Source organism: Homo sapiens, chromosome 1 (assembly GCF_000001405.40).
Source record: "Homo sapiens chromosome 1, GRCh38.p14 Primary Assembly".
Classification (NCBI taxonomy): domain Eukaryota; kingdom Metazoa; phylum Chordata; class Mammalia; order Primates; family Hominidae; genus Homo; species Homo sapiens.
Genome location: NC_000001.11, coordinates 221014810 through 221158988, shown reverse-complemented (window position 1 = coordinate 221158988; position 144179 = coordinate 221014810). Strand labels below are relative to the sequence as shown.

Sequence of the window (144179 nt, the reverse complement as noted above, 5' to 3'; positions counted from 1 at the left end):
CTGGAAACATACTGCTGGGATAGAAATTCAGCGTCCATCAGTTACTAGCTGTGTGACCTTAAGCATGTTACTTTCATTTTGCCTCAGTTTCCTGATGTGTAAAATGGAGATATAAAAAGTACCTACCTCACAGGATTTTGTGAGGATTAAAAGAGTTACTATAGTGGCATTAATAAGCATTCAAGTAAATGTTTATTTTGCTCCCACCAATATCATCATCATCTTCATCATCACCATCATTCTCACTCCCACAGACAAATTGTTTTTTAACTAACTCTTCAACTGGCTTCAACGTTTCCTTTAGATGTCTCTATGTTTCCTCATTTTAATCATCTAATTGGTAAGGAATTGCTGATTATTCAACTGGTGGCTAGTTACAGAAGTTTGATCTGAAAGTCCTCACAGAAGTAGGTGATTATGTTGGGTCTACATGGTGCTAAAATAACCATGTGAAAAATGAAAAGTGCACTGAGAAATTCAGTAGAGATAACTGTTTGGAACACCTTCAATCTCCCAAAAGATGTTTTGGTTAAGATTTAGTCTTTAGTGAAATAGGTTTCTGAAGCCAGACACAGCTCACAAGTAACTCAAGCATCTGTACATTACTAAGAATGGCTAATATATGGCTGGCGTATTTGTTCATGCCTTTAAATTCACACCTTCTGTTCAAATAAGCAGAGTCCAGTAGTAATTCTCACCGGAAGGCTGCAAAAGTGTGGGAAGGGATATCACTTTAAGGGGCTCCATTTATGATATAAGAAGCCATTGTGGCATGTTGTTAATTTTATGCACATGGTGGACTGTTGAAAAGCAAGGAGCACTTGTGGGGAGCCGGAAAAAGATCTCCCGAGATCGCTCTACTAGGTGATTGAGTGTCCATGCCTGGTGCTTTTCAGCAGTCAGGACTAGTTTGATATGCGAGCTACATGCTACACACTACTTTAACCTTTTGAATCAACTTAGTAGCTCCAGCTTTCTCGTAATTCTTTAGTATACCTCATAAACCAGTTTTAAGATGCCAGAAGATTTTTATCCAATAAGGCTATATTGATACATAATGCAATATTTTTCAACTGCCTTGTGTAATGTTTTTAGGGTTTCAACATTTTAATTTTTTAAAAAAATAAAATGAACCCCAAAAATATTTTATCATATTCAGATTATACAACTCCAATATCTTGTGGCTAAGATGAATTATATTTTGATTAGTTTTTTTTAATGTCTTAAAATTGCTTTCTAATCATTCTTTTAGATGTGCCTCACAACAGTACGTGAACCTCATTAGTGCTTCTCTAGACTACCATTGTTTGATGCATTTAGTGAATACAAACTTTTATGCAAATGTCGTTAAGGGACTAGCAGGTGCAATAACAAGAATGATGTTTACACAGTCTTTGCAGATATGACTGACTGAGGAATCACTCATATGTTGCATCATTAACTGCTAGAAATTAGGAAGTGAGAAGTGGTTTACAATTTCTGCATTTTATTTTAATATGTACTGAAACTGCTTTTCATAATTCCAAATACATCTTCTAACATTTTCTTTTAATATAATATTCTTTAAAATCACACTCTAATACTGCCATGGACTTAACGTCTATGCCAAGAAAACAAAATATTTTTAAATATTAAAAACCAATGGAACAGGTCACAATACAGATCTGAGGCATTCCCCAATTACCTTGAACTACCTTTGCCGTTTGGAGAAATTTCCTGTGAGAAGCTGTCTATCTTGCTTTCTTCAGCTATGGTCTGGTTTTGTTTTTATTTTTGAGGAAGACCTAAGCAGGTCTTTATGAAGGCACTCTAAACGTGTGGTCTCATTCTCCCTCCTTGTTACTATTCATAAATCTATCTACCTGCCACACTGACGATGCAGATTGACTTCTGTTTAGCCTTCTATTGCAATCTCTGATTGTTAAAGAAAATTTTGACTAAAGCCAATAGTAAATTAACTTATGTCAATGTGTCAAGGTTTGTCTTTTTCACTAGGGTTCCAGTTCACCAAAGGCATTATGATCCTTGGAGGGCTGGCAAACTGGCACTCAAAAGAAAAAAAAAAATCCTAATTTGTATCCTTTGTTTATTTCCAAGGTGTGAATATTCCCAGCAAAGCCAATTTTAAGTTACAAATGATTTAACAACTGGCTGGCAAAACCCCTGAATATTCTCTTAAATCCATACAAACTAGCTGTAAAAATTCAGCAAAGACTTTTGTCAATAATGCTTCTACAGATAATCTGGGAAATTGTGAATTATTGACTTAACAGTGGATATCAGTTGACATTTGGTTCTTAAGCATAGCAGAGACAATTTATTTTATTTTTATTTGTATAAATTTATGAGATACAGGTATAATTTTGTTATACGCATAGATTGTGTGGTAGTAAATTCAGGGCCTTTAGGATATCTGTCATCCAAATAAGGTTTATTGTGCCCACTGAGTAGTTTCTCATCATACACCGCAGTAAGGAATTCCTGCTATATATGAGGTGCTTTCTAGTTCTGTGGGAAATGCACAGATCCAAAGATGGCTCCTGATTTCCAAAAACCCACAGCCCCTCAGGAAGCAGAGAATATATAAGAAGCTATAATAAAAATATGACCATGAGAAGTGCTATAATAAAAGCACAAACTTAAATAGGAAAGGAAGAAATACCACGTAAACATAGCAGAGAAAAATTATTCTAACAGTTTTTAGATTAAGTTCAAGCTGGTGAGTGATTAATTTTTAAATGAAAGCAGAGCATTTGTACATACTTTGAGTTAAAATAAGGAAAAATGAGGGTTTACAAACAGGCATGAAACTTGTAACCAAATTTTTCAAAAGACGAGGTGGCCATCTTGCCCCAAACTGATTGATAAGCATAGTGAGACAAGTGTTCCTTTTTCTATTTCCAACATCAAAGTCATATTTTTTTCTTTCTTCCTGGAGTTAAGCTTAAAATGTCCTGCAACTAGATCAACATGCGGTTATGTTTCACCATCTCCAAATGTGGCAAAGAATTCCTGTTCCAACCTCCCAAAATACCATCCCATAATAAACCAGTCCTGGATAGTACTAATTATTAAACATTAACATATGCAGGCACTGAAAAATGGTTTGTATATATCATCACATTTAAATGTGAGAGATCCTACTTTTTCCACCCACTTCTTTTCCCTAAGCACCACTCCCTAATAAATCTTCCTCACAATATTATCCTACAGTCACTAGAAAAAGGAAAAGTGTCTCTTGCAATGATTGTGAGCTGAAGATGGCTTATAAAGAACAGGAAGAACCTGGGGACTCTGCAGTGCAGACCCCAGGAGAAAAAAGACGTCCCAGGAAGAGAAGGCCAAAGTATGTTCTGGAGATAGCGTTAAGGGAACATGACAACATTTAGCCCAAGGGTAAAGGAAAAATTTGGTGCAGGGCCAGAGAAAAAAATGGAGAAAAGGAAAGAAAAATAAAATAAAAGGAAACCATATCCACATGAGGAGTTTTCATTGTGCAAAGCTGTGGGATCTAAGACGGAAACAACAGATAAGACACTTGGCAAAAATCTCTACCAAAGCAAAACACCTGATAAGGAGATAAATGATGTAGGCATAAAGAAAAAAAAAAGGAGAAATAAAGAGCAAAGTGGAAGTGGGAGGATACAGATAAAACCAAATGGGAGACTACTAAATTGATCCATGAAAATTACAAATAAACACAAGCAAGTTTGAAGACAGATGACAATGGAAAAAACCTCAGTAATAGCAGCAGATGTTTTCCCTCAAGAACCAAAGCAGATAGGAGACCCTAGAAGACATGGCACACGGGAGCATCCAGAGACTCTGTCTTCCTCCAGGCCATGCAGACACCAAGGACAGCAGCAATAACAGAACAGCCAACTCCCCACCCCCAATCATTCTCACCCCAGGATCAAAGCTAGCTTCTAGTCCAGTAGGAAAAGAGTGAAGTTCTTAACTGCCACTTTTTTCTTAAATGGAAGAAAGAACTCACCTAAACCTAACATCTTTTACCTCTGTTAACTCACACAGGCCCACCACCAACTCTGAAAGAGTTGCTATTAAACCCATTATAGAAATGAGAAAACTAAAACTCAAAAGAGTTAAGTAGCTTGCCCCAAATTATTTGCAGTTGCGATTTGAACCCATATCAACCTAAATCCAAAGCCCATAATTATTCCTCAACAACACACAGCTCCCCCATCTGGTTTGTAATGATTTTCAAAGCTATTTCTTGTTTGTTGCTTATTTTCACTACCCCAGGAGGCTTGTAGTGTCCTGCACAGGTACCATAATTCCTTTTCGAATAGTTGAGGAATGGAAGCTCAGTAAGTTACAGAACCTTGTCTGTGGTCAGTCCCAGCTGGAAGCAGGGGAAGGACGGCCACCACGATCTTCTCATTTCTAGGCCTAGCTCTTTCTAGGACAATATATCTCCCGTGTTATGATGAAGAAACTCAGTAGACAGCCATATACAGAGAACTCACCAAAACACAGCCAAACTGTACAATATTATTTACCCAAATTGAAAATGCAAAGATTTCTGAAACACACACCATGTTTCTGGTAATGTGCTAGATAGAGCCCAATCTCCTGCCCAGTTTCATAGAGACTCCACTAATATCCAACATAAGAAGACGAATGCACTCTTTTACTTCTAAAATAATCCTTTTCTATAATCAGTGATGATTTTAGAAATGATCATCTTTCTAAATACATATTAAACATTCTACTAGCATTCAAAAATCAGATTACTTTATGATTGTGTATTTCACTAAACGTGAAATCTCTTTCTTTTTCATCCCTACTGCCACTGCCCTTAGTTAGACCTTCCTTACTTCCCAGCCAGATCCCTCAGATGAAATCCTGAAGGTCTCCAAGCGTCATTGTGCCCTTATCTATTACCCATAAAGCTCATGTGACAATCTTTTATAATACAAATGTGATAAAATCACTTCCCTGTGCAACATTTTCTTATTGAATTCCATGGTTGAATTCCATAGTCAGGGAAAGGAGGTCCTTCAAGACCTCTGCGTCCTCATGTCGTCTCTTCATTTACACACTTTTTCTTCAGTCACACAGAACTGCAGTTTGCTAAATGAAAGTCATACTGTTTCTTGGTTCATTGAATTAATATTTATGGTCTTTGCATGGGATGCCCCTCCCATCTTCTTCACCTGGCCAGCTCCCACTGATCTTTGAGACTTAGGGAGGGCACTGTTTCCTAGAGAAAAACTTGGAGGCACTTTGGGAGGCTGAGGTGAGAGGATTGCCTGAGCCCGGGAGTTCAAGATCAGCTTGGGCAACATAACAAGAGAAAAAACTATCTATGAGAAAAAACTAGGCGTGATGGTGAGTTCCTGTGGTCCCAGCTACTCAGAGGCTGAGGCAGGAGGATCTTTTGAGCCCAAGAGTTCAAGGTTACAGTGAGCTATGATCATGCTTCTGCACCACAGCCTGGGCAACAGAGCAAGATCCTATCTCAAAAAAAAAAAAAAAAAAAAAAAAAGGCCGGGCGTGGTGGCTCATGCTTGTAATCCCAGCACTTTGGGAGGCTGAAGCGGGCAAATCACGAGGTCTGGAGACCGAGATCATCCTGGCTAACACGATGAAACCCCGTCTCTACTAAAAAAAAAAAAAAACACAAAAAATTATACGGGCGTGGTGGCAGGCGCCTGTAGTCCCAGCTACTCGGGAGGCTGAAGCAGGAGAATGGCGTGAACCCAGGAGGTGGAGCTTGCAGTGAGCCGAGATTGCGCCACTGCACTCCAGCCTGGGCGACAAAGCGAGACTCCGTTTCAAAAAAAAAAGAAAAGAAAAGAAAAGAAAATCTTGGAGGAACTCATATTTCAGTCTGAGCCTCTGTGCTCCTCGGCACCCTGGACAGATATCTATTTTATCATAGTTCTTATATTTCTCTGATCTTCCATTATAAGCTTACCAGGCTGTCCCTTAAAACTAGATCATGAGCTCCTTAAGGACTGAAATTGTTCTCTTTCTGTTGTTAAAGCAACTTCTCCAACAAGTTGACTACAAGCATATAACAGAGATTTTCCCAAATTTTTCACCAGGGAGGAAATTTTTCCAAAACTCCGATTCAAGTATGTCTCTCTTATAGAGAGGGGGAAAAAAGAACTATAAATATCTGATTATTTAATTAAAATAATATCTAGTTAGCTCCCAACTAATGGTCAACTAGGAGAAAAAGCAATCTTGTTGTTGTTGTTGTTGAATCAGAGTCTCACTCTGTCGCCCAGGCTGGAGTGCAGTGGTACGATCTCAGCTCACCACAACCTCCGCCTCCCAGGTTCAAGCAATTCTCCTGCCTCAGCCTCCCAAGTAGCTGGAATTACAGATGCCTGCCACCATGCCAAGCTAATTTTTGTATTTTTAGAAGAGACAAGGTTTCACCATGTTGGCCAGGCTGGTCTCGAACTCCTGACTTCAGTTGATCCACCCCCTTCAGCCTCCCAAAGTGCTGGGATTACAGGCGTGGACCACCACACCCAGCCTGAAGTATTTTTATCAGTTATACTGATAGTATCCCAAAAGAAGGTAACATATTACATCATGCAAAACTTTCTGCCCCACAGCTCTGTCTCAGTGCCCAGCAGGATGTTACATGAGTAGACACTCATAAGTATTTGAATGAATGGAAGATGCATCAAAGTACTTAGTTATAAAAATTCCAGTATATTTAAAAGATAATGTTTACTACCCCCTTTACAATGAAAATCTTGTGTTTTTAAAATATCTGATTTTAAGCTATGCAAATTACATGTTAATTGTTCACCTAGTGCATGATGCACAATTACCTGCTCTGCCCTCTAACAATATGAGTGACTCCTTGGTAATTGTTGATGCTAATTTAGGAAAGTAACCAGGATTCAAACTCTCCTTCCAATATATTTCCACATATTTTTTAATGAGATATAGCAACTGTGTGAAACTTATAAAGATTCTCCAGGATTTGAAAGAAGCAATGGAAGAATAGAAGAAAATGGTAATACCATTTTCTTGGTCCTACCATGACTAAATTTCACAGATCCATGATTATTGGACACTATTTTTAAAACTACATTATAATATTTGACCTATGAGGATATGAATAGGGTGACCAAATAATATCTCATCAAAATCAGGAAGATTAAACAATTGTTTAAACCAGAGGTTATGATTTTTAATATGATTACTTGCTAAAAGCAATTGTACCATTATATCTTCTTCTCAAAGTTGGGATTTTCACTCATCCAAACAACCTCCATTACTATAGTAAAGAGTAAAATACTTCTGTAAACATCTTAATGATCATTAAGATCAGGAAGTCTCATCGTGGTGACTCCTAGTTAATAACCCATCAATTACCTATCAACTCACATTAAAATATCGTATCAACAAAACAAATTTTTTTATGGTAGATGGAATAATGTTCCCCCCAAAGACATTGACATCTTAACCCCTAAATCTTGTGAATATATGATCTTATATGGCAAAAGGAACATTGCAAATGTGATTAAGTTAAGGACGTTGAGATGAGGAGATCATCCTGCTTTATCAAGGTGGGCCCAATGTAATCACAAGTGTCCTAACAGGAGGGAGGCAGGAGGATCAGGGTCAGAGAAGGGCATGTGGCAATGACAGCAGAAGTCAGAGAGAGAGGTTGAAGATGCTATACTGCTGGCTTTGAGAATGGAGGAAGGGGCCAAGAGCCAAGGAACATAGGCAGCCTTTAGAAGCTGAAAAAGGCAAGGAAGTTTCTTCTCCCATGCAGCTCCAGAATGAGTCATCCCTGCTGACACCTTGACTTTAGCCTTCTGTGACTGATGTTGAACTCTTGACCATCAAAACCACAAAGTAACAAATTATTTGTTGTCTTGAGCCACTAAATTTGTGGTAACTTATTACAGCAGTAACAGAAAATTAATATATTAATTTCAAAATTGTTGCAAATTAGACAACATGCTTAGCACTGGGGACACTAAAATAAGTAAAATGTAGCCTGTGCTATCAATGTTTTTGTTATTTTCATTTGATGATTAGTATGTGTCAATCATCAAACCTCAAGAAATATATATCATATGGCCTGAAATCAATAGAGGAAAACAAGGAAAATGCCCAGGGAGAAGAGCAGTTTTGACTTGATAGTAGAATTTAAATTCTTACATACAAATCTATATAGATGAAAGCTTAAAAAGGATTATTATCAAATTGTATAACTGCCATGTTAAAGAACAGGAATGAAACATAAATTTAAAACAACTAGCCATGGCTGGGCATAGTGGCTCATGCCTATAATCCCAGCACTTTAGGAGGCCGAGGCGGGTAGATTGCTTGAGGTCAGGAGTTTAAGACCAGCCTGGCCAACATGGTGAAACCCTGTCTCTACTAAAATTATAAAAATTAGCCAGGTGTGGGTGGGGGCATGCCCCTGTAATTCCAGCTATTCAGGAGGCTGAGGCAGGAGAATAGCTTTAACCCGGGAGGTCAAGGTTGCAGTGAGCAGAGATGGTGCCATTGCACTCCAACCTAGGAGACACAGTGAGACTCTGTCACCAGCCAAATGACATTACTTTCTAATAATCCCAGTGATACTAAAACCAGAGGGATCCCTCCATATTGTATAGATCCATCTATCAATGACTAGAATCTCATTTTGGTCCAAAAGCCTTAAAACCCTTTTATCATCCTAAATTCGCCATCCACACCTGGTCATCTATTCCAATCCACTCTTCATATGATAACCAGAGTGAAAACACAGATCTTACCATTTCACTCCTATGTTCAAAACTCCCAAAAACTCTAAAGCACAATCTCTCTCTCTCTCCTATTTTCCCATAGCCCTCTATCTATACTTCAGTTTTGTGACTTAAAGATATTACAGTGTCTAAGCTACCTTTGTCTCCCCACTACCTAACACAGTTCCTGGTACAAAGTGGATACAGTATATTAATAATGACATTTTTGCTTCAAAGTAACAGAAACCAAAATCAAACTCAATTAAGCAGAAAGCAAAAGGAATTTGACCTCCATACCTGGGAAGAGATCAGGCATGGCTTCTGAGACCCAAATGATATAATCAAGGCTTTGTCTCTCTACACAATTTGCCTCTTGTTTCTTCTGTATGTTGGTTTCTTTCTGCAGACAGGCACAATATTATAGAGAAGATGGCTATACATAACTCTAGATTTGTACCCTTCCAGCAGAAAGTGAACTTCTCTTTACCAGCCTGGCCTTGCTTGAGTCACAGTCTCATCCTTGGTCAGCCTCCACAATTGTCCCCATCTGGATTATTACCCATTTCTGTGACTGGGGTGGGGAGTAGCTGTCACAAACACTGCTATAGGCCACTAAGACCACGTACAATTGGGGAGGGGAGTTTTCCAATAAGTAATAGAAGTACTGAGCAGACAGAAAAAACAAAATAACCATGAAATTCAACACATTTTTACTGATGGACAAATAAATCAATGCCTTAAGAGAGTGTTCTGACATATGCCCAGAAACCACATATTGTGGCCACGATGGAGAATTAGTATCACTGTATGTTTGAATTTGACAATTAACCTCAAAAAGTTTTACTTGGGACGATACTAAAAGAAAAGCTTTCCTCATGGGGAAATATCTGCCGAGAGCACTCTAAATAACAGCCTTTGTTAGGCAACACTATGATGAGCTCATGCGTTCCTCAAGACAGCTAGCTGAACCTTATTCTAACTGGGAATATTGTGCTTAAAGGATCTCTCTTTAGTTGATTCTCTGAGCTCAAACTAATACCTTTTCCCAGGTTAGAAATTCTGTCTGTCTGTGAAGAGGTGACTGAGATTTGACCAAGCAATTCAAATCTAATCCAAATGCCTCTGAACATTTAATTCCAGCTGTCGGGGGATGGGGTGGGGGAAAGCATTTATAATACAGAAATGATAGGGTTCAGAGGCTGAATTTGGCAGGCTACTCAGCCACCTCTAAATAGACCTTCCAGATGAGGGTGTATGGTCACAGAGTTCACAGAGGTGTTAAGTACAAAAGCATTCCTGAAAAAAAAAGTTCTTTGGAATGCAACGCAGGTTTGAAAATTATACTTATTTGAAAACTGAGGGAAGCCTGAAAACAGAGACACTTGGAGCTGTCTTCCTTTGGCAAACACAGCAGCATCGTCTGTTCCCAGAGGACAAAATCCTGGCAGTGATGCCTTCGTTTAGACTGTCTACAGGCCAGTCTAGTCCCCAGTGGCTTCCTGCAACCAGCAAGAGAAGGAAGGACACTCAGCAAAGGGATAAATGACGGGTTTCTTGGCTTACCAGTCTTGTCCTGCCCCACAGCAATCAAAAGCTTATATGGTCAGAGGCAAAGTATATTTCCATAAAAGATTCCCCAAAACCAGACATTTTCTAAAAATGATTTGCTCAAGATGATAGATTCTTGAAAATTTCTTTCAAGAATCTTGAAAGAAATTTTCCAGGCAATAGCTTCACAAGCTATCCATAGCACTTTATTCTCTCCATGAAGACCAATAATAAAAGTGAGGAATAAAAACCATCACAGAAAAATCCACTTCAGTTTGTTTGTTTCCTGCTAAGTCAAATGTGAGTTTCTGCCTTCATCCAAGAACATCACAAACACTATGCTTAAGGAGTAGGCCTCGTTGATGGTAGACCAGATTTCAAGCCTCAGCTCTGCCATGCATTAGCTCCAAGACCTTGGACAAATTACATAAACTTTATAAGCCTCAGTTGTTTCACTTGTAAAATAGAGGCAATAAATCTATTTCACAACATTGTTGTGAATATTAAATTACATAATACAGGTAAAGTACTTAGCATAGTGTGTAGCATAGAAGAAAATAACCAATAAATATTGTCTGTTATTATTTATTTTACTAAATATTAATGAGAGCTCCCCCATAAAAAGTGTGCAGATAATTTCAATCAGTTCAATGGCTTGTTCAGTTGGTGGAAATTTGTGCTTATGATTGTGATTTTATGCTACATACATATAAGCCAGTCACGTTGTCTTCTGCTGAAGCTGTTCCTCAATCACAGAATGGAAACAAATATGTCAGTCATCTGACACTGGTCCACAAAAAGCACCAGTCTCACCAAGGCTTCCATGTTCTGACCCTCACCAAGGCAGAGCCCCTGGAACAAGTTGGAGAATCACTGTTAGGAAACAAAATCAATAGCCACTCTGCTTCTAGAGCAGGTAGTGACTCCAGTGGGAAAAGCCCCACAAAAAGATTTTAAAACATTTTTAAAAGGCACTACCTTTTTAAAGGTCATGCGCAGACTCCAGCAAGACAGGAGTTAGAACTTCAGTTGTGGTAATCGCTACTAGCAGGGAATGAGAAGTATGTGTTTCCTTCAGTAACTAATGCAGACCCTTTGGGGAATAACACAAGTAGACAGGCAGAAAGGAAGGAAAGCAGAGGAAGGAGGTGGAAGAGAGAAGGAGCCTGGAGACTTTTAGCAGCAGTAGGACATAGCCTTGCTTTTTTAATATTGGGGGTAGAGTTGCAAGACCTCTGAAGCTAAAGGTGGTCCCCCTGTATCCCCCTGTGATCAACAACATGACATAGTTGGTATCTACAAAAGATATTTTTTCTAGTTTTGTGGTCCGTGTTGGAGATAAGATCCAAGACTTGGGGCCGGGTGCGGTGGCTAGCACCTGTAATCCCAGCACTTTGGGAGGCCGAGGCGGGCGGATCACTTGATGTCAGGAGTTCAAGACCAGCCTGGCCAACATGGTGAAACCCCGTTTATACTAAAAATACAAAAAAACGGCCAGGCATAGTGGCACATGCCGGTAATCTCAGCTATTCAGAGGCTGAGGCAGGAGAAACCCTTGAGCCTGGGAGGTGGAGGTTGCAGTGAGCCGAGATCACGCCACTGCACCCACCCCAGCCTGGATGACAGAGTGAGGCTCTAGCCACTACGCCCAGGCTAACATTCTTTCAAGTGCATCCAATTTGCAAAACTTAGATCACCAAGAGTTCAAAAACTCTTTAAAAAGTTCCAAAAAAATTTTCTTATTCTCTTTTTCCTTAAGGGATTTAGATTATATGTAGATATTTTTCTGTGCTTTCTTGAAATATCTGTAAACCATATTAACAGTTAAATAAACTTTCTTTTTTTACTTTAAAAATAAAATAAAATCCAAGACTTGGGTCTCATTGGCTTACTTGCTTAAATGTGATGGTAAATATTACTTACATCTACCACAAATAGTGCTCTCCATCACTAACCTGAGACGTTTCCATGGAAATGTGGCTTCCTGGTTCTCTCTAATATGGGAGAACCACCCCTGCCATACCAGTTGCTCCTCCCTCATAACTCTTCATACTTATTGCTACAAAAGTTGCCCTTTTCCTTCCCCTGAGACCTATGTCAGCTTCTCAGAAGCCCAGGAGAGCTCATGAGCCAATCCGAGACCTACCTTTTGTGACTAGATCCAGGGATCCAAGGAGAGAGAGAAGGAGATCGGAAGAGCAACCCCAGCCATCCCTTTTGTTCTCCTACTTATAACTTTTTCACCCACCATCGAAGTCTCCCAGTATCTCAGAAGACAATAAAGCTACAAGAGTCAAGACAGTACTGCCATAAAGATAGATAATAAACACCAATGACACAGAAATAAACCCTTAAGTTATAGTCAATTAATTTTCTTTTCTTTTCTTCTCTTTTCCTTTCTTTCCTTCCTTCCTTCTTTCTTTCTTTCCTTCCTTCTCTTTCTTTTTGAGACAGTCTCACTCTGTCACCCAGGCAGAAGGTCAGTGGCATGATCTTGGCTCACTGCAATCTTCACCTCCAGGGTTCAAGTGATTCTTGTGCCTCAGCCTCCCGAGTAGCTGGGATTACAGGCATGTGCCATCACACCTGGCTAATTTTTGTATTTTTAGTAGAGATGGGGGTTTCGTTATTTTGACTAGGCTGGTCTCAAACTCCTGGCTGCAAGTGATCTGCCTGTCTCAGCCTCCAAAAATGTTGGTATTACAGGCATGAGCCACCTCAACCAGCCTGTAGTTCACGGATTTTCAATAAAAGTGCCAAGGCAATTCAATGGGGTAAGGATAAACTATTCAACAACAGGGGCTGGAACAATTGAACCTGGGACTTTTGTTTGTTGCTATTGATGTTGGATAATTATTTAAGAACCATATCAGCTTATTATTTATTTTATTTATTCATGTTTTCTTGTGACAATTTTTGGCATTTCATATTTTCTAGGAATGTATTTCATCTAAAATCTTAAAGTTATCTGTTTCAAATCTTTGTTGTATCTGTAGTGATGTCACTCTTTCATTATGTGCCTTGTTTATTTGCTTCTTCTTTTATCTTCATTAATCTTATCAGAGGTCTACTTTGTTAATCTTCTCAAAGAATCAGTTTTTGGTTTTGTTAATCTCCTGTATTGTTCTTCTGTTCTTGATTGTCTTTGTCTACCTTTGTCTTCATCATTTCCAGCTTTATCTTTATCATTTCCTTCCTTCTTGTTTCTTTGGTTTTGTCACTGCTATTTTTCCCACTTCACTAGCTGAAGTTAGTTCATTTCTTTTAAAACTTTATTATTTCATGTTATTTTTGAAGCTATAAATTTTTTCTGCTTAACTATATTCACAAATTTTAACATATGAATTATTTTGAAATATTTAGCTTTCAAATATATGAGATATGTTTTAGTGACTTTTTGTAATTTATGTTTAATTTTACTGCATTATGCTCAAAGAACTTGGTGAAATTGATTTATAGTTTATTGTTATAAATGTTCCATGTGTGCTTGAAAATGATGTGTATTCTCTGTTGGATACATAAGTGTATGCATATATATTTAGATATATTAGCATGAGCTAATTTATTATATTTTACTGTTCAGGTCTTGATCCTGCTGCTTATTTGTGTGTATGTATGTGTGTATGCTTGATTTATGGTTTCTTGAGGGGTGAGTATGAAATTTCCAGCCACACCTGTTGATTTATCTATTTCTTCCTAAAATTCTGCTGGTTGGTTTTTGATATTATTTACAGCTGTGTGATTAGGTGCGTAACAGATTAAAATGGTTGTATCTTTTTATTCTATTGCTCCTTTACTGTATATAGCATCCTGCTTTGTCCCTATTAAAATTTTTGGTTTTTCAATTTTATTTTGTCAGCTATTAAGATGTCTACCCCAAATTTCTTTCAATTTATATTTTCCAAATATCTTTTTTATTTTTTTTAACTTTCTATGTCCTTTATCTTAATTTATCTTTGGGACTCAACATATTGTTTCATTTCTTAAAAAATCTAATCTGTTTCTTTCAACAAAAGTGTTTAACTCATTATATTTAATGTAATTTTTAAAATTGCTATTTGGTCTTTCATTTTATATTTTTCATTTACTGCATGTTTTGCCTTCTTTTTCTCTTTCCTATTTTCTATTGAATAGACCAACTTATTTTCTCTTCTGGTTTAAAAGCTATGTGTTCTATTTTTGTTCTTATAGTGATAAGATATGTATCATTACTGGTCCTTATTTGTTTCTTAAACTTAGCAATATCTAGATGTGGTATTCAAAGTACTATATAACAATTGAAAACGTCACTGACACTGACCAACAGAAAATCAGAATGATCACTGGTTAGTATGCTTATGGGCATGGGTTTGGAAGACATCAGTGTTACAGGCTAAATGGTGTCCCCTCAAAATTCGTATGCTGAAGTCCTAACCCCTGTACCTCAGAATGTGACTATATTTGGGGATAGGGTCTATACAGAGATTTTTAAGTTACAATAAGGTTGTTAGGATGAGTCCTGATCCAACATAACTAGTGTCTTTATAAAAAGAAATTAGGATACAGATGCATGTCTGTGAAGACGTAGGAAAAAGACAGCCAACTACAAGTCAATGAGGGAGGCCTCAGGGAAAACCCACCTTGCCAAGACCTTGATCTGGACTTACGGCCTCCAGAATTGTGAGAAAATAAACTTCTGTCATTTAAACCAGTCAGCCTGTGGTACTTTGTTATGGCAGCCCTAGCAAACTAATACAATCAGTCTGTCAAGATCTGTGTCTTCTCCCTAAACATAGAAGTGGTCTGACAGGTTCCGTGGTCCCTTAGTGTCCTATGATCCACATCCTACATCATGTTGATATTGTCTAGAATCCCAAAATACTTTCTCCTTCTCTCTTTCAGCATATATCTTAAGTATATTTACTTCTAAATATACTTGAGTATATCTGAGTATATTTACTTCTAAACAGTACTTTCCCCAAAACATTTTCAATGTATCCTTTCATAAAACAAAAATTTGAGACCTTCCATACCTGGGAATATTTTCATTACCCTTCACAATCAAATGGCAATTTTATTAGATGTAAAGCTTTATGTTCAATGTTATTTTCTTTCAGTATTTTAAAAGGACTGCTTCACTGGCTTCTCACACCGTGTTGCTGTTAAGGAATCTGATACCAATCTCATTCTTGTTTATTTTAGTTAATCTTCACTTTCTGGCAACTTGTAGAACTTTTTCTTTGTACTTGATGTTCTTAGATATTATCATAATGTGTAGGGTGGGTTTTCCTTTTCTTTTATGTTTGACAATTCATTAGCCCTTTCAAACTGAAGTCTTCTGTCTTTTTTTTAAGTAGGAGTAATTACCTCTATTCTTTCTCCAGATTATTTCCTTCCATATATCTCCACTTTCCTTCTGAGTGTTCTAATACTAGATATTGGCACTTCTATCCACCATGCCTGTTAGCTTTTTAAATTTCTCTATTTATTTTCTTTTTTATATACATTCCTGCTGCCTTCTGGAAGAATTTCTCAATTAACTGTTCTACTGCATTAATTTATTTTTTCAGTTATATCTGTCCTCCTATATATTTTTCTTCCTTTTAAGCCATATTTTATTATTCCACTTGTTGTCATTGCTTTGTCTTACACTGCTAGTATTTTCCCTTATCAGCTTAAGTGTTTCTATCATATTTATTTTAAATTCTTAGTCCACTTCTAATATTTCCGTTTCAGAGAATGCATGTACCCCTTAGATGTCTGGTCATTTTAGCCCAGAAGTCTTCCCGTGAGGATACCAGCTACCCTGCCCAGTTTAAGTGAGTTAATAAAGAGAGAATGAGCCTCCATGTGGAAATCCCAGACATCACCAAACCACTGTGAATTACCCTGATTTGTAGGAACCCATCATGTAACTCTATTGCTCAGGTCTTGACCTTAAACCTTAAGGAGAAGATGCATTATGAGAAGGTAGCCTCCCTAGATTTTAATCCACGAGCCCTGTGGGTCTGAAGGGTAGGGGTAAGGCAAATGGGTCCAGAAGCCCTTGTTTTCATTAACTCCTCCCTCAGCAATATTTATGCAGCCTCTCTGTGATCCTGGGTCACCTCTGCAGTGAAGAGGCGAGTGATGGCTGTCTTGAAGTAAAGCCAGAGAAGGACAAGAGCAGAATCCAGAAAGCTCCACTGCCACCTTGGGCCACCTTCTTCCCCTGGCTGAAACTGACACACGCAAGTGCAAATAGTCTTCTGTACCCTCAGGGTGTTCCCACAGTCTGTTGGTTGGTTTTATTCATTGTTAGAATTCATGTTTCACTTCTGTTAATTTTTTTTCTTTTCTCCAGGATTAATTTGAGAGAAGAGGGCATCATCCTTGTTGGAACCAGAAATCTTCCTACACAGGTTAGAGAGAGACTTCCCACAGTTTATAAACGCATGTGAAATTGTTTGTTCACCTGTAATAACATAGATAAATTATTAAGTTAAATGATGATTATATTCCAATCCCCCCACTCAAATTCCAAATGTCCTCATATTGTGTCTTCTCTTCTATTCAAAAATCAGTCGCTAAAAGTGTGTGCCCTTTAAGAGGCCTGCCCTGTCAGCCTGTGTCGTTCATTCACTGCCTCCCTGTCGGGAGCACCACTCGCCACATTCCTGACAGGATTTTGACAGGGTCTAGGATGTCAGACATGCTTATTAGCATTCACTTTTCTCATTAGACTGTTAAGGACTTGCTAATTAAAATGACTTCTTAAAATCTTCTAGTTATAATTAGTCACCAGCATAAAGTTGTCCACATTGTTTCTGCCATGGCAATAATTTTCCTCTCAGATCCATTTCAAACTGTCATTTCCTCAGTACTCAGCCTCAGGCATCCTCAGTATTGGCCATGCTCACTTAACACAACTTGGTTCCCTCAGTTCATACCCCATTAGCTGAATTCCTTCACAGGCACACTCCCTCTCAATTAGCTTTGGAATGTTGTATAGAGGAAACGGCATTACACCAAAGGGTCAAGTTCTAATCTGTGTTCTTACAGAAACTCGATGTATGACAATAGCAAAATCATTTCATCTTCCTCAGTTTTTTATAATCTACAAAATGGGGTTAAAGTTGGAAAAGATGGAAATAAATTATTGCAAATGTTCCAAACTCTAAACCTCTATGATTTAGTTTAAGGTTATCTATGCTCTACTTAAGATTAGGAAATATGCACATATTTCTAGAGACCTAGTTCAACTTACTAGAGAAAGCTTATATTACTCCATTCTCATGCTGCTAATAAAGACATATCAGAGACTGGGTAATGTATAAAGGAGAGAGGTTTAATTGACTCAAGAGTTCAGTATGTCTGGGATGGCCTCACAATCATGGCGGAAGGTGAAGAAAGAGCAAGTCATGTCTTACATGGCAATAGGCAGGAGAGCGTGTGTAAGGGGACTGCCCTTTATAAAACCATCAGATCTCATGAGACTTACTCACTATCATAAGAACACCATGGGGAAAAACCCATCCCCATGATTCAATTTCCTCCCACCAGCTCCCTCCCACAACACTTAGGGATTATGAGAGCTACAATTAAAGGTGAGATTTGGGTGGGGACACAGCCAAATCATATCAAAGCTTCAGTAGCTTTCTAAAGACTACTTCTAGCTGTCCTTTTTCCCTTCATACAATTCAGTTCATCTCACCTCTAGAAGAGTAATATAGATAGATATCCTACTCATAATTTATTTCCACCAGCCCAAATCATAAACTTACAAAATTTATCAAAGACTTACTCAGCCCTCAAATAAATAGTAAGTTCAATATTAGAGTTTTTATTATCATAACTTAGCAGTCCACTCGCTCTAACTAATGAGTAGAGCCCACCATTAACAACATTACTATGGCTGAGCTTCCAGCATCATCCAGACCACCATCTCTGATCAGTCTGAAATCTTACAAAATACCATTTATTAATGTCTTCATTTAACCTTGACCACTGAAACAGAAATCCACATGCACTAGAGGCCCAGTCCCCACCAGTGCATAGTATACCCATGTAACAAATATGCACATGTGCCTCCAAATCTGAAACAAATAAAATTTAAAAAATAAAAAAATTAAAAAGAAATCAGAATAAGACTATTCTGATGACTTTCTTGCTTGAAAATGTTCTTGGAAAAGCATTGAATTATTTTGAAACTTCTTAAAGAAGCTGAGCGCAACAAGCCTGTAGTCCCAGCTACTTGGGAGGCTGAGGCAAGAGGATCACTTGAGCCCTGGAGTTTGAGGCTCCAGTGAGCTATGATTGCACCACTGCACTCCAGCCTGGGAAACAGGGCAAGTGCTTGTCTCTAAGAAAATTTGGATCTAGTGTAAATGTGGGGCAAAGGAGGGCATTGGTTCCTATTTTAGTAAAGGCAATTGCCTGTTTCAAAAGTGGCTGAGCCAAACTACTACACAAAGTTCATTCTGCCAGGTTCTTAGCACAAAGCAACTACTACTGGAAATAATGCGTTTTTCAGCAGCATAATGCTTATAGCTTCTGGAAACTTCAGAGAGAATTTCCTCAGCTCTCAGGAATGATTGGATTCATGATAGCATTGGTCCAGTACATACATCAAAGTAAAACAGGGAAGTTCCAGCCAGGCAGTCCCAAAGCAACACTCAGCTTCTCTTTGGAGTCTTTATTCCCAAGAAGTTCTTCAGGCCAGCTCCTGGAATTCCAATACCAAAGACTTTTTAAAATTGTGCTCCAAAGCCCTATTCTTTGTGTTATACTCTCTATGAGCTTACAAAAATTAATAACTCCCTTGTGACTTTATTAGACAAAATGCACACAGTCTTTATAGTATTTGGACTTTCATTCTGATTACTGTAATTGGTAAACTCCAGAATTGCCTTATCTTTGCTAAACATATCCTCCCCACATATGATTAGGTATGGCTACACACTATAGACATTTTTGTGTAGGTCAAGATGTCAGCAAACTTTTCCTATAAAGCACCAGATCTTTTGCATGTTGTGGGTTATACGGTCTCTGTCACAACCACTTAACTCTGCCGTCATAGCTTGGAAGCAATTATAGACAATACATCAGTGAATGGACATGACTGTGCTCCAATAAAACTGCAAAGTAGATGGTGAACTAGGTTTAGCCCATCGTCCAAGTTTGCTGTGCCCTTGTCGAAGCAGCCTTAATAATCAGCTCAAATAATTTTGTACCTGCTCTAAAAATAAATGAGTTTTTAATTTAGCAAAGTATTGAACTTTCTCTAATGATGGAGACTATTTTGTACTTTTATTCTGACATAAATAGATAAGCAGAAACATAGTCCAGATTTAGACTTTCTCATAATTGGAAATTTAAACACAGTTTGGCTGAAATACAATAATAACTAGAATTTATCTAAGGCATAATAATTTATAAAGCTCTTTGACATACTTTATTTAATCTAGTCATCACAACACTATTAAATAAGTATTATTTTTTCTTTGCTTTTTGTAGTGTAGGAAACTACATAAAACTAAGTATAATGGTTCACTTAGAAACAGCAGGGATTTGAACCCAGATCTGATATCAAAACCATACCAACTTCACTGTTCCAAAACTAAATATTAATAGCAAAATTAGCAGCCATTCTTTGAACGATTGGTCAATAAGTTCTGAATCCAAGTGAAAATTCTAGTTAGTCAACATTTCTTCATTTAGTACACAACGTTGCCATGAAAAACTACAAATCAGTATGTTATTGTGTATACACAATATTCAGTACACAAAGCACTCTCCTGGTATACATCTGATAATGCAATTCAAATTTTTAAATAAGGTTGATTCTAGTAGTCTATTTAGTAGGCCTTTCCTGCTCCCTAGTGATGATCAGTTTCATTTTCTAAATATTAAATAACTATATTCTAAGAATCCACTTTACAAGTTTCTGTTTAGAAGAAATTTCAGATGTATTTGTCTGTAGTTTCTGCATTACAGATTTATGTGTTTTGGCATATCTCCAAGTCTTCACAGTAAGTTGACAGTTATTGAAGTGATTCTTTTATTATATCTTCTAACTGTTCCAGTACATGATATTGAACAGGGTCTAGGCTTAGGAACTCATTGAAAGCAGCTAAATGCTCCCATAATAGTTCCTCTGTAAACTTTGAGTCACAATTCAATCTTAAGCAAGTAAGTACCAAATTATATCATTTAAAGATTGTCTCCATGAAGAAAAAAAAAGGTAAGAGAAAAAAATTCAAGTGTTTCTGCCTTTTCTGCTTAGGTTAACTTTATGCCACCATCTCCAAGTAAAAATGTCCTTCCTTTATTGTTCTTTATTACTATAAAGATAAATATTTAACAATTCTTATTATAAAGATAACTGTTTCTATGGTTTCGGAATTTTTTTTAAACCTCAGCACATTCATCATCCTTGTTACCCAGATCTCATTTTTATTGGCTGTACAACTTTTATCTATTCACCATAAGATTTATAATTCTGCCCATATCTTTTTAAAATATGCTATATATTAATAACTCCAAGGACAAAGGAGGAAAAGTTTATTTTTTTCCTCAATAACCATTGTATTTTTCATTTAAAAATCAAATACCATTGTTTTTCAGGTCCCTGCATGTGTAATCCTGTAACACAATGGTGGTGTGTTTCAACAGAAATGTGACCTTGTGTGAATCCCTAAACCTCTGAGTCTTGTCTTATTGGAGTCCTCCCCAAATCAGACCCCAAGGATTTTGGTGCATGTAGCTTATTTGTGGTGGTGATGGTGGTGGTGGTGCAATTTGAGAAAACACTATCAGCTAGTGAAGAGTGGGGCAGGGAAGGGAGTGTTGGTGAACATTGTATTCCTCAGGACAGCTGTTGCTTAATCCACCCCCAAACCACACCCACAACTCTCTGAGACACTATGCAGGACATAGCTCAAAGTTGTCCCACCACATCGGGGAAGAAGCTGGGAATTTACCCACCTACTCCTGTTCAGCATTAATGGGGGTAGCTCTTGAGGTGTTATCTCTCCAGCATTTTTGGCCTGCCCCAAGGTCAAAGGGCACCCTCACGCAGACAGACCCAGGAAGCTGGCCAAATGCAGGAGAAGCATCTGCTGGCAACTTCTCACATGAGATAAAGGTATATGGGCTGGGCACACATAGCACTTGCTACACTAAGGCTTCTTACTTTTAGATGAGGATAAAAATATTTGCCTCAATTACTTCATGGGATGGATGAAAAGATTAATCACTACTAATATTTATGTACTGCTTTAGAATTCACAAAATATCTTCACAGGCATTTTAAAATGCATTCCGGTTGGGCGCAGTGGCTCACCCCTGTAATCCCAACAGTTTGGGAGGCCGAGGCAGGCGGATCACCTGAGGTCAGGAGTTCAAGACCAGCCTGGCCAACATGGCAAAACCCTGTCTCTACTAAAAGTACAATAATTAGCCGGGCATGGTGGAAGGTGCCTGTAATTCCAGCTACTCAGGATGCAGAGGCAGGAGAATTGCCTGAATCCGGGAGGCAGAGGTTGCAGTGAGCCAAGATCACACCGCTGCACTCCAGCCTGGGCAACAAAAGCGAGACTCTATCTCAAACAACAACAATAACAACAACAACAAAAAAAAACTGCATTCCTCACACAAGAATGGTATACCTATCTATAATGACAGTCTCCATTTAACACATGAAAATCTGAGGCTCAGAAAGATTAAATCATTTGCTTCATATCACAGAACTGACAATTAGCAAAGGCGGGATTTGAACCAAGTATCCTAACTATCACTACCAGGCTTTTTCCACCACCGTATGTGTGCATGTGCTCTTTCAAGTACAAAGCATTCTATGTATGTAAGGCATAGTTACTCCTCGAGAGGGGTCACATTAACAAAACAAATGCATAAACAAAAATTCTTCCTATTTATCAACTGTGTGTGTGTGTATATAGTTTTAAAAATATATCAATTAGTGCTGGGTGTGGTGGCTCACGCCTGTAATCCCAGCACTTTGGGAGGCCAAGATGGCTGGACTGCCTGAGGCCAGGAGTTCGAGACCAGCCTGGCCAACATGGTGAAACCATATCTCTACTGAAAATACAAAAAATTAGCTGGGCGGGGTGGTGGGCGCCTGTAATCCCAGCTACTCGGGAGGCTGAGGCAGGAGAATTGCTTGAACCCAGGAGGTGGAGGTTGCAGTGAGCCGAGACCTTGCCACTGCACTCCAGCCTGGGCAATAACAGCAAAACTCCATCTCAAAAAAATTACATATATATTTATAAATATATATAATTATACATATATTTATTTATAATTTACTCTCTCTCTCTCTCTATATATATATATAGTAAAATGCATACAGAGAGGAGTGCTTTCTGACTTTTAACCCTGGTGTGGCCATCTGCACATTCGTGTGCATCCATGTGACCAGGTGCTTTGGCACCCACTTCATTTTGTTGAGGATGGAACAGAATAGAACTAAGTCCACCAAAGCACAAGCAGGGTCAAAGTGAACAACCAAATGAAAGAAGTGTTTATGGGGAGATTGAGAACTTTCCCATTGGGGTAGACTCAATGCATACAATCCTTTTCTCAATGGAGCTAACAAGAGAAAATTAAATTATTCCTCAGCCTGAATATATTCTTGTCCACCCACAAACTGAACTGAGTGAAAGGCTGACCTACCTTGACTTCTGGCCAAGGCACTTCATTCACTAGAAGAGGGTCAAAAGGCTGCTCTTACGAAGCAAAGACCCAGGAGTAAGGTAGAAAACATGAACCTACCGTATTTACTAAGTAAAATATTTTTTTTCACCTTGTTTACATTACTGACTTGTTCTAAAATTATTTTTGTTCCTGCAAGCAGACAGGCACTTTGAGGTTTTTCTCTGAATAGTATTGGCCCATTTACTTTTTACCCTGTACGTTTATTTCCCTTCATTTATTAGATTTCTTTAAACATGCCCACTGCCCACAGGCCTCCGGGCATGAGTTCAAAATTAAATGCTACAATTACATGAAATGCAATGGCCAAAGAATATAATTTCACATAAGAGAAGGGTGGATGGGTAGGTTGGAAGTGGAAGGAGTTCATCAGGGAAGCCAATGCCAAACCAGAAAGGTACATCTTGTACCACACCCTGTAGGCACTAGGCATGAGGAATTATATGCTGGACTCAGTACGCTAGCAAAACCGTTAAAAACCTGAGGTTGGATTTAAATTTAGATGCCAGCAATTTAAAGTGGAGTATAAAGCTGGCCAGAAAACTATCCCTCTCCCCTAATCAGTGGCTATATATCTATGTTCAAGAAAGCCAAAATGGAGTCCTGGAGAGAAAGCCACTAGACTCATTACATAAAGACAGGGGTGATGTGTGCAAAATGGGGAAGAAGGACTGGTTACAATAACAGCTAATATTTATCCAGTGCTTACTTTATGCCAAGCACTACTGTAACTAACAGATATATACACAGAGAGATACATTTATCTAATACATATAAGCACACTTCAAGGGGCAGTAGCACAATCTGAGGAGACAAGTATCAGGATAAAATTCAGATATAATATAGCCACTGGAATTATCAGAGAGGGAATTTTTTTATATAGATTTATGGAGTACAGGTATAGATTTGTTACATGGATATATTGCATAGTGGAGAAGTTTGAGTTTTTAGTGTAACCATCACCCAAATAGTGTACATTTTACCTATTAGGTATTTTCTCATCCCTCACCACCCTCCTGCCTTTCTAGGTCTCCGTGGAATACCACCGAAGCATAAAAAAGAATAAAATCATGTCTTTTATAGCACCATGGATGGAACTGAAGGTCATTATCAAAAGTGAAATAACCCCAAAACAGAAAGTCAAATACTGCATATTCTCCTTTATAAGTGGGAGCTAAATAATGTGTACACATAGATACACAGAGTGGAATAGAAAAGAATTTAAAATACCTATGATTAATATGTTAAAGGCTTTAATGCAAAATGTACACAATGTGCAAAAACAAACACAATCAAGTAATCAGGTAACATAAGCAGAGAGATAAAAATTCTAATGAATCAAAAGAAAATGGTAGAAATTCTGTCCCTCATTAATTGGGGGTGGCTCCTGAGAGGTTTGCTCATTTTTTTCTTTCTTTTTTTTTTTTGATGTAACAGAAATAAATAATGCCTTTGATAGGCTTATCAGAAGACTGGACATGGCCAAGAAAAGAAAAAACAAAAACAAAACACCACTGAGCTTGAAGACATGTCAGTAGAAGTTTCCCAAAGCAAAATGTAAAGAGAAAAAAGATGGGAGGTGGTTGTCAGATGCTAGTGGGAGGGACTCCATTACCTTAGGAGCTGGAGTGGTCTGGACTTCCAGGCGTGGTGGGCCAGAGGCACCTCTCCTGCAACCTCTCAGTGTCTCTCTGGTGGGGTTCGGCCCAAGGTGGATTGACACAGCCTTTGGTGGATTTTAAACAACCTGAACATTAAGCAATACACCTTCCTCAAATCTTTGGGAATTTCAGAATGACTGACACTTCCAAAGCTGTTCCAACTTTTGAAGAGATGTTTGCTAGTAGATTCACAGAAGGTGACAGGGAGTATCAGCAATACCTGAAATGCCCTCCTGGGTCCCCTCTAATTGTTGAGGAATGGAATAGCAGAGCTGCTGGGAACCAAAGAAATAGAGACAATCAGTCTCAAGATAACAGACAGTTCAGAGGCAGGGATAGCAGCCAGGGATGGCCAAGTGACAATTGATCCAATCAGTGGCATGGAAGATTCTGGGGGTAACATTACCCATAACACAGACAAGAACCTTACTATCCCCACCAATATTGGCACTATGGTTAAAACCAGCAGCCTCCTTACGGTTACTACTGATAGAAATGTCAGCAGCTTTTAGTAAAACCATTTACTTTGCTACCGTGACAAAAATTTGGGTGTCTTCTGTTGGTCATAGTCTTACATCTGATTTTAGAGACTAGATTATTGATATTTTGGAACTTGAGATTTTTTTTTTAATAGATCTTACTTGTGAGATGTGATGGTTGCTGGGAATACCTAAAATTATGAATTATATTGTTTGACTTGTACCTCAGAGTCTTCTTTTTTTCATGACTTAATAGTGCTTTGAGTTTGGTATAATTTTCTTATTTGACCTCTAGGAGTTCTTTGTTTTACACAGAAATAAAAAAATTAATAGAAAATGCTTGCTTTTACTTTGTAAGGTAGGGCAGTATCCATATGCTTACATGTGCTCATCTCTAAAATTCTACAAGTTAATAGAATCAGCTCACGAATCTCATGAATGCACAGCTATGCTTACTTGTGATATATTATACATAATATCAGCAGTTGAAAGGTAAAACAGTTTTTAATTTTGGGTTTGTTTTTTTTTGCTTTTGTTATGTGACTAAGGTACTGTGTGATTCCTTATTCTATAGATAGGAGGTAGCCCCACATTTATTTTGGTCTCTTTTTACAAGGAAACCCATAATAAATCTGTAAAATAAGAAGGGGACAGAAAAAGAATGGGGAAAAAAAGAAAATATCAGAAAACAAAATATCAAAAAAATACCAAAACTGCGATAATCTCAAAGGTATAATAGATACATAATTAGAATACAAGAAGAGGAAGAAAGAGAAAACAGAGAAAAATATTTGCTGTAATAATGACAGAGAATTTTTCAAAATTAATGAGAACACCAAACCACAGTTCCAGGAGACTGAGAGAACACCAAGCAGAATAAACACCAAAAAAAAAATGTAGACATATTATTTTTAAACTTCAGAAAAACAAAAGCAAAGAAAAAGTATTAAAAGAAGCCAGAAAAAAGAGCACATGACCTATAGAAGACCAAGAACAAGAATTACAGTGGACTTCTTATCAGAAACCATGCAAGCAAGAAGAGCGTGGAGTGAGGTACTTACATGTTGAAAAACAAAAACCACCCATTGAGATTTCCATACCCAGTGAACTTCTCCTTCAAAAAGGAAAAAGAAAGACTTTCTTAAACAAACAAATCCAACTCAAATCCAGCAGTGGGCCCTGCAAGAAATGTTAAAAGTTCTTCAGAGAGAAGAATAATGATATAGATCAAAAACTCAGGTTTACAAAAAGAAAAGAACCTTGAGGAAAAGTGAATAAACGTAAAATAGTCTTCAGTTTTTCTTATTCTTAATTGATCTAAAAGGTAACTCTTTGTTTAGAGTAATAATAGTAATAAAGTTTTGAGTGATTGTAGTATATGGGTAATTTTAATTAGTGAAAGCAACATTGTAAGAAATAGGAGGAAAAAATAAGAACTACATTGTTTTAAGGTATCTGCACTACAGGTGAAGTGGCATATGATCTTATATTAGTTGTAAATATATATTGCAAACTCTAGTGGATGAAAAGAAATTTAAAGAGAAGAATAACAGTTATACTAAGAGAGGGGAGAAAATAGAATCTTATGAAATACTCAATTAAGACAAGAGAAGGTAGAAAGAGAAGGTGTGAGAGGTTGAATTTTGCCTGCCCCCAACCTGCCAAAGTCATATGTAAAAGTTCTCAGAACCTCAGAATGTGACTGTATTTGGAGATACGGCCTTTAAAGAGATAATAACATAAAATGAGGTCCTTAGCATGGGTCCTAACCCAATATGATTGGTGTCCTTTTAAGAAGAAGAGATCAAGACAAAATCATACACAGAGAGAAGACCACATTAGGACACAGCAAGAAAGCAATGATTTGCAAGCCAAGGAGAGAGGTCTCACAAGAAATAAACCCTACCAACATCTTGATCTTGGACTTCCAGCATCCAGAGCTGTAAGAAAATTAATGTATGTTATTTAAGACATCCAGTCTATGGTATTTTCTTATGGCAGCCCTAGCAAACTAATAGAGGGGAAGAAAGAAAAGAAGCAACGAATAAGTGTAATGATTGCAAAACAGCTGCAAACATGGTAGATAATTAATCCAACTTTATCAATAATCATATTAAATGTGAATGATCTAAATAAACCAGTTTTAAAAATAGATATTGTTGGAGAGGATTTTTTTAAAGGGTCCAACTGTATGTTCTCTAGAAGAAACCCACTTTAAAAACATGAAAAGATTAAAAGTAAAGGAGTAGAGAAAAAACTATCATGTTAACATCAACCAAAAGAAAGCTGGAGTAGCTGTATTAATTTTAGACAAAATAGAGTTCTGAGCAAAAAAAAAATTATCAGAGATAAAGATGGGCATTACATAATGATAAAGGGGTCAATTCTCTAATAAGACATAACAACTATTAACATCCCTAACAACATCCCTAATATCCCTAACAAAATACGTGAAGCAAAAACTGCTAAAACTACAATGAGATATAGAGAAATAGACTATTTATAGTTGGAGATTTCAATATCCCTGTTTCAGCAACTGATAGAACAAGCAGGTAGAAAATCAGTAAAAACAAACAAACAAAAAGCAAAACAACAACAACAAAAAATTGGCCTGAATAGCACTAGTAATCAACTTGATCTAGTTGACACTTATAAAATACTACATCAACCAATGACAGAATACACATGCTTCTCAAGTTCACATGACACACTCACCAAGACAGGCAATATTCTAAGCCATAAGCCACACTACGAAATTTAAAAGAATAGATATCTTACAATGTCTGTTCTCAGACCACAGTGGAATTAAACTAGAAGTCAGCAACAGAAAGATGGCTGCAAAATCCCAAGATATTTGAGGATTAAACAATATACTTCTAAATAACATGTGTAGAAGAAGAAATCTCAAGATAATTTTAAAATATTTTAACTAAATGAGAATGAAAACTTACCAAATTTGTGGGATGCAGCAAAAGCAATGTATAGAGGGAAATGCATAGCATTAAATGGATGTATTAAAAAGAAGAGAAGAGAGATGGAAATTCAATAACTTAGGCTTCCATATAAGGAAATTAGAGAAAGAAGAGCAATATAAGCCTAAAGTAAAAAGAAGACAAGAAATAATATAATTAAAGCAGAAATAAGTAACAATGAAAACAGGAAAACCACAGAGATAATCAAATAAACCAAACGCTGGTTCTTTGGAAAGATTAATAAAATTGATGAACCTTCAGAGAGTCTAACAAAGAAAAAAAAGAGAAGACACAAATGGCCAATTTCAGAAAAGAGGAGTCACCACAGTGATTTCATGAATGTTACAAAGATTATAAAGAAATGCTACGTGCAATTACATGCTCACAACAAAGACCAATTCCTTGAAAGAAACAAATTTATCAACTCACACTAGGAAAAACAGACCTTCTGAATAGGTCTATAACTATTAAAGAAACTGAATCAATAATTAGTAAATTTCTAAAAATGTAATCACCAGACCCAGATAACTTCACTGGTGAATTATATCAAATATTTAAAAAGTAAATTATGTCAATATTTCACAATCTCTTCCAAAAATGGAAGCAAAAGGAACACTTCATAACTCATCCTATGAGATCTGCTTTGCCCTAATACTAAAACCATACAAAGCCATTACAAGAAATGAAAACTGCAGAACAGTATCTATAATGACTATAGATGCAAAAATTCTCATAGCATATTAGCAAACTAAATACAACAATGTGTAAGAAATATTATACATTACAACCAAGTGGGATTTATTCTAGGTATGCCAGAAGGATTCAACATTCAAAATCAATTAATATAATCCACATCAACATGATACAGAAGAAAATCTAATGATCATATCAATTGATGCAGAAAAAGTATTTGACAAAATTCCACATCGGTTTATGATAAAAACTCTCAATAAACTAGGAATACACAAGAACTTGTTAAACTCGATAAAGAACAGCTACAAAAAAAACTATATGTAACATTTTACTTAATATAGAGAAACTAGATGCTTTCTCTCTAAAGTTGGGAACTAGGCAAGGATATCCCCTCTTTCCACTCCTATTCAACTTTGTAATGAAGCCCCTAGAGAGCGAAAAAAGATTTAAAAAGGAAATAAATTGTATACAGATTGGGAAGGAAAGAATAAAACTGTCCTTGTTCACAGGAAACATAATTTTCTATGCAGAAATTGCCTCCCAAGAATCATTTTAAAACTACCAGAACTAATAAACAGTTATAGGTCATAGTATAAAAGGTTAATATATAAAACTTAATTGCTTTCCTACCTATCAGCAATGAATAATTGCAAATTGGAATTAGCAATACAACACAATTTACAATTACACCAAAAATAAGAAATACTCAGGCATAAACCTAAGAAAAAATATGTAAAAGGTATATATGAGGAAAACCACAAAACACTGACCAGAGAAATTGAAGAAGAGTTAAATAGAGAGATAACTTATATTAATGAATTAAATTTTAAAAAAATTTTAATTGCAAATTCTATTTTAGATTCAGGAGTACATGTGCAGGTTTGTTACATGGGTATATATTGCATAATGCTGAGGTTTGGGGTACTAATGATCCTGTCATGCAGGTAGAGAGCCTAGGACCCAATAGACAGTTTTTCAGCCCTTTCCCTCCTCCTCCTTCCTTCCCATGTCTACTAGTCTCCAGTGACTGTTGCTCTCATCTTTACGTCCATGTGTAACTAATGTTTAGCTCCCACTTAGAAGTGAAAACATGCAGTATTTGGTTTTCTGTTGCTGAGTTAATTTGCTTAGGATAATGACTTCCAGCTGCATCTATGTTGGACAAAGGACATAATTTTATTATTTTTATGGCTGCATAGTATTCCATGTTGTATATGTACCAAATTTTCTTTCTTTAATGCACTGTTAATGGGCACCTAGGTTGATTCCATGTTTTTGCTATTGTGAATAGTGCTGCAATGAACATACTAATAGATGTGTCTTTTTGGTACAGCGATTTATTTTCCTTTGGGGATATACCCAGAAATGGGATTCCTGGGGTCAAATGGTAGTTCTATTTTGAATTTTTTAAGGAATCTCCAAACTGCCTTTCACAGTGGCTGAAATAATTTATATTTCCACTATCAGTGTATAAATGTTCCCTTTTCTATGCAGCCTCGCCAATATCTGTGGGTTTTTTTATTTTTTAATAACCATTCTGATTGGTGTAAAATGATATCATGTTGTCATTTTGATTTGCATTTCTCTGATGATTAGTGATGTTGAGTGTTTTTTCATATGTTTTTTGGCCACTTGGATGTCTTCTTTTGAGAAGTGTCTGTAGAAGTTTTATATCCTGAGACTTGACTTTCCTATCCTTTGCCTGCTTCTTAATGAAATTGTTTGTTTTTTGCTTGTTCAACTGTTTAAGTTCCTTATAGATTCTTAATATTAGACCTTTGTTGGATGCATAGCTTATAAATATTTTTCCTGTTCTCTAGTTGTCTGTTTACTCTACTCATAGTTTCTTTTGCTGTGCAGAAGCTCCTTAGTTTAATTAGGCACTATTTATTAATTTTTAATTTTGTTGCAATTGCTTTTGAGGAGTTAGTCATAAATACTTTGCAGAGGTTGATGTCCAGAATGACATTTCCTAGGTTTTCTTCTAGAACATTTTATAATTTGAAGTCTTCCAGTTAAATCTTTAATCTATTTTGAATTTACTTTTGTATATGGTGAAAGGTAGAGGTCCAGCTTCATTCTTCTGCATATGGATAGTCAGCTATCACATTACCATTGATCAAATAGACAGTCCTCTCCCCACTGCTTATTTTTGTAGACTTTGTTGAAGATCAGATAATTGTAGATGCGCATTTGTATTTCTGGGCTCTCTATTCTTTTCCATTGATTTATGTGGTATATGTATCTATTTTTGTACCAGTACCATTATTGTTTTGGTTACTGTAGCCTTGTAGTATAGTTTGAAGTTAGGTAATGTAATGTCTCGGCTTTGTTTTTTTGTTTGTTTGTTTCAGTTTTGTTTTGTTTTCTTTTGTTTTGTTTTTGCCTAGGACTACTTTGGGTAGTCAGGCTCTTTTCTGGTTCCATGTGAATTTTAGAATAGTTTTTTTCTATTTCTATGAAAAATGACATTGGTAGTTTGATAGGAATAGCACTGAATCTATAGATTGCTTTGGGCATCATGGCCATTTTTAACAATATTGACTCTTCCAATCCATGGGTATTCTTCCATTTGTTCGTGTTATCTATGATTTCTTTCAGAAGTACATAGCAGTTCTCTTTGTAGAGATCTTTCCCCTCCTTGGCTACATGTATTCCTAGGTATTTTATTTTTTGTGGTTATTGTAGATAAGATTGCATTCTTGATTTGGCTCTCAGTTTCAACATTATTGGTGGACAGAAATGCTGCTGATTCTGTACATTGATTTTGTATCATGAGACTTTACTGAAGTCTTTTATCAGCACTAAGTTCCTTTCAGTGGAATCTTTAGGGTTTTTTAGGTATGGAATCATATCAGCAATGAGGGACAATTTGACTTCTTTTCATATTTGGATGCCTCTTATTTCCTTCTCTTGTCTGATTGCTATGGCTAGGACTTTCAGTACTATGTTGAATAGGAGTGGTGAGACAGGGCATCCTTGTCTTGTTCCTGTTCTTAAGGAAATTGCTTCAAACTTTTGCACATTTAAGATAATGTTGGCTGTGGGTTTGTCATAGATGGTTATTATTTTAAGTATGTTCCTTCAATGCCTAGTTTGTTGATGTTTTCTTCATGAAGAAACTGAATTCTATCAAAAGCTTTTTGTACATCTATTGAGATGATCATATGGTTTTTGTTTTTAATTCTGTTTATGTGGTGAATCATATTTATTGATTTGTATATGTTGAACCAATGTTGCATCCCAGGAAAAAGCCTATGTGGTCATAGCAAATTAACTTTTGATGTGCTTCTGTATTCAGTTTGCTAGTATTTTGTTGAGGATTTTTACTCTATGTTCATCAGGCATGTTGGCCTGCAGTTTTCTTTTTTCATTGTGTCTTTGCCAAATTTTGGTATCGGGGTGATGCAGGCTTTGTAGAATTAGTGAGTGAGTCCCTCCTCCTTGATTTTTTGGAATAGTTTCAGTAGGATTAGTACCAGCTCTTCTAGAAGATAACAGAGGAAGAATGCTAGATAACCATGGGTTTGGACACCTTGTATAACACTGAAAGCATACTCCATGAAAGAAAAACATGATACATTGGACTTTGTTAAAATCAAAACTTTTGCCCTACAAAATATACCGTAAAGAGAATGAAAGACATGCCAAAAACTTGAAGAAATTATTTGCAACACACATATCTGATAAAGGACTTGTGTTTAAAATATACAAAAAAAACTCTTAAAACTAACAAAAAAGAAAAAACTTTACTTAAAAATAAGCAAAAGACCTGATATATCACCACAGAAGATATACAGACTTTAAAAAAAAAAGTATACCGAAAGAAAAAAATGCGCAACATCGTTTGTCATTTGTCATTACAGAATTGCAAGTGAAAACAATAATGAGATACCATAATATATACATTAGAATAACTAAAATCTTAAAACACAATGTAAATTACTGGCAGAGCAATAGGAATGCTCGTTCATTGCTAAGAGGATGCAGCCACTTTGGAAAACAGTTTGGTGTTTTCTCGCAAAGCTAAACATAATCATGCCATATGTCGCTGTGCATTTGTGATACTGTAACAGAATGCCACAGACTAGGCAGTTTAAGAAGAATAGATATTTATTTCTCACAGTTCTAAAGTCTGGGTAGTCCAAAATCAAGGCACCAACATCAGTTATGGGCTTCTTGCAGCCTCACATGGCAGAGGGCTGAAGGGCAAAAGAGGAAACTCACTCCCACAAGCCGTTTTTATAATAGCATTAATTCATTCCTGAAGACAGAGTCTTCATGACTCAAATGCCTCTCATTAGGCCTCATATCCCAAAATTGTTGCATTGGAAATTGTTTCCAACACACAAATTTTGGGAGACACATCCAGACCATAGTGCCCTATGATTCCACAGTCAAGTTCCAAGCTATTAACCCAACTGATCTGCAAAATTATGTCCACACAAAAACCTACAGATGAATATCTTTAGAAGCTTTATTCATAATCACTCAAAATTACAAGCAACAAAGATGTTCTTCAATAAATATTAATAAACGGATAAACAAACTGTAGAGTATCCATTAGATGGAATGTTATTCTGTAACAAAGAATGCATTATTAAGCTATGAAAACATATGAATAAACTTTAAATTTATATTACTAAGTAAAAGAAGGCAACCTGAAAGGCTTTATACTGTAATTGCAAGTATATGACACTTTTGAAAGGCAAACTTAGAGACAATAAAAATACCAGTGGTTGCCTGGGGTTTAAGAGGAAAAGAAGAGGACTGAATAGATAGGGTTCAGGGGCTGTTTTTAGGACAGTGAAGCTATTCTGTATGATACTGTAATGATAGATACATGGCATTATGAATTTTTCAAAACCCATTGAGCTTAATAGCACAAAAGGTAACCTACATGTAGGCAAAATTTTAAAAATCATTTAGAATGTTGGAAGAGCTCAGAAAGGAATGCAGGCAGCAATAACATAACCTATTATGAATTTATGAAACCTCACTGAAAAGGATGGGGAAAATGGTACTGACTCAAGCAATGCTAGAAATGACTCGAGTAAGACTAGAGACAAAAGAAACTGCACATAATCACTGTACTCTGAAGGATGAAGCTATTTCCCAGGTGGGTATGGGTTAAAAATTCTGATGCTCGTATCTATGTATACTGGAATTTAGCAATTAATAAACTGAACTTTAGCACATAGCGTAAACTTAAATGGGGATGTTGAAGACCAGATTGCTCATTGTTGAAGTGGGATTGTATAGACAAGTAAGGGGAACAGCTAGAATAACCCATGTGGTAATGCTTAGCATTAAAGACATCAGTATGAACCCACACTTAGCTTAATATAGATACAAATAGTTGCAATAGAAAGATGTATAGATACGTGTACATGGGTTAGTATACACACATATATTTCCTAACTCTATTAGCTGAGACGGCCTAGAATCGAAGACACTCCAGTAGCAACAAGTACTCTACACACCAAGATCTTGCTTTCTAATACCATTCTGCAATAAAAGGAACCTGGGCTCCTTGAAGAAATGGCTGATTCTAGGACTGGTGCAGAAAAGATACAAGATGATCTTGAAGCATTTTGTAATATCAGAAAGTAAGAAGTGCTAAAATAAATAAATGCATACATATATACATACACACACATATTAATGGGGGTATGTCAAAGAAGCAAAGTAGCCATTTGAAAGGACTCCTAATGGCCAAACTTGGAACAATTTAAGGAACAGAATATAGTGTTGGATTATAACTAAAAGTGGAAAAATAACTATGAGTCCATACTGATATAAGTAAATGATTGAATGAATTTATTTATTCACTTCATTCATTTATTCATTATTTATTCATTATATTCATTTAACAAATGAATAAATAAATAGGGGAGAAGAGACAAATCTTCCATGTAGAATTGCAGATATTTTGTCCTCAAGGAGGGAGAACGCAACTCCCACTCCTCAGCTGTGGGCTGGACACAGTGACTTCCTTCCAAAGAGTACAGAATGGAACAAGAAAAGAATGACTAAACAATGAAGAAACCTGATAAACATTACCTGAGCCAAGTGATGGAGGTCAACATCAACAGTGATAATCAGTCCTATTGATAATGTACCCTGCATGTGGCACATTATCAACATATGTTGCAAATAGCACTTTTCCTCTGTGGTCTTCCTCTCAAGAACCCATAACCCAGTCTAATCACGAGAAAAACATCAGACAATTTCCAGTATAAGGACATTTTATGAAATTCCTGACCAGTACTTCTCACAACTGTCGAGGCCATCAAAACCAAAGAAAGTCTTAGAAACTGTGAAAGCCAAGAGGCGCCTAAAGAGACATGACAATTAAACATAATGTGGTATTCTGAATAGGATCCTGGAGCAGAAAAGTAACATTAGGTAAAAAACAGGATATCTCAATAAACTATGGATTTTACTTAATAATAATCAATATTGATTCATTAATTGTAACAACTGAACTGCACTAATGCAAGATGTCAATACAGGAAAAATTACATGTGTGGTATCTGGTAGCCTCTTTCTATAAATGTATAACTGTTCCAAAAAGTAAAGTATATTTTAAAAAAATAAAGTAGCATGAAAAACTAATGTAATAAAAGGGTTTTGTATTTAGAGATATTGAAACTACCTGCTTATAAGAATCAAATTCAAGTGTCAAATTAGTTATCTGGATCTTGACTTGAGACCTCCAGACTTAGACTAAAAACTGTACTTAGAGAAAAAAAAAGAGGTCAAAGAAGGTCATTATCTAAGTTATTCATGTGAATGATCAGCTAGTGAGGAAGAAAGTCTGAATCTGAAAGATCCTGATTATCCACAATCATTGAATTCATCAAGACATGGCTCTGCTTCCTTTGCTTCCAATCCTCTTGGGAATATTCAGTGTTGCAGCCCATCATCCCTGAGATAATCCCACTGAGACAGCCTGCCAGTGATGGCTCTGGCTGGTGCTAACCCATTCCTACTCTCACCCAGGGACTGGGACACAAGCTCACAAGACCAAGATGGCTGCCTTGGTCTCCTGAAGAGAATGTTTCCCTGTATGAAGGAAAATGAATTTAACAGGACCCTAGCCAATGCCACTGGGTCCATTAGCTTCAGGTTCTAATGAGCTTCCTAAGCCAGACTCCCTGTTACCACCACTACATCAGGCTGCCGATGATAACTCAGGATTTACACTGCCAAAAGTCAGTGAGCCTTTTTTTTCCTGCCACCTATCTTTGAAGCTGGTGCTCCACCCCAGGAAGGCCCCTCCTCAATAATAGACATAACACAGTTAGTTCCCAGGCCACACCAGAACGTGGAGAAAACAATGAGATAGACTTACTGCCATATACAGACTCTAAGACACCATGGTTTGGTATATGGGTGTGGAGTGCCCAAAGGTAAAGTGATCTGAGATTTCCTGGCCTGACCATGGTGGACTCATTTTTTCCAGCCACTTTCTACTAAAGCCAAAAATGTGACCAGGGTTCCCTCAGGGTCTCTAATTGCCCTGGTGGCTTTAGTAATTGCTCTGGACTCTTTCCCCAAAAGAGTAAACAATGATGTGTCCTTTTAGATTTCCCACATCCTCTCAGTTCACACTCTCCTCAAATAAGTATGTATGAAAGGAAACAAATACCCTTGTAACTTGCATAATAGATAGTTCTTTTCCACATAGTGTCAAGTGCCTTTGTGGTTCATTTGTTCCAATATATTAGTCTACACAATTAATTATAAGAGTAGGATGACTTTCGTTATCAAACAAACCTTTTAAATGCCTACACTGTAGATTGCAGTAACAGCTCAAATTTATTTACTCTTCCTTATATTCTTTGACAGTGTCCTCTCACACTGACTCTAGCTTTAGCCATGTGACTTATTTTGGCTCATAGGACATTAGCAGTTGTGATACAAGCAGAGGCATTAGAAGCACTTGTGTATTGAAGCTTGCCTGCTTGCCACTCATGGAACCAGCCACCGTGGGAGCAAGCACAGGCTATTCTGCCAGAGGAGAGCTGAGACACCCAGCTAACAATCAAGCAGCCCTCAGCTATTATGCCAATTGACTATAGAAGCGTAAGTGAATCCATGGCAAGATCAGCCAAGATTGGCCCAGATAAACAGTACTACCCAGCGAGCCCAGCCTAAATTGCTGACCCACAGAATCATGAGCTACATAGATTTTTGTTGTTTTAAGCTACTAAGTTTCGAATTGGTTTGTTACACAGCAATAGCAAACTGATACATCTATGAAGTACTCAGGACTTCCCTTTAGGATATACAGAAGAAATGGAATTGCAGGTGAAAAGACAAGACATACCATATGGGATATATCCTGCACTATAAGTAAGGAGAAAAATTTTACCTTTAGTTGCATGAAATATAATATTGATACCAAAGAGTGAGAAAATTGCACACAACCTGGAAATGATAATATTTATGTAATTCCAGCATTTTGTATCTCATTTAGGATGAAAATTAATAAGGCTCATAAGAATTAATAATGGGGGGAAGATATCAGGGACGTTTATTTTGCATCCAAGAAAATTTTCTCTCTATGATTCAATTTACACTTTGGGAAACAAATCCGATCACTTTTGTTTTATCCAAACTAGTTTGCCCATTCCTTGAAATTACATATGATGACATAATTCAAGTCTAACTTGGCAAAATAGAGAAAGTGCAGCTCGAGTCTGGTTTCTCTTTAATTTTTATTTCCCCTGGGTCCCATTCATATTCTTACAGACACTTTCCCTTGTGACCCAATCTAATTTGATTCCCTACCACATCTCCTCTACCGAGAGCATCCAAAGCTATTTTTCAGAGATCCTATAAATAATCTTTTGACAATACTTAAAAGGTAATATTCAGAAGAAAAAAAACTTTAGCTCCAAAAGGAAGGGGGCATGGAAAAAAGACTCTTTTCAGGACAGTGTCTAAGATTGTACCCGGATATTATCAACCAATCCAAATGGTCTGTTTTTCCAACTGACTTGACAGAATTGACCCATTTTCTTGGCTTTATATAGAAAAAGCCATCATGAGGTAAAATGAGAAGGAAAAACTGACCAGTCAGAACAAAGTTACGGAAATAGAGCAGGCATCCTGAAAGGGCTGATGTTTTATGACAAAGCAAAACGACAAAACTAAGGACAGTTATCTAGGTACAATATTCCACCATCCTTCCATGAAGTTAGAGAAGGAACTGATGTTCTTCTTTGCAGACAGATCTGACATCTGAGAAAAATCCATTCTTTGACATTCGAATAATTTTGAACTTATTTTTCTATTGTCCCTACTAAGGTTTGAATGTTCACTCTCCTCCCAAATTTCTGTATTGAAATGTAGTCACCAATATGATAGGATTAAGAGATGAGGGTCTTTAGGAGGTGATTAAACCATGAAGGTGAAGCCTAAGTTAATGGAATGGAGGCTTTTATAAAAAAGGCCTCATATGTACCTTTTTCAGCTTTTTTCCTTTCTGTCATGTGAAGAATCAAGGCATCATCTTGGAACCACAGAGTAGCCTTCAGAGACACTGAACCTGCCAGCACCTTGATCTTGAACTTCCCGGTCCCTAGAACCATGAGAAAATAAATTTCTCTTCTTTCTAAATTATCCAGTCCCAGATATTTTGTAATAGCAGCTTGAGCAGATTACGACAGTCTCCTGTGTCCCCTCTTAGCCCCATGGGTCTCTCCCGACTGGCCCCACTGCCTGTCAGGCTCATTCTGCTCCAGTATGCAACCAACACCTTCTATTAGTTTGCTAGGGCTGCCATAACAAAATACCACAAACTAGGTGGGTTAAACAACAGAAATTTATTTCCTCACGGTGTTGGAGGCAGAAGACCAAGATCAAGGTATGCCATGGACTGAATTGTGCTCCCTCTCCAAAATTCATATGTTGAAGCCCTAATCTCCAATGAGATGGCATTGGGGCCTATGGGAGATTATTAGTTTTGTATGAGGTAATAAGGGTGGAGCCTTCATGTCGGGATTAGTGCCCTTATAGGAAGAGGGAGAGACACTAGAACTTTGTCTCCATCACACGAGGACACAGGGAGAATGGTCATCTGCAAGCCAGGAAGAGAGACCTCACTGAAGAACTGAATTCACTAGTCCCTTGATCTTGGTCTTCTCAGTCTTCAGAATTGTGAGAAATAAATTCCTGTTGGATAAGCCACCCAGACTGTGGTATTTTGTTACAACAGCCCAAGCCGATTGACACAAGTTTGGTTTCTTCCTGGAGCCTCTCTCCTTGGCTTGTAGATGGCCATCTTCTCCCTGTGTCTTCAGTTTTTTGCTCTGTGCATATCTGTGTCCTTCCTAATTTTATTTTCTTATAATGACACTAGCCACATTGGATTAGGGCCCACCCTAATGACCACATTTTACCTCTTAAAGCCCCTATATTCAAGTACTGGGGTTTAGAACTTAAACATATGAATTTGGAGAGCAGGGGGACACAATTCAGACCATAACACACCTTAAGGTCCTTGCCTCAGAGGTCTATTTACCTTTCACCTTATTCCTTGATGTTAAACTAATTTCATCGGCTTCCTAACTGTACAAGAGGGAATGAAAACACTTCTTCCAGGTTAAATATACATATCAGTTGATTTCAAGGTGCATCCTAATTTTGGACAAGTGAAACGTAAGAGAAATAATTATCTTTTAAGAAATATGATAGTAAATGACTTTGAAAACTTAAAATTCTTGTAAAATTTATAGAACTGAAGCTCTAAGAGTTGGAATTATGGCCGATGAAAAAGACATAAGTAGATGGCTCTCCACTGAGTGAGCCGTTTAGATCATTTAACTTCACATTCTCAACACTTGTAACATCACTGAGGATATTTTCAGTGTGGACTGGAGCAGAGGGTGCAAAGGCAGAGGCAAGAGGACTTGCTCAGTTTCTTCCAGTTCTTTCATTAGGAAGTAGTACACTACACACTGACAACTCTATTAGCCACAGGCTTTTTCTTTCAAGGTCCTTGTTTTTGAATCCCTACCATGCTCCAGTTTCTTTTTATAGGAACTGTGTAAGTATCAAGCAGGCAGCCAGTCAATGCTGACTGACTGATTTAGTACTATCATCACTTCAGAGATATTCACATGAGAGCACTAGTAATTCCAAGTGGCCTTCATTTTTATTTTGAGGGTGAGAAGGTGTAGATGTGTTCATTTTTATCCTTTCATCCACCCACCGCTTACTTCTTTCTGAAAGGAAAATTTCCCTGCATGGACAGCCACTTCCCAGGGGTGGATATAAAATCAAAATCCCCAGTCTCTTTCAAATACTCCTCCTCTTTCTGCTTCAACACTTTACTCCTCATCCCCAAGTACATAACCTTAATGTTCATATTGAACATTGAACAAATAGAAACTGAACTTTAGATATTTATCTTGAGTGACTTCCCAAAGAGTATCTGACAGACTCCACCCTGTACTGTGCTTTCTCCTTGAGACACTGTCCCTCATCTCCCGAGCTTTGTCACAAGCTTACTGCTTGCTTTCTTCAAAAATATTACTAATGACAAACGAGAGGTAAATATCAAGTTCTATTTATTCTTCCCCTCTCAGAGCACTTTTCTGTTTCTGCACTTTCTGTCTAAAATAACCCTTTTTGGAAATCATCATAAAAGCTTGTCACTCCTATTTTGATGTTTCTTAGCCCATAACCCATGATGGGACTGCCCTATAACTGTTTTTCTTTGATGAACTGATCAAAAGTTCCCTGGCTAATTATATCATCTGGGAAGCAGAGGCAGTAGGGATTGGGAGGGGCAGCCAGCACCATTCATACTAATTTGGCTTCAGCTACTACATTGCCACTGTTCAAAGGACTAATTCTCCTTTGGATGTTGACCAAAAAGAAACGAGAGGGGGAACAAGCACAAGCAAGACAAACAGACTGCTATTCCTGGACACATAAAAATATACCTTTGGAAGTGGTTTAGTGAGGAAAAAATATTTTTTAACTCCCACCACAACATTTGTCAGTCTAATTTCTTCTTGAATAAACAGTTCTTTTTTGGAGCTAAATGACACAAGGAGTTTTTCAGCTAAATGGCCTTTTGTTTATCAAGATTATTTATCCATGTGGATTGTTGTCTCTGGTCACTTGTTCCTCTGGGTTGAAGGCAAAGGCATAAATTGTGCCCATAGAATCTCTTAATTTTAAGAGAAGGGACACAGGGACAAGTCATAAGACATTTAAGTGCTGGGAAACCTCTTAGCCTGGTTTTCTTTCTCAGGAGTCAGCTTACTCCACCAGTGCCTCTATTCATGTGGGATATAATGTTATTTCATTTTCCTCTGGTCATTTTACATCCCTGGAGAGAGCTTGACTCATGATATAATTATATGCTTGGCCAGTTCCCACTGAGAATCACTCCAGACTGCCACTGACCTGCCCTCCGGCTGATCTTCCACTCCAGTGCCAAAGAGAGCAGAGCTCTGCCAGAAACAGAGTGACACTTTTTGCAAAACTGTTAATTATTAAGTTCTCAGACAACAGTTTGCAATGGCTGTTCTCTTTCCTCCAAGGGGAACATTGAGCGCTAGAGGTTACTGACTCACTGCAGAATCAGCCCGGTTTGTGGTCTATTGGGCTGGTCAGTGCAGCCTGCCTAGTTCTCTTTGGTGGTTCTTAAAATGTTTCCTGGAGGACAGATTTTTAAATGTTTGGGAATTAAGACTTGTTTTACAGAAAATATAAATACTGCCACTAGAGTTGAATAAAACATAGTATTGTATAAAGCCACCTTGAGGAGGTGAGAGGATGACCCTGGCAGCCTCTCATAATCAATGGTTTGTTACCTGTCCTTCCATTCCATTTGTCCTGAATGGAGATCAGTCAGGGCTGTGGAATCCCATCTCTACAGGCGACATGGAGAAGTCATCTTTTCTAGCTGCTTGATTTCAGATAAGTCTTCTCACTGTTTGCAATTACTTGCAGGGCTGGAAGCTTCTTAACCAAACCATTTGAAATCCATGCCAGAACTTTATCTCCTAGCATTTTAATGTCTTTTTCTTATGTCCACCACAAATCCAGACTGTTTCCATTGGATCTATTTTTTCTGGTCTCCAAGGCTTTAGGGCTCATGTCAAATCTTACTTCCTCAGAGAAGCTTTTCCTGACCCCCTAATCCAATTTACATGTTCCCCATTATATTTTTAATCATAGCATCCCATTCTTTCTTCATAGCTGTATAATAACTTGGAATTATGTATTTTATTGTTTAAAGTATGTCTCCTTCCATTAGGTTGCAAATTTTATGAGCAAAGACATATCTGGTTCTTTTTAAAATTTTACCACTATTAAACCAGAGGTTTCACATAGCACCTGGTACAAAGTTAGCTCTCAATATACATTAGTTATAATTAACATTATTATTATCATTAATTGAATCAATAAACTTTTCTGCAGCCACTCAACTAAATTCTTCATGCTTTTGAAAATTATGGCCACTTCCCTCTCCTCCATTTCTTTCCATTTTTCTTTTATATTTATTTCTACATGTGCCTTAAAAGATCCTGGATCTTTTCTAAATGGAAAACCATATTTTTTTTTAAAAAGCTCATATATATTTCCGTCATTTTAATATTGCATCTCCCTCATGGGGAGTATCCAAATTGCTTTCTCCCAGAAGGTCTCAGGAACCTCATATTCATAGTGCAATTGCATCAAGAACACCCAAAGCATTGCGTCAAAATAGCCCACTTTTTCCAGCCAGTGATCCTCTTTACCCCAAATGATCTCCCTGTATTGGCTGGAAAGCATGCCACTGGATGACCTTGTGTTGCTGCTGCCTGAGACTAGGCCACGGGGCTCAGTAAGAAAAGAAGTCAAACGGTCATAAATAAGGGTAACGTCAGTCCAACACTGCTCCTCCCCAGGAAAGCAGGCTGTGATGACTGAGGAGGGCTGTTGTCTGAATGCAGTGTGTGGCCTTACACCCCACTCCTCAGGTGCCCTTTTGTTAACTCTTATTTCCTGTAACACACGTTCCTCCAAGATCCAGGAAGGAAGGGGCCCTACAGTGCCTTCATTCCAACTGGCCTACCCAGCAGAGATGATGTGGCAGTCATCTTACCTGCCTGCCTATTTCTGAGAAGCTATTACAAAGAGGCAAGATCCTGGGCTTTTATCTCAGCTCTGCCACTTATGAATTGTGTGTATTTCAAACAAAGATTTCACTTCTCTGAGTCTCAAATACTGTAACTATAAAATAAAGATAAAGATAACTTCCTTATAAAGTTAGTGATCATTTAAATAATAATAATTATGATGATTATACTAACAACAACAATACTAATGTTTCTGAAAGCGCAGTGCATAACCCTTCATAGGATCCCCATAAGTGTTTATAGGATCTATTGTGCCAAACTGCCCAGGATAGTTCATGAGTTGGTTGAAATATAATTTTTAAAAAATTTTTATCATTGTCATCAATTTTTTTTTTAACTACCACTCCTGCCAAAGCATAGGGAATGCAATTATGAAAAAGGCCTTAAAAAGCTCCTGACTTAGTCAAGGAGACAAATCTGATAGATTATGTGGCCCATGGCAAAAAATAATAATAATAATAATAATAATAATAATAATAATAATAATATGCATTGAGCATTAAATGAATGGCCTGAAAAACAAATGCCTCAAATATCACAGATGGCAGCTATTCCTGTGGGTGGAGCTATTGTAGACATTTCCTGGGAGGACATAGCAATGCTTTTTTTCAGTTAGACTCCAAAACTCAGTGGCTTAAGAAAGATAATTTATTATTTTTTGTGATCCTGTAGATTGGCTGTGACGCCCTTCTGCTGATCTTCTCCGGGCTCACTTCTGAAGTTGCACTCAACTGGAGGGTCTGCTGGTCTAGAAGTTGCCGATGGCTACTGACTAGGGGGCCTTGATTCTCTTCTAGGTGACCTTATATCCTCCATTAAGTCACCCTGATGTCCTTACATGGAGATCTCAGTATAGCATTACAAGAGGGTGAAAGTGGAAGCTTCAAGGTCTCCTGAGGCTCGGGCTGCAAAACTCACATGATACCATTTCCACTTCAGAAGCCTAGTCCAGATTTAAGGATGAGAAGTGAAGTGGAGTGCCAAGGTTACATTGCAAAGTAATATGCATATTCTAATAAGAATTGGTGACTATTAAAAAATTTACCAGAGCTTAGTTTTGTTATTATTTGTATGTAAATGTTCCTTGTCACTACACTGCCACTCCATTGGGGGCAGATAAAGTGACCCCTGAATTGTTTGCAGTAATTAATACAGAATCTAGAACAGAGTAGCATCTCAATAATGGTCTGTAAATATGTAAATGAAGGAACAAATTATGAGCAAATATAGTATTATAAGTAGCATACTAATAGAGTAATAATGAAAATTATATTGCTCGCTTCCACTTCTGGCATGAGAAAGTAACAGAGACTAGAATGATCCTTTTTACTTAATGAAATAACTTGGAAAATATGTAAAACAGCAGTTTTCAGACAACAGGCAGTATAGGACAGTGAGCCCTGAAACATGGGAAACAAACTAAGTGAGGCCTATGAGTGCTTCAGATTACTGCCCATAAAGAGTGTACAGGGTGTAATCCAGGAAGAGAGAGCTAAATGGAACCTGGTGACTGGTAATTTCATTTGAGTTGAGAAGACAGGGTTCAAAGTTCAAAGAGTCCTTGGTAGCTAGAGTTCACAGAGAAGAGTACTAAAGAAAGAAGAGTGCCCAGGGAGAGAGAGTCCTGGAGATATGCAAGTTCCCTTTGAGCATTTAGCTAAGGACTGATCAGTAAAAACATATGAAAAAAGTATCAAGGCCAGGGAAAGAACAAGTAGAAAAAGCAGGCAGAACAATCTCCAGGGCTCATGCAGTCTCAAAATAGTCAGTAGTCCCACTAGCCATGGTGGAAAGGCCTCATAACATATGAGGTATTAGATAGAGTTCTCAGAAGAGTATTGACTCAGAATTGGGCCCAAGTTAGCCATAGACTGACATCTGTCATGTAACAAAGTTCAAAGCAAGCCATAAAGGGATCAAACTATTTTCAAGTAACTTATGTGTATACCAGTCCAAATGTCAAAAATATTTGAAGGAATATTTTAAAAATGAAATCCAGGATCCAATAATGTAAAATTCACACGTCTAGCGTCCCATGAAAACATTACCAGGCATGCAGAGAAATGGGAAAATAAAATCCATAATAAGGAATAAAATCAATTAATAGAAACAGATCAAGAAAGGGCACAGATAATAAAATCACTATATACAAATATGAAATAGATATTATATCTAGACTTTATATGTTTAAAATGGCAGGAGAAAGCAGGAATATAATAGGGATACTTACTGAAGATATTTATAAAGATTTCAGAAGATGGTTATGAAAAGATAGTTATTGAAAATATTATAAAGACCCAAATTGAAGTTCTAAGATGAAAAATATAATGCCTGATATTAAAAAAAATAATGAAATTGAAAACAGATTAAACACTGCAGAAGAAAATGAGCAAATAACTAGTTATTAGTTAGTGGTAGGACAACATGGAGTGACCTAAGAGATATATAATTAGAGTTCTAGAGAAGGATAAATAAATAAAGAACAAAATATTTTAAGAAATGATCACTAAAACATTTCCAAATTTGATTAAAATTATAAATACACAGACCCAAAGAGTTCAGAAAATGTCAAGCAGAAAAGAAATGAAAATTACAGCAACACATATCATATCAAATGGTTTAAAATGTATAACAAACTAAAAATCTTTAAAAAAAGCCATCAAAAAAAGACATATTACATACAGAGTAAAAAAGATAAAAATTGCAGATTTCTTGTCAGAAGCCATGCAAACCAGAAGACAGTGAGGTGACATCTTTTAAAAACCTAGTGGTAGGGTAGGAAGGGAAGGCAAGAGAACAATCAACTTAATATTCTATACCCAGAAAAGATATCTTTCAAAAACAAACATGAAATAAAGACCTTCTTAGTCACACAAAATCTAAAAGAATTCATTGCTTGAAAATTACACTACAAGAAATGTGGGGAAAAAAGCCATTCAGGAAGAAATAAAAGGATAGCGACTAGAAACTTGAATGTAGAAAGGAACAAAGAGCACAAGAAATACAAGATGTGGGTTTAAACATAAAAGACTTATCTCTTTTTTAAAATTGGCTATTTAAGTATCACTTTTAAATGTATCATTGGACCTATAACATATGCAGAAGTACACTGTATGACAATAGTAATAATAAGGTGAGGAAGGGAAAAATGGGCATACCCTTGTAAAGTTCTTGTAGTTTATATGAAATGTATACTATATCTTAAAGGCAGCCTGTACTAGGTTAAAGATATACATGACAAACCATAAAGCAGCCATTAAAAATACAAAACAAAAAGGTATAACTAATAAGACAACAAAAGATAGAATCTAAAAAATATGCAACTAATCTAAAATAAGGCAGAAAAGGTATGAAAGAGTGGAAAAGCAAACAGATAAGACAAGTAAAAACAAATATCAATTATGTTAATAATTATTAAATGTAAATAACAAACATATCAAGGAAAAGGCAGAGATTGTCAGATTGGAAGTCAAACAAACACAAAACAAAGAAAACAAAGACAACTTACTAGAAGAAATAAATTAAAATATAAAGACACAGATAGATTAAAATAAGAGGATTTAAATATATATATATAATTGCACAAATTAAAGAAAATAGAAGTGGCTATTTCAATATCAGACAAGGTAGATTTTTAAGTAAGAAATATGATAAAAGATAAAAGGGGTCATTTCATAAGGAAAAAGTACTAAAATTATCAGGGGGACATAGAAATCCTAAATATTTAGGCAGCTAGTAATAAAGATTCTAAATATGTGAAGCAAAAACTCAGAGTAGTAAAAGGAGAAATAGATAAATCTACATATATTTCATATATTTCAACATCTCTTTCAATAAGTGATAGAATGAATAGACAAAAAGTTACTAGAATATGGAAATGGACAACTTTTCAAACAACTTTACCTAATTAACATTTATAGAACACTTTACCCAACAACAGCAAAATGCAATTTCTTTCCAAGTGCACCAAGAACATTTACCAAGATAAATCTGTTCTAATCCATAAGAAAAGTCACCATAAATTTAAAAAGATTCAAGTTATATAAAATATGTCATTTGGCCACAATGGAATTAAATTAGAAATCAGTAACATAAAAATCTTTACAAAATTTTCTGATATTTGGAAATGTAATAAGACATTTCTAAATAACTAATGCATCAAAAGGACAAATCAATGAAAAATTAGAAAGTATTTTGAATGGAATAAAAAGGAAAACAGGATATACCAAAATGTGTGGGATACTACTAAAGTGGTACTTTCAAAGGGAGATGTATAATTTTAAATACTTTTGTTAGAAAAGAAGTCTCAAATCAGTTACTCTAACTTTCACTTTAAGGAACAAGAAAAAATAATAAATACAGAATAGAAGAAGAAAGAAAATAAAAATAAGAACATAAACCAATGAAACAGAAAACAGAAAAATAATGTAGAAAATCAATTAAACTGAAAGCTAGAACTTTGAGAATATCCACAAATTTTATAAAGATCTAGGGGGGAAAGTGAGAAAATGTAAACTACCAACATCAAGAATCAGAGAGGGGATATCACTACAGATCCTACAGATATTAAAAGGCTAATAAGAGAATGTTTGCTGGCATATTCTGACAAATAAGATAATATCTATGATATAGATTATCTCTACTATATACAATGCACTCACAATCAAAATTCCAACAGGCTATTTTGTGCAAATTGACAAGTGGATTCTAAAATTGTTATGGAAATTCAAAGGCACTAGCATAACCAAAAAGCTTTGAAACAAAAAGAATAAAGACAGAACATTACACTATCTTATTTCAAGGCTTACTATAGATCTACAGTAATCAAAACAGTGTGGCATTGGCATCAAGATAAACAAACAGATCAAATAGAGAGTCAAGAATATATAGAAATGTCAGTCATTACCCAATATATAAAAATTAACCCCAAATTGTCAAAGACTTATAGGTAAAACTTCAAGCTATAAAAATCCTAAAAGAAAACAAGTGAGACTACCTCAGTGATCTTGGATTTGGTAAACAGTTTTTAAATAGGGCACGAAAGACACCATTTATAATCATAGGTATCTATTCTTTTTAATTTATGATATCTATAATGTTGGACTTAATAAAAATTAAAAACTATTGTTCTTCAAAAGACACTGTTAATGGCTAGGTACGATGATTCATGCCTGTAATCCAACAATTTTAGAGGCCAAGGTAGGAGGATCACTTGAAGCCAGGAGTTTGAAACCAGCCTTGGCAACAAAGCTAGACCCTGTATCTACAAAAAATAATAATAATTTTTTAAAAGGACACTATTAATGAAATATAAAGCAAGCCATAGGCTAAAGATAAGATTTGCAGATCTATGTCCAATAAAGGGCTGGTGTCTAGATGTAAAGAACTCTTACAACTTAAAAACAGAAAAAAAAATTTTTTTAAATGGGGAAAAGATTTGAACAGATATGTCACCAAAGAAGGTATATGGATGGCAAATAAACACATGGAAATGCAAATTAACATCACAAAATCACACTACACATTCACTAAAATAGCTAAAATGTTTAAAATTCACCATAGCAAATATTAGCAAGAATGCAGAGCAACTGAAACTTTCATACACTACTGGTGGTAATTTAGGGCATGTAAAATTTTATGACCACTTTGGAGACTATTTTAGCAGTTTCTTAAATAACTACACATTCACTTATAATACTCAACCATTCCATTCTTCAATATCTATCCAAGAGAAATAAAAAATATATCCACACAAAACTTATATGTAAATGTTCATAGCAGATTTATAATAGCCAAAAACTGGAAATAACTGAAATGTTCACCAATAGGTGAATGGATAAATATATTGTGGTATATCCATAGAATGAAATACTACTCAGCAATAAAAGGGAACAAACTCATGATACACATAGCAACATAGATAATTCCCAAAATTATGCTGAGTTGAATAAATATAGTCACAACAGAGTGTAGATTCCATTTATATCAAATTCTAGAAAGTGCCATCTACTCTATATTGATGGAAAGAAGATCAGTGGTTACCTCAATTTGGGGACCCTGGAGAGAGAGAGATGAATAACAAAGAGGCATTAGGAAACTCTGAGAGTGATGGATATGTTTATTATCTTAATTATGATGATGGCTTCATTATAATATACATATGTCAAAACACATCAAAGTATACACTTACATATATGAAGTTCATTTTATGATAACTATATTTGAATATAGATTCAAAAATTAATAATGATATTAATACCTAATAATTATATAGGGCTTATAAGCAGTTCTCAAACTTTTTCATTTCAGGGCTCTTATATACCCTTATGGGTTACTGAGTACATCAAAATATTTGTTTATATAAATTTTATTTATCAATATTTACCATATTAGAAATAAAAATAGAATTTTTGAAATTTGAATTTGCTAACTCATTTTAAAATAGCTATAATAAACCCATGTCTACAAAAGATGACAACAGTATCTATCCCATTGAGTTGTGATAAGGATTAAAATTCAGCAAAGTGCCTAGGACATGGGAAGGCTCAATAGCTTGTACTTATCAATACGTAATCCTATACTCTAAATAATTAATAAATGTGCTATATTTTACTAACCTGTGTAAGATGCAGTGTAGAACTAAAATCCTACCATACACATAGACTTACAAATAGCCTTAACATAGATGGAGCATCATAAATAAATAAAATTTATCACCTCTGAGAACACAACCTTATTTTTTAAAGGCATTATGAATCCACTGAAAATTAACAAATTATTCCACAATGGCATAGAAAAAATAGCTAACAAGGTAGGAAACAAAGTCAACACAAAAACCACCTCAAATCACACACTAACATAAGTTCTGAATGTTTCTAAGTGAAAATAGAAAAGTTCTATGAAAAAAGGAATTCTGAAGTTTTAAAGCAGTAGGAAAACATACCAAAGAAATTAATCTAAATTTTACAAGAAAAAAAGCAAGTTTCTGTAGGTAAAAACTCATAACATAAGCAAGTAACCAAGTGGGAAGTATTTCTACAAATCTATAGCATATATGTCTTCAGTATGAAATAAACTTATGCAAGTTTTTGTCATATTCAATGTTTTTGTTTAGGGCTTTGTTCAGTAAAGTGAAATCTACAAAATTATTAAAGAATGATTATACTATAATAGCATCAGAATATTTAAAAATATTTTGGTTACCAGATAAGGTACTATAAAATTAATATTTTAAAAAGAGAGCCCACTTTTATTTTTAAAATAAGCTGTGGCAGTTTCTTTTTCTTTTCTTCCTTTTCTTGGGCATTGGAAAGCTTAATAATCTTTTCAAGATTTTGGGTTTTTTTAATGTTATTATATATATTTAAGGTGTATGTCATGTTTTCATACACATACATAGTGAAATGATTACTACAGTCAATCTAATTAGAATATCCATCATCTCGCATAGTTACCTGTATATGTGTGTATGGTAAGAGGACCTACAACCTACTTTCTTAGCAAATTTCCAGTATACAACCCAGTAGTAACTATAGTCTTCATGCTGTACATTTGCTCTCTAGACTTATTGATCCTAATCAAAACTCTGCACTCAATTTCTTCCCATTTGCCCATCATAATCTCAGCCCCAGATCCCAGCAACCACTATTCTACTTTTTGCTTTTTTGTACTTGACGTTTTTAGATTCCACATATAAGTAAGATCATGCAGTATTTTTCTTTCTGGCTTATTTCACTTAACCTAATGTCCTCCACATTCAGGCATGTTATAAATAACAAAATCGTCTTCTTTTTTAAGGCTACATGAAATTCCACTGTGTGTGTGTGTGTGTGTGTGTGTGTGTGTGTGTAACATTTTCTTTATCCACTCATCCATTGATGGGCACTTACATTGATTTCATAGCTTGGTTATTGTTAATTATGCTTCAATGACTATAAGAGTGGAGATATTTCTTTTTTTCTTTTTTTTTTTTTTGATGGAGTCTCCCTCTGTCACCAGGTTGGACTGCAGTGGTGCGATCTCAGCCACTGCAACCTCCGCCTCCCAGGTTGAAGCGATTCTCCTGTCTCAGCCTCCCGAGTGGCTGGGATTACAGGCATGTGCCTCCCCGCCCAGCTAATTTTTGTATTTTTAGTAGAGGCAGGGTTTCACCATGTCGGCCAGGATGGTCTCCATCTCTTGACCTCGTGATCCACCTGCCTTGGCCTTCCAAAGTGCTGGGATTACAGGCGTGAGCCACTGCGCCCAGCCGGGAGTGGAGATAGTTCCATGAAGTGCTGATTTCATTTCCTTTAAAAATATATAGAGAGGAGGGATTGCTGAGTCATGTGGTGATTCTATTTTTAATATTTAGAGGAAACTTCATGCTGCTTTCCATAATAACCGCACCTGCAAATATTTTTTAAACTAAGGAATTTATTTGATAAATGGATCAAAACATTGAATATATAATTCACAAATAAGGGGGAAAATGCTTAGCCTCACTAACAAGCACAAATGTGTATGTGTGTAGAAATTTCAAGGAAAGAAATACAATTTTCCTTGTCCAAACAGTAATTGTTTTATGTCATTAACATTTTCTGGTTTGATAAAAATAACGTGAAGGCACAATAAGGACTCTCCATTAGTGTCAGAAACTCAATTCAAACCAATTTAAATAAGGAAAGAAAGAGAGTGGGAAGAGAGGAAGGAAGGGAGACAGGTAAAGAGGCAGGAAAGAAGACAAGAAGAATAGAGGAAAAGAAATTAATTTGTTGGCTTATCTAAGTGAAAAACATACGGGTAGAACTAGCTGGTTTTAACTCTCAGGTGAATCCCAGCAGTCCCACCACATAACCATTGTTCAACCTTTCCCTCTCCATTCATCTCTGCTTTTTTAAAGGGGAGATGAAGAGTGGAGAGGGAAGCACTGAACCCTTTTCACACACAAAGGTGACTATGCGAGATGGGGGATATTCTAATTAGCTTGATTACAGTGATCATTTCACTATGTATATATGTGTGGAAACATGACATACACTTAAATATATATAATAACAGTTTTTTAAAAAATCATAAATAGATTGAACTTTCTAGTGGTCCTCTTCACAGCTCAGAATTTTGAAGAAAATAGGAGAAACTTCCCTTTAAAAAAATCTCCAATGGCCCAGACTGGGTAACACGCTGACCCCAGATGAATTGCTGAGTTGTTGCTGTTGTTTCTCTTTTGGGACTCCAGAGAGTAAGTTCTCTAATAGGTTGCTCTAAGGGATGGAGATGATAGCATGCAGTGGCAACTCCATGTGAGTCACAAAGCAGGAGGGAGAACAGGTTCTTAATAGGAAGATATACCAGAAAAACAACCCAGAACAGATTTTCCCTTATAGTAGAAGGATGAATTGATACAAATTTTTGAAAAGCACTTTGAAAATGTGTATCGAGAACTTTAAAACGTGCCTATTCTTTAACCTAGCACAAGGCTACAATCTCCTCAAAGACAAGAATCATATCTATTCATGGTTCTGAATTATCAGCCCCAAGGACATTACCATAAAAGAAAGTACCAAATGATAAACAAACAAGCAAATTATTTCTCTTCTTGGACTCTATCTTAAGGAAATCAGTCAAAACTGCTACAAGGATTTAAACACAAAAATGTTGCTAGGACCCAAAATGACATATAATAGGAGACTTATTCGGCAAGCTGTAGAGTAATAACATTAATAGTCATTAAAAATAATGTCCACAAATAATTTGACTAACATGGGAAATGCTTACTACATATGTTAAGTAAAACATGTAGGCAAAAATAAATACTATGGATATTAATATAAACATACAATATGTTCACATACTGTAAAAAAACAAAAACATTTGTACTAGTCATTTTTGCATGTTATAGGTAATTCTTTTATATTTCTGTTTCTTCTGTATTTCTAATTTTCTAACGCAAATATATGCTATTTTTTAAACCAAAGCAAAAAAAATCTCATTAAAAAATAGTTGACAAAACAGCTGCTCTTCATACAGTATGATTTGAGGGTCACCATATGGAGGCATGGGTGCCCAGGTACACTAAAAGGTGAGCAGGTAGGGTGCCATCTTCAGAACAGCCTCCAGGGAAAAAGGGATCCAGGCCTATGGATCAAAGAGAAGAGAATGTTACTCAAGGCTACATGAGTGGGTTCTGGGGCAGGGAGTCAGAATTTTAGAGGAACTGAAGCTACTAGGAAACAAACAATAGAACAGATCAAATCTAAAAGTGAAGGAATAAGAACAAAAAAGTCAAGCCTGGTAGGTTCTATAATGGGGAAGTGATGACTTCTTAAAGTGGCCATACCAGGTTAAGGTGGGAGTGGCCCCAAAGGTAAACTTCACTGAAGATTCCATATTTCTGTAGCTTAAAATGATATACATGAGGCGTGTTGGGTGGTGTTTGTCTGGAGGAAGAAAGAGATTTATTCCCTTGGGACATGAAAGAAAAAAGACAAAGACATGTTTGCTGGCTCTTTATGTTTCTACCCTGCCCCGCCTTACACTGATTGGGGGCAGGGGCAGGGAGAATGAGAAATGTATTGAAAGATTAGATAAAGAGGGTAAAGCAATCTTTACCTGAGAGGCCATGTGAGACTTGGAGCACAGGTGACCAAAGAGTTTCCAAGACCTGAGTGATAGATTTCAGTCCAGAAGCCATGAAAGGGACACTCTCCCCACTCCCTCTATACCTCCACAGAAATCCCAGTATGGTTTTGGCTGAGAGAACACACGTGCTTTTGTACAACCCAGGTCTCTAACCAGAACCTCCTAATTCCCCTCTTCAACTAGTTAATTCCTACCCAAACTTCAGACAGCTCTGTCATCATATTCCAGACCTTCCTGACCAGGTTAAATCCATGGTGAAGTGTTGTGTGCTGTGTATTTTGCTTTCATAGAATTTGCTTACTTGCAATTGACATTTCTTTGGGATGCCTGGATAATTGTCTGACTCCTCTACAGATCACAAGTTGTATTATAGTCCTGGTGCCTAGCACAGTGCCTGGAGTACAAAACCTAGAAGCAAAAAAAATATTTAACGAACAGGTGATGGTAAAGAACTACTATGCTTGACCCACAGTGTAGGGAAGTAGTTCCTTCTTGCAAGATCCCAGGAAAAGACAAGGGGCAGATTGTCATCTGCAAGTTGCTGGCAGGCAGCATCTGATGCCACACTCCAAGGGAGGGAAGAGGTTTGAACATCTGAGGCATGCTAGACTCCACAGAATAATTATCAAGTCACAGGAAAGTGCATTCATATAGAAACTCACCCCGTCTGCATTCACAACACTCATGATCGAAGATCTCAGTTGTCAAAGCCTCCTGCTCCTGTTCCTGTAATACAAATGAATCTTGCCCATAGCGTGAAGTGGGAAATTCAGACTTACCATTGAGTGGATTCTGCTGTCTTCTTATCATTTTCACTTCTTGTCCCTTTTTCACCCAGTATCATCTATATTTTTTCTGTCCTTACACAAAATCTCCAGTTTTTTCTACTAATTTCAGTTTTAACCTATTTCTGAATAGTAGAAACTCATATGCTTAACTAAATGAATTCAATTCTTACAGGAGGTTCTCCAAACTTTCAGCTTCCAGTTATAGAAGGGAGTGACATAGAGATCATCTTTAGAAGGGCAAGATATGGGTTTTCATTTAGGGCACAGGAGAGCATGGGCATTCCTGAAGTCAGAAAGATGTGGATTTAGCCCAAGAATGGCTAAGCAGCCATTTTTGTAGTCATTTTTTCAAGGAGGATAGTTTCAAGACTTTCATTCCAGATTTGTCAAGATAGTAATTGACACCTAGGGCACCTCTTTCTGTCCAAACAAGGAATGGGATTTCTAAGGCACCTCATTCTGTCCAACTGAGGAATGGGATTTCTCGGGATTTTTGCAAGGTGATAGGAGTCTCAAATAACTAATACCAGAAATTTCATAAGATAGCCAGATCCAAGACAGCTTACCAATTGGATTTGCATCTGCTTATCCCACTGGAGCCAAGCTCCTCACATGTACACATTTGTGTGGGCTTCTAGAAGGCCTATTTCTGAAATCTTACCTTGGTTTTTGGCTCTTGGAATAAATCTCACAGAACTGACTCACAAAAGGGGAATAAGAAGAAGAAGAAGGAGAAAGAGAAAGAAAAGAGGAATAAAAGAGAAGGAAGGGAGGAAGAAAATCGCTAAGTAGCCTAAATTATTTTTTGCCTTGGTTAATCTCTAAGTTAATCACTAAGGACTGAAATGATTGTAATGATGATTATGATGATAATGATGATGAAGAAGAGAGGAGGAGGGGGAGGAGGCAGATCTAGTTCTAAGTTGCTTACCAGGAACTACAGACAAAGCCTTGGTCAAACACTGCGTAAGTGGAATTACTGTCATGACAAATCTAGAATGAATGTCTTGAAACTGTCCTGCTTGAATAAATGGCTACAAAAATTGCTGCTCCGTCATTCTGGGGCTAAATCTATAGCTTTCTGACTTCAGGAATGCTCATGCTATCCTGTGGCCTAAAGAAAAACCTATATCTTGCCCTGTCTAAAGATGGGACTTTTTTTTTTCTTCTTTTTTCTGAGACGTAGTCTTACTCAGTCACCCAGGCTGGAGTGCAGTGGCATGATCTTGGCTCAATGCAGCCTCCGCCTCCCGGGTTTAAGCAATTCTCCTGCCTCAGCCTCTGGAGTAGCTAGGATTACATGCACCACCACACCCGCACACCTGGCTAATTTTTTTTTTTTTTTTTTTTTTTGTATTTTTAGTGGAGACGCGGTTTCACTATGTTGGCCAGACTGGTCTCAAACTCCTGACCTCGTGATCCGCCCACCTTGGCCTCCCAAAGTGCTGGGATTCCAGGCGTGAGCCACCACATTTGGCCTAAAGATGACTTTTATACCACTTCCTTCTATAACTGGAAGCTCAAATTTTGGAGACCCTCCTGTAAGATTCAATGCATTGTGTCAAGCGTATGAATTTCTACCACCCAGAAACAGGTTAAAACTGGTATCAAACATGTTGATAACTGTGGGGCTTATTTCTGTTGTAAGTTAAGCTTCAACCTAGAACTAATGTACCTGTTGTTTGAATACATTTTAGTCCTTCCACAAAAAACAAACGATTCAACTTTGTTCAGCATTTTAACTAACTGAACTAGTATTTTCCTCTTGCATGATCTCTTGTGTTTAAAATCCCCATGGACAAATGACAGGCATCGAACAAAATACAGGAAAAGCCCACAGAGGCAATGGAATCCATGTGATAACTCAAGTCAGTCCGGCTCCAAACTCACTCCCTTGGAAGGAAATAGCTTTTCAGAATACAGAAATTGGCTATTTACCCTTCAAATTTATTTTGCTTTATTGACTTGAACATGGAAGCCGAAAATATGCAACCACCAAAAGTTTTAACTCTATAGATCTATGTTGTGCCAATGTTAGGTACTCTATCTAATGTGCCAGTATCAATGAAGAAAAATGGCAGAAAGAAAAAAAATGAAAACACATTTAAAAAAGAAAATATCTCTTTGCAAGCAATCTCTTTACTTAGCAGAAGCCACAACTTTATGACTTTTTCAGCAGAGACAGAAGTGTATTTTTCAATTCTCTCATTCCTTTGGGGCAATAAAGCCACACTATAAAGCAGTGGGTTGTCAATCAGTCATAAAAAGCTTAACAGATGATGACATAAATGACAAGAATATGATCTATAACTATGTCTTTAAACCATAGACTAATTCTTAATTGTCCAAACTCCTTATAACAACAACAAAAAAAGTCTTCTGAAAAACAAGGAAGAGTTAACATTAGAAAGGAGAAGGAATACTTTGTGTTGGTTTCCAACCTCCAATCTCCTCCAAGCTGAATATTGCATACAAATCTGTATTTGTGAGGCACCCTCATCCACCAGTTAATCAGAGCCCTGGAAATTCAAGGAAACCTGTGTTTATGGAAATCTGGCATTTCTGTAAAGTTTTGAATGAGGGCTAAATAGAGCAGTTCATCTCATTTTGAAACTAATGATTCCTGCCAAGTGGTTTTCCAATGCTGGGTCTTCTGGCTCAGTCAGCATTTAGGAATTCATTTATGAGTTGGGTTAGTAGGAGACTCTGGAATTCAAATTTATGTCTGCAACTCACTAGTTTGCTCCTGATAGGTCTCTGAAAAGAGATTGTAATCAATTTAACAAACCCAGACTTCAGGAAATTTTCATATCCCAAAAAAAATTTCTGGTTTGGAGCTTTGTCCCATATTGGAATCAGCCCTCCTCCCCCTTCACTCCACGCTAAGCACTGAGTCTTGCTGTCTATGGCCCTTTCACTCAGCTCATCCCATCATTCAAAGCAGCCTTGCCAGGTGCACTAGAATCTACCTCCCTTAATAGACCTGCTAGCAGATTATAAAATGGCAGAATATATGTGTGGTTTGTCACCTCAGACGGTTTCTATATTATCTGTCTGTTTCTTGATAGAAGTGGCAAAGGTTCTGATAATTATTTATCCAATTTGTTTTAAAGATTTATCTGCCCCGTAATGTTCCAGGAAATTGGAATATGGGGTGTGTGTGTGTGTGTGTGTGCGTGTACACGTGTGTGTGTGTACATTTTCCCCCAGTCTTATAAACCCACACTTTACTTTTTAGCAAGGCAAAGGGCAAGCATTGAGCAGCCTTTCAATGTAACCATAAATTTACTACTTTTTAAAAAATTTCCTTTGAAGAAGTCATCAAATAAATTAGCAAAGCTGGAAAGGTGCCTCTAGTTTGTGTTGGCTTTGGGTCTTAGGGAGTTACTTAATAAACAAAAGTCAGTGAATTCAAACAGTAACAAAGTAATTTCAATGATTAATCAAGTGTTAAAACTAGTTTAACCTCTCCTGTTTTACAAACTCTATATCACCCTGACTAAACTAATAGAGGAATAAGACACCCATCTGGAAATCTCATCTGAAATATTAGATTGGGAATCTAAAATTCAGCCAAATAGTGTGGCTTGTAGGGATATCCTGTTGGATAATAAATTGCATTAATCTTACTTAAATTTTCCATCTAAATCATGTCCTGAGGCCATATTACTCTGAGGAAACTGTGCCTTACTTTAAATGCATTGTGCTACTGAAAACGATATTAAAAGAAGGGGGGAAAGAATTTTTCTCCTTTTTTTGTTCTCCTGCCTGGTTTTTCCAACATTAAAAAAATCCATGTGAAACCTTCTGGCTCTTCTAGAAGAACCAATGTCTACTCAAATCAGCACTAGCTCTTTCCAGTCACTTACAGGAAGCAGTATCAGTCACAGAACATTTTCAGGAACTTTGCTCTAATTTATCTGTTTCTTCCCATCTGTGAACTCTGAGTCATGGTGGCTTATGGCAAACGTTTTTTCTTTTTAGTAGTGGCAGGCGGAGCATCTTTTTCTTAGCCACTTTTTGACTTTCACATGTACAGAACTGCAACCACTGTCTTTCCTGAAGATTCTACTGTGGCCTTTTTATTCCTTCCATTTTTTAAATAAAAAACATTAAAATCTGCTTAAATGTTTAAACTATTTAAAAATTTCCAAGGTGGGGAGAAATATCATAGAGGCTTTTGTAGAGCTTCAAGAAAGGACTCGGCTGGCTCTGAAGCCACACCCAGCTCGATGCCATTGTCTGCTACCTACTGTAAGCTTAATTATTAAGTGCACTAAAAGGTGATAGCATAATGTTGACTCAAACCCACAAACCCTCAGAAATGCTGAGTTTTCTCTGCTTATCCGGAGCATCTGCTTTCTTAGGCTTTACAAAGAAAGGGGAATCTTGGGACAGAGCCCCGCTATTTCTTAACACTCTTGAAAACGGCTGAACAGAGAAAATGACAGCCATCACAGAAGTGATGCTGCTCATCAGGACCCGAGTATTGTGTGGCCTTTCACAGCCACCTCTGCATTACTCCTCCCAGCATCCTCTAGGGCAGGCATCGCTTTCACCACAGGCAGGTGAGAAAGGAGTAATAAGTGAAACGCCCACCTGTGGTGGCGGGATTACCCGGAAAGGAAGGAGCCAGGACCAGAGCTGAGGCCATCAGTCCTCTGACAATTCAAACCACTGGTGAGTGGAAGGAAGTAGACTCCCATCCAGTCCTCTGTAGAAGAGATGGCACAGAGGCCCCTCAAACCCATCCTGTCAAACCCCAGGTGAGTTGGAAGCAGTGCCATTCGCTCAGCCATCAAAGCCGAGGGTTTTATGGTTAACCTAGCCTCCTTCCTCTCTCATCTAAACAAAAAATGCTTTCAGGACCCACCCCTCCTCTGCCTCAGGCAAATCCTCAGCACCTCGAACTTGAACAGTTACTCAACCGATAACAGCCACAGCTCTCACTCTACCTTTTCTCACACTATTACCAGATGGATTCTTCCAAAATTCCATCATGCTGATCCCCTTCTTGGACTTTTCACAGGCTCCCATTCCACACAGGATAAGCTCCCATGGTGAAAACACAGCCCCTGACTGTCTTCTCAGTCACATTTCCTGCCGTTCACTCACCTCAACTCAAACCCGATGAACCACCAGTTCAGACACACTAACAGTTTCAGCAAACATCATGTTGTTTCTGTTAAAGCAAACTAAATGTGGCCAGAGAAGGACTCTGTATTTCTATATTTGAGTCCTTGGGGACAAACTGCAACCAACTTAATAGGTAGACAAGATTGAGAACGTAACTTGGGAGTGTGTGCCTGTAACAGTGGTTGGGTCTTGGCCAATCCCAGCAGCCATGTCAACCACTCAAACACTGTAGAGTGTTCAAACTGTGTTCAAATAAGCCAAACGCTGAGCTGTAACCAATCCAGTTGTTTCTGTACCTCACTTCTGATTTCTGCATGTCACTTCCCTTTTTCTGTCTATAAATCTTCTTCCACCACGTGGCTGTGCTGGAGTCTCTCTGAATCTGCTGTGATTCTGGGGGTTGCCAGATTTGCGAATTGTTCATTGCTCAATTAAACTGCTTTAAATTTAATGCTGCTGAAGTTTTTATTTTAAGACCTCCTTTATGTCTCACCTGAACTCCCTATAGTCCCCTAGACCTGTCGCGCTCCTCAAGGCCATGTTGGGCCCTGAGCTCTGTGCTTCCATATTGCCCTGTGCGTGCCTCTAGCCCAGTGCTTATCACAGTGCATTGAAATGATCCATTCACAGTTGTCTCTGACTAGACCGAGGCCCTTCCCAGAAGGACCACTTCTTACTCACCCTCGTTAGCCAACATGTAACCCAGTGCCTTGCCTATGGCAGATGCTCAATCAATGTCTGCTGCACTGAGCATGGATTCTGCTTCGTTTTTACCATCTTACTTAAAACTGTTTGATGATTCAGAGAGCTTGTAATACTTTTTTCCCTGAGGGAATTTTAGCTGGGCTGCTTATCTCATGGTTTCATTTCCCTTCCATTTCCCACAACTCATTCCTCCTTCCTCCTTAACTTCCTCTATGACCCTCCCCAGGCCAAGGAGAACACTCTGTGTACTCTTTTCTGTTGACCATAACTTCTAGTCCTTTCATTCACTAGCTCAGGACTATCTCCCTCAAGGATTTCCATGCTAACCCTAATCCCACATGGCCCAATCATTCGGGCCATCCTTGAGCCCAACACTATTTGGTTACAAGCTTGTTTCTGGGTTCCTCCTATTTGTGGAGTTGAGCGTCTCTGGTAGCTTGTTTGGTTATCTTAGATTGTGTGCTCTGTGAGGGCAGCTCAAATCTCTCAAGAAGCACATCCCCGAGGCATAGGCTGACCTTGCAAGAGACTAGGGCCAACTCCAGAAAACATTCCGCTGGTTTTAGTCACTGAAAACTCCCAGGCCCACTGTGGTAGAGCTGTGCTCAAAGTGAATGGTTTAAAGTAGAGGTATGACAGACCACCAACATAGAAAAAGCCATCTGCTCAGCTATCACACCGCCCTGCCAGTAGAGGATTACTCAGAGCCTACTGTCTATTCCTCTGTTTCAACGAGCTACCCTCATAACATTCTTTGAGGTTACATGCCCCCACTGAAATGAATAATGGCATAGTTTATGGTAAATGGTGAACTGAAAAAAGAGCGGTGTCATTATTGCTGTAAGTACCCACAAAAGATGTTTATTATTGCACACAGACACAGCCACAAACACACAACTCATTGCTAATAAACTCATTTATTTCCACATAAAGTTGCACAATGTTGTGCAACCCAGCAAAAGGCTGAGAAATGTCAGCAATTCAGACCAAGACTATTTGTCAACAAAACCAGTCCATTTCACCAGCTTCAGCAAACCATTTCTTGCGAGAAGCTTTTTTTTTTTCATAGAAGAAAATCATCACACATAACCTTAAATAGAAAGGACAAATGCTCACAATCCCACAGACAAAGCAAACAACAAGTTGAGGTAATATTGAAGGGACACTTGGAGGTTGTGGGGTGGGGAAGAGGACATCACTTTGTTGCCTGAGTTGCCTAGATCAACATTTTTTCTGTTACTAAAGAAAAAAAAATCGAAGAAAAATTACAGGAAAAAAAGTCTTCTCACTTATTACCAAACAGTTATTTAAAGAAATCTTAATTTTTTTTAATGTTCTACACACATTCATTGTGGCTTTACTACGCACCAGAGACTATATTAGGTACTCAGAACATAAAAATAGATAAAGCCAAGTTCACAGACTAATAGAAGAAAGAAACAGAGGCACAGATCACCATAATAATACAAGATGACTGATTATGATAGAGATATGTCATTGGGAATTATAAGCTCAGAGAAGAGGCATTTTTAGTTTGCCTCTGGCAAACTTTTTTACTCAAGTCAGCCTGTCTGCCTAATTTTTTATTCTTACAATAGTCTTTACAGATCTTGAAAATAAATACCTAAGACAATTTAAGGGGAAAATACATATATGAGAAGCAAAATAATTATTGCTATAACTCAAAGAGAAACAAAGTTATTCAGAGGAAAGAGGCCATGAAATAAAGCCAGAGAAACTGGGGAAAGGAGAACACCCCAGGGGCTGTCATTTCACTGGTGGTAATGAGAATTCAAGAGTCAATACAGTGAGAGTCACGTCAACTAGACAAGGTCTGGAATAAGAAATAGAAGCAGCTTCTCAATTTGATTCTCTCCCCCACGCTCAAGTGAATTTTTTCTTCTCAATGTATTCATGTCCTTTACTATAATCTAGTGGTCCTGAGGACACTTATGGGCAAAGTCTTGCATTCCCTACCCTTCCAGGCTTAGTTGGGGAGACAAGGCCAGATGATACAAGAATCAAGGTGACATGGACGTGGGCATGAGGGCCTTGGGAGTTAAGAACCAGGAAGGGCCGGGGACGGTGGCTCACGCCTGTAATCCCAGCATTTTGGGCGGCCAAGGCAGGTAGATCATGAGGTCAGAAGATTGAGACCATCCTGGCTAACATGGTGAAACCCTGTCTCTACTAAAAATACAAAAAACTACCCGGGCGCAGTGGTGGGTGCCTGTAGTCCCAGCTACTCAGGAGGCTGAGGCAGGAGAATCGCCTGAATCCAGGAGGTGGAGGTTGCACAGTGAGCCAAGATTATGCCATTGCACTCCAGCCTGGGTGACAAGAGCAAGACTCCATCTCAAAAAAAAAAAAAAAACAAAAAAACAGGAAAGATCACAGCAAGTTAAGACATCTGTGAGAAGGCAGTGAATATTCCAAAGGCAGGAACAAGATGAACAAAAAGATGTGGAGATCAAAATTAACAAAGTTTAGAAGACTTTTAAAAGTTTGAATTAGGCCAGGCGTGGTGGCTCATGCCTGTAATCCCAGCACTTTGGGCGGTCAAGGCAGGTGGATCACAAGGTCAGGAGATTGAGACCATCCTGGCTAATATGGTGAAACCCTGTCTCTACTAAAAATACAAAAAATTTACCTGGGCGTGGTGGTGGGCACCTGTAGTCCCAGCTACTCGGGAGGCTGAGGCAGGAGAATTGCTTGAATCTGGGAAGTGGAAGTTGCAGTGAGCCAAAATCGTGCCACTGCACTCCAGCCTGGTGACAGAGTGAAACTCTGTTTGAAAAAAAAAAAAAAATTTTTAAGTTCTTTGTAGATTCTGGATATTAGCCCTTTGTGAGATGGGTAGATTGTAAAAATTTTCTCCCATTCTGTAGGATGCCTGTTCACTCTGATAGTAGTTTCTTTTGCTGTGCAGAAGCTCTTTAGTTTAATTAGATCACATTTGTCAATTTTGGCTTCTGTTGCCATTGCTTTTGGTGTTTTAGTCATAAAGTCCCTGCCTGTGCCTATGTCCTGAATGGTATTGCCTAGGTTTTCTTCTAGAGTTTTTATGGTTTTAGGTCTAACATGTAAGTCTTTAATCCACCTTGAATTAATTTTTGTATAAGGTGTAAGGAAGGGATCCAGTTTCAGCTTTCTACATATGGCTAGCCAGTTTTCCCAGCACCATTTATTAAATAGGGAATCCTTTCCCCATTGCTTGTTTCTGTCAGGTTTGTCAAAGATCAGATGGTTGTAGATGTGTGGTAGTATTTCTGAGGGCTCCGTTCTGTTCCATTGATCTATATCTCTGTTTTGGTACCAGTACCATGCTGTTTTGGTTACTGCAGCCTTGTAGTATAGTTTGAAGTCAGGTAGCGTGATGCCTCCAGCTTTGTTCTTTTGGCTTAGGATTGTCTTGGCAATGCACGCTCTTTTTTGGTTCCATATGAACTTTAAAGTAGTTTTTTTCCAATTCTGTGAAGAAAGTCATTGGTAGCTTGATGGGGATGGCATCGAATCTATAAATTACCTTGGGCAGTATGGCCATTTTCACAATATTGATTCTTCCTATCCATGAGCATGGAATGTTCTTCCATTTGTTTGTATCTTCTTTTATTTTGTTGAGCAGCGGTTTGTAGTTCTCTTTGAAGAGGTCCTTCACATCCCTTGTAAGTTGGATTCCTAGGTATTTTATTCTCAAAAAAAAAAAAAATTTCAATTAAGTCCACTAAAAGCAGAGCTCCTGTTAGGGGTGCATGGAAATTTGAAGCTGCTAAATCAAGTAGGGGCAGATTGAGAAGATTCCAGAAAGTCAGACAAAGAGATTTTGGCAGGAAAATCTTCTGTTTCCAATTTTGATAATAGCCAATCTGTATAACTGATCAGACAGTTTGCAGAGATGATCAAATCTGGGCATTCGTATTTTTGAAACCTACATTATAATCAGATCTGGTATTTTCCATCATAAGCCTGAGTAAAAACATTTATTCCTATGAAATATTTTCCTATAAGTTAAACAGATATCCAATACCCCAAAAGAGACTCTTCAAGGTGCAAATATGATTTTTTTGTTTCCACTTCTTTTAGATATCTAGAGAACTGAGTTTGATGACCTCGTGAGCCAGGTATTTTCAGGCTATTCAGTCATGGCTATAACTTTTCCTGGGGGGCCAGGTCATTAAAACTTCGCACTGCATTGGTATTATATTCAGGAGGGTCCAGTGTCTGAGCAGTGGGGAGAGAACTTAAAAAGCTAGACTCTCTTCTGCTCCCAGCTATGCCACTGACTGCCACATGGCATGGAGAGGTCACCATCTCTCTGAATCTGGCTGCTCATTTGCAAAACAAAGGGTTTAACTAGTGATAGTTCAGTCTCGCTCAGATCTAAAATTCCATCATAAACAATGCCATTGGAGATTGAACTAAGTTTTCCTGGCCCTAGATTACATTGCAAAAGTCACATTTTAATAAATCTTGCTATCAACATGTTTACTTGTCATGTGTCTAGTGCACATAAAATGGGAGTGCAGCCTGTACCCTCAACAAATTGGGTCTTTTAAGCTTCTCAGATGTTTAGATTCCAAATAAACAGTAGTAGGCAGTTTGAAAATGACAGCAGAAAGTCATTGCTCCAGGGGAAGAAGCTGAGCTTCCTAAACCACAGACTGGGGAGTGTGAGCTCTCTTCAAATGCCTTGGGCAAGGCAGCCCCAACCCAGGCAGTGCAGCGTGGTCTGCCATAGCTCTGTGTGTACCCGGGGGTGATCAGGGCTGGATGTAATCTAAAGGAGGTAGATAAGCTCAAGATACATGATCTGTTTCCCTGCCAAGAGCAATTTGCTTGACAAGCCTCCTGCTTATAAAATACTAAGGCATTCTTTTTGGTATTAAAAAGTTTTGGTCTTTATAAATGAACTATATCTGCAATGGGAAAGGAAAAAATTGAGCAATTTGATTTTTTAAAGAACTAGATGGATAGTGAGCACAGTTTATAAGTTTCCCAGATGAAGGAAATGAAAATCAGTTGTAGTTTTCAGATACTGGTGTGTCCACATATGGGAAATTTTTATCTTTACAGGAATCAAAATAATCTAACTTTTAAAAATACATGTTTTAATGTTTTAAAAAGCATTGATAATCCACTTTTCTTTGATCCTTACAACAAGTTTATAAGGTAAGCAGGGAAGGAATTATTCTTATTTTACAGATGAGGGAATACATCCACAAACCTTAAGATACTTCCCCAAGACTTTGCAGCTAATAAATATGTCTATATAAGTGAACTTGACCCAAGTTCAGTTTGCTGATGCCTTTCTACAATACTCTGTGCTCCTGCAACACCTCAACTTTTCATTTGCATTTTGTATTGATTTGTAAGGTAAACCACTTTGCTGTCATTTATTTTAAAGTTATTTACTGTGATGATTCTTCCTAAATTAATATATAAGCTTATAACCAAAATTAAAAAGTGATAAAATCCCAATAGAAAGCTTTTGCTAATTTATTTTTTTAAGTGATTTTAAAGTCACCTGGAAAAAGGTAGGCCACCTAATTTTTAAATGGGGGTAATAATGGGGCAAATAGCAATAGAAGCTATTAAAATAAGTCTATAACAGTTAAATAAGGATGGTACTGACACAAGGCTACACGAAAAGATGGAACAAAATCAAAGTTTCAGTAACAGTCCTTGGTATAGATGAATATTAAATATTTATAAATTGGAGCATCACAAATTAATGGAAGATAGAAGCATTTTTCTACAATTTGTCTTAGGATAATATTTTTAGATATTAATGAAAATAATTTATAGCTTTCAATTATACTTATACACTTAAAGATCAGATAGAATAAAGAGTTAAAATATTTTAAAAAATTAAAGTCAAAAACTCAAAAGAAAATATAGGTCAATATTTATCTGATCTGTCTGAATGTAGAAGAACTTACTAAGCTCAAATTCAGTGGAAGAAATTACAAAGGAAAAATATAAATAAAGTAGGTTTTTTTTTGTTTTTTTTTTTTGTTTTTTTTTTTTGAGACAGAGTCTCACTCTGTCTCCCAGGCTGGAGGGCAGTGGCGCGATCTCAGCTCGCTGCAATTTCCGCCTCCCAGGTTCACACTATTCTCCTGCCTCAGCCTCCAGAGTAGCTAGGACTACAGGTGCCCACCACCACGCCCAGCTAATTTTTTGTATTTTTAGTAGAGACGGGGTTTCACCGTGTTAGCCAGGATGGTCTCGATCTCCTGACCTCGTGATCCACCTGCCTTAGCCTCCCAAAGTGCTGGGATTACAGGCGTGAGCCACCGCTCCCGGCCAAGATGATTTTTAATATTTTAATTTCCGTATATCACAAGACATGCCAACCAATATAAACATAGTAAGATGGGAAAAATAATTGTATCACATACGGGAGACAAAGTTATATACTCTCACTATATACAGAATTCAATCAAACCAATTTTAAAACTCTAAGAATTAAGTAGAAAACTAGGCAAAGGATGTAGCAGATAATTCAGAGATGCAAATGACTAATAAGTGTACAAAATGTTTAACCTCGCTAGTACTCTAAAGGCAAATTAGTATTATACAGCACCTTTTGCCTATCAAATGAGTAGAGTCTAAAAAATTATCATCCTTGAGGGTTGAAAAGTTGACATGAAGTTACACCCTCACTGCTAAAGGGCGAGACTGGAGCACCTCACTACAAAACAATTCGACTATGTTTCTAAAGTCCTTCAACCGTTCACACCTCTGACGTCAGGAATTTCTCCTAAGGAAATAATCAAACATATAACCAAAGATTTGTAGACAAAGATTATCTCCCGCAGTATTATGTATAATAAAATGAAAATATGAAAAAGCACTTAGAGGTCTAAAATTGTAGGATGTTTAGAAAAATGATGGCTTGAAAAGAAGATGAATGTTATGTACCTAATTGAAGGAGAAACAAAGAATTTGTATTACATGAAGAAATACTTTTGACATGATGTTCACTGAAAAAAATTCAAGCAGCAAAATCCATAACAATATGAGTTTAACAATTTGTTTAAATGCCTAAAAGAATACAAAAAGGAACAAGCCAAAAATGTAGAACTGGCTGGGCGCGGTGGCTCACCCCTGTAATCCCAGCACTTTGGGAGGCCGAGGCAGACGGATCACGAGGTCAGGAGCTGGAGACCATCCTGGCTAACAGGGTGAAACCCTGTCTCTACTAAGAATACAAAAACTTGGCCGGGCGTGGTGGCGGGCCCCTGCAGTCCCAACTACTCGGGAGGCTGAGGCAGGAGAATGGCGTGAACCCGGGGTGCGCAGCTTGCAGTGAGCCGAGATTGCGCCACTGCACTACAGCCTGGGCGACAGAGCGAGACTCCGTCTCAAAAAAAAAAAAAGCAGAACTACTTCTGCATGGTGAGATTATAATTGATTCTTTTATTCTGCTTCTTTAAATTTTTCCATTCTAAACATATTTTCTAAAATAAACAATTCACATCATGGGTATTGCGCTCTGTGCTTCATTCTGTTATTGTGCTGAAGACCTCTGATTCCTATGCAAATTTTCTGCTCTTTTAAAAATGTTTTTCATACTGAAAAATGAATTATAAAAACCAGTGGGACAGAGGGCTTCCTGAAGGGGATGGTGAATAGTGCTCATACAGCAAAGAGATCAATACTTAAAAATGGAAACACCCCATTAAACTTGGCATGTTGGAAGTCATTGGTGACTTGGATAAGTGTCAATGAGATAGACACAGGACAGATGCCAATGGATCAAAAGTGATTTGAGATGAAAGAGATGACAGCAAATATAGATTACTATTCCTAGAACTGTGACTGTAAAAAAAAAAAACAAAAAACAAAAAACGACAACAAAAAAACAAACAAACAAAAAAAAAACAAGGGTTTTTTGTTAATGGCATCTTGATTGCACTGGTTACCCAGCCTCAGCATCTAGTCATCTTTGATACTTTATCTCCCTTGCCTCCTATGTTGGAATTACCAATTCAATGAAATTTGTAGAAATCAATGCCTCTAAAATGAATAAATGTTTTTTTGATTTTCATGGCTACATCTTCATTCAGACCATCATTGTTTCACACCTAGACACTTCGAGAACTTCCTAACTTTTGGCCTAGCACTTCACGCCTGCAACAATCTGCAAACTAACTCCCTTGTCAGGTTTACCTACCTTGACGACCCCATTTGAGTGCTTTTCTCCAGCAAAACTCTCCACCAAAATCATCCTGCATTTTTTCACATCCTTAAATTAGTGGGAACGATGATTATTATTGTTATTGTCCTTGACATAAATTGGAGAGGGTCAATGATCCTGAGTTGTTAAAATAAGGCCAAAGAGTTTAAGTGACTTACCCATGATCTCACTTGGGCTGCAAAGTCAGGACCAAAGCTCTGAGCTCTTTTTGGCTGCTCCATCTGAGGTGCACACAGCTGCCCCATGTGTTCCAAGAGGCATGAGCTGAAGAGGAAGGAAGTTGGTCCCAACGAACTTTACTGGCTACTGGGACCATGGCATAGTTGACTTATTTTATAGGTGCTGTCTGATTGTGATGCTAAAACCTTAACAAGGCTTGAACCTCTTCTTTTATTTTTATTTTGCTGTCTAGAAGTATCATAGAATCACTTGATATAATCACTTTGAATTTTCTTGTTATTTCACAAGCAACATCCAATAGTTTAGTATCAGATTATTAGATAATGATTAATAATTCCTGGTTTATAATTACTTATATTAAACTATGGCCTGCTGTACAATTATGACTGTCAAAACCTCATCACACAGCAGGGGTCGAAACTAGTAAGATATTGCCCTGGGATTAGCCATTAAATCATCTGGAAATTGAGTAACCATCATCATATGGCAGTGATTTACTTATTTTTCACAAAAAAAAAGTTTATGTTACTCTAGCATTCTCTGAGATAACATTTTAGGACTCTTAAGAATCTAGAAAAGGTGATAAATATCTGCAGTTCTTTTCTTGTTCCCTATGGGGAGAAACTTTATACAATCACAGATATATATGTAGAGAATATCATGTAAGCCGTTGGTTTGGATCCATAAACATTTTAGGTTTGCTTTCCTGGATACCTAAGTTTGAAGGGAGCGTGGTTTCATCCACTTATTTAGACAAAAACATGAAGAAATTAGACTCTGATAATTTCTGAAATTTGCCTCAGAGAACTCACATTTTTGCTTTACAGACACATGCCTTGGAAGTTTTAGTAAGTGAGGTCATCTTCCTCTAATGTTTGCTATGCTTAATGACAATACAAATATGTTGAATTTATTAATTCACTTGTTCATATAACAAATATTTTAAAAATGTCTGCTATGCTGTGTTGTACTTGTAAGGTGACTCTGGATTTTAAAAAGGCCTGATTTGTAACATTTGGTGACTCCTGGGTGTATACACTCCCCTGTGGCTGATTTCAAGCTCCCAGTGCAATGTCGCTGAACACAGACTAGGAAGGAGATGAGCAGAATTGGCTCTGCCAAGCTCGTATGAGGCAGCGCCAGCCCACCCCTGATGCTATGTGTTTTATATATATATATGTTGTGTGTGTGTGTATGTATATATACATGGCATATATATGTGTGTTATACATATGCTATATATGTGTCTGATATATATGTGATATATATGTGTTACATATATGTGTTTGATATATGTAATATATATTTGTGATATCTGTACCATATGAAAATAGAAAAATTTATCTAAATCATCAAAAAAAGTTAAGATACTTTGATTCATTTCTTATTCAGGTAATAAACTGGAGTTCAAATTGAAGAGAGTAGTGAAAAAATTCTGGATGCTTTATTAGTTCTATACACAGGTTTTATTTCTGTGATTGACACAGATAACTCTGTGGCTGAAACTGCATCAGTAGAAATGTAATTAGTTCATAATTTCAATCATTTAATTGAATACTTGTAAATAATATTGAAATAAAATTTACATTTTCATTCCTTGGATATAAACCATTGACCAGTGTACACCTATGATTTTAGTTCATTTAGGATTGTATGGTGGTGAAATTAGTGTCATTTCATTAATATAAGCACATTCTTTATGTCAACTGGTCAGAGTAGTCTACTAAATTTTAAGGTTTGAGGTTTAATATTCTATGTTCTGTTGCATGGCTAGAGTACATCTACAGGCATGCCAGTAATCTTGTAGTGTCACAAGAGAATTTGATAATAGGGAATTGAATGATTAGTATAATCTATCCTCACTATTAAAAAAAAGTCAAAGGTAAGCCCTATGGATGACAATTTAAACACGTGCAGTGTGTCCAACATAATGCTAAGTTTATCATAAACTAATTTCTATAATGGTTATACAGGGTAAATATTATTATCTTAATTTATGTATGGAAATAGCTAAAGCTTAGGACAGTTTAGTAATCTGTTCCAGGTCACATAACCAACAGGGGTTGAAGCTCTGGTTCTTCCCTAGTACTGTCTGACTCTAAAGCCTAGGTTATCTTCAGAAGACAGAATAACCTACAATTTATACACAAGACAGTATAACCTACAATTTATAGAATCGTTATAAAGAATCAATAAGACCAGGATTGGAAAAGCTCTTGGAAAATTACAAATTGCTCCGTAATTGTTTTCAACTATAAAGTAATCCTTGTTAATTACTCAGAAAAAATATTTGCTATGTGACTAATATAAACATCCAGTGGGTTGCTCCATTCTAGTCAATCAGCTCCAGTCACCAGTTAATTTCTTCTCTGAATAAAAAATAAGTAGCACAATCTTAGCTTTTTCTGATTTCAAACACAATCAAATAATAAACCTTAATGCCAATCCCAATGCCCAGTAGGGTCTGTTACATGTTTTATAAGTATTTATGAGGTATTTACTGAATCCCAAAGAGTGATTACTGAATTGCTTTTCCATTAGAAGACTCAGCTCTAGTCAAATGGACTCACAAGCAGGATTAATAATTTGAGTTCATGTGGCTCATGCTCCCCAGTAGATGCATACATTCTAATGGGTTGTTTTTTAAAAACTGTGACTTTCTAAAAATTCTAAAGGTAGTACTACAACTATTTTATTTAAGAAAAGTATTGCAACTTTCCCTGGAAGTTTTATATTAAATGTTTTATTCTGATAAATCTTGAAGATGGTAGAACAAAAGCTACCATTAATTAAGCACCTTCTGAGTACCATTCACTGTATTACGAATTTAACTTTTTTTTTTTAATGAGTTAGAGTCTCGCTCTCTTGCCCAGTCTCAGCTCACTGCAACCTCCACCTCCTAGGTTCAAGCAATTCTCCCACTTCAGCCTCCCAAGTAACAAGGACTACAGGCACACACCACTATGACCCAGCTAAAATTTTTTTGTATTTTTAGTAGAGATGGGAGTCTCACCATGTTGGCCAGGCTGGTCTCAAACTCCTGACTCCTGGTGATCCAGCTGTCTCAGCCTCCCAAAGTACTAGGATTACAGGCATGAGCCACCGTGCCCAGTCTTTAACATATGTTTTGACCTATCCTAACAACCCTGAAAGATCAGCATAATTAAATGATAAGTACTGACAGGCGCTGGTATTGAAGCACTCCAGTATCACAAGAATAGGGGCCACAGGTGTACTAAACTTGTGTCTAATCAGCTAAAATGAAAGAAAAAGCTGAAAAGTACTGTGACCCACAGAATAAATTTCAATAAGGCACCGTTCTATATCGCACTGCCATCCCTCAGTTCTCAGTTGATTGCAGAGGTTTTCTCCAGCAGCATTCCTCAACCTCTGCCCTGTGTGCTGATTTCGGGTGCATTTTATCTGACTTTTTTTCACATTTACCAGAAAAAAAAATAAAGAACAACAAAAACTTTCCAAGAGGCTTACATTTATTTGAAAAATTGGGAAATTTGCAGATACATTTTGTCCTGAGGTTATAATGCCTACCTTAAAATAATTGGAAACCCTTATATCCAATCCTGAAGATTGAAGTCCGTTTATTTGTTAGAGGAAGGATATTTCGCAAATAGTTCTTAAAATTGACTCCCTGTTTGGCCTTCCCACTGCTAAGTGGCTCCTGGGGTTGTTTATTTATTAGAGTGACCAAACATAAGTATATCTCTTCTGACTAGTATGTCTCTCTTTACTTTTTTTTTTAAATATAGGAGTACAAATGCAATTGTGTTACAGGATATATCGCATAGTGGTGCAATCTGGGCTTTTAGTGTATCCATCACCCGAGTTGTGTACGTTGTACCCAATAGGTAGTATTTTATTTCTCTTCCCCCTTCCATTCTCCTCTTGGAGTCTCCAGTGTCTATCATCCCAATCTCTCTGTCCATATGCACCCATTGTTTAGCTCCCACTTATAAATGAGGACATGTAGGTTTTGACTTTCTGTTTCTCAGTTATTTCACCTAGGACAATGACCTTCGGTTCCATCCATGTTGCTGCAGAGATAGAGAGAGAGTACAAGTGCAGGAGCTGGACTTTCTGCCAGTTTGGGTGCAACACAAGCATCCCCAAACCTGCCTTGACTGCAGAATTTTATTGCTTTTGATGGTAACGGAAAACAGAAAGACTGCAGCTGGGCCTGAAGTCCCAAGTGGAGTTTAATGTGGCTGCAGATGAAAAAGTTGTGTTTTAACTTGCAAAATGAGAAAATATGATACAGTAATAAACATGGGTGGTGCCTAAGCATCAAATCTGTGTACAAAATTGCAGCATAATGAAACCAACAGAGGGGAACATCTATTTACTTTCACTCTTTTAACCACAATAATTTAAGAGCTTTAAATACTTTTGATGGAGTTACAGGCCTAATAAATGTCACATTCCAAAGTTTGAAAGCCTAAAAGTTACTCTGGATCCCTGCAGTTAAAACAACAACAAATATCCACAACTCAATCACTCAAAGTTCCAGTGATCTTATAAAGCAATCCAATTCTGCTCCCTTGAGCCGATGATATCACTTGTTAGACTTGTCTAATAAATCACTTGGTCAAATTTAATCTCTACTTGCACAATATTATTTAGCACCTCATACATTCTGTTCCCTGTTTAGGGCAATTCATTAATTAGACATTGTCATATCTGTGAAATCAGGATTATACTTGCCATCCTCATTTTTCATGTAAAGAAACAAAAGAGCAAAGACTTCTTTGCAGTAATGCCTTAGGCAAAAAACAATTCACATCATGGGTATTGCGCTCTATGCTTCATTCTGTTATTGTGCTGAAGAAGACCTCTGATTCCTGTGCAAATTTTCTGCTCTTTAAAAAATGTTTTTCATGCTGAAAAATGAGTTATAAAAACCAGTGGGACAGAGGGCTTCCTGAAGGGAATGGTGAATAGTGCTCATACAGCAAAGAGATCAATACTTAAAAATGGAAACACCCCATTAAACTTGGCATGTTGGAAGTCATTGGTGACTTGGATAAGTGTCAATGAGATAGACACAAGACAGATGCCAATGGATCAAAAGTGATTTGAGATGAAAGAGATGACAGCAAATATAGATTACTATTCCTAGAACTGTGACCGTAAAAAAAACAAACAAACAAACAAAAAAAAAACAAGAAAACAAACAAAAAAAACAAGGGTTTTTTGTTAATGGCATCTTGATTGCACTGGTTACCCAGCCTCAGCATCTAGTCATCTTTGATACTTTATCTCCCTTGCCTCCTACGTTGGAATTACCAATTCAGTGAAATTTGTAGAAATCAATGCCTCTAAAATGAATAAATGTTTTTTGATTTTCATGGCTACATCTTCATTCAGACCGTCATTGTTTCACACCTAGACACTTCAAGAACTTCCTAACTTTTGGCCTAGCACTTCACGCCCGCAACAATCTGCAAACTAACTCCCTTATCAGGTTTATCTACCTTGACGACCCCATTTGAGTGCTTTTCTCCAGCAAAACTCTCCACCAAAATCACCCTGCATGTTTTCACATCCTTGCCTTTGTTTTTGTTCCAAGCACCCCATTAAATGCATCACCATCCTTCAAGATCCATTTCAAGTATCATCTTCCCCATGAAGCTGGCCTGCCCTTTCCAGGCAGAGATGGTCTTTCTTGTCTCTGGCTACCTTAGACCAACATGTTACTCATCATTCACTATACATTCATCAAGGCTTCTTGAGTTCCTTCATAACAGGGACCCCAGTATTTAGCTCTCCCCTGAACTTAAACAGTACTCTTCATATTATATAAAAAGGCACCTGACACAAAGTTGGTGGAATGGTATTTCTTATTTGTAGCTACATGACAGAGATAGCTAAAAATGTGGCTTCTGGTTGTTTTCGCTAACAGTTACTCATTTTGTACCTGGTTCCTGATTGCAAAGTTATGATGTTTCAGAGTAAAACCAGCCACTTTCCTAAGACTCCAGAAAAAAAAAACAGACTCCTATGAACAAACTGTTTCCAACACTTATGCACAGTAATAACAAATCTGTTGAAAAACCAGTTAGTTGGTACAAAGCAGTTATCACTTGAACCAATAATATTATCAGGTCACACCTTTTAGTTAACAAAACTGAAGACTATGCAGGAAGCTTTATGCAGGGAACTAAGTGTAAGATTCTTAACTGTTGGAGATAATATGTTGACATCATTTAAATTTGTTCTTTCATATTTACTCATTTATTGAATATGTATTGGTTGCATATCATGTGGACAGCACTGTATTAGGTATCACTTTTTCTTCCACTTTTTAAAAAGTTTCCAAAGCTTACTGATGTTGGGGGAAAACCTCGTCCCCAGAGCCTTGGCCTTGAATTCAGAGGTTTCTGAACTGAACTCTGACTGCTTCTAACTCATAGCCATGCCAGTCCACTTTCCATGCCTTCCTTTCCTCATCCATTCACTAAGAGGTGGAGAAAAAAGACAAAATAATTCCATTTGTTAAAAATGAATCTAGGGTCCACTGTGCATAAGAATAGAGCTACAAAGGGTGTATTCGGAAGCAATCTACAACGATCACAGTAAGTACATCTTGAATAAGTCAACAGAAACAAGAACATTTTGAAGTGTTTCAGGAAAAGTAAAGAAATTAATGTAAAATAAATGAAAGAGGAATATTCCCGTGCATCCAGCACCCAGATCCAAAAATAGCGCCATAGAACATTAACAGCAGAAAGGATAGCCACTATCCTGGATTCTAACAGGAGTCTACATATTTTTTAAAGTTTCCTAGCTTATTAGTTAGGTTTTGAAGCAACTGTTTTAGGAAAGTTAGCAAAGAATACCTTACAATCTTAAAGTTATTTTCAAGTTCTTTACATAGGGGTGTGTGTGTGTGTGTGTGTGTGTGACAGAGAGAGAGAGAGATCAGATATGCTTGGATCGCCTTCCCCTGCCCCAAGGATCTGGAAATATGATACATGGACAACAATTTATTTTCCATGGATATATGATTGAGTTCTTTAGCAGAGGTGGAGAAGGAGGTGACATGATAAGAATAATGTCTTAGAGTCTAATTCCATCATCCAAAGGTGTGGGTTGAAATTAGGGACAATTGGAGCCAGAGAGACAAGGGACTAAGCTATTTTTATAATACAGGTGTGAGATGACAAGGGCTGATATTAAGCTAGTGACTGTGGATATAGGGAAGAATGGTTGGTTGGAGAGATATTGCGGGCACATAATAAATTCCAGAGGATATATTGGCAGATGCCAAAAGACAAGATTTCCCAGAATTAAATCCCGATGCTCATAAACTCTGGTATGTTCCTTTATCCCACAGTGTGGGACTGTGTGTGCATGTATCTATGTGTGTTTGTGTGCCTGCAGCTTCACCCCAAAAGATCAAAGCCTAATTACTGTACAAACAGACATAAACCACATGAATACAAAACAGTCTCTGTCAACTGAGAAGTGTTGAGGACATCTTTTTGTAAGTTTCATGCCTCTTAGGTAGAGTTCAAAATGAATATCATCTAATTTTGGATCTTTATTCCAAGGTGAGACAGGATGCCCTGTTTTAATCAAGAGTTTATAAAATTAAAGGGTGTGAGATCACCTATTCTGTTTTCTAAAAAATTGATGTAGATAGATACTATGAATGCTACCACACACACCTCATTCCCATCCTACAGAATATATCCTATACCATTCTGGAGGCCTCTCCCTAGAAGCTAACACACTATGCCAAAACATGCAGTGGTTTAGTGAAGTTAACAGACATCTGAGAAAAGGATGAGACCACTAGACATATTTCCACTAGTAAGAAGAGCCAGGCGTTCCAATGAGACCTCCAGAGGCAGGCATCTGGCTTGGTATTCACCCACCAATCCCACCTACAATAGCACTTGTAGGGTTTCTTCCCATAAACGAGTGTGTTCATTGGCTTCAATTTATGTTTGTTGAAGGAAAATCATACTGCTCAAGTAATGGAAATGATTCTTTTCATAAATTCAATGAACACAACGATGTAACAGTAGATCAGAATCCAACTTAAAAGAAATTGTTTTCTGAAGGTAAATGGAGTCATGGGATTCTTGATAAACAATAAGAAGGTGGGGGTCTAATCGCATCATATCTCAAACTTTGATAAAGAATAACCTTTACTGTTGTCACCATGAAAATTAAAATGCAGAAAGTGTTACTCTCTCTGGTCCTTTTACAAACCATATGAGCAATACTTATGGCCCAAATCTGCCAAACAAAACACATTCAATCCTTAAAGCTGAAGCTCATAGATATATATATATGCTTTATGAATTGTACATATGTGTGTGTCTGCACATGCATGTGTGTGTGTTATCATTTGTTCAGCTGCCTCAGGGGAGATACTAATTCTTTGCCTACCTGACTTTAGGCTGGGCCACATCACTTTCTTTGGCCAGTGGAATACGAGCAGATGTCTTGAATATGCTGTGAGCTTGGTCTTTTGTGTTCCAGTGATCTTCCATGAACAGAACATGCTTTAGGTAATCATTATACCTTTATCCCAGATGCAGGACAAATTCACATGGAAAAGACCTTCACTCAATCTGCAGCCTGAAGTAAAAAATATATACGTGAAGCAAGGAGCAGAAAAATACCTCAAACTATTATTAATATCTCAGAGAAGCCAGGTGTAGTGGCTCATTCCTGTAATCCCAGCACTTTGGGAGGCCACGGTGGTTGGATCGCTTGAGGTCAGGAGTTCAAGACCAGACTGGGCAACATGGTGAAACCCCATCTCTACCAAAAACACAAAAAAATTAGCTGGGCATGGTGGCGGGTGCCTGTAATCCCAGACACTCAGGAGGATGAGGCAGGAGAATTGCTAGAACCTGGGAGGCGGAGGCTGAAATGAGCCGAGATTGCACCACTGCACTCCAGCCTGGATGACAGAGGGAGACTCCAACTCAAAGAAAAATATATTTATATTTCAGAGAAATAAGAAAAATATTGTGCTCATTTAAAAAGCAGGATATTGTATTTGAAAAGGAATATTCAGAGAACAAGAGCTCTTGAAAATAAAAAAAATCACAGCCAAAACATAATATTCACTAGAAAAGTGAATACTTATTATCCAATAAAGAAACTTCCAGAAGTAAAATCAAGAGATAAAGAGAAAACAGGGGATAAAAAGATAAGACAACTAGAAGATTAATTCAGAACATTAAAGGTACAAATAATAGGAGTTTCAGAGAGAACAGAGAAAATATAATGGACCAAATTGCCAAAGAAATAATATGAGGAAAATATCCTAAGACTGTAGTATTGAGTATCCAGATTAAAAAGCACACAAACAGCCCAATAAATGAATGAAAACATCACCACCCAAGAACATCACTGTAAAATTTAAGAACATCAGGCAAATAAAGGAGATCCTAAAAGTTTCCAGACAATAATTCTTGGGAACTATTGGATTGGAAATTAGATTGGCATCTGACTTCTTATTAGCAACTCTGAATGCCATAAGACAAAACAGTGTGAAATACTTTCAGAATTTGAGGTAATTTCAACCTAAAATGCTATGTCCAGGCAAATAATTAAAAAAAAAAAGATTGAAGTAGAACTGATGTTTATACTGTATAAGGTAAGTCAGAGGGACTCTGTTGGAGGATGTTTTCCAGTAAAACAAGGGAGGAAATCAGGAGGGAGATATCTTACATGCTAAGAAGCAGGAAATGAGAGAAATTGTTGGGATGATGGTGAAAGGAGTCCCATAACGTCAACTGTGCAGCAGGCACAGAGGGAAGCTAATTGCAAGTGGAATAGGAGAAGGAGGGCTATGACAGGAAGGTCCCTAGGGGAAAAATTAAAAACTGAAACATTGATTTATAAATGAATTTGAGTGTCTGTAAAAATTATTGATAGAAGTTTGATAGGTCTGTTGGAACATTTAAGAAGAAAAATGTGATTGATAATAATAGAAAATTTTAGAATAGGTAATTTTTAACTCAAGGTGTGGCTGGGAGTGGAGGATGATTTTTAAAAAAGAAGAAAGAAAAAGCAATGAAAAATTATAGTAAACTACTTGACCCAGCATAAACAATATTAGATAAACATGGCTATTGATTTAATCAAAGATCTAATTTAACTGTGAGAAATGGGGGATGGAGAGTTGGTAGTAATACATGAGCATTAAATCCTCAACTGCATTAGTAGCAAGTAAATAATTAATGTCTAAAATTGACTTAGCTTGGCTTATCTGCCAAGCCCAGAGACCACCAAAGCCAAATCCATACAGTTCCCATAAGTAAGCCCTTTCCTGTCTCTTACCCACCTGAAGCTACAAACCTAGAAGGAGTCAAACACAACAACAGGCAAAGATAAGGAGAAGATGTGCCAAACGAAGAAATTGGGAAAATACCTACTGCGGTCTCCTTCTACCGCAGAATGACTGGAAAAACCATGGGAGCTGGCACATTAAACTAGCTCCAGGACAGGTTGAAATAGGCAGGGGGTGATGACATGTTTGGGGGTATAGTTGCTTCCTGTTGGCACCCTTTGGAGTTGTGCTCCATTAATCTTTAGTCTGGCAGCCACGAAAGTGCCCTAAATAGCCAAAGGAGAAAAAAAGAAGGATGAGAGGAGCGAATTTTGCCAAAGTTTCTCTGCACCCTGCCAACACTGATGGCCTTGGGACAGAACTAAGCTAATTGGGCCACAGGGGATAGAATCCAATGCATCCATGTCATTAGCCTTTGGACTCTTTCCCATGATCTGTGGCACATATGGACAGACATGGCCCCACCCAGCCTCTCTCAAGGAAAGAGAACTACCTGACTTCTCTGCCAGACATGTGAGAAGGAGACAAAAAGCAGGAGAGTGGGGCAGCACCTCCATCTCTACCACAGATGAGACTGTGAATATGAAGCTAGGAAACTTCCACCGTCCCTACACCCCATATTATCTGAAGGCTGATCAGGAAGAGTGATGCTTGTATTCTAAAAGCCTGTGTGAAGGCGGGGCTCGGTGGCTCACGCCTCTAATCCCAGCACTTTGGGAGGCTGAGGCAGGCAGATCACGAGGTCAGGAGATAGAGACCAGGGTGAAACCCCGTCTCTACTAAAAATACAAACAATTAGCCGGGCACCTGTAGTCCCAGCTACTCGGGAGGCTGAGGCAGGAGAATGGCGTGAACCCAGAAGGCGGAGCTTGCAATGAGCTGAGATCGTGCCATTGCACTCCAGCCTGGGTGACTGAGCAAGACTCCGTCTCAGTAAATAAATAAATAAATAAATAAATAAATAAATAAATAAATGCCTGTGTGAAAAGGACAGCCCCTTCAGGATGGGACACCGATCTATCCTCGCCTGGTAAGATGGTTAATTTTTTATGCCACTTGACTAGGCTACTGAGCCAGGTTGTGTTCAGTCAAACATTTGTCTAGATGTCGTTGTGAAGGTATTTTTTTAAAGGTGATTAACATTTAAACAAGTAGACATTGAGTAAAGCAGATTGTCTTCTACAGTGAGGGTCAGCCTCATGCAATCAGTTGAAGGTTTTAAAGGAAAAGATTGAGGTCCTCTGAAAAGAAAAGAATTCTCACTCCAGACTGCCTCCAGACTTGAGATTGCAACATCAACCTTTCCTAGCTCTCCAGCCTACTGGCCTGCCCTACAGATTTAAGACCTGACAATCCTAACAGTTGTTGGTATGACCTAAATCCTTAAAATTTTATAATAAATCAATGTCTCTCTCTCTCCTCTCTATGTAAACATGCAAATATATGTTTGCATATATTTATATGATTTGCATACATGTGACTTATATAAATGTATGTGCATGTAAATAAACATAAATTATCTCTCTCATATGTATATCAATATATACACACATATACATATGTGTGTGTGTGTGTGTGTGTGTATAAAATATTGGTTTTGTTTCTCTGGAAAACTCTGACTAATGCACCTGGCATTATGCTAACATCAACTTCTGGAAGAGACATCTGACTTCTTGCCATCAGTAGAGTCCTATGTACCCAATCCTGGAAGGAAAAATTATTATTCAAACTCCAAAGGTTTGATGTTTATCATCAAATCTCAAGAACACCAAATTTAGAAAGAAGCAAAGAGGCAGAGCCCTGACAAACCTGAACACGATGGTGACCCTTACTCCTCAGAGGCCAGCTTTTCTACCAGGGTGGTTCTAGTTTCACAAGATTTACCTCAGTGTAGCTGATTTCAAAAATTGCTCCTTCCAGGAAAATGAGTTTTTGGTATCCTTCTTCATCCACAAGGATGTGGGTTTGTTTATCCTCCAACCTCCAGATTTTCGTTCTTTCTCCCACTTCTCACCTCTAAAAAACAATAGTTTTGAGTACAATCATTGAAAAAAAAGAAAGAGGAGTAAAGAAAAAGAAACAAACAGAAGAGCCATGGGTGTTGCTGGTGGTCATTTGAGAGCAGCACTTAGATCTCAAACCTACCTTTGTCCATCAGTTTCCTCTTCTCAGCCCCCTTTTAATCATTGATGTTCTCGGCTGCCCTTCCTGTAAGAACCTGTTCCAGAACCTTCCTGGGAGACTTCTCCACGGTCATTGGCCACTGTGCTTGAAAGACCTATTTTGCACTAGATGGAATGCTGCTAATATTGCTATTTACTATTAAATTGTGTTGATTTGCTGGGAAAACATTTTTAATAATTTTCCACTGGAAAGTACATAAAAACACAAAGACGTAAGTAAAATTTATTCAAAAACATGAACATGTCACTTTAAAAAATTACACCAAACACAAAATAAAAGGCTTATCAGGAGACATTTTTGTGTATTACTTAGAGTATATGCTTCATTTTCTATACTTATAATTTTATGTAAATATTTTATCATCTACCTTACCACCCAACTAAACCATATGGCTTTAGAGAAAGGAGACAATGTCTTTTTTTTTTTTTTTTGAGACGGAGTCTCACTCTGTTGCCCAGGCTGGAGTGCAGTGGCACCATCTCGGCTCACTGAAACCTCTGCCTCCCGGGTTTAACTGATTCTCCTGCCTCAGCCTCCCAAGTAGGTGGGATTACTGGCATATGCCACCACGCCCGGCTTTGTTTATGTATTTTTTTTTTTTAGTAGAGATGGGGTTTTACCGTGTCGGTCAGGCTGGTCTTGAACTCCTGACCTCAAGTGATCTGCCCACCTCGGCCTCCCAAAGTGCTGGGATTACAGGCCTGAGCCACCGTGCCCAGCTGACAATGTCTTATATACCACTGTATCTGCACCTTGTTATGCAGTGAGCTAAATATATAGAAGTTGCTCAGACAACAAGAAAACACCTGCTGAATGAATGCAATCAGTGTACTTAGTTCATACATTTTTCTTTCATTTCATGTCTAGGCTTCCAATACCTGTTCTGAATTTCATTTGGGAGATTAATGCAGAGAGGCTAGGTGTGTTGCTAGTCAAACAATTCTTTCTCACAAACAACAGGCTTCCAACTATCAGTTGTGTCTCTAATTCAGAAACAGCCCCTCAGTGCTATGAAGACTTTTTCTAGTATCTTGGTCATTGAACTTTCAGGTAAAATAAAGCCAAAGTATATGACAAAATAGTAACCACATTATCTTTCTTCATGTCTGGGCAGTCCCTTCCTGGCTCCTTGGAACTGCTGGCTGCCTTTCCCCTTGATCAAGCAGTAGCAGCAGTAATCCTTGCCTCCCTGGTGAACTTCTCACCACGCCCAGAGCGTATGGGATAACTCCAGAAGGCATAATGAGAAGTTACAGGGCCCAGGGTAAATGTCAATGTAAACATAATTGGAAAGATATTAACTGAGACTGATGGAAGGCTTCCCAAAATCTTTAACATGACCTAATCATAAAGTAACCACCAGATGTTTATAATTACTATTCAGCCTTATTCGCCTCCTATCCACTTTATGAAGGGAAAGGAAAGGGACAGCTACCCACAGCATGGGTGGCTGTGGGCTTATGCAGGGAAAGATGTGACCTGTGTTCCCTATTGGCTGGACCCAAACATGACAAGTCATTCCAACTATGGCCAAAAGTTATTAAGTTCCTGAATGAAAGACTGCAGCTCATGAGTTTCTTCCAGACCCATATCAAAGCCCAATTAATTTAGAAAAAGGAGGAGGCCACTTTCCATCATCGTGTGTTTTGAGGAGCACTAAATAGGAATTTGGCACCAAGTATTTCCTTCAACCAGTTACAATTCCAGATATCTATTTATTAGAGAATTACTTCCTGTGTTCCTGAGGCTTTGGAGGTCTAAAAATGCCCTTGCTATGCATGTGCCTCTCTTTCATAGCAGTCCTCACACTTGTGAAAGCTGGCATTCTGTAGCCTGGAAACCGGAAGTTGCAAGCGAAGTTATGAAGAGAAGAAGGAGAGGGAAGGAAAGATCTTGTTAGTGGAGATAGGGAGAGAGGGTGCTGTAGTGAGAAAGGAGGGCTGGAGGGAGGAATCAAAGGGATCTTTACAATTTAGCTAAGGACTGAATCAGGCAGTAGGCTTTCCTGGGTAGAAACCCTGGCTGACATTATCCTAAACAAATTGATTCAGGAACAGACAACCAAATACCGCATGTTCTAAAGTGGGAGCTAAACACTGACCACATAAGTGGGAGCTAAACATTGAGTACAGATGGACACATAGAGGGGAGCAATAGACACTGGGGCCCACTTGAGGGTGGAAGGTGGGAAAGGCCAGGCGCAGTGTCTCACGCCCATAATTCCAGCACTTTGGGAGGCAAAGGTGGCCAGATCACTTGAGGCCAGGAGCTCAAGACCAGCCTGGCCAACATCGTGAAACTCTGTCTCTACTAAAAATACAAAAAATTAGCCAGGCGTGGTGGCACATGCCTGTTAATTCCAGCTACTTAGAAGGCTGAAGCAAGAGAATCACTTGAGCCCGGGAGGCAGAGGTTGCAGTGAGCCGAGGTTGCAGTAAGCCGAGATCGCCCCAGTGCACTCCAGCCTGGGTAACAGAGTGAGACCTTGTCTCAGAAAAAAAAAAAAAAAAAAAAGGTTGGAAGAATAAAAATTAAAATTTAAAAATGAAAAATAAAAACATGGTATTGTACACTTTAAATGGGCAAATTTTAATATATGTGAATTACATCTCATTAAAATTTTTTATTAAAAAATAAATTTAAAAAAGAAACTCTGACCTGGATTCAAATTTGTGTTTTAGCCCCATTTTACAGATGAAAGAAATGCCGCACAAGGAGACTAAGTAACTTTCTCAAGGTCACAAGGCCAATATGTATGAATCGAGATTGTGGAAAGCCAGAGTCTGTGCTCTTACCCATTCAGTGGCACAGCCCCTTCCACATAAAAGAAAAATGATACCTACTTTTTAGAGTGGTGAGAATTTAATGTAATTTAGGTAGAGCACCTAGCCCAATGGCCATTGTACAATAAGTGCTCAGTAATGAACATCTATAGTTACTTTAGTTAATGATAATATTCTACCAGTCTTTTTCCTACATTGTGTGGGCTGCAGATGCCCATATAGTCCTGCCCCAGGCCAGACCTGCACAGGAAACTGCAAGACCAAACAGGCTTCATTTAGATTTCAGGGGACTACACCTTCCTATGCTTTCTCAAGTTGCTTTATCTCTTTCCTAACTACGGAAATAAACTGAAAGTTACATACAAAAGAAAAACAGCCACCAGACAGGAAAAAATCATTGTCTTTAGCATCCAGGAATTAATAGATCAATTTTGTATTTCCACTGAGAATTTGTTTTTATCCTCAGCACAAGCCTTCTGCTCAGAGCAGAGTTACAGTTTTACTCACAGTGAGTGTGCTGGTAAATTCAGCTTTCCTACAGGAAACGTGAGACTTGTGACAAGGTTATTGTGAAATCTAGACAAGGTTTCTTGCTTCTGACTGCTGTTGGCTTGCAACCAAGGGAAGACCCATCAACTCAACAGTCTTCAGAGCTGACATGTAAACAGGACAATCTGCATATTTGCTAATGTCTCCTCTTGCCATGCCCCTGGGCTGTGGACATGTACTGGTCTGTGGCCTATTAGGAACAGGGTTGCACAGCAGCAGGTGAATGGCGGGGAAGTGAGCATTACCACCTGAGCTCCACCTCCTGTCAGATCAGCAGCAGCATTAAATTCTCAAAGAAGCAGAAATGCCACTGTGAACTGCATATGCAAAGGATCTAGGTTGTGTGCTCCTTATGAGAATCTAATGCCTGATGATCTGAGGTGAAACAGTTTCATCCCGAAACCATCACCCAACCCTGCCCACCTCCCACCCCTGCTCAGCAGAAAAATTGTCTTCCATGAACCAGTCCCTGCTGCCAAAAAAGTTGGGGACCACTACCCTAAAAACCTGAATTCCAAGAAAAAAAAAAAGCAAAATCTTATAATATGAGGTCCCAATGTAGCAAATGTCTAATTGCCTATTTAGCTTATATAAAATAAATTCTTACTGGAAGCCTCAAAATATCCCATGTCAGTCATTCAAATTAGTTGTGATACTTTAGAACAGGACTTCTTTATCTTTAGGATCTACAGATGTATTTTAATGATCTGAAATTGTACCCAAATCCTCTAGGTACCTGTATAGTTGTTTTCGTGAAAGAAGCAGCTTTACTTTCTTAAATAAGATCTGCAACCCAAAAAATATTGAGAATTATTGACATACACATGTACTCTGCACAGAAAAAAATGTTCAAAATCCATTGCTAAATCACAAAAAAAAGTTGCTGTGTATTTCTGTGTTATATGGTACTTTTTTGAAACAACAAATAAATTTATAGAAAAATATTATAAATATACACCAAAAATAACAACAGTGAATATCTCAAGATGTGAATTTGTGAGTGATTGTTTTGTTATGTTTGCTTTTAGCTTTTGTATGTTTTGCATGTTTTTCTACAATAAGCATGTTAGTTTTAAAATGTGGGAAATCCCAGTAAGTGTTATTTTCAAGCTAATTTCAAAAAGCCTTTATAAATCGTAGTCCATATACCCTTCCTTACCATTATTACCCATGTTACTGCCAAATACCTCTCTGTCAGTATTATGTGATCTGGGTCATAAGAATACACACTCCAGTCTAGGAAGGCCTTCCATGGACTGGTCAGATGGCCATTTCTGGGTCGCAAAATCTGGATGGCACAAATGTTGGTCCTGGTTGAGACTTGAAGAGAGGTCATACTTCTGTAAGAAAAGAAGACTAGAAACTTTGAAGAAGAAAAAAACGGAAATAGAAGAAAAGCTGTGTAACCCAGAAACAGCTCAAGCTACACCTTAAGTCTGTGAGCAAGCAGTGCATTTCAGAAAGGTGGATGTTGCCGGTAGGACCTTTCTAACTCTTCAGCTCTTCAGCCAAAGCAGTGAGGAAAATAATGTTTACATCAAATGCCCATTCATGTTTTGTTTTAGTGGCAGAACTAAATTATTCATCCAAATGCTAGAAGGCAAACACATTCCTCAAGGAGAGTCTGGCAAGCTGTCCAGAAGTTAACTTACTGTTGAAAGTCTTGTCAGTGTGCAGGATTTAGAAAATGGGAGCTTTGGGAGATTGGGGATGCGAGAAGTATCTACACTATGGTTGACAGATTTAGCAAATAAAATACAGGATGCCCAGTTAAATTTGAATTTTAGCTAAACAGCAAGTAATTGTGCATAAAATATATCCCAAATATTGCATGGAACATACTTCTACCAAGAAAAAATATTGTTGTGTATCAGCAACCCTAATGCTTAGAAAACAAAGAAGAGCGTATCTGCATGGGCATATTATCTCACTCAAGACAGACAACGTACATACATACTGAAGGGAGGGTGGGTAGAGGTACAGAAAGTCTAGGGCTAAGGACAACTTCTTTCTGGACCTAGAAAAGGCCCCTAGAAATAAAGTGAAGCAATGAGTTGAATAAACTTCTTGCTTTCATGTAAGAAAATTGGGTCTTTCTAATGTTGTACTTCTTGGTTTAATATTGGTTAAACCAATATTACCCCAAAAGCAGAAGGCAGAGAAAACCAGGAAAGTCCCAGGGTACATAGTGTGCAAGCAGACAGCAAAAGGAACGTGCTAAATGGCAAAGGGTAAGTCTCAGAAGTGTTGCAGTTGGGGTTGAAGTAAGTGTTGGTTGGTTATGCTTAACTTTTCCTACAGCCAAGATTTCAGCACTTCATCTGAATACCTTGCACCTTGCAAAATTGTTTTCCAGAAAAAGTGCACTGAAAAATAAAATCATGTTTTTTTAAAGTTAAGGGAAAAGAGATATGTGTTGATGCCTAGATCTATGTGACACCAAATGAATAAAAAGTAGAAAAATATCATCTTCCAGATGTTTCATCTAGGTTATAACAGCATATTTTCACTTTCCATGCAGATGTTTGGCATGTAAATGTAGGCTGTGACTAAGATACTGAAAAGCACTGATTGAGAAATCAGAAAAATGTCATTTTTATATTGTCCACAAACGGCCACTGAAATATTTTTTCAACTTATTTTTGGCCTATCTTAAACATATAATTGGCCATGAAATTACTAGCTCTGTAATCTCATAAGCTAAATGAAACATTGATATGACTTCTCAATTTTCTGTTTTGCTCATGTATATCCCCTTGCTTTGTTCTCTGAGCATCTGATTAAGGAAGTACTCAGTTTCCTAAAGCCAGAGGATTCCAGTCCCACTGAAACCTGCTCGTGCCTTCACCCTCATAGTCTCCCAGTGAGTGCAGTATCCTGGAAATTTGGAGTCTGACAAACCATAACAGCTAAAGTTTGATCATGGAAGCACAGCCACCACAAGTGATATGAAATAAATGGTTTACTGAAGAGGTTAGACTCGACAGCATTGTGGGAACTTATAAAGAAGCCTATGGGAGGCTGTTGCCTTTGCATCTGGCAGTAGCCTTGAAGTCACTAGAGGTCAAGAAGGCTGGCAATCAGGAAGACAAGCTGGACATGAACAGAGAGACAAGACAAACTAAAACCCACATCTGTATCTCATGGCCTCCAACCTCAACAATATAGATAACTTGCAGAAGAGACTGGTGTCCTTTGCCGTGAAGCTGCACAAGGTTCCTGCCATGGCTCAGGACTCAAAGAACTGAAAGGAAGAGATCTGCTGAAAACTAGAGAAGCTGTGGACCCAGCCATTGCCCCACACCAACGAGGTGAACCAGCAGATAAGTGATGACGTGTAAGTTGACACTGTCATGGTGCCTGGCATCCATATGTCCATCCTCTGAGCATAACAGCTGCTGCTTCACTTCTACCTTCCATATCTCATGCAAATTTTTCTTGTGTCCAACTCCAACCAGGGCCCACACAAGGGAGGGGATTTGGGTATGCTGAACCTCTGGCAGGGAACAAAATCTCCCCATAGCGTCAGGCCTGTTTCCCTGTTCTGGCGTTATCTGGCTGGGGGAATTTGGCAGAGTATTCAATCTCTGCAAAACTCTGTTTCTTCATCCATAAGGTTAACATTTATTAAATCATTTGAAAAGCAAATGTGCCAAGTGTTTATTGTATACAAGTGAACCCAAATTGCTACTCATTCTGCTTATATTCTTGTTGATAACAACATCTTCACTGGGACGTTGTTGTTTGGATTTAATAAGAAGGTAAAAAAGAATCTAGCATATAGGAAAAGCTCAATATATGTTATTAACCCTGTGTGCATGCTCATGACATGTTCATTTTTAGAGTAAGCCAACCTTTGGTGCATCTAATGAGTCAACCTTCCCTTGGAGCTTCCTATGCATGAACCTGAAGAACTACCATCAGGGGCAACCAACTCATGATTGTATTCCCAATGCCATTTGCAGTCATTCCCAGATTTTTAAGGAAATGTCTCACTATGCTGTCTTACCATAGGCAATATAGATAGCCTTGGCTCTCCTCTCTTTAGATTCGTACTCAGAGAACTATCTGCTAGTGAAAAGGAAAAGAGTGCAATCTACCAGGCAAAATAGAAAGTTAAGGTATGGAAGGTGCTCACTTTCCAAACAGCTGCTACAGTGCTATTATTAATACTGCCATGGTTATTTTCACGTAGGATATCTAGCACAGAAGGAAAATCAATCTCCAGCCAGGTCTGGGAGGACTCAGAACAGAGCTTCAAGGAGAGCATAACAAATGCCCCAAACTCCTTCTGCTTACTTCACTTAAAGTCTTATTAGTATCATCATTTCCAACTGGGCAACAACCACATCTGCCTCCCTTCTGCTTTCTCAGCCATCGCCAGTGGCAAGTTGGTGGTTGGATATTTTAGGTGGGTTCTATATGGTGGTTTTCAAAATTTTGTAACCCAAAACTTAGCTCTCCCTTCTGCATGGAACTATTGTGATTTAAAATTAGTAGTCAAGGTAGTTCCTCAATTAAGGAGTATTTGGAACAGGGAAAGTCTGCCTGAATAATGTCTGATTCTATACTTTCACGTGAATGTACTCCAACATGTACATCCATAGGTAATTCTGTATTATGGGGGTTATTAAAAAATATAAAGTTTGAAGATATCTTCGAGTCATTTTACCTGCTAGAACAATACTTGTCTAGTATCAGTTAACTGGTCACAAAGGAGAGGTCTTGTCTTACTCTCAACAGTCTCTGATGGTGTCATTTGAACACTGACACATGCAGATATTTTCTCTCTTTCTTTCTCATATGTGGTCTTGTTGAAACTCCACAATAACTGCGTTTGGAATCTACAGTCATATAAATTTAGATCATCATGGGAGATAATTATACTGTGGAAATGATACGATATTTACATGTCGAAAAGGAGTCATAATTCTTCGAAATAGATGCCTGCTAGCTTTCTTAAGAACTCATTTCACAAATTCAAGTTGAAACAAATGAATACATGTTCCTCTTTTTGCTTCCTCTTTTGAGCAATTTTATGATTGAAAAAAAAAGACACATTACCACAATGGAAAATACCTCATTTTTCCATTAAAATGTGCTCTTTTTAAACAGCTATCCCCCCACCCACTTCCCTGTTTATTGGGTTAAAAGGAGCCATTTCTAGGAGACCAAGCCAAAGTCTCAGCAAGGAGGTGGAAAGCTAGGTGCTTGGAAGGCTAGTCTGTTACCTACCCTACACTACAATGACTGTGGCAGCATCAACAACAGCACCAAACCAGCCAGCTGGAAAGTGAGAACAAATCATTCTAGTGACTGACAGTTTGGTCCCCTCTGTGTCCCAGGAGAGGCCAGGCTGATTTTCACCCACAGCGGGAGGCACTGGTTCAATCAGGTCTTCTTGCAGCTAGTGGATCCAGAATCAGAATGTTCTTATACAAATACCACTTTGTGTCCTGAAAAAGAGAGATTCCACATGGACCCAAACTACAGGTGTTTGTACAAGAACATTCTGTGGAATCTCTCTTTTTGAGGATGCAAAGTGCTATTTGTATAAAATGGCTTCATTTCACCAGCAATTTTGATTTCATTTTTCAGCCTAATTTGGGTAAAAAAAATGAAACCAAAATTGCTAATGAAATAAAAACCAATGTTTCATGGGTTGAATTTTTAACTTTTTGTATTAGCCCAACAGCGTCCATCTCTTCTAGTTAAATATCGACTTCTCTCCAGGTAGATATTCTAAAGACAAATGGAAAATTCAAACAAGTATGCTGACCTATAAAATGATGTCGACAAATAGTTTAAAGGGTTGACCAAATACTTTGCTCCTTAACTTGATTCTCTCCTTTTTAGTTAGACAGTTACAGTGTCATCAGAGAGAAAATAAGGAAACTAAAGATTGTTCAGGATTTGGCTCCTCACACTAATTTTATTCTCATGAGTTAAGATTTCCTTGATTCAAAATAGGGCTCTTCCCCTTTTGTTCATCTTTCCACAAGGTTCACACTCTCCTAAGGCCTGGGATTTCTCCTTAGACAGCTTCATCCCTACAATTATCTCAGGATCTGTGCAGATTCTCCACACATGGTGTTATTCATAGCATGCAGATGGGGTATTCCTATTCCTAATAATTTAGGTTAGAAAAGTACATTATGGATAAAATACAGCAATCTCTTAATGATCTCTTCTACATGGATAGCAAGCAGAAGTGCTCATGAATTCTAGGTAATTTAAGTTTATACATATCAGAAAATATTACCAAAAGCTTCCAACCATTTCTCTCTTCTCTCTCTCTCTACATACATTCTCATTCTCTCTCTCTCTCCCTCCCTCAAAAAGTATCTCTGCAGCATTTCACACAAGAAATTAATTAAATCCCATTGATTCTTTCTGGGAAATATGCTACTGAGCAGGAACATCCACTTAAGATGAAAAATACTAAAGGTGAGGAAGAGAAGCAAAAGTTTAGGATAATCTTCATGCTGGATTATAACTTAAATCCTGAATAACCTGGATTTGGCTGAACTTCACTCTTTTTTATGTTGTTTTCTTTTTTCAAATAAACTTCAAGGCATGAGATCGTGGTACTAAAATAGAAATACAGTGGAATCATGTTATTGCAAAAATTTGGCAAAGCTACTGGTGAAATCATGTCCCCTGAAACATAACAATGACATACAGTAAAAGCACAATTCATTTCAATGTGCCCATAAAGAGAGTGTTAGCTGTTCCTCAGAGTCTACACTGTAAAAGGGTTTCAGCATATTTAGTGAACCAACATTCAACTCAGTAATTCTTATCTTGCCAATAGCATATGTGGTATGTTAAAATCCACCTCTCAGTAAATTGCCGTGTGGCATATAAAATGTATTAAAAGTACACGAAGCAAAGTTGTTCTAAGGGTCTGCATTTCATTTTGATGTCTGATCATCGGTGTATTATTTTCCTGTTCTATTATTGTTATTATTTAATTTGTCTATGGTGCTTGATCTTGATGGGGAGAGGAGAAAGAGAACTAGTGGGTGGGATTTTTTTTGACATGTATCAAAGGGGTGATAGACAAAAATAGAGCTGAGATTGTTAAGCCTCAACACACCATGCCTTCTGACACCAAGATTTGTCCATGCCACCAGATTGCTGGGATTTTGCCTCCTGCTCACAATCTAATTACCAGGCTCCAAACACAAATGTGCTAGCATCCCACACAGAACATTAAGTTGATGCTGCTGAGCCAGCCTGCACTGAGGCACAGGGTGACAGGAGTTTCCAGGTTTCTTTCACTGCTTGCTTCCAGTTACATGGTTCCATAGCCCCAACCTCTGCTGGCACAACCAGATTCCTTCCACTGAGCACCATATCATTTCACTCCAGTTAGGTGCAAAGGAATATATCTGAGAACGTGTGAGAAGCCCACAGATTTTCCAAGCCTGTGTTTAAAGCATTTGTGAAGACAAAAAGAAGTGAGATGGCTTACATGTTCCATTCAGTGACATGAATTATCTACGGTGATGGAGGGCCTGTTCCAGGAGGGAGAGGGGAGTGAAGTTGAGGCACTGGCCACTTCCTGCTCTTGATGTCGCTGGTCCTGAGACTTCTGAGCTGGTGACTTGTCCCATTCCTGTGTGCGAGGTCCACAAATAAGCTGACATCAAAGATTGTTACAGTGAGAAGTAGACGGGCAGCTCAGTTTAGGATGAGGAGTGGAGAGAGAAGAAAGGAAGTCATTTCCATATAACAGTTGTTTAAAGGAAATTTAAAGCAGATGCTTCCAAGACTGGACACTAGACAGAAACTAGGCCTTTGGGGAGGCTAATAAAATTCAAGTGATGAAGGTCTTCTTTGGGGAAAAGCTGTGTTTTTCATAGGCCCTATGTGAGACCACAAGAGTCAAAGAATTCACTGGAAATATGAAACTGATTTGCATCATTTCTATGAAGAGGCAGACAAAATGTATGGCAATTTAAATATTTTGTCTTTCAACCACTTAAGATGATACGTCACTGGACACAGTCTGGCATTCAGAGTGTCTTAAGAGAAAAAAGAATGTTCCTAGAAGGTGAATGTACTAAGTCCAGAAATCATAAGACCCAGAAGACACTTGAGGCAAGGAATTTTAAAAGTCAGAATGCACGTGCTAATGCCTTTCCTAGGATCCAACTAGAAAACCTCATTTCCCTTCTTGAATATAACCTTTTCAAGTTTTATTTCTCCAAAATGAAATCTTACTTCCTTCCCAATTTGCTTCTCTCCTGAGTTCAGCAAAATTTGTCTTAGCATGAAGACTACCCAGAAAATTTACCCAGGAGAAACAGATTTATATAAAAGATGATCTTATATTTCATCATGGATAATCCTGTGTCATTCATTCATCACTAAGCAATTAACCCCTATGTACCATATAATATGTTCCATGATACTATCAATGGCCTTCTTTCTCTTCTTGGTAGTTGGGAGTTTTGTGTTAAATCAGAAGTTTTATATGCTTTCTGAGTATTTTGCTTCTCAAAAACTGTATTATTTTTATTTTAATTACAAAAAGGATACATGTTTTGTGTAAGTAAAAAAATATAGCAATACATGAAGAGAAAGCTAAGCCCACCTTCCTAAGGTAACCCATGTTAGTAATTTGGTGTGTATCCTTCTGTTCTTTCCCTCATACTCATACAAGCATATGTTGATGTAGAGAAAAACTGTCTTTATGTTTGGTAATGAGCTCATTCTATAAACATTATTCAGTATCTTGCTTTTCTTTGCTTTTTTTCCACAGCAGAATATTATAGACCTATTGAAAACACTGGCTTCTCAAATATGGCAAAAAACACTGAATTCCAGAAAACTTTAAATTACTCATATTTGCTTATGGATAGGTAGAAACCTGCTACAATAAGGTAAGAAAATACCAATTGTAATACTAACTAAAATACCCAGATTCAAAGTTATTTTCTTTAAAGAAATAAACTGTCTATTTTAGCAAAATAAGTTTAAAGGAAGGGAGGTCCCATAGAATGTTTAACACTCATTTCTTTCCCTCTTTCTTTTAAATATCTTTCTCAGAGACTGGCACCTGAATCATTTCCTACCCCTAAACTTTAATTGTTTTCATTTGCTTATGAACTTTAAATTGTTCATATTTGCTTATGGATAGGTAGAAACTTGCTACAGTAAGGTAAGGAGATACCAATTGTCCCCTTTCTTCAAAATACTTCCTCTGGCTTCTGAAGCTCTGTATAAACTGCCCACATTTCTGAAAGTAGTTGAAAAAACTGCCGATGCCCCTGGGAAAGTGAGATCATAGGGAGCCATCGTCATCATCCATGGACATCGGGCTAGGAAGACTGGCTGTCAGTACATAGCTGAGTCCTGAAGGAACACGGGAAAGACTCACAAGTGTTGACAGGAAAGAGGATGGGCCAGTAGGGGTGGGAAATCATTCAGATGCCAGTCCCTGAGAAGGATACTTGAAAGAAAGAGGCAAAGGAATAAGGGTTATAAAAATGCAATGGGACCTCCCTTCCTTTTAACCTATTCTGTTAAAATAGACATTTTATTTGTTTAAAGAAAATAACTTTGAATTTGGATTTTTTTTATATAGTATTGCATCAATGTTAATCTTTCTGAATCTGGTCACTATATTGTTGTTATTTAGGAGACTACCCTTGTTCTTTGGATATGCATAATGAAGTAATTATGGAGAAGGGTAATAGTTATTGCAACTTACTCTCAAATGCTTCCAAAAGGAAAGGGAATAAAGAGGGGAAGGAAGAGGAAGAAGGGGTAAAAGAGAAGAACAGAAAAAAAAAAGGTAATAAGTGTTCCTATAATATTGACTAATTTCTTATTTGCTTCAATGCTTTTTGTTTGTTTCAATGCTTAATCTAAATTAAATTTCTTCATTCTCACTCTTAAAAAGGAAGGAGGAAGAGAACCCAGCACAGAAAGTACAGGAAAACATCATTCCTTAACCTCTTTAAAATTCTTTCATAAAGTAAACCACCTCATTCATCAAAGATGTGATTTTATGTACAATAAAGTATTTTTAAAGGTTTTGCAATTTTGTGGATCTTTCAGAAATTTAGCCAAAAAAATTCAAGAGTGCCATGAGCTCAACTGAACAGACCTTTGAGACAATCAAGTCCAATCCCTTCATCATACATTATGCAAGTAAGCAGACAGGAAAGGAAGAAACTTTTGACAAAATTTCAGAATGGTTTCTAACCATATCTTTTTAGGATTAATTTCCTCTCTAATAGTTATTTTGAAGGCCAAATTCTCATTTTGAGTTACATGGTAAGTACACATTCCATTAACTATGTATTTTTAATGGAGAAAAAATGCTGTCCACATTTATCTGTATATGATAGTTGCTTCAAAATATTGTTTCATGTTAAGTGTCTTTGGTTTGTTTATTTCATGTGTTTTTTTTTTTTAATTAAACTTAAGAGAAGGGAAGTCAGTTATATTGTATCCGTATTTTTACTGACCATGTTCTTTCTTCCTGATGTTCTAAGGGTTCTTCTTTCGGCATTTCTTTTCCATGTAGAGAGCTTCCTTCAGCTGTTCTTTTAAAGCAGATCTGCTGGTGACAGATTCTTAGTTTTTCTTCATCTGAGAAGGCTTTGATTTCCCATTGATTCCTGAAGGATACTTTGACTAAGTATAGGAATTCTAGGTTAACAGTTATTTTCTTTCAGCACTTGAAAAATGTTGCACCACTTCCTTCTGGGATCTATAGTTCCTGGTGAGAAATATGTTGTCATTCAAATTATTTTTTGCCCTGCAAGTAAGGTGTTATTTTTCTGTCACTAAGCACTTTGAAGCTTTTTAAAATTGTCTTTAGATTTCAAGTTTGACTCTATTGTGTCTTCATATGGATGTCTTTGGATTTATCTTCCTTGGAGTTTACCCAGCTTCTCAAATTTGTAGGTTTACATCTTCTGCCAAATTGGGAACATTTTCAGTCATTATTTCTTAAAGTGCTTCTTTAGTCCTATCTCTTTCTTCTCTCTTTCTAGGTCTCTGATTACACATTATATCTTCTATTATATTCTCCCAGGTCCCTAAGGCTCTGTCCTTTTTTTTCAGTTATTATTTTCTCTACATTGTTCTAATTGAGTAATATCTGTTGTTCTGTCTTCCAGTTACCTGATTCTTTTCTCTGTTCCCTCCATACTGCTCTTTAGCCTGTCCATTGTGTTTCTTATATTGATTGTTATATTTTTCAGTTCCAAAATTTCTCATTGAATTATTCTTTATATTTTCTCTTTCTTTCTTGAGACTTTCTATTTATTAAAGTTTTCTGTTTTTACAATTTGTAATTTTAGTATATTCTGTAATGTTTTTAATTGCTTGTTGAGGCATCTTAGGACAGCTGCTATAAAATTCTTGATCATTCTAATATCTCTATCAGCTTAGTGTTGGCAACTATTGATTGTCTATCTTCATTCAGTTTCAGATCTTCCTGGTTCTTGGTTTAAGAAGTGATTTTCATTTGAAACATGGACAGTTTGGGTATTAAAAGACTCAAGATGTTATTTAAACCTTCTGTTTTAGCTGTTTTCTTCTGACACAGTCCTGGCAGGGAAAGTAGGGTGCCACCTCATTCCTAGCCAATGAAGGTAAAAGTCCAGGTTGTCACTTAGCTTCCATTGCCACATTGGGGTGGGGGATGCCACTTGTTACCGCTGGACAGAGGTAGGAGCTGCTTCTCCCCACCTGAGCTCCTCTAATACCAAGGGAGCAGGGTGGCCACAAGTGGTGGTAAAAGTCCTGACTCTCCACTAAGCTTTTTCTGACACTACTGCACCAGTGGCTGTGGGTGGAAGTCTAGAATCCCCATGTAGTCTCCACTGACATCAAAAGTAGAGGAAAAAGGAGGCAGAGGGAATACTCAGTGTGGATGAAACTCCCAGCTCCCTGCTCAGATTTTTCTGACATCACCCCAGTGGAGGTGGCATACAACACTTCACTATCCCTCTGAAGGGAGCAAATCTATGCTCCCCACTTGGCCTTTGCTGGTGGGAGTGAGGTTGGAGCCGCTGTATTTTTCTGTAGCATTGGCTGGAGTACAGCAGTTATTGTCAAAGTTTTCTATCTTGCTAGGCTGCCTATTGGCTGGCCTTTGGCTAGAGAAAGTAGGCTTTTGGAAGGGACATTTTTGTCTGCTCCTATTGGCATTTCCAGGTTGCTGGCTTTGTTAGTTTCAAGTCTCAGATACGTGAGGCCAAAAGAAAACCCAGGGAACTTTCCACAGTGTTGTTTCTTGGGTTCCAAGTTCCCTAGTTCTGCCTTCTTCTCTTGACCTTTAGAGTCTTCTTTTGTTTGTGTTACATATTTTGTTCAGGGTTTTTGTTTTGTTTTGTTTTGTTTTGCTTTTGGAGATGGAGTCTCGCTCTGTCACCCAGGCTGGAGTGCAGTGGTGCGATCTGGGAAGAGTATATCTATTTCATATTCCCGAAAACAGAAGTCCATTTTAGGTGAGGTTATTTTTTTTTAATTTTTTATTTCCATAGGTTTTTGGGGAACAAGTGGTATTTTATTACATGAGTAAGAACTTTAGTGGTGATTTGTGAGATTTTGGTGCACCTGAGCAGTATACACTGAATCCAGTTTGTATTCTTTTATCCCTCACCCCTCCCACCCTTTCGCCTGAGTCCCCAAAGTCCATTGTATCCTTCTTATGCCTTTGCATCTTCATAGCTTATCTCCCACTTATGAGTGAGAACATACAATGTTTGGTTTTCCATTCCTGAGTTACTTCCCTTAGAATAATAGTCTCCAAGTTGCTATGAATGTCATTAATTCATTCCTTTTTATGGCTGAGAAGTACTTAGGTGAGGTTATTTTAAAGTAATTAATATTGAGTAAAGAAGATTCATCCATAGTGGCAAAGCCACATAACTTCTGAGTATCTTAAACTATGTCTAAATGGTACCAAAACATGCAGTCAATTCTAAAAGTTCAGCTAATGATATTTAATAATATAGAAAAATATTCACAATGTATTTTTGTGTAAAAAAGGAGATTTTAAAATGGAATATGTATTATGATTCCAATCATGTAAAAGTTATACATGAACACATACAAAGATTAACAGATATAAACAAAGGGATGAATGAATGGAGAGATAGATGATAGATTGAGTAGCGGTAGAGAATAACAGTTTTTTAAAAAAAGTTTTTGCCTTTCTGTATTTTCAAAACCATCTAAATTAATAAGCATTACCTTTGTAGTTAGAAAAGAATATGTATTTTAAACCCATAATTCAACTATTTATCTGCATGATGCCAAACTAGCTTAGGTTGAATTATCAGCCTGTGAATAAAATAGTTCCTTCATCCCTAGAGAAACATCCATTTATAACATTCTTTGAATTCCTCTTCTACTAGAATTCTTTATGAATTTAAAATAGAAACATGATCAGACTCAAGATTTCAATACAAAGATTACTTTTTCATGTTCAATAATAAGCAATTAAAAGAATTAATGAAAAATCTGATTCATAGTATCAACAAAAGCTGTGAAATTCTAAGAACAAAAATAAAAAGAGTTATGTGTAAGACCTAGAAATATAAAGAAAACCATAAAACATTAGTGAAGTAAATATAAAAGACCTAAGTTAATGGAGAGACATAGTATGTTGCTATTGATGAAGGATTAATATGCCAATTTTTTCCATATTAATAGATGAATTCTATGTACAATTCCAACAAAAAATATAAAACATTTTTATGAGAAGGTAGCTATTATGTTTCTTCTACAGTTCTTCTGAAAAAATTAATAAATACTGGCAATACACTTTTTTTCTTACAAAGAAGAATGAGAGAGTGCTTAGTTTACCACAAATCAAAAGATACTATAAAGGTACCACAAAACTAATATAAATAGCTGCATTAGAATAAACAATTTAGTGAACAAAATAGATGCATCATTAGACAAAAATATAGGAATGTAGTATTTCATAAAAGTGGCATTTCAAGTTAGAGGGAAACTGTAGATTGTTTAATATTGGGAAAGTTGGCTAATAATTTCAGAAAAATAGAATATTATACTCTGCTTCAAATCAAATTTGTAAGAGGGCTCCAGTTAAGATTTAAACACTTTTAAATGTTATATTTTACAAGAAAATATATGAGACGATTTTACATTCTTGAAGTAAGAAAGGCTTTTAAATAATTACCCAAACTCACTAGTTATAAAGTCAATGGTTGATGTTCAACTTCATAAATATTTAAAATGTGTTTGTGTTGAAAGACTCCATAAGCAAAGCCAAATGACAAAAAAAACTAGGAGAAAGTATTTTAACACATATAACAAACTAAATTTAATAATTTAACATTCATAAAATATGAAAAATCCCTACCATTAGAAAGTAAGTAAACAATCCAATAGATAAACAAACAAGGCACAGATATCATAGAAAAAGAAATATACATGGCTAATTATGCAGTGAAAAGATTATTAGTGTCACTAATATCAAAGAAAAGTATGTTGAAAAGAATGAAGTGTTATTTTCATCTATCATATTGGCAAAAATTTTATAGAATTCATTGTTAAGGACACCTTGAAATGAACATTTTCATATACTGTTGCTAGGAGTTTAAATGTAGTAATTTAAATTTTACTTTTTAGAGGATATTCTTATAGAATTTATTAAAGTTTCAAATGCATACATCTGGAACTCAGCAATCCCACTTGAAAAAACTCACCCTACAGAAATATGAGAGTATGTTTACAAAGATTTATATGTGAGTTAGTTCACTGCAGCACTGTTTATGTATAACAACAACAAATTGCTAGCAACCAACATCCATCTACAATTAGGAGACAGTTAAATAAACAAAGTTACCTTTAAAAACAGTATGCAGCTGCTTGAAAAATAAGATAGTTCTTTATATACTGACCTGGAAATAACTTCACGATATACAATTAAGTGGAAAACAGGAAGTTGCAGAAAAATACAATTATTGTGTATAATTCACATGCTCCCAAATTCTCCAAACTTATTCTGGCTCACATTTCCTTTAATGGCTAAATAACCATTTCCTTCCTGTTTGAAGAAGTTCAGTCTTCCATCAGATTCCTCTCCCTAGGTATTTCTGAGGAATCTCTGGAGAATACCTCTAGGTTCCATGAGTCCTTCCTGGTTTATAGCTTCTTACCTCAGCCAGCAATCTTGTTTTGGATCCTGTCTCTCTCCCTGAGGTGTCTTCTTAGACTCTTGCAACCAAGTCTTCAACTGCAGTCATTTCTCACTCTAAACGTGGAATTTGATCTCAGTCTTATTCTCAAATGTAACTGCAACCAGGCAGTCAGATTAATAAAGATGTACTGAAGGCCTGAGAATAAAAGAACATAATTATAAAGTAGAAAAGAGTAATAATAAATAATAAACACTTGTATAACATACTGTTCTAAGTATAAAAGATACATGCATACATACATACATACATACATACATACATACATACATACATAGACACATAGACAGATTACTCCTCACAATAGCCCTAGGGGGTGAATACTACTATTAGCCTCATATAATAGACTTGGAAACTGAGGCATGGAGAGAATACTTTCTTGCCCATGGTTACACAGGCTGCAGACTGTCCCCAGACTCAATGAATACCATTCTGTGTCCCTCACCAGCAGCTCCCTGCCCAGCCATCTCTCCTTATAGTCTTCTGGCCCCAGAAAATCACTAGCACGCTGTCTCTTTCCCATCCCCAAACCCACCTCTGCCCTACAAGGCTCCTCACATTCCTGAGAGATAGAAAGAAATCATTCCATCTCCCAGTCAACATGATCATCTTCTCTGGAAAGATGTGACAGCCCTTTACCTGATTTTGAAGGTAATTCCCCATTCCGTGACAGAATATAGCCAAAGGGGCTACTGAAAATGTCTTCCTAATCCAAAATGCAGTCTAATAAAGCCATATGCCTATACCCAACTGATTTTCAGTAATATAAAAAAAAATTTACACTGGACAAAGGACACCATATTTAATAAATGATGCCAGGAAAATAGGATATCCATATGCAAAAGAATGAAACTGGATCCATATCTTTCACTATTAAAAAAAAAAACCCTAGATGGATTAAAGACTTAAATATAAGACACAAAACTATAAAACTTCTAGAAGAAAACCTAGGAAAATCTCTTCTGGACATTGGCCTAGGCAAAGAATTTATGACCATGTCTTCAAAAGCAAATGCAACAAAGACGAAAATAGACAAATGAAACTTAATTAAACTAAAAAGCTCTGGCCGGGCACGGTGGCTCACGTCTGTAATCCCAGCATTTCGGGAGGCCGAGGCGGGCAGATCACGAGGTCAGGAGATCGAGACCATCCTGGCTAACACGGTGAAACCCCGTCTCTACTAAAAATACAAAAAAAATTAGTGGGGTGTGGTGGTGGGCGTCTGCAGTCCCAGCTACTCGGGAGGCTGAGGCAGGAGACTGGCATGAACCCGGGAGGCGAAGCTTGCAGTGAGCAGAGATTGTGCCATTGCACTCCAGCCTGGGCAACAGAGCGAGACTCCGTCTCAAAAAAAAAAAAAAAAAAAAGCTCTCCACAGCAAAAGACACAATCAACAGAGTAAACAAACAACCTACGAAATGAGATAAACTATTTGCAAACTATGCATCCAACAAAGGGCTAATATCCAGAATCTACAAGGAGCTCAAACAACTCCACAGGAAAGAAACAAATAACTCCATTAAAAAGTGGGCAAATGACATAAATAAACATTTTTCAAAAGAAAACATGAAAGCAGTCAACAAACATATGAAGAAATGCTCAACATCACTAATCATCAGAGAAATGCAAATTAAAACCACGAAATAAAATCTTAGACCAGTCAGAATGGCTGTTATTAATTAAAAAGTCAAAAAACAAGAGATGTTGGCAAGGATGCAGAGAAAAGGGCACACTTATACACTGTTGGTCAGAATGTAACTTAGTACAACCTTTCTGGAAAATAGCATGGAGATTTCTCAAAAAACTAAAAAATAGAAAAACCATTTGATCTACCAATCCCATTACTGGGTAAATATCCAAAGGGAAAAAAATAATCAGATCAAAAAGATACCTGCACTTACACATTTAGATGATTGGACAAAGAAAATGTGATATTTATATATCATGTAATATTACTCAGACATAAAAAAGAATAAAAATCATGCTTTTTTGCCCCAACCTGGATAGAACTAGAGATCATTATTCTAATTGAAATAACTCAAAAACAGAAAGTCAAATACTGCATGTTCTCTCTAGCTAAACAATGAATACACATTCACATACAGAGTGGAATAATAGACATTGGAAACTACAAAGGGTGGGCGAGTGGGATGAGGGTGAAGGTTGAAAAATTACCTTTTGGGTACAATTTTCACTATTCGAGTGATGGGTTCACTAAAAGCCCAGATTTCACCACTAGGCAATTTATGAATGTAAGAAATCTGCACTTGTGCCTGCTAGATCTATTTTTTAAATTTAAGATACAATAAATTTGAAAAAGAAAGAAAAAATGAATATTTTAAAAACAAAAAAACAAAAATGCAGTCTAACACTGCTCCCTCTGGATAAATGGCAAACTGTTGAATCTTTGAAAGCATAGAGTCCCTTGCTTCTGGTCATCAAGGCTTCCAGAATACTAGAGTCTGGTCTCAAAGCAACCCATTCTATTAATAACAAAATGGATAAATCAATTTTTTTAAATATACTTATTTTATAGAAAGAAAAGTTCAGAATAACACAGAAAGGTAGTAACAGTGATTACCTCTGAGAACTAGGATTGAATGGAAAGAGGATTTTTACTTTTCATTATATATACTTGTATTATTTGTTGTGTTAAACATAATTACTTTAAACTTAATTAAACTAACAGCTTTAACTTAAATTTAAATTAACTAAAAATTATATTATTTAAACGTATGTGGAAATGTGATCATTCTGACCATATGTATATAATATCAAGAAATAAAAAATTAAGTGGATAAAATCTGACTGTAGTATAACAAACAGTTCTTTTGTATTTTAATTTTTTTCATTTTGCTCACCAAATATTTTAATATCATATTTGAAAGAGACCAACTCTATGTTCCCAATTACAACAGATTATCAATTCTTGGAGCAGATAATAGATCTTCACCCTTGGTAATTAAAAAGCAAGGGCTATTTTTGATGTTATGTTGGATGCCAGGGGACCCAGGGGTTTCAGCCCATAGAAAACCAACCGAGCCTCACTCAGCAAGTAGAGGTGGGGATTAAATTCCCCACATTGACTTCCCCTGGCCCCTGAACTCCAGTCACACCGCTGAAGCCTGACTGACACCATGTGCTCCAGAGAAAGGGCCTGCCAACCCCAACAAGGTGAGGAAGATCACAAAAGTCCTCGAATTCTTGGCTGAGCCAGCTGATTTAACAGTCTCTTTATAGATGATGTTTTTATTTTTGATCCTATAACCCAGAAATTTGATTTTCTTGGAATAGAAAATTTGAATGTGGGTGGGCCTACTTATTTCATATTCCCTCTCTCTCTCTCTTTCTCTCTCTCTCTCTCTCTCCCTCTCTCTCTCTCTCACACACACACACACACACACACATGCACCCTTGTGTCATAGGCTCAAGTCTTTTTCTCCAAGCGTTTGCTTCTCTCTGGAGGTCCTGCTCCCCCTCTGTTCCCCTCAGAGCCTTCCTTGATGACTCTCTTCACTCCCATAAATGGTTCTATCCATCCTACACCCAGCAATTGCCCAAATCACTTCATGGCATCAAGATGACAACAGTAAACAAGCAGAATCATCTTAACATCTTAAGGATGGACGGAGGTCAACTGTGTCTAAATTCACTGTTATTTTTAAATGACTGTTTTCCAACACTGATAACTCTCCCCTAAAAGGACAACAAATCCTCAGCATTTCTGACAACTACACTGAGTCTGTTGGAATACAGTTTCAGCGTTCTTCTACACTTTCCATTTCTTTCTCCTCTCCTTACCCATGTGGCCAAAGAGATACTATGAAATGATTTTCTCGAAGATTTTATTCCAGTCACCATAATCTAGACACAGAGAGCAAGAGGTTAAGGAGTGAATCTCATCCCTAATCACAGTCTTACTCCCAGCCATCCCCTCTGACTCCCCCACACATAGTTTGTATATAAAGCAAAATGTAGGTTTGGTAGGGAAAAGGGCCATAGAACCACAATAGCTGTGAAAACTTAAGTCAAGTCCCCTGCCTTCTTTGCACCACAGTTCCTTATAGTTAGTTATTAAAGCCATTCATAAATAGTCCTCTTCTTCTCTCCTAGTTACATGCTAGAATTTTCTGTCCTTGCTCCCTCTAAAGTTAGGCATAGCCATATGACTTGTTTTGTCTGACAAAATGTGAGCAGAAATGCCACACATCACTTTCAAGTGAAAACTCTCAGAACCAGTGCACGAGATTCCATTTTTCTTCCTCAGAGATCAAGGAAACGTAGTTCAAGATGGGCTCTTTGTCAGCCTTGATCCCTGTATGACTTCAGTGAGGAGAGGCCCCTCTTCCACCCCATGTGGTAGAACTTACAATTTAAATGACTGAGATTTGAGAGTTATTTGTTTTGTAACATAGCCCAATTCATCCTGACTGACACATTATTTATCTATAAAATGGAGTGATGATAATAACACCTAAAAACACCCAGTGTTGCCCTGAAGATCAAATAGATGACTCTCACACAGCACTCAAGCAGCATGCGGCATGTAGTAAATGCTGGATAACTGTTGGTTATCATTCCTTCTAGAAGACACCTCCAGCAAGCCAAACAGATGATTAGAAGCAGATCAAAGGTGTTGTCTTACAGCTAACGTTGAACAACAGCAACAGAAGTATAACTCAGCACCACTCAGAATCATTCTCAAGAGAAAATTCTCCAGACTTCCCCATCCCCATCTCCTCACTGATAACCAGTTACCACCTTATGCTCACTTCTGGCCTGCCCACACAACTCACCCTCATGATGGACATGCCCTTCCCCCACTTCTTCACCTTCTCGGGATGTCTTCCCTGACCAATGTCGACTCATGCAGATTATCCCATATCATACAGCAAACCACTCTTTCAAATGCATATCTTCTGTATGGACTGTATGCATTTCCACATAGCTTTCCTCAAAATAAAAATCTCTATTTTGTAATTGCCTGATTTTCATTTAAAGACAGGAATCATGTGCTTTGTTTCTCTGATGCTTTGCCATTTCCATAGATCCCTCAACATCCCCTCACCATCATTTCACATGAATCCTTAACCCACCCGTTCTGTGGCAGAGACTGGCATTTAGCAGATACTCCATTAATGCTGTCTCCCAACTGGTTTAACATGTGCCAAGATCCACAAAACAAGGTGAAACTAAGGAGGACTTACTGTCAGAGGTGTTTGAGCTAGATCAATTTCATCTTGAATAGGAGCCAGATAAAATGAGGCTGAAACCTACTGGGCTGCATTCCCAGATGGTTAGGCGTTCTAAGTTTCAGGGTGAGATAGGAAGTCAGCACAAGATACAGGTCATACAGCATACATGTTTGCTGATAAAACAGGTTGCAGTAAAGAAGCCAGCTAATTCCCACCAAAACTAAGATGGCAATGAGAGTGAGCTCTGGTCGTCCTCACATCTACATTCCCACCAGCACCGTGACAGTTTACAAATGCCATGGCAACATCGAGAAGTTACCCTGTATGGTCTAAAAAGGGGAGGCATGAATAATCCACCCCTTGTTTAGTATATAATCAAGAAATGACCATAAAAATGGGCAACCAGCAGCCCTCAAGGCTGCTCTGTCTATGGAGTAGTCATTCTTTTATCCCTTTACTTTCCTAATAAACTTACTTCACTTTACTCTATGGACTCACCCTGGATTCTTTCTTGTGCAAAATCCAAGAACTCTCTCTTGGGGTTTGGATCGGGATTCCCTTCCTGTAATGTTAGCAGTGATTAATCATCAAGGTGATTGCAAGGCTTCTTTCACCTACAACAGGATTTCTTTTTTTTTTTTTTAAATTATACTTTAGGTTCTGAGATACGTGTGCAGAACGTGCAGGTTTGTTACATAGGCATACATACACGTGCCATAGTGGTTTGCTGCACCCATCAACCCGTCACCTACATTAAGTATTTCTCCTAATGCTGTCCCTCCCCTAGCCCCCCACCCCTCGACAGGCACTGGTGTGTAATATTCCCCTTCCTGTGTCCATGTGTTCTCATTGTTTAACTCCCACTTATGAGTGAGAACATGATGTGTTTGGTTTTCTGTTCCTGTGTTAGTTTGCTGAGAATAATGGTTCCCAGCTTCATCCATGTCCCTGCAAAGGACATGAACTCATCCTTTTTATGGCTGCATAGTATTCCATGATGTATATGTGCCACATTTTCTTTATCCAGTCTATCATTGATGGGCATTTGGGTTGATTCCAAGTCTTTGCTATTGTGAACAGTGCCGCAATAAACATACGTGTGCATGTGTCTTTATAGTGAATGATTTATAATCCTTAGGGTATATACCCAGTAATGGGATTGCTGGGTCAAATGGTATTTCTACTTCTAGAACCTTGAGGAATTGCCACACTGTCTTCCACAATGGTTGAACTAATTTACACTCCCACCAACAGTGTAAAAGTGTTCCTATTTCTCCACATCCTCTCCAGCATCTGTTGTTTCCTGGTTTTTTAATGATCATCATTTTAACTGGCATGAGATGGTATCTCATTGTGGTTTTGATTTGCATTTATCTAATGACCAGTGATGATGAGATTTTTTTCATATGTTTGTTGGCCACATAAATGTCTTCTTTTGAGAACTGTCTGTTCATATCTTTTGCCTACTTTTTGATTTTTTTTTGTAAGTTTGTTTAAGTTCCTTATAAATTCTGGATATTAGCCCTTTGTCAGATGGATAGATTGCCAAAATTGTCTCCGATTCTGTAGGTTGCCTGTTCACTCTGATGATAGTCTCTTCTGCTGTGCAGAAGCTCTTTAATTAGACCCTATCTATCAATTTTGGCTTTTGTTGTCATTGCTTTTGGTGTTTTAGTCGTGATGTCTTTGCTCATGCCTATGTCCTGAAGGGTATTGCCTAGGTTTTCTTCTAAAGTTTTTATGGTTTTAGGTTTTACATTTAAGTCTTTAATCCATCTTGAGTTAATTTTTGTATAAGATGTAAGGAAGGTGTCCAGTTTCAGTTTTCTGCATATGGCTAGCCAGTTTTCCCAACACCACTTATTAAATAGGGAATCGTTTCCCCATTGCTGGTTTTTGTCAGGTTTGTCAAAGATGAGAGGGCTGTAGATGTGTGGCATTATTTCTGAGGCCTCTGTTCTGTTCCATTGGTTTATATATTTATTTTGGTACCAGTACCATGCTGTTTTGGTTACTGTATCCTTGTAGTATAGTTTGAAGTCAGGTAGCATGATGCCTCCAGCTTTATTCTTTTTGCTTAGGATTTTCTTGCATATATGTGCTCTTTTTTGGTTCCAAAAGAAATTTAAAGTAGTTTTTTCTAATTCTGTAAAGAAAGTCAATGGTAGCTTGATGGGGATAGCATTGAATCTATAAATTGCTTTGGGCAGTGTGGCCATTTTCAAGATATTGATTCTTCCTATCCATGAGCATGGAATGTTTTTCCATTTGTTTCTGTCCTCTCTTATTTCCTTGAGCAGTGGTTTGTAGTTCTCCCTGAAGAAGTCCTTCACATCTCTTGTAAATTGTATTCCTAGGTATTTTATTATCTTTGTAGCAATTGAGAATGGGAGTTCACTTATGATTTGGCTCTCTGTTTGTCTACTATTGGTGTATAGGAATGCTTGTGATTTTTGCACATTGGTTTTGTATCCTGAGACTTTGCTGAAGTTGCTTATCAGCTTAAGGAGACTTTGGGCTGAGACGATGGGGTTTTCTAAATATACAATCATGACATCTGCAAACAGAGACAATTTGACTTCCTCTTTTCCTAATTGAATAGGCTTTATTTCTTTCTCTTGCCTGATTGCCCTCGCCAGGACTTCCAATACTATGTTGAATAGCAGTGGTGAGAGAGAGCATCCTTGTCTTGTGCCAGTTTTCAAACGGAATGCTTCCAGCTTTTGCCCATTCAGTATGATATTGGCTGTGGGTTTGTCATAAATAGCTCTTATTATTTTGAGATACGTACCATCAATACATACTTTATTGAAAGTCTTTAAGCATGAAATGGTGTTGAATTCTATCAAAGGCCTTTTCTGCATCAATTGAGATAATCATGTGGTTTTTGTAATTTGGTTCTGTTTATGTGATGGATTACATTTATTGATTTGCATATGTTGAACCTGCCTTGCATCCCAGGGATGAAGCTGACTTGATCGTGGTGGATAAGCTTTTTGATGTGCTGCTAGATTCAGTTTGCCAGTATTTTATTGAGGATTTTCATATCAATGTTCATCAGTAATATTGGCCTGAAATTTTCTTTTTTTGTTGTGTCTCTGCCAGGTTTTGGTATCAGGATGATGCTGGCCTCATAAAATGAGTTAGGGTTGGAATAATTTCAGAGAGAATAGTACCAGCTCCTCTTTGTACCTCTGGTAGAATTCAGCCATGAATCTGTCTGGTCCTGGTCTTTTTTTTGGTTGGTAGGCTATTAATTACTGCCTCAATTTCAGAACTTGTTATTGGTCTATTCAGGGATTCAACTTCTTACCAGTTTAGTCTCCAGAGGGTGTGTGTGTCCAGGAGTTTATCCATTTCTTCTAGATTTTCTAGTTTATTTGTGTCGAGTTGTTTATAGTATTCTCTGATGGTAGTTTGTATTTCTGTGGGATCAGTGGTGATATCCCCTTTATCATTTTTTGTTGTGTCTATTTGATTCTTCTCTTGTTTCTTCTTTATTAGTCTGGCTAGCAGTCTATCAATTTTGTTCATCTTTTTAAAAAACCAGCTTCTGGATTCATTGATTTTTTGAAGGGTTTTTTGGCATTTCTATCTCTTTCAGTTCTGCTCTGATCTTAGTTATTTCTTGTCTTCTGCTAGCTTTTGAATTTGTTTGCTCTTGCTTCTCTAGTTCTTTTAATTGTGATGTTAGAGTGTCAATTTTAGATCTTTCTCACTTTCTCTTGTGGACATTTAGTGCTATAAATTTTCCTCTAAACACTGCCTTAGCTGTGTCCTAGAAATTCTGGTACATGGTATCTTTGGTCTTATTGGTTTCAAATAACTTATTTATTTGTGCTTTAATTTCGGTATTTACCCAGAAGTCATTCAGGAGCAGGTTGCTCAGTTTCCATGTAGTTGTGTGGTTTTGGGTGAGTTTCTTAATCTTGAGTTCTAATTTGATTGTGTTGTGGTCTGAGGGACTATTTGTTATGATTTCCGTTCTTTTGCATTTGCTGAGGAGTGTTTTACTTCCAATTATGTGGTCAATTTTAGAATAAGCGTGATGTGGTGCTGAGAAGAATGTATAGTCTGTTTGGGGTGAAGAGTCCTGTAGATGTCTATTAGGTCCACTTGGTCCAGAGCTGAGTTCAAGTCCTGAATATCCTTGTTAGTATTCTGTCTCATTGATTTGTCTAATATTGACAGTGGGGTGTTAAAATCTCCCACTATTATTGTGTGGGAATCTAAGTCTCTTTGTAGGTCTCTAAGAACTTGCTTCATGGATCAGGGTGCTCCTGTATTGGGTGGATATCTATCTCGATGGTTAGCTCTTCTTGTTGCATTGATCCCTTTACCATTATGTAATGCCCTTCTTTGTATTTTTTGATCTTTGTTGGTTTAAAGTTTGTTTTATCAGAGACTAGGATTGCAAACTCTGCCTTTTTTTCTCTCTATTTGCTTGGTACTTATCCCTCCATTCCTTTATTTTGAGCCTATGTGTGTCTTTGAATATGAGATGGGTCTCCTGAATACAGCACACTGATGGGTCTTGACTCTTTATCCAATTTGCCAGTCTGTGTCTTATAACTGGGGCATTAAGCCCATTTACATTTAAGGTTAATATTGTTATGTGTGAATTTCATCCTGTCATTATGATGTTAGCTGGTTATTTTGCCCGTTAGTTGATGTAGTTTCTTCATAGTGTTGATGGTCTTTACAATTTGGTATATTTTTGCAGTGGCTGTTACTGGTTTTTCCTTTCCATATTTAGTGCTTCCTTCAGGAGCTCTTGTAAGGCAGGCCTGGTGCTGACAAAATCCCTCAGCATTTGCTTTTCTGTAAAAGATTTTAATTCTCTTTTCCTTATGAAGCTTAGTCTGACTGGATATGAAATTCTGGGTTGAAAATTCTTTCTTTAAGAATGTTGAATATTGGCCCCTACTCTCTTCTGGCTTGTAGGGTTTCTGCAGAGAGATCTGCTGTCAGTCTGATGGGCTTCCCTTTGTGGGTAACCCGACTTTTCTCTCTGGCTGCCCTTAACATTTTTTCCTTCATTTCAAAATTGGTGAACCTGACTATTATGTGTCATGGAGTTGCTCTTCTCAGGGAGTATCTTTGCGGTGTTCTCTGTATTTCCTGAATTTGAATGTTAGCCTGTCTTGCTAGATTGGGGAAGTTCTCCTGGATAATATCCTGAAGAGTGTTTTCTAACTTGGTTCCATTCTCCACATCACTTTCAGGTACACCAATCAAACGTAGTTTTGGTCTTTTCACATAGTTCCATATTTCTTGGAGGCTTTTTTCATTTTTTTTCCCTAATCTTGTCTTCACACTTTATTTCATTAAGTTGATCTTCATTCTCTGATATCCTTTCTTCTGCTTGATCAACTCAGCTATTGATACTTGTGTATGCTTCATGAAGTTCTCATGCTGTGTTTTTCAGCTCCATTAGGTCATTATGTTTTTCTCTAAATTGGTTACTCTAGTTAGCAATTCCTCTAACCTTTTTTCAAGGTTCTTAGCTTCCTTGTCTTGGGTTAGAACACGCTCCTTTAGCTCGAAGGTGTTTGTTATTACCCACCTTCCAAAGCCTACTTCTGTTGATTCATCAAACTCATTCTCTGTCCAGTTTTGTTCCCTTGCTGGTGAGGAGTTGTGATCCTTTAGAGGAAAAGAGGCATTCTGGTGTTTGGAATTTTCAGCCTTTTTGCACTGGCTTTTCCTCATCTTCGTGGATTTATCTACCTTTGGTCTTTGATATTGGTGACCTTCAGATGGGGTTTTTGAGTGGACATCCTTTTTGTTGATGTTGATGCTCTTCCTTTCTGTTTGTTAGTTTTCCTTCTAAAGTCAGACCCCTCTGCTGCAAGCCTGCTGGAGTTTGCTGGAGGTCCACTCCAGACCCTGTTTGCATGTGTATCAGCAGCAGAGGCTGTAGAACAGCAAAGATTGCTGCCCGTTCCTTCCTCTGGAAGCTTCGTCCCAGAGGGGCACTCGCTAGATTCCAGCTGGAGCTCTCCTGTATGAGGTGTCTGTCGATCCTGCTGGGAGGTGTCTCCCAGTCAGGAGGCATGGGGTGCAGGGACCTACTTGAGGAGGCAGTCTGTCCCTTAGCAGAGCTCGAGCGCTGTGCTGGGAGATCGGCTGCTCTCTTCAGAGCCAGCCAGCAGGAATGTTTAAGTCTGCTGAAGCTGTGCCCACAGCCACCCCTTCTCCGACATGCTCTGTCCCAGGGAGATGGGAGTTTTATCTATAAGCACCTGAATGGGGCTGCTGCCTTTCTTTCAGAGATGCCCTGCCCAGAGAGGAGGAATCTAGAGAGGCAGTCTGGCTACAGCAGCTTTGCTGAGCTGAAGTGGGCTCCACCCAGTTCAAACTTCCTGACAGTTTTGTTTACACTGTGAGGGGAAAACTGCCTACTCAAGCTGCAGTAATGGCAGACACCCCGCTCCCCACCAGGCTCGAGCATCCCAGGTCGACTTCAGACTGCTGTGCTGGCAGCAAGAATTTCAAGCCAGTGGATCTTAGCCTGTTGGGCTCCATGGGGGTGGGATCTGCTGAGCAAGTCCACTTGGCTCCCTGGCTTCAGCCCCCTTTTCAGGGGAGTGAATGGTTCTGTCTTGCTGGCGTTCCAGGCACCAGTAGGGCATGAAAAAAAACTCCTGCAGCTACCTCAGTGTCTGCCCAAACAGCCGCCCAGTTTTTGTGCTTGAAACCCAGGGCCCTGGTGCTGTAGGCACCCAAGAGAATCTCCTGGTCTGTGGGTCATGAAGACCATGGGAAAAGCATAGTATCTGGGCCGGAATGCACAGTACCTCATGGCACAGTCCCTCATGGCCTCCCATGGCTAGGGGAGGGAGTTTCCCAATCCCTTGTGCTTCCTAGGTGAGGTGACACCCCACCCTACTTCTGTTCACCCTCCATGGGCTACACCCACTGTCTAACCAGTCCCAGTGAGATGAGCTGGGTACCTCAGTTGGAAATGCAGAAATCACTCACCTTCTGCATTGATCTCACTGGGAGCTGCAGACTGGAGCTGTTCTTATTCAGCCATCTTGCCATTCACCTCAGGATTTTGTACAGTCTGAATGTGGGAGGCCGAGGTGGGCGGATCAACTGAGATCATGAGTTTGAGACCAGCCTGACCAACATGGTGAAACCCCGTCTTTACTAAAAATACAAAAATTAGTCAGGTGTGGTGGCATGTGCCTGTAATCCCAACTAGCTGGGGGCTGAGGCAGGAGAATCACTTGAACCTGGGAGGCAGAGGCTGCAGTGAGCCAAGACCATACCACTGCACTCCAGCCTGGGCAACAGAGCAAGACTCTGTCTCAAAAAACAAAATGAAATAAAACAAAAAGTCATTTTGTAGGTTTGCAAAGCATTTCTCCAAGAGCCCTAAACGATCTGTCACTTTGCTTACCTCAGTACAGTAAGTAAGAAAGTACATGAGAACCTTGGCTACTCAAGCATCACTGGGTTCACCAGAGCAGCAGCAAAGTTTTCTTATAATAACACATTCCACAGCATGGCTACTTCTCCCTTCAGAAATTTGCTGTGTAACTGAGCCTTCCCAGAGCAGGAGAAAGGCAGCTATGGGACAAGGCATGACTCAGTAGTTTCCATAAATCATTTGTTTTTGTTTGTTTGTTTGTGCCAGCAAACTAGCTCTCAACAACCCACTAAAGCGTGGATGAGGAGAGAAGCAACAACAGGAATCCACAGATAACTGCCCAACTGACTTCTGTCTCAGACTTCTCCTTTCTCTTTTAAATAGGCAATGTGCTTTGTTTATGTTTGACAGCTCAGCAGTGGCTAAGCATGTTGGGCACAGAATCTCTTTCACTTCCACATTGCCCAGTTTCCCAGAAACTAGGCTCAGATCTCTTAAGCCACAACAAAGAGATGCCCCTTTAGCAAACTGACCCCCTTTATCACCACAGGAGTTTCTGTATTTTCAAAATGATATTTTCAAAATAGCTATACTATACCACACCTGAGGGAAAAGAGGACATTTTAGACTGCTTGTTTTCAGCCTGAATATATTACCTGTTAGATCCACATGTTTATAAGAGCTAGAAATAATCTGGAAGAATCACCATAGCAGCCCCAACCGCACATTAGCCAGTACCTTCAACATGTGCCCCCATGACTAACGTGACTTACAGGAGATCCACTTCCGTCCTTCCTTGGTAAGGCCCCTTATCCAGACAACCTCACCACTTCCTATTTGGTCAATGAAGAGAATAGATAATGTGTATTACCCCCCTCTGATTGATCAAGTGAATGGACTTTATATGTTTGTGATTTCAAGAGACAGACAGGAAGATAGACATGCATTCACATTGTCTGTCTACACGAAATTGGGGTTAATCATTTTATGTTAGCAAAGCAAAAGTTTTTCATACAAGTGAATGTACATGCACTGATCAGTAAACACATTCTATTTTATTATTAAGTGAAAATGATAAACAGCAATTTTTTAAAAAGCATTGTGCAGTATTCACATATATCAGATCTCTAATAATTGTGGTGCTGACCGTAATCCTCAAAGACACAATCCTGAATGCCATAACTGAATGTTGAAATTCTGAAAGATCAAAATTCCTAAAGTTTAAATTTCTAAAGTTTAAAATCCCTAATGTCTAACTGAATACCCAAAGCTTAACAACAGATTTGGAATTAGGTGCAATCAAGGCTTCTAAAAGTGAATTTCAAGGTGTTATCAATAAAGTTTGTTTTTTCCATTCAGCCCAATGCATTTGTTGGAAAATTCAGATGAGTGAATTGGCCATGCAATATGTTGATGACAACAGCTTTAGTCTAAAAATATGTTATTTGTCTGTATTGGCATTCCTCGCAGCTGATGTAATTATTCCAGGTGTTTTTCATAAATTAAGGCTTCATTTGCCTGAAGAAGCCAGCAAAGTTACTGACTGGTTTGAAAATAATTATACGTACAGTAGGATAAGAAGACATATTAGTGTTTCTGTTCAATCAGCAGTATCGTTTTCACCAAATATGTGGTCTGTAAATGAGTGAATGCAGAATGCATTTCCATATCATTTTGTATCTAAAACAATCTAGAAGCCTGACACAGAAGATGGGAACATTTAATAGGGAATGCTCATGTTAGCATCTATAAAATCATAGGAGAATTTCAAAAAGAGCAGTGCCACATAGAAGATGAATGTGAACGTATTCTTGAGGAGAGCCATGCCCTAAAAGAAACCGAGAAAAGCAGCTATCCATCATGATGCAAGACTTCAAAATACAGTTAATGATCATGAAAGTTGCCCAGCTCTTAGGGACTACCTCCATGCAATTGTCTATCATCTATTCCTGTAATACACTTTTTCATATATCAGGATTTTTTTTTTGGATTTTTTTGGGGGTGTGGGGGAAGTGGGTATGGATTTTTTTGTTTTGTTTGTATAGGTTTTTCCCACTATTTTAAGTTGTCAGCATTATTTTTTAAAATTCACTATACTATGCATTTCATCTTCACATCCTTTCCAATACTGAAGGGATAAATTGTGTAAAGACCTTCACAGAGTTCTAATTCATTTTATACATTTCTTGCAAATTTGACTCCATGGAAGTGCACTATCACCACATTGACTTTGTGTATAAGCATTGTGAGTGTATATAAAAATGTTGAAACTTCCCCAATAAATGAAAAGATGTCCTTTTTGCACATCTGCATTTGTGAAAGATAAAATTTCTCAAGATTTTAGTCCTTTGGGTGACTGTATATATGGAGGTGACCCATAGCAATTTTTGGTTGATCTTGTCAAAAGATCTAATTGTCTATCACAACATTTCAGATGACCACTGTTATATAAACTATTTATTTATGAATACAGTTTATCTGCTTATAAATGTCAATTAGTATACCTGAGTGCTGATGCTTGCACAAATATGTATGCTATTATTTATATGCCTATTTTATTGTGTAAAGTGGCCTATAAAGTGTTCTGTCATGTTTCCCAAATAAATTTTCTTCTAAAGTGTAAATAAACGTCTTTTAAAGAATTTTTAAGTTTTGTTCAGTATTATATTTTCAGGATTTTGATGATCAGGGCTTCAATATTTGAGATTATGGCCTTCAGAATTGTGTCTTTCAAGATTATGGCCCAAACCCAATAAATGCTATCTCCTTAGAGACTCCTTCCCAAACCACTCTACCTAAAATAATGTTACTTTAGGTTCATTACTGTTACTTTCTCTCTCTGTCACTTTCTGTACTCTAACACTACTTTATTTTCTTTACAGAACTTAACATTGTCTAAAATTATTTTGTTTGTCCATTGGCTAATTTATTACTTTTTTCCACTATTGGGGTATGAACTTTAAAAGTAGAAACTTCGTTGAGTTTATGACTTTCTAGGGCCCAAAACAGTTCTTAGCATAGAGTAGATGCTCAGTAAATATTAGCAAATTGGGAGGGGGCATGGGGAATGTTTACATACATATAGAAAATTCTAAACTAGTAAGCAAGAAACTATTGCCAGTGGTTACTTCTGGGGTATTGACCTAAGAAGTCCAAAAACTGGAAGGAGAGCTTTTATTTTTAATTCTATACCTTTGTGAATTACATGACTTTTTACCATGGAGATGTATTTATTTTATAAGAAAGACATTAAAAATAGAAATAAATGTTTGACTATATAAAAATTTAAAATTTCACATGGCAAAAAATATAATAAAGTCAAAAGACAATAGATTAGAAGAAAGAATAATTTCAACACAGCAACCACAAGGGGCACCTAAAAATTGATTGAGAACAGATGAGTCAACAGAAAAATAGGTAAAGAATATGAACAGGCAATTCAGAAAGATAAATTTTAAGAAGGCCAATAAATCAGCAAAAACATACTGATTTCAAGGATGATTCAAGAAATGCAAATTAAGATAAAATACCATTTTTTTATCCATCAGATTGACAAAGTTAAAAATAAACAATACTACTGGCGGGGTGCGGTGGTTCATGCCTGTAATCCCAGCACTTTGGGAGGCCGAGGTGGGTGGATCACGAGGTCAGGAGTTTGACACCACCCTGGCCAACATGGTGAAACCCCGTCTCTACTAAAAATACAAAAATTAGCTGGGCGTGGTAGTAGGTGCCTGTAATCCCAGCAACTCAGGAGGCTGAGGCAGAGAATCGCTTGAACCCGGGAGGCAGAGGTTGCAGTGAGCCGAGATCGCGCCATTGCACTCCAGCCTGGGGGACAAGAGTGAGACTCCGCCTCAAAATAAATAAATAAAATAAACAATACTGATAAGGATGCAAGGAAATGACTTCCCCATGTATTGCTAAGGGTGGGAATGGAGAAGAGAAGTGTGAATTGCTACAAACTTTTTGAAAAGCAATTGTGTGATTCCTATTAAAATTTAAGGCTGGGCATGGTGGCTCATGCCTGTAATCCCAGCACTTTGAAAGGCCAAGGTGAGAGGATCATTTGAGGCCAGGAGTTTAAGACCAGCCTGGGCAAAATGGTGAGACCCTGTCTCTACTTAAAAAAAAAAACAAAAAAACAAAAAAAAAAAAAACATTAAAATGCACACGTCCTTTGACCCAGCAATATTGTTTGAACTCCTTCCTATAGAAATAAAAAGAACATATGCATAGAATTTTTAAAAATGTTAATACAACCCAGTTTTTAACAGCAGAAAAGTGGGAAAAACCCAAAGTCCCATTAATAATCATTTGAATATATATATCCACATAATGAAACATTTTAAATATATTAAAAACTGTGAGTTCAGTCTGTAGTGACTAGAGGACTGTCTATGATACTATGTGAGAAAGGACGTTATAGGGTAATATGTAATTAATAATTTCAGTTTTTGTAAAACGTACACTATTTTCTCCAAAAACCTTACATATACCTATTATATATGTGTATGTGTATGTACATGTGTATATATTAATATATGCACACACTTATATAAACATACACACACATTTACATCTATACACGTGCATACATGTTTTTATGTTTGCATGAATGTGGAGAAAACTGGAAAAGGATATATAGACAGTTTCAAACTTACAGTGGTTCCACAATAATTTTTTTACTTTATGGTGGTGCAAAATCTTTCTGTTTTTCACTTTCTGTGCAGTATTTGATAAATTACATGAGATATTTGATGCTTTATTATAGTCTTTGTACTAAATGATTTTGCCCAACTAGAGGCTAGTACAGGTGTTCTGAGCACATTTAAGGTAGGCTAGGCTAACCATGATGTTCAATAGGTTAGGAGTATTAAGCACATTTTTGACTTTGGGTATTTTGAGTTTACAGTGAGTTTATCAAGAGGTAGCCGTGTTGTAAGTCAACAAACATCTGTTTAAGAAGCTGGTAAAGGCCAGGTGCTGTGGCTCATGCCTATAATCCCAGCACTTTGGGAGGCTGAGGCGGGCAGATCACGAGGTCAAGAGATCGAGACCATCTTGGCTAACACAGTGAAACCCCGTCTCTACTAAAAATACAAAAAATTAGCTGGGCATGGTGGCGGGCACCTATAGTCCCAGCTACTTGGGAGGCTGAGGCAGGAGAATGGCGTGAACCCGGGAGGCCGAGCTTGCAGTGAGCTGAGATTGAGCCACTGCACTCCAGCCTGGGCCACAGAGCAAGACTCCGTCTCACAAAAAAAAAAAAAAAAAAAAAAAAAAAAGAAGCTGGTAATATTAGGACTTTAGAAAAACAGGTTCTAAGTAGGAAGTAGCTGAGGAAAATATTAAAACTTTTTACCTCTTTGAGTTATTTAACCCATTAAATAAGTAAAAAACATTTATTAATTTTAAAAATTAGTATAGGGAAAGATAGCAAAATTAGTTGCAAAGAAAACAAATAGGTTTTCTCATTCACAGCAAAATCTTTTAACCTAGTTCCATGCTGTAGTTTCCCTCTATTGGGAAAAGTCAGCCCTATTATGGACCTGTTTGTCAGGAAGAAAAATTCCCATTGGCTAAGATTTAACCAGTCCCATTCACCCTGACAAATAAGAGGCACAAGACTCTAGCTGTCACAGCATGAGAGTCCACATCCTGATGATCACATTCACCCAACACTCCCCTGGAATTTGAGCAAGGTCCACACCTAGCCAAGAGTGTAGAGGAAACATCACCACTGGCATTCTTGGGTGAACTTTGTTTCTTGGCTCAGATTGTGTGTGTAGCCTCCAGTGTACTCCAACCTTGTTGAAAAACCTCTCCTAGGAGCACTGTGACTTCCGGATATGACCTTTCAAGTCCAGAAGATGTGAGTTGCGCCAGAATTCCCATCCAAAACTGCCTCTGGCCATCCCTGAACTGTCTCAACCTCCACCTCATTCCTTTCACTCCCTCTTTCCAGAATCACTCCACTCAGGGGATTTAGGTGGTGATTTCATTTTTCCTCAGAAAAAACTTTCTCCAGCATGTAGCTCCCCAACATCCCTTCTGCCCTGAAGTCAGAAAAATCCAGAAAGAAAGATGAAGTACACACTTGAGGGAAAAAAATGCTGATTTATAAAGAACAGCTGAGGAAGCTGGGAAACAGTTTTGCTTACTTGAACTGGAAGGCCCCAGAGAATTGCAAATTATTTCATGTCCCTACCAGTGTGCTGATCCAATTAATCCCCTAGAAGTAAAGTTATCAGATACAATATAGGACACCCAGTTAAATTTATATTTCAGATAAATGGTAAGTGATTATTTTAGTATAAACATGTCTCAAATATTGCAGGAGTTCTGTATTTTTGTTTGCTAAATCTGGCAATCTGATCCAGAAGGGAACTGATTATCCTCTTTTTCCTATTCTCAGGATACCTTTATTCTCCATATTAAAATTATTCATTCACAAATGCCTTAGGTCCACTCAAGCATTAGCAACAGCTCCATTATCCCTTATCTCTCAGAAACATGTCTTATTTCACTGAGATAGTGATAGGGAAACGCAGTCTAAATTCACCAATTGCTACTGACACTGCATCTGACAATGATAACAGTTTCCATCCTGAGCAATGTTCCATCAAGGAAACAAGAAGTTTGCCTTGCTTATATTACATGATGACAAGAAAGCCAGCTAATTTATACATCATTTCTTATCAAAACATTGGCAAGCATTTATTTAGATATGGTATTATATCAAAAAATAAAACTCTAGTTCTAGGGAACATTGCTAGGAAGAGGTAATTGGCAATTATTGGGTTTATTTAATGTCTATAAAGAGTTTAATTAGATCATTCAGTTATCAAAGAGATGTGTAAGACCTGCACTGGCCAGAATTCAACTGAAATGTGCTTCATTATCTTTCATGGTATGATCATGCTCCCAGCTCATTTTGGAGAGCATCTGCTGAGAGTGTTGGTGCATTACAATGAGTCATCCCCATTCTCTTGCTAGGTCTCCCTGTGACCAACAACACACAACTGTGGGACTGCAAGCTGGAGCTAAAGCAATTGTCTTTGTGTGAATGTTACAAATATTCATGAGAAAGGTCGGCTTCTGAGATTTAACCATTGGAGTTAACTGGCTGCCACTTAGGCCACATGAATTGACTAATTAGCTAATGTCTACTTTCTTTTGGCTAGTGGATCTTGTTGTTTGGTTGTTGTCTATTAATAGACTATGTTCCTTTTATTTAAAAAAGAAAATTAAAGAAATCATGGATTGATGGAAGGAGAAAAATGGATAAGTGGGAAAGATGATATGTAGAGGAGAAAAAAATGAAAAAGTTGAAATTTAGTATAAAATAAAATGTGTTTAACCATGCCTATTGTGTTGTCCCTCCCCTCCTCTGTTCTTTCATGACACACCATGCCTGCCTCAAATGTGAATAATTATGCCAGCCAACCTATATGCATGATCCCATTTTGTTTAAGAAATATTGATATTTAGCAAAACGTTAACTGGATTCTTTTAAGTTGTGGTAATATAAATGATTTTGATTTTTTGCTTGTTCCGTTTTCTAAATTTTCCATTTCTACGTTGACATGTTATTGTTTCATTTATGTATATATAAAGAAGACCCTCTCCTTGGGTCTCCTTCCTCTAGGTCCACCTGGGGATGTCATGTTTCATATACTGGTCAGTCTCAGCAGCCCTTTGGTATTTGGAAAAGCAGAGGGAGAAGCAGCAGCCCATGCAATTTCTACCCAATTTGTGTGGGAGAAATGTCCCAGACTTAGTGGAAGAAGGGAGGAGGCTGAGATAAGTGACATTCAAGAATGACTTTCAATCAAAAACAACTTAGTGCTTGATAATACTTCGTGTTTACATCAAGATTTTTAGTTTATTATGTGCAAAATTAAAAACAGTAGTTAGAAACTAGATATTGATGGAGCATACCTCAAAATAAAGAGAGCCGTCTATGACAAACCCACAGCCAACATCATACTGAATGGGCGATAGTGGGGAGCATTTCCCTTGAAAATTGGCACAAGACAAGGATGCCCTCTCTCACCACTCCTGATATTCAAAGTAGTATTGGAAGTCCTGGCCAGGCCAATCAAGAAAGAGAAAGAAATAAAGCCCATCCAAATCGGAAGAGAGGAAATCAAACTATCCCTGTTTGCAGCTGACATGATTCTATATCTAGAAAACCCAAAAGTATCAGCCCAAAAGCTCCTCAAACTGTAACTTCAGCAAAGTTTCAGGATACAAAATCAATGTACAAAAATTACTAGCAATTCTGTACACCACTAACAGCCAAGCCAAGAGCCAAATCAGGAACAAAATCCCACACACAATTGCCACAAAAAAAGAAAAAAAAAATCCAGGAATACAGCTAACAAGAAAGGTGAAAGATCTCTACAGTGAGAACTACAAAACACTGTTCAAAGAAATTAGAGATGACACAAACAAATGATAAAACATTCCATACTCATGGGGAAGAAGAATCAATATCATTTAAATGGCCATACTGCCCAAAGCGATTTATAGATTCAATGCTATTCCTATCAAACTACCAATGACATTTTTCACAGAATTAGAAAAAAACTATTATATTTTAAAATTCATATGGAACCAAAAAAGAGCCCAAATAGCAAAGGCAGTGCTAAGCAAAAAGAACAAAGCAGGAAGCATCATACTACCCAACTTCAAAATATACCACAGGACTACAGTAACCAAAGCAGCATGGTACTGGTACAAAAACAGACACATACAACAACGGAACAAAATAGAGAACCCAGAAATAGAGAACACCTGCAACCATCTGATCTTCAACACAGCTGACAAAAGCAAGCAATGAGGAAAAGACTCATTCAATAAATGGTGCTGGCATAACTGGCTAGCCATATGCAGAAGATTGAAACTGGACCTTTTCCTTATACCATATACAAAAATTAACTCAAGATGGATTAAAGACTTGTAAAACCCAAAACCATAAAAACTCTCGAAGACAACCTACACAACACAATTCTGGGCATAGGAAAGGGCAAAGATTTCATGACAAAGACAACAAAAGCAATTGCAACAAAAACAAAAATTGGAAAATTGAATCTAGTTGAACTAAAGAGCTTCTGCACAGCAAAAGAAACCATTAAAAGAGCAAACTGACAGCTGACAGAATGGGAGAAAAGTTTGGCAAGCCATGCATCTGACAAAGGTCTAATATCCAGCATCTATAAGGCACTTAAACAAATTTACAAGAAAATAAAACAACCGCATTAAAAGTGGGCAAAGGACATGAACAGATAATTCTCAAAAGAAGACCTACATGCAGCCAACAAACATATGAAAAAAAGCTCAACATCACTGATCATTAGAGAAATGCAAATCAAAACCACAATAAGATACTATCTCACATCAGTCAGAATGGCTATTATTAAGAAGTCAAAAAATAACAGATGCTGGCGATGTTGTAGAGAAAAAGAAATGCTTACACACTGTTGGTGGGAGTCTAAATTAATTCAGCCATTGCTGAAGACAGTGTGGCAATTCCTTAAAGACCTAACAACAGAAATAATGTTCAACCCAATATCCCATTACTGGGTATTTACCGAAAGGATATAAATTGGTCTATCATAAAGACATATGCATGTGTATATTCATTGCATCATTATCACAATAGCAAAGACGTGGAATCAACCTAAATGTCCATCAATGGAAGACTGGATAAAAAAATGTGGTACATATACACCATGGAATACTATGCAGTTATAAAAAAGGAGATCATGTTCTTTGCAGGAATGATAGAGCTAGAGACCATTATCCTTGTCATACTACTGCAGGAACAGAAAATCAAATACCACATATCCTTACTTATAAGTGGGAGCTAAATGATAAGAACACATGGACACAAAGAAGGGAACAACAGACACTGAGGCCTACCAGAGGGTGGAGGGTACGGGGAGGGAGAGGAGCAGGAAAAGGTAACTAATGGGTAGTAGGCTTAGCACTTGGGTGATGAAATAATCTGTATATCAAACCCCCATGACACAAGTTTACCTATATAATAAACCTGCACATGTACCCCTAAACCTAAAATAAAAGTTTTTTTAAAATAAAAATAAAAGAGCAGTTGGGAACTTGGTAATAGAATCACAAAGTCTTGGATTTGAATCCCAGTATGGTATACGTACTCCGCAAACTTAAATTTCCTCATCTGTACAATGGATAACAATCACACCTACATCAAAGGGATTGAGGAAAACTAACCCGTGTAAAGCAGTGCCAAGCACATAGTAAGCACTCCATGAATGCTGCTGAGATGTGGTGTTACTACCATATTTCATTAGTAAGGTCATAAGACTTGAAGAAGTTAAATGCACTCACTGAAAGTCATACAGATATAAGTAAAAAATCTGAAACTGGAGCCCCATATTCTAATGTCATGCGTAATACTCTTTTTTGCAATGATTTCCTAGTTCACTGTTTAAAATCAAAACTTTTATAATACCATTAGTGCATTTTAATTGTATTTAATATAACCCAAAATAAAGCAAACATCCCTGGTGCCAAAAACCCAAATGATATGTAACACTGATCTTTCATTTCACTGACAATTTCTGGACAGATTCAAAAGGAAAGATGACAATCATGTAGGTAAAAACACTGGGAAAACCACACAGGATTTTAGTCCTCTGGCCTCCTCCCTCCCCTCAAGTACTGTTTGGGGCCAACGCATGACCAATGTCACTTCCTGTCACTGAGTCATCATCATAGATTAGCATCACTAAACGTAACTGTTCCAGGAGGAGCTCAGGAAAGAAAATTCTCTCAGCTTCACTTTGAAATTGGCTCCATCTCATAATAAATACTTTCCAAACTCATCGAGAGAGGTTATAGAAGAGTTAATGTCCCCAAAGAGCTTCATTTATTTTACAGATTTATGAAATAGATCTTCTTGCCAAGGCCTCGTGTACCTTTCTTTTTTTACTAAAGGTGACACAGAGTTTCTCCGAAAATAAAACTGACTCTTCCAGATGCTTAAATCGAGGGTCATGAGTCATCCTGGCTGCCCAGTGTCACTGAAGACATAGCTCTAGGAACCTATGCAACTTCTTAACATAAAAGCTTTGACAGCATTTTGGCACCCTCCCTTAATATACCTGCCCAAAAAGCTGAGGATTTGGTTTTTACCATTTTCACAATAGCTTCAGGTCAGTTAGGCTTGGGTCCATCATTCCTGACCAATAGTTTTTACAACTAACTTTTGAGTTTGCCAAAGGCTTGTCACTAAACAAACCCTGAGCTCTCATCATGGGCTGAGCACTGGACTAGGCACGCAGAACAGCTGAATCAACATGTTTTTGAAATTCACCATCCAGAAAGGGAGAGAGATGTAATTTTAAGCTGCATTCTATTATTTACCAAAAGTGTGAGCAGAGCACTGAGGGAGTAGAGACAGGAGAAACTACTTTGTCATGGGCATTACCAGAGGCTTTCCTGAGGAGGCAGCCTTTGGGCTGGGTGGTTTAGAAAGACAGCTAGCTAGGCATAGAGGCATAGGACATTCATGACAGATGAAACCACGTGTGCAGGGCATGGAGGAGTGAAAGAGCACAAGGTAGAGGGTCTTTTGAAGGGTGGAGACAGCATTCTAATGCGGAGGGACATGGTGGGAAGGTGATAAGAGATGAAGCACATTTAAAATTTGTTAAAATGTGGTCCTTTTGGTAATAGTAACACCATGACTGATAAGTTGTTTAGCAGCTTATTGATAACTTGTGTCTGTAGCCCTGCCCATCTTCCACAGCTAATCACCACAAGGACACATCCACTGGGTTTCTCCTCCACTGGAATAGTGCTCTCACACACATGCACACACACACACACGCACACACACACATGCACACACACACACATGCACACACACACCATATACCATCTTCAAGCTCACCTCCCCTCAGGGCTGCAGCACCTCTCCACCAAACTGGAATCTGGGACACCAGTGTCTTTCCAACTGCTAACTCCAATGTTAATTTCTCAGTCTTGGTCTCTGCACCATCCACTCTCTTGTCTTCTCTGAAATTTCTTACCATCTTGACTTCTGGGTACTACTGCTGTCTTCTGGCTATGGTCCAGCATCCCTGGCTGCCCCTCTAGACTCTCCTTATTCACTCTAATTGTCTTTCTTTTCACCTTCTGGATCTCCTTTCTAGATGCTCCTGAGTGCCAGCTCTCATCCCCAACCCTCTGAGTGGAGTCATGACCCAAATACACATCTGTAACTGAGCTCCTCCTCCTCCCAAATCTGTCTCCCATCATTTCCTCGTGTGTGCATGTGTGTACAGCATTGCTATTTCTATTCATCCAGTGTTCTCCTTCACCAAAATCCAGTCTGTTTCAGGTGCTGTCAAATTGAACACCCTACTACCAGTAAACCATCTCTTCTTCTCCTTCCCCATCTACCCTGCCCTAGTGCCTCATCAATTTTCCCTCAGATAATTCCAGCAGGCTCTGAGGCTTTCTTTTATCCAGTGCTGGTGGCTTCTTCTATCCAGTATTAATACAGAGACCAAATGAAGTTTTGAAGTGTAAATATGATCGTATCAGTCTTCTACTTGAAATCCCATCTTCAAATGGAACATACAAACCCATATGTGGCAATCCATATTAGTCTAGCCCTCACTTATCTGATAATCAACCTCCCCACTTGCCCTTAATGGGCTAAGCTATTTTAAGCTTTCATGCTCCTGCCCCTCCCCATACCCAAAGCAACTTCCATTCTTGATTCCATCCTTCTCTCCCAGCAAAACAAAATCATCTCAGGCATCCTCTGAGAGTCCTGCCTGACCCCCTCCACCTCCAGCTTACTGTCCTATGTATCCAAGTAACACACTATGTTATCTTCCACCCAGACACTAAGGAATGGGCAATCACTGCCTGATTAGACCATGATGCCCCATCATCAGAGGCTAAGGGTGTCTCTGTATTCCAATCAGGTGAACACTCAAGTCATATTTGAGTAAATAAATAAATGCATATTTCCACAGAAACTTGGCGATCAAGTTCTCTAATGCTAGTGTTCAGCTGCATAGGGCTTAAGTATATTCTCTGGGCTGGCTAGGAAACCTAACTACCATTTATAATTTTGTCTCTATGGGAAAATGCAAGGACAGTTCCAGATGAACCAGTTACAAACAATTTGGAACAAAGCTCATTTGTAAATTGAGGATTTACTATATTTATCTGTTCACATTTCTGCTAGGTTTGAAATTGGTCTATCATCTTTCCCTCTTGGTTAACAAGGTATGAGAGTAGTGAGAACATTAAGATACATCTAACACTAAGTATTCTTTGATCAAACTTGTGGGTGTTTAATAAACACTCATGAGCTGGATATATTGGCATGGACTATAGCCACCCTTCCCAAGTAGTTGCTTAGACATTTCTTTTATATTCTGGTCCTGTATTCATGTGATCCTATTTAGAAAAACCTGACATTTGGAAATCCAAACTTAGAAACGAGATACATTCAGGGGTTGTGACTCAGGTTACAAAATAATTTTTCACTTTTGAAATTTAATAGTGACTCACTCTGTTCATTAAAGAGCAATAAAATATTATCATGTAACTCTGAAAAGAAACAGAGAATTTAAGAGCAGAATTGAGGCTAGATATATTTGCAGTCATGAGCACTTCTTTTGAAAACACCATAATTTACCACCCCCCTGCAAACACACACCCCATTTGGGATTTATTCTTGTGGCATTACAACTCTCCCTCTACCAAGAAGCACAACAAAGACCATCTGAGTAGGAAGCAGATGTGTATCTTCTGGAGCTTAACACCCTTGGCTCAAATCTGACGGTGAAAATTTACAGCCCTTAAAATATATTGTACTGTGGTGGCTGTGACTGGGAGGCCTCCTCCCCATCTGAGGGAGTAGGGTTGCTAAAATGTTAGTGGCCAAAGGGGGCTGGTGCAGGGAGGAAGGAGACTGATTCTTCACTGGGAGGAAATGAGCCAGAGATTATCAGTGGATGATATAATCAAAAATTCATATACCAGTATCCAAGTTTTATTACACTACTGAGGAAAACAGCTCATTTATATTGGATTTCCTGTCCTTTTTTTCTTAATAAGAAGAATCACGTATCTATGAGTCATCACAATTATTATAGTTTTAACAGGACATTTTATTGTGATAATGCATATGACTTTTTTTCAAAAAGAACTATAAGGAGATATAAAATAATTGCATAGCTCCTAATTTATTGACAGAATAGTTCAAAGATGTGTTGGTATATTTTTCTCATTTGTAAAGTTTCTTGAAATAGCTTTGACTATTTCCAGTAGGCACATATCTCTGTTTTATAGTAACATTCAAAAATTAATAAATAGGGAAAAGTCACTATGGGAATACACTGTAATAAAGACAAATAGAATCCATACTTCAAAAGTTGGCAAGAGCTAACAGATATGCTCTCATTTTTTTATTTTTGTAATAAAATGTTCTGTATTCAGAGTTATTTCTTTCCTTGTTATTTTTCTTGTCTTGAGTAGGAACCATAAATGCTTCAACAAACAGAAAGTAGATTGGATGCTCAGTTAGTGTTAACTAAAATTTTTTTATGAAGTGCCTCTTAATGCTAATATGACATAATATTGTTTCAATGGAAAAGTTCAATTTGTTTTCTACAAAGATCATTTATGCAAATATTCTATGAAACATTATAACCATCAATAAGTCCTTACTGAGTGTCCAGTACTTAGGAGTCACACTGAAAACAATAAAAGGGTAGAATGACTCATACAAAGATGGAGTTACTTTTCAAAGGACAGAAGCATACTTATCAGACAAAGTAAAAATTGAGCATTTTCAAAGATGTATCACCAAATCAAAATTAAAACCTGACTTAAACTTTAGGATTGCATGCAAATTGCCCTCAATCGATTGACACCACATTCCTTGCAAACAAATCTACAATTTTTCTCCAGCCTAACATTATTGTAGAGTGCAATAACTAAATCCAGTTTCTGAGAAAGAACAGATCTTGGAAAGTGTCATGAATAGAAGATCTTCTGGACAGCAGGCTTAGAAACACAGACATTAAAAATGCACTCTGGTCTACACCCAAAGAAGGTGTAACATATTTGTTATCAGTACAGCCTCTGCTTGGATTGGTTTTTGCAGAAGTGGGATGGCTTACCGGGGTCAACCACAGTACCCCCATGGTTTGACTTGGGATGATCTCATACACTTTGTCTAGGGAGCTGGCCAGTGCTGACTGTATAGAGTGAGACTGAAGAAACTTACCTGGAGATTGAACCATTGTTCCCCTAAACTCCGTGGCCTAACTTACTGCTCATCAGCCATAGAGAGGACATACAGAGAAAGGAAAACATGACACCAAATGAAATAAAAATAAGTCACTACCCAGGAGAGCTTGGAGAGATAGTCAATCGATGTGACACATGTAAAAAAAAAAAATGTCCTTTCACAAACTCACTGAATATGATGAAATCCAGATCAGGTTATATAAATTTTTCCCTGGTTAAGTCCCAACTCTTACATCAAAAGGTCCAATCATATTTCAAACTGAAATATGTTATCAGCAAACTAGCAGAAAAAAAGATCAACAGAACAGTTTACTCCATTTGTGGTCTATGCACCCGCTGTTGTCAAAGCTAACCAATTGCCTAAATAAGATGTGCTGTCTTCCTTAAAGTTGCCACTACCCATTATGAAACAATAACTTAGATTTCACAAGGTTGAATGAATTCCATATAATAAAACGTTCTTAGGAAACTGAGTGAATACAATCAGGGTCAGTACCCACAACAGATGACTTTTTCCATATATAAGTGATTCTTCATAACTTTATACAGAAATTGATCCAATACCTGGGTCCAAATTCATTACAGGCCCTTCCAAAACTGGATCCCATAGGATGACAACATTTACACCATGTGTGCATTTTGTGTCATTATGATTCCTTTGAAAATGCCCAAACTGTTCTGAATGCCTTGGCCAGGGGTGCAATGGATGTGGGTATGTCCTACAGAAAAATGTTCCAGTCCTTGTCTTATCCTAATGAGTGCAATTAACCACAACCATAACATTTGAATTATTAATTCTCCCTAATAGGGCAGATACAGTGTCTCTGGAGCAAAGCTGTTTGGAGTTCTGGTAAAACTCATGCCAAATTTAATTTGAAAGTTCAACTTGAAGAGAGACAATGCTGGCATTGTATTACATTGATTTAAAACAAGTCTCTCCTAAGGATTTTCTTCATCCTTATCTGCATTAATAGAATATGAAAGAGGGAGAGAGGAGAAAATATCGAGTGCTGGAAAATATCTTTCTCAGAAACTGTAGCAGACGGGTCACAACATTTTTAAACAATGATAGTAACATTTATTATATCAAAGCCATTTTATGTTTTATTTGGAACTCTGGCGCCTTTTTTTTTTAAGTTCCCATAACATGACAGTAATTATAGCCATCAAGATGTTCCCTAGAAGATAGCAGCCCAGAGTCCAGATGCTGCTGCCCCGTTGTCCTGCTCAGTGGAGCTCAGTGTGCACATTACATCATGGTGTAGTTTATTTTAAAAGTGCTTTAAGAATGTAATGATAGTAATTGTAGACAGGGAAAATTAATGGGAGCATTGCCGGTCTGCAAATTCCATTTATAAAACACTCCTGCTGCTCAAAAAGAGAGTGCTTTCTTGTTAACAGAGGCTTCAAAATACAATTTGGAGGATGTATTAAGTAAACTCTGTGCTAAAGTCATTTTCAGCTGGGCCCTGTGTGTACATAGCTCCCTCTCACTTCACCACTAGCCCACCACACGACTTTCCCTGAGAGGATACAAGATTCTGCAGAGAAACAGAGGGTGCGTGTTCCCATGTAAAAACTACCATGGCTGTGGGGCAAGGAAAGGTTAAGTGGGAGAACTGATCTCAGGCCAACAAACACATAAACAGTGTGTAGAAGGAAGAGAGAGCAGAGAGGGTCCAGGAAGGCCTACACCCATACACCCAGTCACAGTCCTTTAAGAACCGACCACTCCTGGGTTTAGGGGTTTGAAGGGTTTCATATTTCATTGAGGATAGATGTTGGACATCTAAGCCAAGAGCATGCTTTTCCTTCTGGCTTTATGGCACAGAATAGTTGCCCTTACTCAATACTTTTTTTTCATGTTCCTTAAATCTGTCATCTTTATTCCCTTCTAACTAACTTCAGCAAAAATAAAATAACCTCCTTAAGATTACTTTTCAGTTCTTGTTCATTATGAAATCCACTATTCAAATGGTGACCAGTTTTGTCCTGTGAAGTTGCCGAGAAAATTCCAGTTGCTTCTGAAGTTTCCAGAGAGAACATAAAGAGCAGACCAAAATTTGTTAGACACTCCTTCCTTCTAAGTTCAACAAAACAAAATAAGGAAAAGTAAAGCTTTTCCATGCATCCCAGAAGTAAGAGTGTTTTATTTCAAGGTGATGAAACAGTACTGATACACAGTGGATGGCTACCTGGCTTGTTCCACCACAGCGTTACACTCCACACATGTGAAGGGAGGCCCCTGCCTCTACTCCACCCACAGTGGATGGGTGAGTAACTGGACACAATTAGGTAGGGGGAGTCTGCAATAAGCACATGTCTTCTTCCACCAAATATAGACTTGTTCACCCATTTGCAATGACTAGTGGTAATGACAATAATCTGGGAAAGTGTGTGTGCATGTACATGTTCGGGGGAGTCTTAAGAGAAAATTCATGATATTCCTAGCAGAGGGGAAACAATGAACATATTGCTCTTACTGGGACATCAGCTATATAGTCCCACCTTACTGCATAGTCTGATATCACCATCCTATTTTAGAGTCCTTTAACTGAGTCCAAGATAGGCATATCTGACTTTATTGATAACCTCATGAGGTATGTAGCACCTGTGTTTTCACCCCTCCTTGGCAGATGAGAATATCGAGACATGGAGAGGTTGGAATATCTCAGTGGAAAACTCCAGACTGGAGTCCAGGTTGTTTGACTCTCCAGGTAGGTTAATGGGCCACTTACAGTGGAGAGAAGAGATTGACTTCCTTAACTGAGCTAAGACAAATGGGTGTTTCTTTGAAGAGTCTCTCTCTACAAATAGTAAGGGCTCAGCCTATTTAGTTTTGAGCCTGAGACAGGACTGTGGTTTCCATCCCTAAGCACTAACTACCTTTTAACACATCTTACACTAATTCTAAAAATTACAGGAAGAGAGAAGGGAAAGCAAAACCAGAATGAATACTAACACATGGGGACATAATAGTGCCTACTATGGACCAGTCACTTTTTCACCAATATTACAGTTGTTATCTACTCTCTACAACAATCCTATACAGCATATATTATTGGCATTATTTTATATACCAAAAAACAAGGATAAAAGAACACTGCTAGTGTAATAGCTAGTACACATTCCAACTAATATAACATTTCATGTGCCCTGGGCACTGTCCTAAGCCCCTTCCATCTGACACATGTACAATCTTCATAATAACCCTATGAAGGTCAAGACTATTTTTATTTTTTTCATTTTATAGGTAAGAAAAATGGGGCACAAAGATGTTAAATATGTTGTCCAAGGTCACACAGCTAGTAAGTATTAATAACAGAGCCCAGTTCAAAACCAGGCAGTCTAGCACAAGAGCCACGCTCTGTAGAGCCATTCTACTCCACCTCCCAGCAACAAGGCCAGGAGCTTTCTGGCAACAGAATACTGCCACCACAGCATAAAGTGCCAAGGATATATTCCCCAGGTGTCTCAGTCTGTTTGTGTTGCTGTAAACGAATACCCAAGGCTGAGTAATTTATAAAGAATAGAGGTTTATTTGGGATCATCGTTCTGCAGGCTGTACAAAAAGCACAGTGAGGGCCCCAGGAAGCTTCCACTCATGGTGGAAGGCAAAGGGGAGCAGGCGTCATGTGGTAAGAAGCAGGAGGCGAGATAGAGAGGAGGAGGTGCCAGGCTCTTTTCAACAACCAGTTTTTCCGGGAACTAAGAGTGAGAGCTCACTCACTTCCTCAAGAATGACACCAAGCCCTTCATGAGAGATCAGCCCCCACAATCCAAACACCTCCCACAAAGTCCCATCCCCAACATTGGGGGATCAAATTTCAATATGAGGTTTGGAAGGAACAAATATCCAAACCATATCACCAAGCAAGCAAAACTGGGGCTTCAACAATTCTCTCCTCTAAAACACTTTAATACACCCTAGCATCTCTTCACTGACATGCAACAATGCAGAATCTCCCCACACTCCCAGGCCTTCATTTCCCCCAACACTAGATCACTATTTCTGTCTGTCATGTTCCCTTTTCCCATGGGAAATTTTGTGTTCTCTCTCTGAACTCAATAAAGCAACCAGACAGGGAAGAGCGAATGAACTACTCTATTTTAATTGGTATTGGTCGAGGTAAATTAAAAAAGGAACATTAGTTCATTCACCTATTAAAAGTAGGAGTTGGGTGTACAGTAATAAGACAATCTATTTTGTGTCACACGCTCCAATAGTGCTATGCACCATTCTCTCATCAAAAACTTAGATGTGCCATCTCATTCTGTTCTTATAGCAATTAGTAACTATGCAAAGTAGGACTTCTTACGCTCCTTTAACATAGGAGAAAGCCAGGGTCTATGTTGGCTAGATAACCTACCCAAAGTATCAAAGCTAACCTGGAGCTGAGATAGGATCAAACACTTGGATGGATTTTTAGGTGAATAAATGGATGAATGAACCCAAACCCGTTACTGTTCCACTACACCTTTCATTCATCCATCCAGAAAATAATTTTGGGGCACATACTATTTGCCAGGCACTATTAGGCGCTCGGGATAAAATGGGGCCCTATTCCACATTCTGTTGGGCGAGGCAGAAAACAATCTTCAGATCTTGATCTTCTTGATCAAGAAGAGAAATATCGAATGGTGATAACAGCTACGTGGAGAAGTTAAACAAGGTGTGAGAGACTGGGTGGCTATTTCACATTAGGATAGGAGAATCAGGGAAGGAACTAACCGTGACGCTCAGATGAGACTTGCAGGAAGGAGGCAGCTGTGTGGGATTCAATGGGCAACATTCGAATTCATGGGAAAGGCTGTAGAAAGCCCCTGAGAAGACAATGAGCTTTGACCCAATGGAGGTGTGGGCAAGGGAAATCAGGAAGGGTGCAAATCCCATAGCGTGTAATAAGCCAGGACAGAATGTCTGGAGTTGGTTCTAAGGACAGTACAGAGCATTTGGAAAGTATTCATCAGGAGGGCTATGACCTGATTTCTTCCTTCAAGTCTTTATTCTGCCATACTTCCTGCTTTTAAGGGTCCCAGGTCTATCTCCTCCCACTTACTTCCCCTGATACAAACCCACCTAGACTTTGTATCTCATGTCAGGCCATTTCCTCACTCACTCTCTGCTGGCCATAAAAATTGGAAAGTAGCAGGAAACTACTACCTACTCAGGAGTAACTACGTGACAGCTGTCTCACCCGCTTCTGGGTGAGACAGTTCCAACTGGCTGAGCTCCAGTTGGGCTCTGTGGGTTCTGACGACAGTTCCACAAGCTCTGGCTGCCTTGGTCCAGTAGGTACCTGAAACCAAGGTCCAGGAGATGAGGTGATGAGCTTCCCCCTGGCCTAGTCCCAAACAGTGACTCACAACTCAGTGAGCTCCCCTGGGACTCTGTTTTTCCATCAACAAAGGGTTTTTTGATGCTATTGCAGCCACCTTGTCCCAGAGACTGCTCAGAGCAACCCAAGGACTCAGCTAAAATGTGTACCCGGCTCAGCACCTCCACCAAGTCCCAAAAGGAGCTAATTTTAATACCAAATGCAGATTTATTACCCCAAGAAATAAGCATTTCCTGCTTCAAAAGGAAGCCTAGGCATTCCTGAGAGACTCGTCTACAGAGTACCAAGAACCAATATATAGAGAAAGTCAGTCTTGCTAAATCCTCCAGGGAAACTCAACCTCCCCACATCCTTATTCTCAGGGAAGTATGTGTAGTGCTCAAGGAAATGAAAAGTTGTAAGAGCATGCTTGGGAATTTCATCACGGGGAAGTTTACTAATGATTTCAAGAAACATTTTCCGTTCTAAATGAATGAAACCGTGGTCATTTCCCAATTGTGCGTTTGACCATCCAGGCCAACCCTTAATGAGGCTCCGTACCTCAAAGCCTGTCACCAATGCGGAAGCTTCCAAGGCAACATGTCTGAGTGTCTGCAGACATTCATAAGACCGTAAGAGGGCAAGTATATTGATTTCATAGGAAGGTTATCCACAGCACATCTGCCAACAAGTGGGGGCAGATTTGTTCTCAGAGGCCAGCTCTGCAATACATCTGCTCCCTACTGGCTGCTTGATCTTTGACAACTTGTTTAACTTCTCAGAGAACTAATAATGATAATGCCAACTTCACAGTACTGTTGTGAGGATTAAAGGTAGTCACATGTCACCAGGTGCAGTAGCTAACATTTGTAATTCCAGCACTTTGGGAGGCCAAGGTGGGTGGATTGCTTGAGACCAGCGTGGGCAACAAAGTGAGACCCTGTGTCTACAAAAAGATCAAAAAATTAGCTGAGCATGGTGGCACATGCCTGTAGTCACAGTTACTCAGGCGGCTGAGGCAGGAGGACCAGTTGATCCCAGCAAGTTTAGGCTTCAGTGAGCCATGTTTGCATCACTGCACTCCAGCCTTTGTGACAGAGCAATACTCTCTAAAAAAAATTTTTTAAGGCAATAACATGAACATACCTTATAAAATATAATGTCAATGTCCTATTTTTCATTTATTCATTCAACTAATATTTATTAAAAGCCTACTCAGTTCTAGGTGCTGACTTAAATGCTTGGAATATACTAGTAAACAAAAAAAATTAATAATAATAACTGCCTTCATGGAGCTCATATTGTTTGGGGGAGGGTTGGACAGACTATTATAATAAAGACAATGAATAAGTAAATTGTGTGTTGGGTTACAAGGTGATGAGTGCTATAGAAAAGAGGAATTGGGAGTGCCATGGGATGGTTTACAACATGAAACAGGGAGGTCAAGGCAGGCCTCACCAAAAAGGTGGCATTTGAGCAAAGATATGAGAAAACTGAGGAAGTTAATCAGGTGGATAGTTCAAGGACAGGGTTTCCAGACACAGAAAAGAGAGCCAGGACAAAGGCCCGGAGTGGAAGGAAACATGTATGACATAGGAGAGAACCAGCAAGAGGGCCAGTGAGGCTGGGGCAGCATGGGTGGCGGGGAGCAGTGGGGAAGAACAGAAGTATTGAGGGGCAAGGACATAGATCATGAGGGACCCTTTGCCATCATAAAGACTTTGGCAAACATCTGAGTATGATCAGGAGGCTTTTCCAGGGAGCACTGATATGAGCTAACTTTGTATTTTACAACAACCTCTTTGCTGTGTTGACAAAAAATTATAAGAAAACAAAGGGGGAAGCTGAGAGACCAGTTAGGAATCTACTGGACATGATAGATGTCAGCACTTGGACCAAAAGACCAGCAGCGTAAGTGGTGAAGAGTGGTTGGATCCTGGATATTTTTTTGAAGATAGAGTCTTCTGGATTTCCTGATGGGTTGGATAGGAGGCATGAGATAGAAAGGTATAGATTTGGTGCCAATGTTTTTGGCCTGAACCACTGAAAGAATGAAGATGCGACCAACCAAGATTGGGAAGACGATTTGTGGGTTTGATGGGAAAATCAGGAGTTCAACTTTGGATATGTAAGTTTAAAACACATGATTGATATGTAAGTGGAGATGCAAGAGAGGGAGTTTGAATTTAGGAGTCTGAAGATTCAGGAGAAGGGACTGAGCTAGCCATATAAAATTGGTAGTCATAAGCACAGGAAGTATTGAAAGCCATGAACCTGAATGAGCTCACCAAGTGAATGGCTGTACATAGAAAAGAGAAGGAATTCAAGAACAGCGGCCTGGGCACTGCAGTATTCAGAAGTCAGAAAGAAGAATAGAAACAAAGGAGTCTGAGAAGGAGCAGCCAATGAGTCTGAAACAACACCGAGAGAGCGTATCTAGAGAGAAGGATATGACTCTAGTGTCAAATAGTGCTGAGTAATCATTGAATTTAGCAAAATGCACATCGCTAAGGACATTGACAAAAGCAGGTATGGTGCAGTGGAGAGGCAAAGGTTTAATTGGGGTGGATTTTAGAGCGCATGAGAGAAAGGAGCTGGAGACAGAAGGAGATAGAAGAGTTTGTAGGAAATTTTCTGCTGAGGATAGTAAAGAAGTGGGATGCTAGCTGGAGGGTAGAGTAGATGGTCAAAAGGAGGACATGTTCAAGAAGAGAAATAATGACATGTTAATAAGTTGACGAAGATGGCCCAGAGAGAGAAGAAAATACGACATAGTAGAGAGGGAGAATTGTGGGCACATGAGGAGACAAGATCCAGTGCAGACGCAGACACGTTGAGCACAGCTCACCTACAGTGAGGGACAGGAAGGCAAAGCAGGTGGGTGCAGATGGAAGCTCTGCAGTGGGAATTGGTGGATGCTGGCTTCTGATTAATCACCTGCCATGGCCCCTGCCTACCATTTGTTAATATTTACTGCTTTGAATTATAATATTAAAACTGTTTTTTGTTAGAAAGCCCTCTGTAGGATTTTTTTCCACCATAGGCCTGTTTTGATAGAAAAGGAAGGTGAAGAACTAGAATAGGAACAAAGATCATGAAAAGCCCTGAAAAACCATCCTACAGCACAACCACCGTGGATATCAAAAGGCAGGACTTCTGAAGTGAAAGGAGCAACCTAAAAGAGGTTGGAGAGAAACTATTTCAATCAATACCCTTATCCCAAGACCACACTGCCTGCAAGAGATTCCTGAATAGCTACAAGAAAGAACTGCCCCTACCACAGCCTTCATTTCCCCAAGCTACATGTGGTTTTTTCTGTTTTCCTGACTACAATTGCAGTTAGAGTGTTAACTAGGTCCTTAGTTGTCTTAGAAAACCTCTGAATACATATTTGAATGCATACAAAGACAGGACATTTCTTCTCAAAACCTGGCATCCTAGGGTAAAACAGGCAAAATTATTTTTCACTTTGCTTCCAGACTCTAAAACTGTCACCGAGACTGGCAAAGATTGCACCACAGAAGTCTGAGTCCTCAGGGCATCTGTGTGAAGAGGGGAGGGAGGTGGTACTTAGAGCCAGAGGACAATCTCTGGGTGGAGACAAAGTATGTGTTACATCCTAGGAATGGTGTGTGAGGAGTTTGCTGAGGGATTCATACCTGCCCCGGTGCCAAATGTCTTACCAGCAGGTCTGCACTGTAATATTAAGAACTATTCTAATTAAAAAAGAATGCACTGTGCTTAGAAACAACCACCAGCCATAATTCATCATCTCTGAGGGCTGGAAGTAACACAGCAACAACCCAAAGAAAAGGGGAGAGAATCGGGGAGAGGAGAGCAAAGTTTGAAATTGCCCAGAGCTTGCTCTGCCTCCAGTTCCCTGTTCCTTTTGTACAAGCCTGCCACACGTCTGTGCCCTCAAGCTTGCCATGGCTTTGACTGACAATCCTTTTCCAGTATATCCTCCTTTCTAGTCCTGAGGAAGCCCCCACAACCACGAGGAAACCCTGTTACCCAACTAGATCTCTCTGTCGGAAGCAGTGTAAAGTCTTCTCTTTTCCCTAGGAAAGGACTGGTGGCAGTGGTTGGGCTGTTGCAGATGCCCCGAGGACTTACAGAAATACTTGAGCCCCACACGCAACATAAAAGATTCTCCAAGCGTGGGCCTCAAACTATTTCTTCCCACAGTGTTCCATGGTTCTTTATCCTCCTCAGTGCTTACAAGAGAGCAGTGCCTAATCTCTTGTTTCTGACATGAATAGTAGATCTTTAGAGCTACCAGATGAGCTCTGGGCAGTAGTTCATGGACAGATGCTCTCATCACCCTGTTTGGGCTGGAAAGCTTTTCATTGATGATCCACTGATGTAGATAGTCCTGATTATCAAAGTCATCCTTCATGGTTTGGCATCTGGCCCCTCTCTTCCATCATCCCTGGTCCCCCTCTCTCCCAAACGTGCATTCTCTAATGCTGTCTTTTCACATTTTCACATATGTCTCCAGCTGTCTGGAACATCCCTTCACCCATCACCCCTTCTTTTTGTTTCTGTTCATGTGTAATGCCTAGGGATTACTCAAGACTCTGCTCAGGGCCATCTCCTCCTTCTTTCAAAGAAGCCCACCATCATTCCCCTCTGTCTAAGTTGGCTGCTCTTTTTATTGTCCCAAAGCGTCTTATGCCTTCCCCTATTTTAACACTTGCCACAGTATCATTGTGCACTTACTCCCCCACAATATGGGGAACACCATGAAGGCACAAGCTGTCTTCCCTAACACTTAGGTTGGTTCGTGATATGCAGTGGGTGCTCAATCATTGTTGAATGAATGGACTGAGAAACACTGAAGCTTTCCAGTTTGTTGTAAAGCTTCCTAATATCACTTAACTGACATTATGCCAAAACTTACTTATTTCCCAATACAGCTAATACTACAGCATAAAAAGGAGAATAATATTTATGCTCCCACACAGCCAAAGAGGTGTGGGCAGCTTATACACAGAGAATATCTCATTCTCTCTCTTCTTGCTTAGGTATGAACAACTTTTGACTCTCACTTAAGATCTACAATCTCTTATCTGTAATTCCAAAATGCAAAAGACCTGAATAGTGAAAGTTTTTTGTAGCTGTTTGGCCATAAAATCTCACCTGATTTCAATATATATGAAAGCAAAAACTGACCTGAAAAGACGTGACATTTCTTATAGTATTTATTTCATTTCATGAAAGTCTTCATGAATTTTGCTTAAGAAATACAAAGTGGGTATTTTATAATGTAAGGTATATGCACCATATTCATTTGTAATAACTGGGACAAGTCTATATGTACCTTTTACCTAAGATTTTAGAATCAGGGCTGTGGCTATAACTTGAAAATCACCTAGGAGGTCAAAGAAGCTTTGGATTCTCTAGTGATGGGACCAATAAATCAGACAATGGGACTTATTAAGATGATATGGCCCACAAAAAAAGAAAACAGATCTTCATTTTACTGCTTTTTATATCTTTTTTTCTTCACTGGAGAGTTTGGGGGCCCGTCTTTTATTTATTCTTCAGCCCTTGATTATTTTGATGCTTATGTTACATGAACTGTTCTACTGGGTACACAGAGTTCTCCAGTCAACAGAGTTCTTGAGTCAACAGGGGGAAATAGGACTTACCTGAATTTCCCAATTCAAGCCACTTTTGTTGCCATGTTCTCTTGGTCTTAACATCTCTACCCATCCAGAGCAAAGTTTTTGTGAATGTGTTATTGTTCTCCCTGTATTTCTGCTCTTGTCACAATCACTTGCCCCCATTTCAACAGGTGGATATACCTTTGGGCTGCCTTCATTCAGTGACTTTAGTAGACTGAACAGCAAAACCAAGAGCAGAAATGCCCAGAAGGCTGAGGTCATTCTACATGTCCAGAGGGGTCCAGGGATGGAAAATCTTTTGAGTCCTAGAGTCATCCTGCCAGGATGACTTCTGGGAAGTCATCTTTTCTTCTGGGAAGAAAAAAGGTCTGCAGGGTCTGGGACCAGTGTGGATCACTTTGCTCTCTGCAGTGGTGCGTGGGGAAGTAGCAAGGCCTTGCCAGGATATTTAGTAGAACTTCTTGGAGAAGGACACCTGGACTCTCAGGATCCCAGGCTTACAGAAATACTTGAGCCTCACACCCAGCATAAAAGCAGAGAGCAGCCATATATCAAGAATACTCACTGGTTTGACCATAAGAATGTCAATGTCAATGTGAACATGGAATCCTGGAGATGGGAGGCCTTTTATCCATCTCCTTGGCCTCACATAGCCTCTCAGATTCTGGTACCCTCCAAGAAAAAACAAATTGGCCCAACAAGTGACCAAGATAAAATTTCTACCAGTCAGGTAAGTTGGGTGCCTTGATGTGAGGAAATAAAAAAGTAAATATCTTGCCCATATGAGCTCATAGACTCAGATGTATGCCCATTATATGTAATTCAACAGAAGAGCTTTATACTATATACTTACTTCCTCTCGTTGCCTTATTTTGCCCCCATTACAAATTCTAAGGAAAGAATTCTAAGTAGGTCCCTGTTGCCTGGCTCTTGGTTAGATCTCTGGAAATGTCCCTGAATGAAATGATTTTTTTAAGTACCAACAGAGCATAAAACATGCAAGTACAATATAACCTATGAGTGAGAAGTAGAATTTACACTTAAACAATGTATATTTATGATGTTCCTCTCCTTCCTCCATTGGGGAACAGGACCACTTCTGTATACTTAATCAGAACACATTTTAAATCACACCATGCAACAGGCCTTGTGGCAATTCATGATGGCCAAAGTATATAAAATATGATGAAGTTAAGAAGTTGCAGCTGAACCAACAATATATCCTCCTGGAAGGGAGACATTAAATAAATCTTCACTGTTTTTGATAGCCTATTAAAGTTCCTTAAGAGCTCCAGTACATTTGACTACATTTTTTTTAGCCATAATGCTTTAAACAAGCTTTTCTAATCATAAATATAGCACTAAAAAAAGGCAAAGACAAATAATTAACAATTAAATATGTCTCTTGTTGGTCCTAGCCAATGAACAGGACCTTCCTCCAAAGGGAAGTAAAGGATTACATAAAAAGCCAGGCTGTATGGGAATCTTTTTTTTTTTTTTAATTTCTTTATCCATTTGTGGGGATTGAAGGCCTAGTTTTTAATCTTGCTTGGGTATAGGAGGACAACACCTCCTGATAAAGACAGGACCATTTTTCTTCATCAGGCAATATCTCCAGCAGAAGCACTGAAAAAGAAATTTCATCTCGCTCTGAAGGTAAGTTTAGTTTTATTTGTTAAGCAAATGGTTGCATTAAAATAGTTCATGGTTCTACTTATATAATAGTTTTTCTACCCTAACCTTATTAAAACTTGGAATTGAGAACAGTAGGATACAACTACTGAAGAAAGAAAAGGCCAGCAAACACGTACAAATGAATAGAAATTTAATAGGTATTTTCTTTTATAAAATGTCACAAAACAATCAATCAGCTAAGTAAATAACCAAAGTAAAGTGAAATCACTAAAATTATTGCCCAGTCAGCTATTTGGTGTCTCAGTCAGCACCTCATCATATTTTTAATTACATTGACAGCCTCTGGGTAAATAAGTGATGCAAATCTTCTTTTTGGCAGTGACAAAATTTTTATCACCAACTTTCTTTTCTCATTAATGGTCACAGACTGGTATGTATTACAGATGGATATCACATAAGTTAATAACATATTGCAGCAGCCAGAAGAGTTCAAAATACTGAAGCGGATCCTAATGGAATTGGGATGGAAGACAGTGATAAGATCAGAGGAAGATCCTATGTGTAGCAAGGTTAAAATCTGCTTGGGAGAAGCCGGGCATGGTGGCTCATGCCTGTAATCCCAGCACTTTGGGAGGCCAAGGCGGCAGTGGATCACCTGAGGTCAGGAGTTTGAGACCAGCCTGGACAATTTGGTGAAACTCCATCTCTACTGAAAACACACACACACACACACACAAAATTAGTCAAGCAAGGTGGCACGTGCCTGTCAGCTACTCAGAAGGCTGAGGCACGAGAATCACTTGCACCCAGGAAGCGGAGGTTGCAGTAAGCCAAGATCATGCTACTGCACTCCAGCCTGGGCCACAGAGTGAGACTCTGTCTCCAAAAACATGAAACAAAACAAAACACAACAAAATCTGCTTAGGAGAATAGAACTCAGAGTGATCACAAACATAATTGACCCAAGAGCACAAACAAATCTAATGATGAGTTCAAATTAGTATATCTTGACCTTGAGCTTAGTGGGAAGACAGGACATGGATGGGATGGATTAACAAGGGATCCATGCTTATAATAAAGCAGCAGCAGGAACTGAAGTGAAAGCCTCCTCCAGGACAGGTTAAGGGTGAGGGAGTGGAGGTGTTGCCTAGAACTAGCTGATGTGCTCAACTTTTAGCTGTTCGAGGGAAAAAATCCGATCAGAACACAAGGAACTGAGAGAGCCACTCTTACTATTTCAAAGGGACCTAAATGACATGGAAAACATAACAAGCTACCAGTAGGCCTAAGCCATCAAGGTGGGGAAAAGGTACTAAAAAAGGAAAGGAATAAAAAGGAATGCCATGCCATGGTGGAAAGAACATTAGCCTGCTAACAAAATGGTGAGTTCTTGTCCCAGCAGCTATTGGCTGTCTTCAGGACCTTCAGCAAGTCATTGAGCCTCTTTATAGTCTAAGTCTTCTGGATTGGAGCGTGTGGTCATTGCACTTCTTTCCAACATAGATTTCATAAAACACTAGACCCACAGAAAGTGCTTTGAGAAACCTCCTTATAAATATTGTGCAGCCAAAAATATTTGAAAAATTTTGCTTAACCCAATCCTAAAGATTCACAATGCACATTAGCACTTAAAGTCTTTGAGAAGTCTTACCCTAAAAAAAATCGATTTACTTTTACTTTTAATTGTATTTTTACTTTTACAATTATTTTTAATTGCAAAAACCTCAATTACTTTTGCACCAATCTAAAAGGTAAGATAGTTTTACTCAATATTTACCAAACCTACTTGACACAAGGTTGTTTATTTTTCTGTGAAATATCCATTGACATAAATTGCATCCTTTGCTAAATACACAGGACTATATATTTCCAAATTTAAGTTTCTAAATGAGTCTCAAAATGGAGAAACATAAAGCATGAAGCAGAAACTTCCAGTTCCTTATATTAACCCCAAGACTGTAAAGCTAGTATAGAGTGACCTTAATTTAGAACTCCCATGAGGAAATATAACAAAAGCAATTGCTCAGTGGCAATTTCTAGTTAATGATCATGGAGACTAAATAGAAACCAATCCAGCTTTTGTAGACCTGCCTGAGTTGTGGTGGGTTAACCAATCACTGCACACAGGCTAAGAAATGTCTCTAATGTACTTGCACTGCGCTGAGTTCTAACATGTAATGCGTAATTATTTCTTATCCCAAATAAAGATAAAATTATAGTCTCAAAATTATAAGTGTTAGCTCCTAGAAGACAAGGAATTCCCTCCTGTATCTCCAGGGCCCATCCTCAGTTCCTGGCATAAGGCATATTTACTCATTTATGAATGAGTGTTCTAACAGACAAATATTTATTGTGATGCTCTAAGTATTACACCACCCTCCAACAAATTTAAGGCCTGTTTAAAGAAACCTTGAAATAGCTTTATTTGTTGTCAAAGCCAAAAACAATTAATGCTTACTGATCATGAAGGCATGTTGATTTTCAGCCAAAACGCAACGCGTTTATTTTCATTGGGTTACATTTCTAGAGACCAGAGCTTTAGATATAAAGACTACATGTTAATGGGCAGAATGGATGTTCATTCTAACGACATAATGGGGAATTCACAACAGAACGACATGTCATCTGTATGACTGGCAACATAAACAAGAGAGTTACAAAAAGAGAGGAATAAGGGAACCAAATATGTTCATGAGATCTATTAGCGAAAGTTTTCTATAGGAGAAATTGAAGTGGCTCTTCAAAAAAAGAAAAAAAAGTTTAAAAGAAGGACTGATTTTTAAAGATATTCCGTGATACTTTTTGCTATTGCTTTTTCAAAGGAAAAAATAAAGCAGGTTTTTGTCTTTTTTTTTTTTTTCAAATAGAAAGCTTTTAAACAGAAAGCAGACACGCTGAGAATAGCCTGAGTCAGGAATTCACCCCTGACCCCTCAGTCCAGTGATGTCCCAGCCTGTGACCCCCAGCCCCAGCCGTTTTGCACTTGACCCGTTTTGCACTTGACCTGCTTTGCACTTGACCCATTTTAAATGGCCCCCACTCACTCCTATTAAAAACATACACCTTTGGGCTATTCAAATTAATTATATATATGCATATATATATAATTGATAATGTAATATATATATGGTTTTCTTGGCACCTTTGGCTTTCTCTCTTGCTTGGATATGTGTAGAAACCTTCACTTCCTCCCTCTTTCTCCAACCTGCTTTTTAGCCAGTCCCCTCCTTGAGCTGTGCTGATACACGCCATCATCACATTCTCAGCTTTATCACAAGGCAGTTTCATTTGCTCTCTGCCCTTGTTAAGCACTCTGCTCCAGTTCCTTCACTGATTTCAATAGGAAAAGCAGAACAGATATCCCTATAGAACACTGTCATCACCTCATAAGGTCTACAGCCTGGAACATAAAATACTTCCGATTTCTAAGTTCTCTCTCAGGCTGAGCGGATTACAAGTCGGGCACTTAAAATCAAAAGCCAACAGGGACCCAACCATGACACTGAATGAGAAGTATAAGCAGACGTTATGAGTCACTTCCAAAAATTGGGAGTTATAGTGTCACAAGGCTAAGTGCCCTGGAGAGGATGTGGGTCTGATAATCAGAATGTTCCCAAATTCAAAAAGCAAGAAGTAGACCTGTGTTTAAAATATGAGTGCAACATATGGATTTTGACTTAGCATAACATGAAATAAAAACAAGACAGCAAATTTTGGGAGGACTGCTCAATTGTCATCGTATCTGACACCAACAGAGGTCCAAAGTATTCCTTCCAACCCTTCCAATCCACAAATAGACCACATAGAGTTCAGGTAGCAGGAGATGCAAAGTTCCTACTTTACTGGATGCTGGAATTTCAGGTCCAGAGGAAAGTTTGCAAAGCTACCCCACTTACCACCTCCCTATTGGTATATATACAGAGTACCCAAATGCATTGTCACTTCAGCAGAAGAACAATCTAAGAGTAAGTCAAAATTTTGAAGAGGTTGCTTGTAAGCACTGATATGATTCTTCTCCTTATGCACCATTCTCAAAGTCATGCCATGTCATTGCACCAGCCTGTCATTTGTAGGATGTATAAGAGGT

The 144179-nt window shown here is 38.1% G+C and overlaps 1 long non-coding RNA gene and 1 pseudogene across 3 annotated transcripts, besides 2 other annotated features; one reads left to right on the top strand and one right to left on the bottom strand.

Moving 5' to 3' along the window:
• Window positions 24572-25320, top strand: LOC100132626 (RNA guanine-7 methyltransferase activating subunit pseudogene; annotated as a pseudogene).
• A 25805-nt stretch (window positions 25321-51125) lies between these two features.
• Window positions 51126-111875, bottom strand: LOC101929750 (uncharacterized). Of its 3 annotated transcripts, XR_001738477.2 has the most exons (9): window positions 111789-111875; window positions 99571-99747; window positions 91887-92030; window positions 80778-80909; window positions 78975-79159; window positions 76976-77167; window positions 68539-68644; window positions 53850-53956; window positions 51126-53044 (listed from the first exon to the last, which is right to left on the bottom strand). It is a non-coding gene; the product is annotated as an uncharacterized LOC101929750 (long non-coding RNA). The 3 variants fall into 3 exon arrangements; XR_001738478.2 differs by lacking the exons at window positions 68539-68644; window positions 78975-79159 and adding an exon at window positions 54211-54274; XR_001738479.2 differs by lacking the exons at window positions 68539-68644; window positions 78975-79159.
• Window positions 89796-89845: a silencer, noted in NCBI's record as "silent region_1828". NCBI's record gives its function as "represses an Ori minimal core promoter by ATAC-STARR-seq in GM12878 lymphoblastoid cells {active_cell/tissue: GM12878}" and the evidence as "EXISTENCE:reporter gene assay evidence [ECO:0000049][PMID:35858748]".
• Window positions 111523-111592: an enhancer, noted in NCBI's record as "active region_2558". NCBI's record gives its function as "activates an Ori minimal core promoter by ATAC-STARR-seq in GM12878 lymphoblastoid cells {active_cell/tissue: GM12878}" and the evidence as "EXISTENCE:reporter gene assay evidence [ECO:0000049][PMID:35858748]".
• Window positions 111876-144179: the final 32304 nt, after the last annotated feature.